Source organism: Salvelinus namaycush, chromosome 15 (genome assembly GCF_016432855.1).
Source record: "Salvelinus namaycush isolate Seneca chromosome 15, SaNama_1.0, whole genome shotgun sequence".
NCBI classification, from domain to species: domain Eukaryota; kingdom Metazoa; phylum Chordata; class Actinopteri; order Salmoniformes; family Salmonidae; genus Salvelinus; species Salvelinus namaycush.
Genome location: NC_052321.1, coordinates 26,719,007 through 26,832,772, shown reverse-complemented (window position 1 = coordinate 26,832,772; position 113,766 = coordinate 26,719,007). Strand labels below are relative to the sequence as shown.

At 43.3% G+C, this 113,766-nt stretch overlaps 3 protein-coding genes across 6 annotated transcripts in view; 2 read left to right on the top strand and 1 right to left on the bottom strand.

The window, feature by feature from the left end:
- Window positions 1-4,832: 4,832 nt before the first annotated feature.
- pdss2 (prenyl (decaprenyl) diphosphate synthase, subunit 2) lies at window positions 4,833-50,625 on the bottom strand. 3 transcript variants are annotated; one of them, XM_039009666.1, is made up of 8 exons: window positions 49,988-50,625; window positions 39,509-39,646; window positions 29,373-29,571; window positions 19,175-19,249; window positions 14,548-14,721; window positions 7,017-7,148; window positions 6,232-6,264; window positions 4,833-5,190 (listed from the first exon to the last, which is right to left on the bottom strand). In XM_039009666.1, the coding sequence occupies exons 1-8, from the start codon at window positions 50,230-50,232 to the stop codon at window positions 5,035-5,037; spliced, it is 1,152 nt and encodes a 383-aa protein (XP_038865594.1). In that variant the 5' UTR covers window positions 50,233-50,625; the 3' UTR covers window positions 4,833-5,034. The 3 variants fall into 3 exon arrangements, with proteins under 3 accessions (XP_038865594.1, XP_038865593.1, XP_038865595.1); XM_039009665.1 differs by having other exon boundaries at window positions 5,082-5,651; XM_039009667.1 differs by lacking the exon at window positions 14,548-14,721 and having other exon boundaries at window positions 5,082-5,651.
- Window positions 50,626-54,424: 3,799 nt separating this feature from the next.
- Window positions 54,425-89,766, top strand: sobpa (sine oculis binding protein homolog (Drosophila) a). The gene is made up of 8 exons (XM_039009090.1): window positions 54,425-54,520; window positions 67,154-67,225; window positions 76,564-76,699; window positions 77,329-77,541; window positions 79,427-79,578; window positions 80,094-80,117; window positions 83,637-83,732; window positions 87,763-89,766. Exons 1-8 carry the CDS (start codon window positions 54,425-54,427, stop codon window positions 89,764-89,766), a joined length of 2,793 nt encoding a protein of 930 aa, XP_038865018.1.
- Window positions 89,767-97,231: 7,465 nt separating this feature from the next.
- Window positions 97,232-113,766, top strand: part of rock2a (rho-associated, coiled-coil containing protein kinase 2a) — a 45,260-nt gene continuing 28,725 nt past the window's right edge. The window contains exon 1 of one of the 2 annotated variants that reach the window (XM_039009663.1): window positions 97,232-97,925. In XM_039009663.1, coding sequence (XP_038865591.1) covers window positions 97,827-97,925 — 99 coding nt within the window. In that variant the 5' untranslated portion in view covers window positions 97,232-97,826. The remainder of the gene's footprint in view (window positions 97,926-113,766) is intronic. The other variant, XM_039009664.1, reaches the window with a different exon arrangement.

Sequence of the window (113,766 nt, the reverse complement as noted above, 5' to 3'; positions counted from 1 at the left end):
GAGGTTAAACCTGCTCTTAGACAGCTTTCTGGCTATAAGTGTCAGATTATGATCAGATAGCCCAGTAACCATATTGAATGGTTTATTACTGAACACCAAATCAATCTGTGTTTTAGAGCAACAAGTCACCCTGGTTGGCCCTTTAACTAGCTGTGAAAGGTCAAAGGTGTTAGTGATCCATTTCAGGGTTTTCCTACAAGACTTGTCTTCATAATTAATATTAAAATCTCCCATTAAGATGACCTCTTTCCAAAATCACATTCCCTAAGCATGTTATTAAACTGATCAAAAAAACAGTTATCAATAATTGTTATAGAAAAGTTGGGACCGCAACCTAGGCCTACAGGCCGTAGTGAAAACATTTGCACAGAAAAATGTAAGGCAATGCAGTCGCATAATGTAGCTCTCCACGTAGGAGGGGAAAAAAAGAGCAAAGACACAAACGTATTTCTAAGAGAAAGAAACACAAAAGGAAACACTTCAGGATAATTTTTAGGCTATTTGATGTCATTTTTATATAGCAGCTTAATACTTTATATAGCTATATAGATAGTAGGCTACACTGCATAATGAAATAATCCCTAGCAAGCTAGTGCTTTGAGGGTGGACTGACTATTGGTTGGCGTTAGACTTGTTTTATGCACCACACCTTTCTATGGAAGCTGGGCGAGAGCGCGAGGACGGCTCATGTCATGCAGGTTCAGATATGCTATACAGGACAATTGGTACAGTAGCTGATTAGTATGCTGTTGCATGAAATGTATTTTATAATCTACATTGTTTGAATTTCCAACTTTATGGGCCTCCCGAGAGGCGCAGTGGTCTAAGGCAGTGCTTGAGGCGTCACTAGTCACTATAGATCCGGGTTTGATCCCGGGCTGTGTGACCGGGAGACCCATGAGGCGACCCATGCTGGCCGTGACCGGGAGACCCATGAGGCGACGCACAATTCTCCCAGCGTCATCCAGGTTAGGGAAGCGTTTGGCCGGCCGGGATGTCCTTGTCCCATCGCGCTCTAACACATTGGTGCGGCTGGGTTAAGCCAGCAGTGTGGCTTGGCAGGGTCGTGTTTCGGTGGACGCATGGCTCTCGACCTTCGCCTCTCCCTAGACCATACAGGAGTTGCAGCGATGGGACACAACTACCAACTGGATATCACGAAAATTGGGAAGGAGAATGTGTAAAAAGTACTTTTTTTTTCTTTTTTTAAATCCAACTTTAATTACTGAACAAGTAATTACATTATTGCCGCCAGCCAGCATTACGACACCGTGAATAGCTTCTTGAAATGTTAGGCTTAACATGAGAAAATGACGACCAAATAGGCCTACCAATTATCCATTAGCTAAAGAAAAGCTATAGGCTACATGCCCTGGCACCACAGAAAGCCTATCATCAATTCGATAAGCAGCCGCATAAAAGTAGCAATTTCAGCACCATGGACAGTGATCGGAAGTCTATACTGTGTGAATGGCTGACGTATTCGATTACTATTATTTTCTGGGGTGGGGGTCTATAAAAACTGTTAAACACCTTTTCCTTCACAGAGTGGGCCACAAACTAAATGTAAACAATGGAGAAAATGCATCCCATGACATTTTCACCTGCACAAAGTAAATTATAGTGTTATTATGGAATGACATTCCATGAAACTATATAGCATACCTAAACATTTGTGATCGAATGCATCATTTGTTTATAAACCATTCTACGACAATGAAAACATCAATGAAATTGATTTATAAACCCCTTTAATACACATTGCAATCAACAGCTCCACTTGCAAATTGAACATTACTATATGGTGTGTGACCCTACTGTGGTTTTAAACAAAATTGTATTTACAACAGAGGGTGGAGGTAATGAAATGGTTCTATGGTGTCCACGTTAGATTCCCATGGCCCTTTAAGTCAGCCGAACTTAAATATCTTATTATACTTGTTAGGTCAGGGATATGTGCTGTTTTTTAACTTATTTATTTCTCACTTAAAATCCCCGAAATCCAACATCATTACCCTTTGATCTAAGTAATATGTCAGCATCTAACAATACAAATCCAGTTTTGTAAGGTCATTCATGCATGTGGACAGCAACCTGTCTCTGAGGACAAGAGGCTTTAAGGGCTCTATTCAATCCGCATCACTGAAATCCGTGATTTGAATTTTAAAGGCAATGCTCCTGTTTTAGCGGTGAGTGCATTCACAGTAAACACTGGCTTTAATTTTCTATAGCGGAATCTATAACGCTTCAGATCAAATAGAGCCCTAAGTCATTATGTAGACAAAAGCAACTACTATTCTACCATTTTAAATTATTTGAATTCCCCTTTAAAGCTAAAGAGGCTATACAAGAGGAGGCAATGGGAGATTCTCAATTGGATAAAAGTCCATCCTCCGTTACCCGGAAACTGAAAGCCATATGTAGAGGTGTAAATTCATTAATAGGCGAACGGAGAAGTTTGCTCCTCTCCTCAATTACCTCCTCTGGCGGAGGATGCGCAAGAGTTTTGAAATCTACCTCACCCCCTTTGAAACTGCGGTTACTATATCGGATTAGAAAAGCATGTGCATGTTAAAAAAGATAAGTACCCTATCATTTTTAATCTCTAAAATGTCTGGCACAACTAGCTACATTTATTTTGACCACTACTCATATTTTGGGATTCCTTCTCTGTAAAAAATGTATTTGCATGATGACGCGCTAGCGGACAAGGAGTAATTTAACACAAGTGCTTTTGTTTCTACGTTTCCTCCCCTCGATTACCTTTTGACCTTCCTCAAAAGGAGGCGAGATGAAGAGGCAAGCAATACCAATTAATCTCCCCATAAGAACCTATCACTCCTGGGTTGCTCGAGGCAAAATGGGTCACCTAATGGATATAAATAATTGTCCAGAAATGACCATATTGGACAGGTTCCAAATCCCAGACCCAAATTCCATGGCATTACATATGGATTCTGCAAGTTAACAAAGCAATGTAATTAATTGGTGCCGTCACAATGTAGGGAGCACAACTTGATCTCTTTCTGTAGAGAACATATCATATCTAACATCCACGCGCACTCTAGTACCCAATGTTCTAGCACTGACTGGTCACAAATGTGTCTGTTGGGTATATAACAAGACACTGCAACCGAGATGGTGCGACAGTCATTATTTGGGTAATGAGCTGGTTCAGTGGCAGTGTGTGGCGCAGCAGTCTGATCTGTCAGCCAATAAGCGCGAGACCTGTGCTGGAAAGCAGAGTCGGATCACTGAAGCGAAGGCTTGCAAAGAGGGTCTGGGATTCAGCACTTAACACTGAGAAGTGCTCGTTAAAATGCAATTTTTGGACAATATGCTCATTTCTGTAGAAGAGAGAATACCATATTGCTCTTATTGCGCTGAGTGATTTCATCCATCAGTCAGCCATGTGATGTTATTAACAGGTGTTCACTTGTAAAAAAATATATACAAATTAAGTCTAATATCCCACTATTATGGATCAGATTTCTTTTTACGTATCATGTTTTCAATGCACACAAAATATAATAATAAATGCAAGGCAAAGGGGTAGCCTAGGTCTTCAGTGTGTCTAGAATGCAGGCAAACCAATGGATGGATGTCCCCCCCCCCCCCCCTTTTTGGGACACACCTGTCAGAGAGTAGAGGTTTCCTTCAAATATGCTGTGATGTTAGTAGACAAGGCCAGAGTACTCATCTTCATTTGAGTGGCATTTGAAGATTCTGCCCCTCGAAGACACTCTCACTAAAGTCTGAAGTCTCTCTGTTTTGTGGACTTTGAAGTGGTATTGTCCTCTGTCTGTAGGAGCATGATGTGGGGACGCTGTAATGGAATCTGTTTTGCTGCGCTGGCTAGCTCTCCACTGCGCCCCATCTGTAATTACAACACAGACACCCACCCACGGGGGGTAGCTGATGCCCCCGCCAACATTTATGTAAACTCAGCCCTCTTGACAGCCGAGCAGTCTGGGTGTGACAGACAGCAAACCACAAAAATCATCTCTATGAATAATACCAGTCTTGGGTTTCAGATGTATGATACTGTACATGGAGCTGTGGCTCTGTATGGAGCCTTCTAAAATGCAACCTCCCTGCCTTGAAGTTATCACTAATCTGTAAGGACCCAATTCTAACTAGAGATCCACACATGTAATTCAGGCCCTGTAGCCCTGTGGCAAGGATCTCAAGAACAGGTAAATGTTCTCAGTCAAAGATGTTCTTAGTTTTAGTTATTTGAAGAAGACCCAAAACAGGTACCTTTAACTTCCCATGTTTCTTTCCTCCTGTCTGCGCACAGCATGGATGAATATTTCATCAATGGCTGGAGGCTTGCCCTTGTACACACTGAATGAAGGAACCTAACAGAGCCAAAAACATAGCGGGAGTGGACACAAACTACCATCGAATGAGATCCAAATTTGTATTTGAAATGCCCTCTGCATTCCTGGATCAGCCTCAGACCTTTCCCCCTCCTTCCCCTGTGCCGTGTGCCCTTCAGGCCGGGCCGCATGTGACAGACACTGTTGGTAGTGGTGACGCTCCTCCACCCAGTTTCACACCTTGGCTGTCCCCGCCGAGAGTGCCTGGGAAACCACAGGCCACCACCCTGGCGCCAGCCCGCAGCGCACAGCGGCCCAATCAATACCCTTGCATTTCCTGTCCATTTGCTGCAGGTCACGGGATTGGACCTCATTAATAATTACTGCTTGCGGAGCTTCAAGTGTGCTTCTCGTGGCAGGGCCAAGGAAAGCTTTGACATTTTTCCCCACCTAGATTTTATTTTGCTATTGCACAGGGACATAGCAGCAAACACAATAAAATAACTCAGATGACTGGATGGGAACTGTTTTAATAGCAAACAGTTAAATGGTGTTTTGAAAAGGGCAATCTGTAGTTTCATTTCTGGTAAATGTCTATAGGACTTAGTTCTGCTCACTGATTGGCTTAAATAGAACAAAGATTGTTTTTGTGTGTTTGAGCATCAATTGATTGTGCAATTTGTCTTGAGGCCACAGGGTAATGGGGGGGTGGTCAGAACTTTGTGACAGTGCTAGCGATGTTCTCCAAAGCTGAGCGTGCCTCAGAGGAAGGGAAACACTGGATGGACTCCAGAGCTTTGTTGCCGTGGTAACGACACAGGTCCATTGTCGAGGTGACACCTTCCTCCAACTTGATCGTGGACCGCAGCTGTTGCAGGAAGAGACCATAGGACAACAGCATTTTTTTATGTAAGCAAATGTTGAAATGAGCAGCGGTCATAACAAAACTGTACATTGGTCATTAGAACCCCTCATCTCAGACACACTGAGTAATCTTAGGTGTCTATCCCCCCTGCTGCTCTAGCTCTGTCAGGGCATATTTTTTGCTCAGGGCGTTCTACCTAATGAATTCTAAGACCGAAAAACCCCTGTGGGCCTTCGCTTAAAGAAACAGCAGGCAAGGAGCGTTGCTCCACTGCGCTAATGTGTGTGCACACTTGTCAGTTTCAAAACAGGGACACAGCACACTCCAAGGGTCTTCTCCACACTCCAAGGGTCTTCTCCACACTCCAAGGGTCTTCTCCACACTCCAAGGGTCTTCTCCACACTCCAAGGGTCTTCTCCACACTCCATTACTTCCCAGAAAGGCCCTGTCCACCACTTTCTTTCCTATGTCGAACAACAGGTGGCAGATATTTCCAAAATATGGTCTGACAGACCATCTTCATGGTTTCAGACTGCATTACATTAAGACTAAGAGGAGCAGTGCACAGGGTACACCTAGTGTTTGACACAATATACATTTCAGAGTAAAAGCCCAGGCAAGCAGAACAAATGTATTCTATTCTAAGTACTAATCTATATGGAAATGGAAGTTAGAGTAACTACAATAACTGGGGTGTAGTTAAGGAGGATACATTCTCCCCATATCCCCCCTCCTGTCCTTATGAAGGAGATTCTGACAATGTCGCTGTCTCCTCCACAAATAGTCCTAGGTACCTAATCCTCCACGATCTGGTTTCAGACGTGACCAGAGATTTCCCCCCACCACCACCTCTGTTTCTTCCTGCGCCCCGTCTGTCCCCTCCTTTCCCTCCAACTGACTTTGGGAAGGAAATTTCTAACTTACAGTTGGTTATAGAGCGGATGTCAACCGTTTCTAAGCATCTTAGTCTTGCAACCCACCTTGCTACCATACCACAATAATAAACATCCACTGTATGTATGTATGTACATCCACCCTGCTTACCTTTGTATAGTCAATAGTTCCAATAGTTTTTGCCTGTTCACGGAGCGAGAAAAAGGGAAAGACATAAGTATACAACATGCTCTTTCCATGACAGACTGACAAGGTGAAAGCTATGATCCCTTAATGATGTCACTTGTGACATACACTTCAACAGTGAAGATGAAGGGGAGGAGACAGGTTAAATAAGGATTTTTAAGCCTTGAGACATGGATTGTGTATGTGTACAATTCAGAGGGTGAATGGGCAAAACAAAATACTTGAGGGCCTTTGAACGGGGTATGTTAGTAGGTGTCAAGAACTGCAACGCTGCTGGGTTTTTCACGCTCAACAGTTTCCCTTATGTTTCAATAATGGTCCTCCACCCAAAGGACATCCAGCCAACTTGACAACTGTGAGAAGCATTGGAGACTATGGGCCAGCATCCCTGTGGAACGCTTTTGACACCTTGTAGAGGCCTTTCTAGGGAGTTTTTCCTAGCCACCATGCTTCTACACCTGCATTGCTTGCTGTTTGGGGTTTTAGGCTGGGTTTCTGTACAGCACTTCGAGATATTAGCTGATGTACGAAGGGCTATATAAAATAAACTTGATTTGATTTGATTAGAGACCACGCCCTGACGAATTGAGGCTGTTCTGAGGGCAAAAGAGGTGCAATTCAATATTAGGAAGGTGTTCATAACGTTTTGTACACTCGGTGTAGATCTTTACCTTGTGGCTATATATATATATACACACCAATTAAACTGTCAGGGAAAAAGTAATGGCACGGGATAAGTGGTTCAGTACCTGTTGCAGCTGATGACGCCATCTCTCCTGCCCCACAATCTGCCGGTGGAAAACCACAGGAGCAGAGTTCAAACTGAATGTTACTGGGCCTGCTGAACTGTTCTTCACAAATGGCTGCAGGTCAGAGTTCAACTAAAGAGTGGGAAATGACAGCATTAGTCAGTCATGACAGCCTAATCATGATCCTTACATGTTACATCTCACCAACTACAGCGTTTCCCAAACTTGGTCCTGGGGACCCCAAGGGGTGGATGTTTTGTTATCCTAGTGTTACCCAGCTGATTAAAATAATCAACGCTTGATGAGGAGTTGACTATTTGAATCAGCTGTACTATTATGTCCTTTTCACTCACATTTTCACATTTCAGCATGATTCCTTTTCAGCAAAGCCAATCTTTCAGGTTTTCTGCAGTGTGATGTATTGGGGTTGTGCCACATAGCATCATGGGGCTTTATGTGTTGAGACTGAGCATATTCTAGATACATGGTTGAATTGATTCCCGTCTCATTATTATGAAACTCACGAGAAATAACAAAACATTGGCAACGAGTCACCCTATGGGAACTATTCTGTCTGGAAGAAGTCGGTTTTAACAAGTTTAAGGCTAATGTTAGGACAGTGTATTGCTAGTAGAGGCAAGTGCATAGTCGAGCTAGCTAAGAGAGAGAGAGAGTTTGTATTGTCATGGACGGCAGAAAAGGATTTGAGACGGACGTCGAAGCGAGGAAACAAAGTGATTAAAAAGGGAGGAATGGACATGCGAGGAAGAACTGGGGAAATTAAGGATGAAACGTCAAGTGAAGTGGATGAAGATCACGTGACTGAGGAAAATATTAAAGTAATTGACAATCAGGAGCCAATTGAGAAATGAAAAATTGCTCGAATTTTTGGAAACATTGGACAGTTTAATGAACGTGTGGAGCTCATATACAGAACGGTTTGAATATTTAGTTTTTGCAAATGACATTGAGGACAAATTGTGCCTACATTTTTTTGTTTAAAGACATTTAATTGACTATGCGGTCTGCTACAGCCACACAGGCCAGATAATAAGACATATGGGGATATTGTGGAAATACTGAAAGGACACTTTTCACCAAAACCACTAGTTATTGCTGAAAAGTTTAGGTTCCACAGAAGAAATCAGGAAGAGGGAGAATCAGTGATAATGTTTGCTGCTTCGTTAAAGAAGCGATCAGAGTACTGAGTTTAATGATGTTCTAAATGACACCATTAGAGACATAGTATGTGGGCTATGGCGTGAAGCTACACAAGAGACTATTGACTGCATGTAATCTGACACTGGCAAAGGACATTGAAGTCCGTGTGTCCATGGAACTAGCTGCTAAAGAGGCTCAGTAGTTGAGTTCATCAGGAAAAGTGCAGGGAGTTGCAACTGAAAATCAGAGAGGTCTTTAATGGAGAGTTGTGTAGCATGAAATACATTACATTGAAGCTTAGCATTAAGCTAGACAGCACACCAATGTTTCTGAAAGCACGACTCGTACCTTATGCTATAAGACCAAAAGTCAAGGCTGACTTGGACACTGTAGCCGGTCAGCGTGAGTGAATGGGCAACACCCATCGTACCAGTCCTTAAAAAAAGGTGGAGGAATTAGGATATGTGGAGACTAACTTTACTGTTAACCCCGTGTTGTCCACTAAGCAGAATCCGCTACCACACATACACAACCTTTTCACAGGATTATCTGGGGTCAAAAGTTCAGCAAGATCGACCTCTGCCAGGCCTACTTGCAGATGCACATGGATGAAAAGTCAATGGAGCTTCTGACCATCGTGACACACAAGAGGCTCTTCAAGTACTCTCATCTACCATTTGGAATCCCAAGTGCGCCAGCGCTGTTCTAGAGGGCGAATGACAAGATCTTGCCAGGAGTACAATGCTACCTGGATGACACCTCGTTACCGGGAAAGACGAAGAAGACCTCCTGATCTTGGATACGACCTTACAGAGATTGAAGTACTACGGACTAGGAGTTCGTAAGGACATACACTACATTACAGACGAGTTCGTAAGAACATATACTACATAACCAAAAGCATGTGGACACCTGCTCGTCGACCATCTCATTCCAAAATCATGGGCATTAATATGGAGTTGGTCCCCAAAAATAGCCTCTACTCTTCTGGAAAGGTTTTTCCACTAGAGGTTGGAACATTGCTGCGGGGACTTGCTTCCATTCAGCCACACGAGCATTAGTGAAGTCGGGCACTGATGTTGAGCGATTAGGCCTGGCTCGCAGTCGGCGGTCCAATTCAACCCAAAGGTGTTTGATGGGGTTGAGGTCAGAGCTCTGTGCAGGCCAGTCATGTTCTTCCACACCAATCTTGACAAACCATTTCTGTATGGACTTTGTGCACTGCTGAAACAGGAAAGGACCTTCCCCAACTGTTGCTACAAAGTTGGATTCCCACAATCGTTTAGAATGTAATTGTATGCTGTTGCATTAAGATTTCCCTTCATTGGAACAGGGTGCCTAGCCCGAACCATGAAAAACAGCCCCAGACCATTATTCCTCCACCACCAAACTTTGCATTGGGGCAGGTAGCATTCTCCTGGCATCTGCCAACCCCAGATTTGTCCGTCAAACTGCCAGATGAAGCGTGATTCATCACTACAGAGAACGTGTTTCCACTGCTCCACAATCCAGCCGACGCTTGGCATTGCGCATGGTGATCTTAGTGTCACAAACATTTCTCGTGTTGACGTTGCTTCCATATGCAGTTTGGAACTCGGTAGTGTGTGTTGCAACCGAAGACCTACGATTCTTACACGCTACACGATTTAGCACTCGGCGGTCCCGTTCTGTGAGCTTGTGTGGCCTAACAGGTCAGAAATTTGACGAACTGACTTGTTGGAAAGGTGGCATCCTATGACGGTGCCATGTTGAAAGTCTGAGCTCTTCAGTAAGGCCATTCTCCTGCCAATGTTTGACTATGGAGATTGCATAGCTGTGTGCTCGATTTTATACACCTGTCAGCAACGGGTGTGGCTGAAATAGCCGGATTCACGAATTTGAAGGGGTGTCCACCTAGTTTTGGATATACAGTGCATTCAGAAAGTATTCAGACCCCTTGACTTTTCAGCCTCATTCTAAAATGTATTATATATTTTTTGTCCTCATCAAGCTAGACATAACCCATAATGACAAAGTAAAAACAGTTTTTTAGACTTTATGAAAAAATATTACATAAGTCTTCAGACTCTTTACTCAGTACTTTGAAGCCCCATTGGCAGTAATTACAGCCTCGAGTCTACTTGGGTATGGCACACCTGTATTTGGGGAGTTTCTGGGTCGCAATTGTAAATGAAAACTTGTTCTCAACTTGCGTACCTGGTTAAATAAAGGTGACATTTTTTTTAAAAGATTGATGGGAGGGGGGGTGCATTCTTCCAATCACCGGTTGAATACCTTGGACACGTCATCAACGCAGTGGGCCTTCACAGGGCTCCGTCCAAGGTCAAGACTATCTTGGACCCCAGCTCCTCAGAACGTAAGCCAACTATGTTCTTTCCTGGGGTTACTGAATTACTAAGGACGATTTATTCCGAGCTCAGCAATGAAGCTGAAGCTGCTGCATTAGTTGTTTTGTCAAGACAAAACATGTAAATGGACAGAACAATCCGAGGAAGCATTCGTGAAAACCAAGGAAACACTTCTGAAATCTGATGCACTTCGACCTGTCATTGCCCATCCAACTAGCTTGTGATGCTAGTACCTATAGTGCGGGTGCAGTCGTGTCCCATATCATGCCTTCAGGTGAAGTCTATCGCTTTCGCGTCAAGGACATTAAACAAAGCCAAAACGAACTATGCACAGATAGAATGAGAATCCCTAGGCATTTGTTTTTGGAGGGCGTAAATTTCACTAGTAGCTGTACAGGAGTAAGTTCACCCTTTTTACAAATCATCGTCCGCTGACGAGCATCTTTGGACTGCATACTGGGATTCAGTCACTTGCTGCAAAGGACATCAAAAGCCGCAAGTTAAATCCATCTGCATTGCAGTTTTTCCAGGTTACCACTACCTGTGGTCAAGCCAGAGTCCCGCCAAGTGGACTTCTACTCCAGACAAGTGGAAAATTTACCAGCTACACTCAGGTAATTGCACAAAGCTACCTCTGATGGACTGGATGGAGGAGAAAGCGTGTTCCTCATGTCAGAAGGTTCGCAAACATACCTCAAATTGCACCTCTTCATCTGTGGGATTGGCCAGAGGAGGCGTGGCAACGCATCTTCGCAGGTCCATTTGAAGACCATGTTTCTTGTGGTTGTGGATGCTCATAGCAAGTAGCCAGATGTTGCCATCATGAGGTCTACTACTGCAGAGAACAGCATCGATAAACTTGGGGAAGTGTAGTCGGTTCGGATCGCCACTCCAACTCGTTAGCGACAATGGACCACACCTAGTGTCCCAATAAATGGCTATGTTCCTACAGGTGAATGGCGTACAGCACATCAGGCCCGCCCCGTATCATCCATCTATAAACTGGCTGGCGTTGAGGTTCATACAGACCATGAAACATGCATTGAAAGTGTTATGGTCAAGGGACGTTGCACCAACGCTTGAACAGCTTCCTGCTATCCTAAAGGAACAAGCCTCATGCAACAAACAAGGCTTCCCTGCTTTGCTACTCATGAAGAGGGTGCTAAGCACAAGCTTCGACCTACTCAAACCTCAGAAGGAAAAGGAGTGTGACGTCAACAGGAGAGTCAAGTCGAACTGAGAACAAAAGACAGAGCTTTCAATCCTGGAGAAACTGTCTTAGTTAGGAACTACCTCAATGGACCAAAGTGGGTTCCTGCTACAGTCATTGCTCAAACTGGTCCCGCAACACCGACAGAACCACCAGTCAGGAGTGGTCCGGAACTGTTATTGGTTGACACCCTGACCCAGCAGTCACCTATAGGGGCTCAGTCAGCTTCTCAGGACTATTGTTCATAATGGGGACAATTTAGGTAGGAGGGGAAGAGATGTGGTGTATTGGGGTTGTGCAGCGGAGCATCATGGGGGTTGTATGTGTTGAGACCAAGCACTTCTAGATCAGGGATGGGCAACTGGCCCCTTTTGTAGGCCCGCAGATCAGTAAAAATGTAAAATGTTTTTGGGGAAGTCTGGTCTCAACTTAGAATAGCAGAATACACAAGGTGCAATTTCTAAATTTGATTGTGCATCAGCAGTTTTTCCTCTTGTTATGTCAGTCACTCAATTAGCCCATGTCAACTACATTTTTTTGACTGGCAAGTTAGTCTAGCGGCCAGCGATCTCAATTTGTAGTAATCATGGTCGAATTACCGACCAGGGGGCCCCCATTGTTAGTCACTCTTACTCGGAGTGTGCGAACCACCGCCGTAATGAGTAATATTTTGCAGCAGAAGCAAACTCCTTTGTCGGCGACTTTTTCACACACGCAGGCTGGGGAACAACTTGGTTGCGCCGTGAGGAAACTTGTTTAAACCCGTCTGAAGGCTCTCATATATTGGTTCACTTATGCCCTAAAATAAATTTGTTAAAATGGGCAAAATATTTTATATAAATTAATTCATATGGGCAGAATATTGAGTAAAATAAATAAAAATGCAATGGCTCCATGAGGAAACTTGTTTAAACCGGTCTGAAGGTTCTCATATATTGGTTCCCTTATGCACTAAAATAATTTAAAAACATATGGGCAGAATATTGTATGAATAAAAATGTTGCATTCCTTTTAGACAGAATAAATAAAACAGGGTTGGTAAATCCAAAATGTATGCGGTTGCAAAATCGAATGCTTCTAACCGAAAGTCACCTAACTTTTGTGGTTCTTCTATAGGCTATGGTAGGCTAGACCTACTTGTTGGATGCACATTTAGTATCCAGCTGTTTAGTTAGGCCATCATCAGCTAATCCAGGAAATATGTTTCTGAATGACAGTCGAGTGACACACAGCTGTTGTGATATAGCACATGATGCCAAAACAGCGTTCAGAAGAATGTCCAGAATATGTTGTCTCGTTTGTTGCGCCAGTGAAGGGAGTTGTGATCCGTGTTGGATCCAATACCCCTACATTTGTTGATTATCTGCTCGTCTCCTTGAGGTACAGCAGGGTCTAGAAGATTTAACAGAGAAAGCATCAAGGTAATGTTTTCATATGTTTCTGTGTATCGGATTGGACACTGAGGTACAGTAGGGTACTGTGTAGGATAGGCAATTGCATTAACACCCAACAGCATTTTCCTTTCTATTATCCAAAAACATTTAACAAATGAGTAGCCTAGAGGGCTTTTAAACAAAATTGTTTGGTGAATTTGAAAGATATAAATAATGGTAAGAGCCCAATAAGATGGACTCTGATCCCTTTAATTGTAGAGGCTATTGTTACTTTGTCTCTAAAATCAGTTTCCATTGTCATGTGACAGTCTTTTTTATTTTATTGAAACAAGCAAATGTCAGCCTTTTACCAGATCCGAATATTTTCACATGAACTGGTTATTTTCATAAATGCGGTAGCCTGCGCTACAAAATATAATATTCTGCCCATATGAACACATTTATCTTAGGCCATAGCCTAAAGAACAGCTACATGTGATTGAAAAGCAGAAAATAGACGATGTTACATTTTCTTTTTTCTAAGACTCAGACAATAGGCTAAAGCTCACTTCAGTTTCCCCGCAACATTGAGTGCGCAGCGGGGTCTGTATGCAGCATAGTACCCTCTACAAAAAGATACTCAGATGATATTAAACTGCAAACATGTTCTCTCCACCCCATGGCAAAATGAGTAGAATTGCAGGAAATTAACTCACTTTTTTTTAAATTATCTCCGCTGTCAAGACAGGGGCAGCTAAAAAGTTTTGCTCCTCTAGGTGGGGGAGGGAGGGCCCCCAAAAGGCTAAGGCCGGCTCTGACTGCATGTGTGTGTATGGATACACAAACCCCCGAGCCACTGCAGACCCTCATGATGAGTGGCCCCCACCACCCTTTAAAAGTTGCCCATCCCTGTTCTAGATAATGGTTGAACTGATTCCGGTCTTCGGTCTCAATTTTCTGCCCATCCCCAGTTGCGATCTTGTCTCATCTCTGCAACTCCCCAATGGGCTTGGGCGGCGAAAGTCGAGTCATGCATCCCCCGAAACATGACCCACCAAACCACGCTTCTTAAAACCCACCCGCTTAAGCCGGAAGCCAACTGCACCAATGTGTCGGAGTTAACACCGCTCACCTTGAAGACCGAGGTCAGCCTGCAGGTGCCCGGCCCACCACAAGGAGTCGCAAGAGCGCGATGAGCCAAGTAAAGCCCCTCCGGCCAAACCCTCCCCTAACCCGGATGTGGCTGGGTCAATTGTGCACCGCCCTATGGGACTCCCAATCACGGCCCTTTGTGTGACAGCCTGGGATCGAACCCGGGTCTGTAGTGATGCCTTTAGCACTGCCTCAGACCGCTGCGCCACTCAGGAGGCCCCTTCTGTCTCATCATTATTGAATTGTTATAAAGACGAAACCCACGAGGCATAACATGCAGTACTTGCCTTGTGGCCCAGTGATAGATGCTTGCCGTATTTGTAGGCCAGTCCTTGGGCATCTTTGTCATGTTTGGCGAGCTCCATCGCTGCCTGACAGCTTTTCGCCAGCAAGGCACCATGGGACAAGAACCTCTGCTCCTCCCACGTAACCATGTTGATGTCATCAGTCAGGCTCTTGTCCTGAAAATAGCACGTTAATAAACGTTATGTATTCAGTTCTGACTGTTCCCATTGTGTGGAAGTACATTTTTATCCTAGTAGTAGCCTTTTGCAGGAATATATGATGACGCTCTTATTCATGACAAAATAAACAAGTAGCTTAATAGAATAAGATGCAATCATTTGCTGTTAGTGAGAAGAGCAAAAACATTTATTTTATCTTCGCATTCTAAAATAATTAGAATAAGGCTGTAACAAAATGTGGAAAAAGTCAAGGGGTCTGAATACACTGTAAGAAGGGCCTTCGTCAGGGAGGTGACCAAGAACCCAATGGACACTCATACAGAGCTCCTCTGTGGAGATGGGAGAACCTTACACAAGGACAACCATCTCTGTAGCACTCCACCAATCAAGCCTTCATGGTAGAGTGCCCAGACGGAAGCCACTCCTCAGTAAAAGATATGACAGTCCCACTTGGAGTTTGTCAAGTCACCTAAAGGACTCTGACCATGAAAAACAAGATTCTCTGGATGCCAAGCGTCACATCTGGAGGAAATCTGGCACCATCCCTACGGTGAAGCATGGTGGTGGCAGCATCATGCTGTGGGGATATTTTTCAGCGGCAGGGACTGGGAGACTGCTCTTTCCCTCGATCCTGACTAAAGTACATAGAGATCTTTGATGAAAATCTGCTCCAGACCGCTCAGGACCTCAGACTGGTTCGAATGTTCACCTTCCAACAGGACAACAACTCTAAGCACACAGCCAAGACAACGCAGGAGTGGCTTCGGGACAAGTCTCTGAATGTCCTTGAGTGGCCCAGCCAGAGCCTGGACTTCAACCCATTCTAAAATCTCTGGAGAGATCTGAAAATAGCTGTGCAGTGACGCTCCCCATCTAACTTGAGAGGATCTGCAGAGAAGAATGGGAGAAACTCCCCGAATACAGGTGTGCCAAGCTTGTAGCATCATACCCAAGAAGACACGAGGATGTAATCGCTGCTAAAGGTGCTTCAACAAAGTACTAAGTAAAGGATCTGACTACTTACGTACATTTGTATTTTTGTTTCTAATAAATTTGCCAACATTTCTAAAAACCTGTTTTTGCTTTGTCATTATGGGGTATTGTGTGTAGATTGAGGGGGGAAACGATTTAATACATTTTAGGATAAGGCTGTAACACAAAAAAAATTGGAAAAAGTCAAGGGGTCTGAATACTTTCTAGAAAATAATAAAAATTAAGAAAAACCCTTGAATGAGTAGGTGTCCAAACTTTTGACTGGTACTGTATATGTGTGTCTAATGTACTGTATGTATATATTAACAGTAACATGTCTGGAAAATACATCAAATATGCAAACATGAGTGATGGGAATGGTCATAAGATTTTTGCACCAAAATCATCACAAATCAAGAGATTGCAAAAACAACAGGTGGCATAAATAGCCTACATTGTCACCAGTTTTTGAAGAAACGTTAAATTATAATATACAATAGGCACAATGAGAGATGCGCATAGTAATATGTTGTACGGCTTCTTCGGGAATATGAACTCATCATAGCCAGAAAAGGTAAGGAATTTATTGTGCAAAGTTTGGACACCTACTCATTCAAGGGTTTTTCTTTATTTTTTACTATTTTCTACATTGTACAGTAATAGTGAAGACATTGAAGCTATGAAATAACACATATGGAATCATGTATTAACCATAAGTGTTAAACAAATCAAAATATTTTCTATTTGAGATTCTTCAAAGTAGCCACCCCTTGACTTGATGACAGCTTTGCACAGTCTTGGTATTCTCTCAACCAGCTTCACCTGGAATGCTTTTCCAACAGTCTTGAAGGAGTTCCCACATATACTGAGCACTTGTTGGCTGCTTTTCCTTCACTCTGCGGTCCAACTCATCCCAAACCATCTCAATTGGGTTGAGTTCGGGTGATTGGAGGCCAGGTCATCTGATGCAGCACTCCATCACTCTCCTTGGTCAAATAGCACGTACACAGCCTTGAGGTGTGTTTTGGGTCATTGTCCTGTTGAAAAACAAATGATAGTCCCACTAAGCGCAAACGAGATGGGATGGCGTATCGCTGCGGAATGCTGTGGTAGCCATGCTGGTTAAGTGTGCCTTGAATTCTAAATAAATCACTGACAGTGTCACCAGCAAAGCACCCTCACGCCACCAGCTCCATGCTTCATGGTAAGAACCACACATGCGGATATAATCCGTTCACCTACTCTGCGTCTCACAAAGACACTGCGGATTTTCGGGATGGTCTGATTAACACTGCTGTAGCTCGGCCACCTTCCACCGCAGATGCGGAAGGCCGACATAAACGGATGCGATGGATTGAGACGCAGCCCGTGCAAAAAAAATATTTTTAGATTAAATTGACATTTGTTTTATTATGTTACTTAGATTGACGCACAGGTGCATCAAGGCTCTTAAGGATTTTAAACTGCGCTTCGGATCGTATCAAATAGAGCAAAATACTTGACATAGCTTATCTATTTACTACTGTGAAGTGTGTCCAATTAAATGAAAGATGGGACGAATGGTAGCCTATCCTAACTTGTTCTAGGCCTATAGGCTATTTTGCCAATAGGAAACCATCACAGAAAAGGTGAGATATTTATTCTGCAATGTTCATGGAAATTAAATAAATAATAGGAAATAGATGCCTATTTCTAAAAAGGATTAAATTAGTGCCTTTCCAAATCATGTCCGATCAATTGAATTTACCACAGGTGGACTCCAATCAAGTTGTAGAAACATCAAGGATGATCAACGGAAACAGGATGCACCGGAGCTCAATTTCGAGTCTCATATCAAAAGGGTCTGAATACTTATGTAAATAATGCATTTCAGTTTTTATTTGCAAAAATAACTACAAACCTGTTTTCACTTTGTTATTGTGTGTAGATTTTTTGGGGAATATGGCTGTAACGTAACAAAATGTGGAAACGGTCAAGGGGTCTAAATACTTTCCGAATGCACTGTATACAGCAAATAAGGGCTTTGTCACCATAAAAGGTGAATGATGGGTGTTTTTAAGGTGGAATTATAATGCTAGTTCACGTGTGCACACTTTCACAACAGGTCTGATTAATAAAGTGAAACGTGTGTATGTATGGCCTGCGCCAAGTTTATAAATCTCAGTATTTTTGTGAGCACACATATTTAGCGTTACATTTACACAGCTTTTCTTAAATATTGTGGAGTCCCAGGAAAAGCTATACTAGCCTACAAAAGCTTGTTGGACACTTATTTTGACTTATTTTCTTTAACCTACTAATAGCTTATTGGACGATAGACGCATGATTGCTATTGCTTGCTGAATGTAAAATAGCCTACAGCATTAAGAATGGGCGGGAAGTTGGAGAGGAGAAGCCCATATTTTCCTATATACCAATCTTAACACTGGGCTACATCCTGACAAAATACATAATGAGTGGCCTGCTAATGTACCTTTCTGGCAGCCTGGTCTCACATGCTGGACGTAACATAGTAAAGCTCAATAAGAGACACTCAAATTAGTATGATGTTATGTTTATGATTATATAAGACATACTTAAGACATACTTAAAGGAAAGGTTCACCCACTTTGAATGTTTTGTGCAACTCATTTCATGTGCATCTGACTTATTGGCGTTCAAGCAGGCATAAATCTGGCCAATATGACGTAGCACTGTGATAAATTCGCTCTCACTACACTGGAAGTTAATAGGAATACAACTTCTAGATCATGAAAACATTTACCATACATGTCAGACTTCAATACTGTCCGATGTCATAACTCAGGAGGATGTCTTCTCTCGAATGAGCCATTGATCATATTTTTGCGATATTCCTACCTTGAGAAATATGTAATTTAATGGAGGGTCTAGCATGTTTCCTATTTGTCTGCCTCTTTAGTCCACGGTGCGTTGCCAGAGATATGAAGGAAAGTATAAAGCCACACACGGCAGACTGTCGACCAATCACGTTCACATTGTCATGCTACGTCACGTGTTTGCTAATCGTCACGCAATCCCTTCTCAAAGTCGGTGTATATGTCGAAGAAACGTGCCTATGTTCCTCGAAAGTACGTAATGTCATGATTCCAAAGCTATTCGATATTACAGAGAGCAAGTTAATTATCTAACATCTCAGAAAAGGTTTGTAATGTTGTACTTCTTGTTGACGAAATTCAAGCTAATGTTGGGTTTTTGAGCTAGTGCCCAATAGACTCCCATTCGCTCCTTGTCCCAGAATGCACTGTGTGGCCCATTGATGTAGCATGGACAACGTTTCCCTATCTCCTCAAAAGTATATCTGCTGTTGCGTATGTTAAGACTCCACTCTGAGGCACATCGATCTGCAGGTTGAACATGGTGAGATTGTAGACTCCTAAATTGACAGTGCAGTTTGTTTAGGTGAGTTTACAGCTAACTAGCTACACTGTCCCTGGTAGTGGTATGGAAATGGTCTTACCTCCAAACTGTTGGGCATCTCATGGTAGATTCCCTGCACCAAGTCACCAATGGCACTTGAGATCAACTCCACAACCTGTCAAATGCAAAATAAAAAAGCTTTGGTTAACCACCATGAAAGCACTTTATGTAGTATTGAAATTGCTCTAAAGAGAGATGGTATAGGGCAGGGTTCCCCAACAGGATTGTATTTGGACCCCAAGTTTTCTGAGCAACAACAGCAAAAAAAATCTCATTCAAGGGTTTTTCTTACTTTTTATTATTTTCTACATTGTAATTAATTAATAGTGAAGACAAACTATTAAATAACACATATGGAATCATGTAGAAAACAAAAGTGTTAAACAATTTGTATTTATTTTATATTTGAGATTCTTCAAAGTAGCCACCCTTTGCCTTGATGACAGCTTTGCACACTCTTGGCATTCTCTCAACCAGTTTCATGAGGTAGCCACCTGGAATGCATTTCAATTAACAGGTGTGCCTTAAGTTAATTTGTGGAATTTCTTTCCTTCTTAATGCATTTGAGCCAATCAGCTGTGTTGTGACAAGGTAGGGGTGGTATACAGAAGATGGTAATTTACCAAATAGGGCTAAGTCCATATTATGGCAAGAACAGCTCAACTAAGCAAAGAGAAATGACAATCATTACTTTGACTGACCTTCATGTCTTAATGCGAAACATTTCAAAAACGTTGAATGCTTCTTGAAGTGCAGTCGCAAAGACCATCAAGCTCTATGATGAAACTGGCCTTCAAATTTAATTTCACATACGTGTTTAGCAGATATGAAATGCTTGTGTTTCTAGCTCTAACAGTGCAGTAATATCTAACAATTTCACAACAATACACACAAATCTAAAGTACATGAGGACCGCAACAGGAAAGGAAGACCCAGAGTTCATTAGCGTTACCAGCCTCAGAAATGGAAGCCCAAATAAATGCTTCAGTGTTCAAGTAACATTCACATCTCAACATCAACTGTGTGAATCAGGCCTTCATGGTCGAATTGCTGCAAAGAAACCACTACTAAAGGTCACCAATAAGAAGAAGAGACTTGCTTGGGCCAAGAAACATGAGCAATGGACATTAGACTGGTGGAAATCTGTCCTTTGGTCTGATGAAACCAAATGTTTTATTTTTGGTTCCAACCGCCGTGTCTTTGTGAGACGCAGAGTAGGTGAACGGATGATCTGGTGATGATCTGGTGGTCACCACCACTGACAGTGCTGGTGACACTGTCAGTGGTTTATTTAGAGTTCAAGGCACACTTAACCAGTGTGGCTACCACAGCATTCTGCAGCAATATGCCATCCCATCTGGTTTTGGCTTAGTGGGACTATAATTTGTTTTTCAACAGGACAAATTAACCAACACACCTCCAGGCTGTGTAAGGGCTATTTGACCAAGAAGGAGTGATGGAGTGCTGCATCAAATGACCTGGCCTCCACAACCACCCGACCTCAACACAATTGAGATGGTATGGACCGCAGAGTGAAGGAAATGCAGCCAACAAGTGCTCAGCATATGTGGCAACTCCTTCAAGACTGTTGGAAAAGCATTCCCGGTGAAGCTGGTTGAGAGAATGTATTTTGATTCGTTTAAGACTTTTTTGGTTATTCCATAGTTTTGATGTCTTCACTATTATTCTGCAATGTAGAAAATAATAAAAATTAAAAACCCTTGAATGAGCAGGCGTGTCCAAATGTTTGACTGGTACTGTATATGTATTTTTTACATTTTTATTGTTGGACATAAAAGACTAAAATCACTTGGAGCTGGTGTTTTAATGTTGGAAATCTGTTCCCCAAAGTATTCCCACGCATAAAGAGATGTGTGCTCGTATACAAAGGTAAGCAAGGTTTGAAATGATTGTTTTAGTCATTGGGTAAAACTTTACTTGACACCCAGCGTCATAATATTGTCGTGACATATTGCATTATTTTACGGCTGGTTATGACACCTTCATAAGAGTGTCAAAACCTACCACACAACGCAAAATATTCCATTACACCATAGCCTACATGTCAACAGTATGTTTATGTCACACAACATTTCATGAAATTGACCATATTAAATTGTAATTTCGCACAAGGGAAAAAATACATTTGAATAAATGTGGGTTTTGACACTTATGCAAGTGTCATAACCAGCCATAAAATAATGCAATATGTCACATAAGATGTAAATATATGGGTCATGACAGTGTTATGACGTGTCAATGTGTTATGACGCTGGGTGTCAAGTAAAGTGTTACCCAAATATTAAATCTGTTTGGGCTTCTTGCAGAAAATGTGCAGTCTACAAATTATTTGTAATTATGTTCCGGTGTCCTGACCATCATCAAGAAAAACAATTGTCCCACGGCTGAATTTAGTTGTTGATCCTTAGTATAGAGGATTCCCATCCTCTAGACTAAGGGGGTGGCTGTAAACATAAGGGTTGAGACTTAGTGGGTGTCTGGGCTGTGAATTGACCAGCTCTAACTCCTCACATTATCAGACCAGTGTGGACTGGCTGCTGTTTTCTTTAAGTACACCCAGACTGAGCTTTTTCCATTTTTATTTTATTTATAGCGACCTCCAGTTTAAACTGAATTATTATGAGGCTTTATCAGGTGTCAAGTCTGAGGAGCTGAAAGGCAGATGGCAAGGCAGAAATCAGGAAATGTCATGGGGGCTGTGAGGATGGATGAGGCTCTTGAGCAGTGGTCTGACATCTGTTGCTGTGGATCTTTGTCATTAAGAACCTAACTCCGTATTGATACCTTCTTCTTGTTTTAGATATAACTTCACTCTGTTCAACAGTGTGTTGCTGGGTGGTATCGTACGTTCATCATGATCAAGATGTTCTTCACTAGCACCCTCCCTCGCCTTCGAGGAATTCTACTAGGTCCAGGTGTGCGGGCATGTAGTGGAATAAATGGTCCAAAATTAAAAGGTTCTTCTTACTTCATTTGTATTTTCTTATTTAGGATTCAACTTGCCCCAGGTAAAATTGTGACCTTTGGGATGCCAAGTCAAAGATCTTTGGGAGGCTGAACAGCTTTGTCTCATTAAGCTCCACTAAACTTTTGTGTCATCTGTCTGCAGTTGCAATATCCCTCTTGCAGGGGGCATCCATGACTACATTTTAAATAGCACCCTTGCTCACACGTGATACTAATCCTCCAAAGTAAAAATCAATCAGACACCTTAATTTATGATTGTTCAAACCAGTGACTGAGTTTAGATCTCAAACCATGATTTTTACAAAGGTTAGCTTTATCATCTTTCACAACCAATTTCAGAAAGGACCGTGTATGGGCAAACATTTACAGGTCTACGTAGATGATAAGAAAAAGAATTCATACGTTGTACTCCCTCAATACATTCAAGTCGTTTTTTCATCATTTAAAAGTGGTTGCACTGTCTGTCTCTAGTCTTAGTAGTGACCTCTGGGTAACCAGCCTCACAAAAGGCCCCAAAGGACAATGCACCTAAAGTGCTACCAGATGTGCTATCTTTGTTAGGCTGGGTATGAGGAACATTTTTGGGGAAAGTATCAGATAAGCCCCCGCCTCCCCCTTACTCTATTCCCAAATCCAGGCGGATCGTGTTTTGCCGACAGGTCTGTGAGGGAGAGAAACCGGAGCTGGGCTCTGAGATCACTTTACCATTTATACAAGTACCAGCCTAGGATTCCTCTCAAAGCCGGGACACATAATCCAGATGAATTGCTCTCCTAAAAAAATATATTTTGCCAAACCACAGTGCTAATGCTACGACTGCTACTACAGTCATGTCTGTCTTGGTGAAACACAAACACAAAACAAAAAAATACAATTTAACATCATTACACCTCAAGCAATTGGTGAGTTTAAAACATTTTATTCTCCTTTAAGGATTGAATAGGGTTCTCTATTTGTCATTGTCCTTTGGTTTAACAGGCAGTGTCATGAACATAGTTTAGACACAAGTGTGAGTACTAATTGTTTTGATATGTTCCGGGTAGCCTCTGAGAATAACATCGACGAATACACGGATATGGTGACTGAGTTTCAGGAAATGTATAGGAGATGATGTACCCACTGTGACTATTAAAACCAACCCAAACCAGAAACCCTGGATAGATGGCAGCATTCATGCAAAACTGAACCACCGCATTTAACCATGGCAAGGTGACTGGGAATATAACCGAATACAAACAAACAGCGTAGTTATTCCCTCCGTAAGGCAAACATTTTTTAAAGAGCCAAATGTCAGTACAGACACACAGTGGAGTCACAATCAAACGGCTCAGACACGAGACGCATGTGACAGGGTCTACAGACAATCACGGACTACAAAGGGAAACCAGCCACGTCGCAGACACCGACGTCTTGCTTCCGGACAAGCTAAACACCTTCTTTGCCCGCTTTGAGGATAACACAGTGCCACTGACATGGCCCACAACCAAGGGTATTGCTGTGGGCTTTCCTTCTCCATGGCCGACGTGAGTAAGACATTTAAGCGTGTTAACCCTCGCAAGGCTGCCAGTCCAGACGGCATCCCTAGCCTCAGAGCATGCACAGACCAGCTGGCTGGAGTGTTTACGGACATATTCAATCTCTCCCCTATCCCAGTCTGCTGTCCACACTTGCTTCAAGATGTCCACCATTGTTCTTGTACCCAAGAAAGCAAAGGTAACTGAACCACTTCGCTGAAAGGGTGCGTGCTCAGCCCCCTCCTGTACCTCCATGTTCACCCACGCCTCCAACTCAACTCAAGTTTGCAGACGACAACAGTAGTAGGCCTGATTACCAACAGACGAGACAGCCTACAGGGAGGTGGTGAGGGCCCTGGGAGAGTGGTGCCAGGAAAATAACCTCTCACTCAACAAAACGAGCTGATGGTGGAATTTAGGAAACAGCAGAGGGAGAACGCCCCTATCCACATCGACCAGATCGCAGTGGAGAAGGTGGAAAGCTTCAAGTTCCTTGGCGTACACATCACTGACGATCTGAAATCGTCCACCCACACATACAGTATGGTGAAGAAGGTGCAACAGAGCCTTTACAACCTCAGGAGGCTGAAGAAATTTGGCTTGGCCCCTAAAACGTTTACAGATGCACAATTGAGAGCATCCTGTCGGGCTGTATCACTGCCTGGTATGGCAACTTCAAATGCAGGGCTCTCCAGAGGGTGGTGCGGTCTGCCCAACGCATCACTGGGGCAAACTACCTTCCCTCCATGACATCTACAGCACCCCATGTCAGAGGAAGGCCAAAAAGATTATCAAGGAGATCAACCACACGAGCCACGGCCTGTTCACCCCGCTATCATCCAGAAGGCAAGGTCAGTAAAGGTGCATCAAAGCTGGTACCGAGAGACTGAAAAACAGCTTCTATCTCAAGGCCATCAGACTGTTAAGTAGCCATCACTAGCTGGCTTCCACCAGGTTACGCAACCCTGCACCTTAGAGGCTGCTGCCCCATATACATAGACATGGAATCACTGGTCACTATAATAATGAAACACTAGTCACTTTACTAATGTTGACATACTGCTTTACTCATCTCATATGTATATACTGTATTTTAGTCTATGCCACTCCGACATTGCTCGATCTAATATTTATATATTTCTTAATTCCGTTCTTTTACTTTTAGATTTGTGTGTATTGTTGTGAATTGTTAGATACTACTGCACTGTTGGAGCTACAGTAGGAACACAAGCATTTCGCTACACCTGCAATAACATCTGCAAAATGTGTATGTGACCAATAAAATTTGATTTCAACATTTCACCTAGGCTATGCTTTCCCATGTTTGTGAAACTTTTACCTCCTGTACTCCCTGTTAACCCATGAGTGCGTGGCCACTCACGTCTCCAACTCAATTATGAAGTTTGCTGAAAACAACCGTGGTAGGCCTAATTACCAACCACGATGACACAGCCTACAGGGAGGAGGTGAGGGCCCTGGGGGAGTGGTTTAAGAAGAAGAAGCTGATCGTGGACTTCAGGAGACAGCAGAGGAAGCACCCCCCCTCATCCACAGGGCCGCAGTGAAGAGGGTGAAAAGCTTCAAGTTCCTCGGTGTGCACATCACTGACAACCTGAAATGGTCCATCCACACAGACAGTGTGGTGAAGAAAGCACAACAGCGCATCTTCAACCTTTTGAAGGCTGTAGAAAATTGGCTTGGTCTCTAAGACAAACACATTTCTACAGATGCACCAATGAGGGAATCCTGTCGGCCTGTATCACCGCCTGGTATGGCAACTGCACCGTCCACAATCGTAGGGCTCTCCAAAGGTTGGAGCAGTCAGCCCAACGCATCACAGGGGGCACACTGCATGCCCTTCAGGACATCTACAGCACCCGGTATCACAGGAAGACCAACAAGATCATCAAGGACCTCAGCCACCCGGCCTGTTCACCCTGCTAGCATCTAGACGGCGGAGACGTTACAGGTGCATCAAAGCTGGGAAAGAGAGAAACAGCTTCTATCTCCAGGCTATTAGACTGTTAAATAGTCACCACAAGCCGGCCTCTGCCCAGTACCCTGCCCTGAACTTAGTAACTGTTACTAGCCAGCTACCACCCGGTACTCTACCCTGCTGCACATAGTCATTGAACACTGGTCACTTTAATAATGTTTACATACTGTTTTACCCACAACATACAGTGCCTTCGGAAATTATTCAGACCCCTTGTCTTTTTCTACATTTTGTTACGTTAAAGCCTTATTCTAAAATTAATTAAATACATTTCCCCCTCATCAACCTACACACTAACCCATTTTGACAAAGCAAAAACTGGTTTTTAGAGAAAAAAAATGTAAACCGAAATCACATTTACTTAAGTATTCAGACCCTTTACTCAGTACTTTGTTGAAGCACCTTTGTCAGCGATTACAGCCTCGAGTCTTCTTGGGTATGATGCTACAAGCTTGGCACGCCTGTATTTGGGGGAGTTTCTCCCATTCTTCTCTGCAGATCCTCTCAAGCTCTGTCAGGATGGATGGGGAGCGTTGCTGCACAGCTATTTTCAGGTTTCTCCGATCGGGTTCAAGTCCGGGCCCTGGCTGGGCCACTCAAGGACATTCAGGACATGTCCCGAAGCCACACCTACGTTGTCTTGGTGTGTGCTTAGGGTTCTGGTCCTGTTGGAAGGTGAACCTTCACCCCAGTCTGAGGGCAGACAGAGCTCTGGATGAGGTTTTCATCAAGGATCTCTGTACTTTGCTCCATTCATCTTTGTTACGATCCTGACCAGTCTCCCAGTCCCTGCCATTGAAAATCATCCCCACAGCATGATGCTGCCACCACCATGATTCACCGTAGGGATGGTGCCAGGTTTCCGCCAGACATGACACTTGGCATTCAGGCCAAGGGGTTCAATATTGGTTTCAAAAGTCCAGAGATTGTTTCTCATGGTCTGAGAGTCCTTTAGGTGTCTTTTTGGCAAACTCCAACCGGGCTGTCATGTGCATTTTACTGGAGAGTGGCTTCCGTTTGGATATTACCATGAAGGCCTGTTTGGTGGAGTGATACAGAGATAGTTCCCTGACCAAGGCCCTTCTCCCCCGATTGCTCAGTTTGGCCAGCTCTAGGAAGAGTCTTGGTGGTTCCAAACTTTTTCCATTTAAGAATGATGGAGGCCTCTGTGTTCTTGGGGAGACACAGATCTGGTACCCTTCTCCAGCTCTGTGCCTCGACACAATCCTGTCTCGGAGCTCTACGGTCACCTCCCTGACCAAGGCCCTTCTCCCCCGACTGCTCAGTTTGGCCGGATGGCCAGCTCTAGGAATGGAGGAGGTCACTGTGTTCTTGGGGAACTTCAGTGCTGCAGAAATGTTTTGGTACCCTTCCCCAGATCTGTACTGACACAATTATTTACAGACAGATTTTTTCACTTATAATTCACTGTATCACAATTCCAGTGGGTCAGAAGTTTACATACACTAAGTTAACTGTGCCTTTAAACAGCTTGGAAAATTCCAGAAAATTGTCATGGCTTTAGAAGCTTCTGATAGGCTATTTGACATAATTTGAGTCAATTGGAGGTGTACTTGTGGATGTATTTCAAGGCCTACCTTCAAACTCAGTGCCTCTTTGCTTGACATCATGGGAAAATCAAAAAGAAAACCCCTCCGGAAAAAAATTGTAGACCTCCACAAGTCTGGTTCATCCTTGGGAACAATTTCCAAATGCCTGAAGGTACCATGTTCATCTGTACAAACAATAGTACGCAAGTATAAACATAACCTGAAAGGCCGCTGAGCAAGGAAGAAGCCACTGCTCCAAAACTGTCAATATAAAAGCCAGACTACGGTTTGCAACTGCACATGGGGACAAAGATCATACTTTTTGGAGAAATGTCCTCTGGTCTGATGAAACAAAAATAGAACTGTTTGGCCATAATGACCATCGTTATGTTTGGAGGAAAAAGGGGGATGCTTGCAAGCCGAAGAACACCATCCCAACCGTGAAGCACAGGGGTGGCAGCATCATGTTGTGGGGGTGCTTTGCTGCAGGAGGGACTAGTGCACTTCACAAAATAGATGGCATCATGAGGATGGAAAATTATGTGGATATATTGAAGCAACATCTCAAGACATCAGTCAAGAAGTTAAAGCTTGGTCGCAAATGGGTCTTCCAAATGGACAATGACCCCAAGCATACTTCCAAAGTTGTGGCAAAATGGCTTAAGGACAACAAAGTCAAGGTTTTGGAGTGGCCATCACAAAGCTCTGACCTAAATCCTATAGAGAATTTGTGGGCAGAACTGAAAAGGTGTGTGCGAGCAAGAAGGCCTAAAAACCTGACTCAGTTACAGCAGATCGATCAGGAGGAATTGGCCAAAATTCACCCAACTTATTGTGGGAAGCTTGTAGAAGGCTACCCGAAACGTTTGACCTAAGTTAAACAATTGAATGGCAATGCTTCCAAATACTAATTGGGTGTATGTAAACTTCTGACCCACTGGGAATGTGATCTAAGAAAAAAAAGCTGAAATAAATCATTCTCTCTACTATTATTCTGGCATTTCACATTCTTTAATTTAGGTATATTGTTAGGTATACTGCACTTTGAGCTATAAACATAAGCATTTTGATGCACCTGTGTTAACATCTGCTAAATATGTGTATGCGACCAATAACATTTGATTTGATTTCATTTGAGGGGAAGAGTGGTTACTTGGTAAGAATGAGTACTAGGCCATACCAGTAAGCAACCTGTTCTACTTACTGTGTATATAGGGGTGCATTATTCCCACCCAAACATATTTTTGACATGCATGTCTGTCCAGCAGGGGGAGCTCTAGAATGTGATGAAATGGTGAAAAATAAGATATTAAGAACACTGCAAAACACATGAAAGTGTAATAAGGTGAAGGTGTAATAATGCCTATGTGTACTGTCATTGACAACCTCTGAAAGCTGCCAGATGTTTTTGCTGTAATATGCCCACATGTATTTGAGGGGGAAAAAAGTACTTCTACTATCCCTTTGATCATGATCACCATGACCTGAGGTGGCATTTTAAATGCCCGTTTTTCTATCTGAGCATGAACCATCTGAGCTGATGCAGGGAGGATAATTTTTTAAGATTGCAAAGCAGAGAGAAAATAGGTTATTTAGATTATTTTGTGCTGCCACATTCTGACAGTTGAGCTTGGTCACAGATTATGTCAGCAATGGGTTGCCAGCGTACACACTGGAAGTGATCTGTGACACCCATGCCTGCACCCAGACACGGACACATGCACGCACAGACACACATAATCTGCAGAAGTGCTTGGTAAGAATAAGTAGAAGGCCGTAAGAGAACGCAACCTCTTCTACATACTGTGTATATGCGGGTGCATTATTCCCACCCAAACATATTTTTATTTATCTATGTGTGTGAGTATCTGTTTGCCTGCCAGAGGTCTAAGTGAGAGAATAGATTTGTTGATTCAATCAATCCACAACAGCCAGGAAAAATTGAGTGGTGTTTAAACTCCTCCGCTTAGACGGTTTGTGTTCTCATCAATATCGTTTGCCATACTGCAACAACCTCAACATTGTCAAGTATCATTTCATCTCACTGAAAAACTATTGAGACCTCAGACATATAAATGCTGAATTCAGATTGCATTTTGGAAGACTCATTTGAAGGCTGAACAAAAAAGCTCCAGGGCAAGAAATCTTTCTATCTCCAACAGAATTTGTTATATGATGACTATTTCATACCTTAGTATTGTTTAGCTGGGCCAGTCCGGTGCAGGCATTAGCGAGCAAGAAGTCCCCACTGAGAACGGCCATCTTGTTTCCAAACTGCATGTCCTTCAGGGGTCCGTCTGAGTTGGTCCACTCCTTGAGGTTGACAATCCCACGGTGCACCAGGAAAGCCGTGTGGATGAGCTCTGTGATTTCAGCCAGGTTCCGCTGGCTGCAGAGGAGAAAAACACACTTTATGACATCAATAAAACATCAAATTTAACACATACAGTGAGCTCCAAAGGTATTGGACAGTGACACATTTTGTTGTTTTGACTCTGTACTCCAGCAATTTGGATTTAAATATGATACAACGAGGTTAAAAGGATACTTTGGGATTTTGGCAATGAGGCCCTTTATCTACTTCCCTAGTCAGATGAACTAGTGGATACCATTTTTATGTCTCCAGTATGAAGCAAGTTAAAGGTAGTTTCATGAGCCAATACTAACAAGCGTTAGAGCAATGACTGGAAGTCTGTGGATATCTGCTTTAATTTGAGGGTATTTTCATCCATATCGGGTGAACCGTTAAGAAATGACAGTACTCTTTGTACATAGTCCCCCCATTTTAGGGGACCAAAAGTTACAGCCACACATATCATACCCCAAAAATATCCTAACCTCTCACCATTACAATAAGAGGGGAGGTTAGCATATATATTTGTGCGTCTAACTTTCTCACTCAGGATTATTCAAAATCAGGTTAGCGTCCACATCCATGTAGAAGTGTTTAGAAACATATTATATTCTTATTTACAATAAAAGGGACTCCAAAATGCATCGCAGTGCTAGCTGTGCCACCAGAGATTCTGGGTTCGAGCCCAGGCTCTGTTGTAGCTGGCCGCGACCGGGAGGCCCGTGGGGTGGCGCACAATTGGCCCAGCGTCGTCCGGGTTAGGGAGGGTTTGGCCGGCAGGGATATCCTTGTCTCATCGTGCACTAGCGACTCCTGTGGCGGGCCTGGCTCAGTGCACCAAGTCGCTAGGTTTACGGTGTTTCCTCCGACACATTGGTGCAGCTGGCTTCCGGGTTGGATGTGCGCTGTGCGGCTTGGTTGGGTTGTGTTTCGGAGGACGCATGGCTCTCGACCAAACACAGTTTGACCAATGACAAATTGTGTAGACAATCCTCTAAGAAAATCAAAGGTTCCAACCTCATTTCTCTATCATAATCCGTTCAAAAGTTATTGGAGTTTTTACCATTGTAGCGTGGCCAGAATTAGGGTGACTAAATCAAGAGGCCAAACGGGGAAAAAAGTGGTAAAAAAAAGAATTAATCAGGAAAATTGAATCGCTTCAGGCTGGATTATGTGCTAGTATTAAGGCTACTGGCTACCTGACAGGCACTGACACTTTCGCATTGAACTGGTCATATTTCTTCTCGAATCGGAAGGATATCGATTTTGAGACATGACGTAGTATTTTAGTATACGATTTGCATATTAATTTGAAATTCCTGTTCGTTTTCGAAGATTTCTCACCAAAACAAACTTAACTCTGAAATGTCAACAGAGCGTATAAGAAAGCTTTTTATTTTCAAAGTCTTTCATTTAATTTAGCTCTGTCATGATAATGTTAGTTTTTTCGACCCGCTGATATTACTTTGAAGATGACCACAAAATGTAAAATTCTCAAAAGCTGTTACGAGAAACCTTCACCGCTATATCAACAGCGCTCAGTGGTTATTATCGGATGTATTAGTTTACGAAATCTGACTTTTTGGATATGTTAATGTTACGTTAGAGACAAAACATCACTTAACGATTCCGAACATGAATAATTATCATTTGTCTTGGTAAAATGTATTTTATAGCATAAGGAAGTGAAATTTCATCACCAAAGCACGTTCACACATCCTACAAATTAGACGATTTTTCAGAGATTATTTTTAAATAGATTTTATATAACCTGGAGAAAAAAGTTTACCATTATTGAGAAAAAAATAAGCCTTTACTCAGTGCTATTCTTGATTACCATAAAAAAGACGCTCAACTGGTTTTTGAACGGAGCTTTTGAACTTGGCCTGAGGAAGCCTATAATCAAATGTTGATTCATTCATTGCGGGTGGATAATTACGTCCCTCTCCATATGGGCTGAGCCTGCCAGGGCGAGACAGACAGGGGGATCTGTCTGTGGATGGAGCCAGGGATGGGTGCGCTGATGGCCACTTAGGACCATCTTTCAGCCGGTGAAACAGTCCTGATAAGACATTTCAATTCCAGTCGTCTGTCAATTCTAGTTGTTCCTGCCCATACTACGCCGTATAGCCGTACACATACGTGCTTTGTCTAACGGCAGGTAATTGCATGTTCTACAGTTGCTCAGAGAGAGTTGTTATTAAAATGCAATAATGTAATTTATTTGTCTGCTCAATCATATCTATTGTCCCCCTTCTGTGGAGAGGAGAACATTTGGCAATGTCTTTCATTTCAATCCCTGACACTGCATTGATGTTATTGTTAACACACACAGGATTCAATTGTGTTGCTGTAGACGTTTTAACAGACAATTCATGTTAGGGATGAAAATGACAGCCTAAATGTTGAGAACAATTGATCTAATTTAACAAGATGTATTTAAGACCTTACATTCAAAATAGGCCTATTTGATTATTGGATTCAACATTCAAAACAGTTTAATAATTTACATGTTCATACTCCCTACATCAAATAGTAACCTTGGTACAAATATACCAAACACATTGTTACTGCAGCAAAAGTAAAGGATATTGAGTACATCCTGTACAAATGCAGCTAAATAATAATGTTGGCACTAGGAGCTATTCTGACGATATTCACCACTCCTCCCACCCCACCCTAGGACCCCTACAGAATCCTCACCCCGTCTCTGCCTTAGATCTACAACTCATGATAAGCAGCGTCTTCGCCAGGAGAGGAAAAAGGGGACTTGTGTATAAATAGCTTCGGCACCCGGTTGCATAGCAACTGATGCCATCTCGCTGAGGCGTTCCCGCCCCTAACACGCCCATTGTCCTGAGTGTTCTGTTCCATTTTCCTCCCTCTACAGGGTCCCCATTACCCTGCAATACAGCTGTGTATCTGGCCTCTCTCTCTCTCTCTGTCGGTCTTTATCACTCTCTCTGATTCTGTCTTTCTCTCTCCATCTCTCTGATTCTGTACAGCTCTGGCCCTCTCTGTGTTTAGTTCCCTGGTGAGCCATCAGTATTGGGCACTGGAGTGGGAGACATTTTACAAATGCTGGCTGTCAGAAGGGGGGAGAACATTCCCCTAGAGGTATCAATCAATCCCCCCATCAGTGCTCCGGCCCAGGTGCTAATGAGCCCACCCTCTGACAGGGAAGAGGGGGTGAGACAGAAGGAGAGAGAGGAAAGGGGGGGGGGTTGTGGTACAGAAAGAGTGAAAGGAGCAAATGAGGTGACCCAGCAGAGATTTCTCTGAGTGGACGTGTCCCCACAAGAATAGTAAACAAACACTAATTTGACCAACTGGGGACATTTTGTTAGTCCCCACAATGCTATTTCTAAGGGGTTTAGGGTTAAGGTTAGAATTAGTGTTGGGGTTGGGGTTAGGAGCTAGGGTTAGGTTTAGTGTGTGTGTCTACACACATATGATTGTGTATGCAAATGCAAAGGTCAGTGACTACAATACAATAGTTAGTCATCATGAGTCACGACACATGACATAGAAGGCACGAGGTCATGCAACTGGATGCAACATCTTGCATTATGAGTATTGTCACTTAAAAAAAGAATGATGTAGAGGTAGTGTATACTTTAAGCCAGTAGCTTTAAAAGTAGCACTCAAGAGCCAAAAAGGGTATCTGAAAAGTGAACACGATGTCACATACAGTGCATTCAGAAAGTATTCACACCCATGACTTTTTCCACATTTTTTTGTGTTAGAAAGTGTGATTAAAATGGATTTAATTGTAGTTTCTTGTCAATGATCTACGCAAAATACTCTAATGTGAAAGTGGGAAAAAATCTAACAAAATGTATGGAAAATAAAACACTAATATACAGTATCTTGATTAGATAATGATTAAAACCGCCGAGTCAATACATGTTAGAATCACCTTTGGCAGCAATTACAGCTGTGAGTCTTTCTGGATAAGTCTATGAGCTTTGCACACCTGGATTGTACAGTATTAGCCCAATATTACTTAAATTCAAGCTCTGTCAAGTTGGTTGTTAATCATTGCTAGACAGCCATTTTCAAGTCTTGCTGAAGATTTTCAGGACAATTTAAGTCAAAACTGTAACTAGGCCACTCAGGAACATACACTACCATTCAAAAGTTTGGGGTCACTTAGAAATGTCCTTGTTTTTGAAAGAAACACAAATTTTTTGTCCATTAAAATAACATCAAATTGATCAGAAATACAGTATAGACATTGTTAATGTTGTAAATGACTATTGTAGCTGGAAACAGCAGATTTTTTAAGGAATATCTTCATAGGCGTACAGAGGCCCATTATCAGCAACCATCACTCCTGTGTTCCAATGGCACGCTGTGTTAGCTAATCCAAGTTTATCATTTTAAAAGGCTAATTGATCATTAGAAAACCCTTTTGCAATTATGTTAGCACAGCTGAAAACTGTTGTGCTTATTAAAGAAGCAATAAAACTGGCCTTCTTTAGACTAATTGAGTATCTATGAGCATCAGCATTTGTGGGTTTGATTACAAGCTGAAAATGTCTAGAAACAAATAACTTTCTTCTGAAACTCGTCAGTCTATTCTTGTTCTGAGAAATGAAGGCTATTCCATGCGAGAAATTGCCAAGAAACTGAAGATCTCATACAACGCTGTGTACTACTCCCTTCACAGAACAGATCAAACTGTCTCTAACCAGAATAGAAAGAGTGGGAGGCCCCGGTGCACAACTGAGCAAGAGGTCAAGTACTTTAGAGTGTCTAGTTTGAGAAACAGACGCCTCATAAGTCCTCAACTGGCAGCTTCATTAAATAGTACCCACAAAACACCAGTCACAACGTCAACAGTGAAGAGGCGACCTCGGGATGCTGGCCTTCTAGGATGAGTTCCTCTGTCCAGTGTCTGTTCTTTTGCCTATCTTTTATTTTTATTGGACAATCTGAAATATGAATTTCCTTTGCAATTCCCATGGTTTTTTTCTCTAGGATTTTGCCTGTACTTAACTCCATTCTGTTTCTTTTTATTCTAAAAAACTCCCTAGTCCTTGCCAATGATAAGCATACCCATAACATGATGCAGCCACCACCATGCTTGAAAATATGTTCTCGGTGATGTGTTGTGTTAGATATGCCCCAAACATAATGCTTTGTATTCTGGACAAAAAGTTAATTTTTTTGCCATATTGGAAACAGTATGCATGGTTTGGAATATTTTTATTATTATTTATTTATTTTCTATATTGTGGAGGAACTACAATGTTGTTGTTCCATCCTCAGTTATCTCCTATCACAGCCACTAAACTCTAACTGTTTTAAAATCACCATTGGCCTCAGGGTGGAATCCCTTAGTGGTTTCCTTATATATATATATATTTTTTTTTGCAACTGATTTAGGAAGGGTGTCTATCTTTGTAGTGACTGGGTGTATTGATATCATCCAAAGTGAATTAATAACTGCACCATGCTCAAAGGGATATTCAATGTCTGCTTTTTTATTTGTTTTACCCATCTATCAATAGGTGCCCTTCTTTGCGAACCATTGGAAAACCTCCCTGGTTTTTGTGGTTGAATCTGGGCTTGAAATTCACTGCTCAACTGAGGGATCTTACAGATAATTGTATGTGTGGGGTACAGATATGGGGTAGTCATTTAAAAATCATGTTAAAAACAATTATTGCACACAGAGTCCATGCAACTTATGTGACTTGTTACGCACATTGTTACTGAACTTATTTAGGATGGTCATTACAAAAGGGTTGAATACTTATTGACAAGACATTTCATCTTTTCATTTTGTGAAACACATTTCAGCAAAAAAATATTTTCATCAAATGACAACAGACAGATGTGCCACACAAGTTAATTAGTATTTTTGTAAAAACAATGCATGGCAATTATAATTATAATGTTAATCATAGAAAGAATGTAGCCAGCTACACTTCCTAATGTTAATCTTCCATTTTAACGGAGAAAAGCCCTTTTTTTTTGTAAAAGCAGTTTCTTTCCTTTTCTGCATAAAAAACGCAGAATCCTGGGTTAACATGACCCCTGGACTAAAATAATTTGTTATTTAACAAAATGCTTCATTAGATTGTAACTTCCCTATAGTAGCCACCAGCTGACAGCGAACATACACTCCCCTCTATTTATTTGGAAAGTGTAGCTAAAATGTTTAATTTGGCTCTATACTCACTTTGGATTTGAAATAAAATGTTTCATCTGAGGCAACAGTACAGAATGTGACCTTTTATTTGAGGGTATTTTCATACAACTTTGTTTTACCGTTTAGAAATGAAAGCACTTTGTATCTATAAATACTTTAATGGAAATTTATACAATGGAAAAGTATACTTATGTTTGCATCAAATACCCTATTTCCTTGGAAGTTGAGTATTGGTTATATATAGCATATGATTACATTACGTGATGAATGATTATCAACAGTTAATGTTGCCCAGATTACCCCATATCATGGAATACGTGTGTGAACGTTTATAAAGACAAAAGGCAGACACATGTAATTACTTGATTTTGATGGATGGTTGACATAAGAAAATATCGACCTAACTTTTTGTTATCTAAAAAGTGGGTGAACGTTTGATTCACTATAGATTTCTCGAGCGCATAAAACGTTAGTGTTGTGCCAACAGGATAAAGATGGGCTCGCGCCTGTTAAAAGCCTTTTAGCCTACTGCACAATTTATATTCAAAAATTCAAAAAACACGCCATCGACACCATTTAAAAGATAAACGGTTGTGAGCAGAGTGTTTCTGATCGTGTTGACAATACATTTGTGTCCCTCCATTTATAATGATATGTTACGTATGCATTTGTGGATGTCCATTATCCATTTCGTATGATTGATATGCTGCGTCCTCCAATTCGTACAATACAGTATGTTACGAATTTGTAATTGCAGTTTCACAATGAAAGGGACGAGCGCGCAACTCACAATTACTAAATATTTTAAACCAAGGCTACGATTATAGAGTTCTCCCGCCCCTCTAGAAACTACTTTCTCAAAACTAAGGATTCGAATCACGTTGTGTTATTTTACACAAACGTTCAAGTAACTCTCTTTACTCTATGCTTTATTCATCCTTTTCTGAACCGCTCAACCAATTTGAACGACATTATGATGTAGCCTATGTCTTTGCATCATACAGTACCAGGAAAAAGTTTGGACACCTACTAATTTCAGGATTTCTTTATTTTTTCATTGTAGAATAATAGTGAAGACATCAAAACTATGAAATAACACATATGGAATCGTGTAGTAGCCAAAAGTGTTAAATCAAAATATATTTTATATTTGAGATTCTTCAAAGTTGCCACCCTTTGCCTTGATGACAGCTTTGCAAACTCTTGGCATTCTCTCAACCAGCTTCATGAGGTAGTCACCTGGAATACATTTCAATTAACAGGTGTGCCTCATTAAAAGTTAATTTGTGGAATTTATTGTTCTTAATCTGTTTGAGCCAATCAGTTGTGTTGTGAAAAGGTAGGGGTGGTATACAGAAGATAGGGCTATTTGGTAAACGACCAAGTCTATATTATAGCAAGAACAGCTCAAATAAGCAAAGAGAAATGACAGTTCATCATTACTTTAAGACATGAAGGTCAGCCAATCCGGAACATTTCAAGAACTTTGAAAGTTTCTTCAAGTGCAGTCGCAAAAACCATCATGCACTAAGATGAAACTCTCATGAGGACCGCCACAGGAAAGGAAGATCCAGAGTTACCTCTGCTGCAGAGGATACGTTCATATTGCAGTCCAAATGAATGTGTCACAGCGTTCAAGTAACAACATAAACATCTCAACATAAACTGTTCAAAGACTGCGTGAATCAGGCCTTCATGGTCGAATTGCTGCAAAGAAACCACTACTAAAGGACACCAATAAGAAGAAGAGACTTGCTTGGGCCAAGAAACACGAGCAATGGACATTAGACCGGTGGAAATCTGTCCTTTGGTCTGATGAGTCCAAATTTGAGATTTTTGGTTCCAACTGCCATGTCTTTGTGAGACACAGAGTAGGTGAACGGATGATCTCCAGGTGGTGTGATAGTATGGGTGTGCTTTTCTGGTGACACTGTCAGTGATTTATTTAGAATTCAAGGCACACTTAACCCGCATGGCCTACCACAGCATTCTGCAGCGATACGCCATCCCATCTGGTTTGCACTTAGTGGGACTAGCATTTGTTTTTCAAAAGGACAATGACCCAACACACCTCCAGGCTGTGTAAGGGCTATTTGACCAAGGAGAGTGATAAAGTGCTGCATCAGATGACCTGGCCTCCACAACCACCCCAACCCAATTGAGATGGTTTGGGATGAGTTGGACCGCAGAGTGAAGGAAAAGCAGCCAACAAGTGCACAGCATATGTGGGAACACCTTCAAGACTGTTGGAAAAGCATTCCTCATGAAGCTGGTTGAGAGAATGCCAAGAGTGTGCAAAGCTGTCATCAAGGCAAAGGGTGGCTACTTTGAAGAAACTCAAATATAAATATATTTTGATTTGTTTAACACTTTTGGTTTCAACAAGATTCCATGTGTTATTTCATAGTTTTGATGTCTTCACTATTATTCTACGATGTAGAAAATAATAAAAATAAAGAAAATGAGTAGGTGCGTCTAAACTTTTGACTGGTACTGTATTTCTGAACAGCTAAAATAAAAACTTGGTGGCGATTTGAACGAACCTTCCCAAAAATATATATGAAGGCTATCTGTATTTTGTAACAGATATTGCACAATACATTGCATTGGGGCAAAACTATACACGTTTTATGTGATGTAATCTTTATAGTTATGCTGCCATATTGCCAAAGTTGCTGAAAAAATAACTCTGCCTCCCAATAGCCAATGGTTGCCCATTAAATCGCTATTGACTCTCTGTGTCTTGCTTGTTGATATACTTTGTATATAGCTTGCCTAAATAGCTGCATGTAGGCTAACTCCCCTTCTGAAAAAATTACATTCTGCCTGTTTATGCTTGCGCTCCCGAATGGCGCAGCGGTCTAAGGCACTGCATCCGAGTGCTAGAGGTGTCACTACAGACACCCTGGATCGATTCCAGACTGTATCACATCCGGACGTGATTGGGAGTCCATAGGGCGGCGCACAATTGGCCCAGCGTCGTCCAGGTTTGGCCGGTGTAGGCCGTCATTGTAAATAAGAATCTTAACTGACTTGCCTAGTTACAATAAAAAGCAGATCCTGCACATGCGCAGAAATATCTCTCTTTAGTCCAAAACTTCCAGGTTCCAGAAAATCAGGAATCGCAGCCACTCCAAATATTTTATGCATTCAATGTACTGCTAGGTTTTCTCCGCCAGGAAAATATAAATGGTGTACTATGCATGTATGAACCCTACATTGCCACGTCGAGGACAAAAAATAATATATATATATATTTTTAAATACATTAGTTTCAAGATACCGTTCATTCTCTTTAATCTGAATAGTTGGTCATGTCAATAGCTGGTGCCTTAATCTTACCAAATGATTAACCATGGACAAGTCGGACTGTAAGCATATTAATTTCAGCCACCCCCCAATATCCCCTCTACCCGCCCTGCTTGACAGACTCCCTCACTGATCCTATAGTAGAGGCAGTGCTGCTTGCCAGCTAGGAGAAAAGGGCCATTCAGACACCCAGCGCATCACCTGCCAAACACAACAGCGACTTCTGGTAACCACTTGGCAAGGTTGTAGAGTGATTTTCACAGAGAATTCCCTCTTCTGGGCAACATTCTGTGTATGTGCGGCGTGTGCGTGTGCGTGTGTGAGTGAATGTCGTCATCAGAAAAAAGGACATAAATTGGAGCTGGTGTGTGTGGGTGCTGTCAGATCAGGAGCAATGACAAGTATTTTCCTGTCTTTTCACCAAGTCAGTGGTAATAAAGGAAAGGAGTTAAGGAAAGGAAGATAAAGGAATGTGAAGACAAAGCCCCAGAGAGGCGTGTTTACCTGGGGTAGATGCCACTGATCATGTCCTGGGGGAGGAGGTCTGAGGCTTTGTGCTGGCTGGGACCGGCTGCCTTGGACATCAGTAGGACGACCAGGCCCCTCATCTGAAGGTTGTTTCTACTGTCATAGACAAAGCCCCTGAGAAGAGGGACAAGCATCAATTACACATTTATTGTTGGGTAAGGGTTTATAAATGTGGGAATACACTGTTTCATACACAGAAAATCCATAAAACAGGCAGCCCTTGTGCCAAATCTAGAATTTGAATAAATTGGCCATTTCATGTAGGATATTTGTTCGTTCCCACACATTTAAAGAAATGTCCTTCAGGAGTAAGGGGAAAAAAACAATATATTTTCATCATTCAAAAATCCATTCTGACAAGCAGGGAATTGACTTGGGATGGCAGGCTAAGTAAGCAACCTCTTAACAATGACAAAGAAAATGGCCAGTAATTGTATGGAAATGAGATGTGGTGCAACTATGCTAATGAGGCTGTGTGTAGCTTTCACCACCTCTCTCCAGGGGTGCCCCAGAAATCCCTTTATTCCCTCTCACATCATCGCTAAGCAAACAAAATGGCTAATTGCTGCTTCATGGGGGTGACGTATAGAGAAAGGTCAACACACTCATGAAGACAACTGCTTTTCAAGATCATCATTAATTCAGCTGCATTGCCAAAGATTATTTGGGCTACATCATTGCAAATAGTGAAGGGGCTTTTTATTCAGTCAAGAGCTCTGAGTTAGATAAACATTTTCAGTAGCTGAAATGACAAACTTTTTTTAATTGCTAGGGGAAAGTGTCCACCTGAGAGCACAGCTATGGGGAGGTGAGAGAAGAACTTGATTTGCTATTTGTGAAAATGTATGTCATTGAATGGACCTCATAATATTGCTCTACTACTTCCTGTTTGTTGGTGGACTCCACTCTTTGATGGAAACAAATATACATCTCACAGAGTAGCTTTAAATAAGCAAGTTTTGACGTCATTTACAAAATAGCCTCCAACACTCTACTCAGCAAATTGGATGTAGTCTACCACAGTGCCATTGTCACTAAAGCCCCATATACTACCCACCACTGCGACCTGTATGCTCTCGTTGGCTGGCCCTCACTACATTGGGGTGGCGGGTAGCCTAGTGGTTAGAGTGTTGGACTAGTAAACGAAAGGTTGCAAGATCAAATCCCTGAGCTGACAAGGTAAAAAATCTGCTGTTCTGCCCCTGAACACTGTTCCTAGGCTGTCATTGAAAATAAGAATTTATTCTTAACCGACTTGCCTAGTTAAATAAAAGGTCAAATAAAAAAAAATATCCATCGCCAAACCCACTGGCTCCAGGTCTATAAGGTCTATCTATAAGTCTTTGCTAGGTAAAGCCCTGCCTTATCTCAGCTCACTGGTCACCATGGCAACACCCACCCGTAGCACGCGCTCCAACTGGTCATCCCCAAAGCCAACACCTACTTTGGCCGCCTATCCTTCCAGTTCTCTGCTGCCAATGACTGGAACAAATGGCAAGTCATTGAATCTGGAGACTTATATCTCCCTCACTAACTTTAAGCATCAGCTGTCAAAGCAGCTTACTGATCACAGCTTATAGAACAGCCCATCTGTAAAAAGCCCACCCAACCACCTCATCCCCCCCATCCCTTTTGCACCCCAGTATCTCTACTTGCACATCATCATCTGCATATCTATCACTCCAGTGTTAATGCTAAATTGTAATTATTTCACCACTATGGCCTATTTATTGCCTTACCTCCCTAATCTTACTACATTTGCACACACTGTATATAGATTGTTCTATTGTGTTATTGACTGTACGTTTGTCTAGCCCATGTGTAACTCTGTGTTGTTGTTTTTGTCGCACTGCTTTGCTTTATCTTGACCAGGTCGCAGTTGTAAATGAGAACTTGTTCTCAACTGGCCTACCTGGTTAAATAAAGGTGAAATAAACAAAGAGACTTATGATTCATTAAAGACCAAACCATATTGATCAGCTGTGGCACAACATGCAGTTCAAGCAGAGCTGCAAGTCTAGCACTGGTCTTGCCACTCTGGAGATAAAATATCTGTGGTCCCAGGGGAGCGCTTAGACAGAGCACATCTAATCCTGTCCCCAGGGTGCCCCCTGTGCCATGAATCACACTCTCGTTAGAGCCCCGAGTAGACACCGAGCACCGCCCACTCTGCTCGAGCCCAGACACCAGCGTCCACAAGACAGTCTCCCTCCCCCTGACCCAGCCCTGCACCACAGGGAGGGGAGAGAGCTGGGGAGAGGGAGCGAGGCAGAGGGGAGGAAAGAGACAGACAGAACATGAAGGGAGAGCAAAAGGCAGAGGAAGAAGAGAGCGGGAGAAAGAGGTGGAGGAAGAGAGAGGAGTGGAAAGGGAGAGAGAGACGGGCAGGGAGAGGGGAATGGAGAGAAATAAAAAAGGGAGATGATAGGAGATACGGTAAGTGCAATAGATAAGCGAGGAAAGTGACAAGTCTAATTAGATCTGTTAAATCCAATGGACCCTAACAAAAACCATCACATGAAATAATGTAAGTTGTGGTCTGATACTTTCCAGTGTTCGTAATGGTAACAAAAAGAACAGCATGTAGCCTAGGTGAACCACAACACTTTTACCAGGTTTCTAAAATACCTCCTACATCAGATTCAGAGATTTGGTTTTTAATAGTCACATGTACAGGGTTTCAGGTGTGATTGCAGAGTACAGTGAACATTTTAGGCTCCGAGCTTCAACATGCAGGACCAAGTGAAATAAAACAATTAAAATGGTAATTTAAAAAACTACAATATAAATAGCACTATACACACGTCATAACAACTGTAGCAGTGATGAATAAATAAAATGTCCATTGGGGTGGAGGCAGTGTAAAGACTGTTGAAGGGGTGGGGTGGAATGACCATAGGGGGAGCAGCATGACCATTGAGAGGGTGTGGGGACCAAGTGAAATAAAAACAAAAATGATTAAACTTATTTTTTTTAAACTCTAATATACATATTAACAACAGTGATGAACGTCGTTGAGGTGGGAGCAGAGTAAAAGTCCGTTTGGGGGGGGGGGGGGGGGGGGGGGTAGCTGACTAGGGTTGGCTATTCAGCAGCCTGATGGTAGAAACTATTAGTCAGTCTTCCAGTTGTCATGATGCTGCTGTGCCCGCGTCTGATCGATTGAAGCGGGGAGAACAGGGCATGGTTTGGGTGGCTGGGGTCCCTGATGATCTTCTTGGCCTTCCTGCGACACCTGGTGTTGATGGGGGCGTGTCCAGCCTGGATCCTCCTGAAGTCCACAATCAGCTCCTTGCTGACATTGAGGGAGAGGTTGTTTACCTGGCACCACGCCATGAAAGTGCCTACCTCCTCTCTGTAGGCCGCCTCATCGTTGTTGGTAACCAGGCCTAATACTGTCATGTCGTCAGCGAACTTCATGATGGAGTTGGAACTGTGTGAGGCCACGCAGTCGTGGGTATACAGGGAGTACAGCAAGCGACTGAGGATGCCACTTGTGGGGCCCCCGTGTTGAGAATCTGTGTCGAGGAGGTAATGTTGCCTACCTTCACCCCATGGGGGTGGCCCGTCAGGAAGTCCAGGACCCAGTTGCATAGGGAGGAGTTCAGACCCAGGGCTGTGAGCTTTGTAAAGTGCTTATAGGGCACTAAGGTATTGAAGGCCGAGATGTAGTCAATGAACAGCATCCTCACATAAGCATTCCTTTTGTCCAGGTGGGTAGGGGCAGTGTGCAGTGCAATGACGATTGTGTCGTCCGTGGATCTGTCAAGGCGGTAGGCAAATTGGAGAGGGTTGAGTGCATTGGCGAGAGAGGAGGTGATATGGTCTTTGACTAGCCTCTCGAAGCACTTTATGTAACCAAAAAATATGTATTCAAAAGGTAAAAACTGACATTACGAGGGGTGAAATTACACTGGAATTCCTATAGCTTTCAATTAAACAACGGCAACCACACCAAAATTTTTGTCTGCCTATGGCGAGACTGGCCAAGTCCGCAGCCTGAAGATGACAAATGATTAATATGCATGCCAGTCTCTACACCATGGCACATCAATCAATCATAATCACCCTCCTGCAAAGGGGTGGGGCTGGGATGAGCGCTGGGAGAGAGGGAAAGAGGGAGAGAGATGGGTCAATGTCATTTTAATGGGTAGGACTAAAAGTTAGCCAACATTTATCACAGTGCTCTCTGAATCTTATCTACCGGTCCTCTACCTAGACCTGCACAATTATTCAAATGTATCGAATGTAGGCCTAGTTAGCCAATTTTTGGGGTAAAGCAGCAATAACCATTTCTTAAGTGAGTGCACAACCACTGAAGCCTTAAGCACATAAAAGTAACATTTGGATAAACTCTTTCGTGTACAAAATAGAATTTGACATCTACCTCTAAATATTTCCTGAAACCCTAAATGTGACAAACAAACAAAAAGGAAGACAAAACTCAGTCAAAAACAATGGAAGCCACTTGAAGAGAAAAGTCAAACTGTGTCAAGGTCTTTCCCTGCTACAAAGTGAAAGTTCCTTTTTCCTGCATGGCCACACTAACTCCAGACTTTGAGCAAAGTTAGCTGAGCTGCATTTTTTAGAATGAAAGGAAAGGGGAAACCGAAACACAACTCCACAAGGGTCTGCCTGTCTGCTATTGTGGATATTTTTATCTGCGCCACGTCTTGGGCAGAGACACAGTAGGAAATAGGAACCAGCCAACCCAAGCTGACAGTGAGGAGTCAGACTGTCAGAGGTCCACTTCGCCCCCGCACTACAACACCCAAATGGATTGTCATATCAGATTTAGGTGTATAGGTTATTACACCCTTGAGCTACAGTTTCCAACACACTCGTCTGCAATGGCGGGATTGGATTCCAGCACTATCATTCCATGTCCTATTCCTTATTTCTTACAGTGAGGAGCCATTCATCCCCAATGAAGAGAGATGGCACTGGAGGGTAATCTAACTACAGTGCAGTCGGAAAGTATTCAGACTCCTTTAATCCACATTTTGATACATTACAGACTTAATTTTTTCCCCTTCATCAATCCTAAACACAATACCCCATATTGACTAAGAGAGAACAGGTTTAGACATTTTTGCAAATGTATTAATAAAAACAGAAATACCTTATTTACATAAGTATTCAGACCCTTTGCTATGAGACTCGAAATTTAGCTCAGGTGCGTCCTGTTTCCATTGATCATCCTTGAGATGTTTCTACAACTTGATAGAGTCCACTTGTGGTAAATTCAATTGATTGGACATGATTTGGAAAGGCACACACCTATCTATATAAAGGTCCCACAGTTGAAAAAAATCTAGCCATGAGGTCGAAGGAGTGTCTGTAGAGCACCGAGACAGGATTGGGTCGAGGCACAGATCTGGGGAAGGGTACAAAAACATTTCCGCAGCATTGAGGGTCCCCAAGAACACAGTGGCCTCCATTCTTAAATTGAATAAGTTTGGAACCACCAAGGCTCTTCTTATAGCTGGCCGCCTGGCCAAACTGAGCAATCGGGGGAAAAGGTCCTTGGTCAGGGAGGTGACCAAGAACCCGATGGTCACTCTGACAGAGCTCCAGAGCTCCTCTGTAGAGATGGGAGAACCTTCCAGAAGGACAACCATCACTGCAGCCCTCCACCAATCAGGCCTTTACGGTAGAGTAGCCAGATGGAAGCCACTCCTCAGTACAAAGCACGACAGCCTGCTTGGAGTTTGCCAAAAGGCACCTAAAGACTCTCAGACCATGAGAAACAAGATTCTCTGGTCTGATGAAACCAAGATTGAACTCTTTGGCTTGAATGCCAAGTGTCACGTCTAGAGGAAACCTGGCACTATCTCCACGGTGAAGCGTGGTGGCAGCATCATTCTGTGGTGATGTTTTTCAGTGGCAGGGACTGAGAGACTCGTCAGGATCGAGGAAAAGATTAACCAAGCAAAGTACAGAGAGAACCGTGATGAAAACCTGATCCAGAGCTCTCAGGACCTCAGACTGGGGTGAAGGTTCACCTTCCAACAGGACAACGACCCTAAGCACACAGTCAAGACAATGCAGGAGTGACTTCGGGTCAAGTCTCTCAATGTCCTTGACCTTGAGTGGCCCAGCCAGAGCCTGGACTTGAACACGATCGAACATCTCTGGAGAGACCCGAAAATAGCTGTGCAGCGACGCTCCACATCCAACCTGACAGCGCTTGAGAGGATCTGCAGAGAAGAATGGGAGAAACTCCCCAAATACAGGTGTGTCAAGCTTGAGGCATCATACCTAAGGAGACTCTAGGCTGTAATCGCTGCCAAAGGTGCTTCAACAAAGTCTGAATACTTACGTAAATGTGATATTTAAAAATTAAAAATCAAAAAATGTATAAATTAACAAACATTTCCAAAAACCTTTTTTGCTTTGTCATTATGGGGTAGTATGTGTAGATTGATGAGGGGGAAATGTAATACATTTTATAATAACGCTGTAAGTCAAGGGGTCTGAATACTTTCCGAATGGACTCTATCTAGCTGATAGTTTAGAGAGGTAAAAAATAAGATATATTCCCCTGCAATACCTTTGTTGAGGTGGTGGGAGGGTAAATGCTTAATGGGTAATTTGGTCAAATTCAGCTACGAGGCTTTGTAATTAATAAATTTGAACTAAGTGATAGGTGTACTACAAAATCAACGTTTTAACCTCTAACAGAGGTCAAATGTTTAGATCAGTTAATGTCACTCTGTCAATGTCACACACTCATTTGGGGTTGATCATTTAACATAATCTAAACAGCACAGATTCCATGGGACTTTTCATTTAAATTAGACACATTTAGAGACATGGAATAATAAAACAATACGTTTATTTTGTTTCACCTTTTAATAGACTACAATTCACTGAAGGAAAATCACCAAAATTGGCTTTCTTTTAGTTGTCATTCCATGATCCACAATGCTTCATTGCGTCTTTTTATTATATTTAAATCCTCCATTTGATTTACTGTAGGCTGTTTTAAGAAGCAACTTAGCCAATATGTTTTGTTATGTTTACATTTAATCTCAGACATTTTTTTTTGCTTTGTTACATTTACTGGATGACACTATTTGTCAGAGTAGGTCACTCTAGTCTACACATAACTTTGCACCCAATACCAGAAGGCACTGTATGAGGAGAGGAGAATATTTAAATTGCCAGTACAAGCCACAAGGGGGTAGCCACTGTACCCAGCTCACTCCTCTACAGCTCAGAGAAACAAGAAGACACACCAGCATCTTCCTCTGGGACCTGTAAAAGCAACTATGAAATAAAATAAGAAATTCAAACTTTTCTGAAACATAAGGATGGTTAATTACAACCATCCAGTCAATCACACTTGCTCTCAATACCAGCATCTTTGACACACTTAGCCTATAGCGTAGACCCCTCAAACTTAACTCCAGACCTCGAAGACAGTGGCTGGTGGCTGCAATTAATTATCAGGTAGAACAGAGAAACAGCAGGCTCCGGACCTTGTAGGGTAAGAATGGAATACCCCTGGCGTAGACTGTACTGAGGCGCCAGAAACAATGGGTTTTCTAATTAAATTGAATTATAATAAATTAAAAGGAATTGTCCACTCAAAATACAACCTAACATGACAGAGTCGGTGCACCAAATATAGAATCATGAATTGGTCCTCTCAGGTTCTCTGCAAGCAAGAATGTTAAATAAAATTATATTTGAACTTACACTCTGCCCGATTGTCCGTAGTGTGTTCAGCTGCTCAAAATTTAAACAAAACCATGTAAACACCTGTAAGACTTCGGTTAGTATGCATGACACACTGCTCGCTTAACCCGGAAGCCAGCCGCACCAATGTGTCATAGGAAACACCATCCAGCTGGCGACCGAGTCAGCTTGCATGCGCCCAGCCCGCCTCAAGGAGTCGCTAGAGCGTGATGGACAAGGAAATCCCGACCGGCCAAACCCTCCCCTAACCCGGACAACGCTGGGTTGTGTGCCGCCTCATGGGTCTCCTGGTCAGGTCCTGCTGTGCCACAGCCTGGGATCGACCCAGGTCTGTAGTAACACCTCAAGAACTGTGATGCAGTGCCTTAGACAGCTGTGCCACTCGGGAGGCCCATAGACCCACTTTTTGAAGTAGGTTTAATAATAATAATACTTTCCTGTGGATAATTTCTCTCAGATTTCGACTAGAGATTGACCACCAACACCACAGACAATCGGCAGAGTAAGTTTAAATATAATTGTATTCAACATTCGTGACAGACAAGGGACGTTTAGCATTTTTCTATGTAAATATGCATGGCATTGTCTACATAATTCATCGCCACATTTCGTAACTAACTGCAGCATTGCCTGGTCCCAGATCTGTTTGCTTTCATGTCAACGTCCATGACAAGGAGTGCCATGATGGCACACACAGACTGGTACCCAGTAACTGCAACATGGCTTGGGTCACTAAAAGTGAGCTCTAGTGGCTCGACGGCATATGGTGCCAGCTGCGACAGGCCTATATGAAAGAAAGCGGGCCCTTTAGTGGGTCTACATTTTGGGGCATTGTTGTGGGGGTGAACTTGTCAGTCGAGAAGGCAGAAGTTGGTTGAATCAGCTCTATCAGAAGTTATGCTTGGGAAGATGCGGGGGTGACACTCTAGACCCAAACTGTTACAGACCTATATCCATCCTGCCCTGCCTTTCTAAAGTCTTCGAATGCCAAGTTAACAAACAGATCACTGACCATTTCGAATCCCACCGTACCTTCTCTGCTGTGCAATCCGGTTTCCGAGCTGGTCACAGGTGCACCTCAGCCATGCTCAGTGTACTAAACAATATCATAACCGCCATCAATAAAAGACAGGACTGTGCAGCCGTCTTCATCGACCTGGCCAAGGATTTTGACTCTGTCAATCACCGTATTCTGAATCGGCACACTCAACGGCCTTGATTTCCCAAATGACTGCCTCGCCTGGTTCACCAACTACTTCTCAGACAGAGCTCAATGTGTCAAATCAGAGGTCCTGTTGTCCGGACCTCTGGCAGTCTCTATGGGGGTACCACAGGATTCAATTCTCGGGCCGACTCTTTTCTCTGTATATATTAACGATGTCGCTCTTGCTGCGGGTGATTCCTTGATCCACCTCTACGCAGACGACACCATTCTGTATACATCTGGTGCTTCTTTGGACACTGAACGAGCTTCAATGCCATACAACACTCCTTCCGTGGCCTCCAACTGCTCTTAAAGCTCTTCAACCGTTCGCTGCCCGCACCCGCCCGCCCGACCAGCATCACTACTCTGGATGGTTCTGACTTAGAATATGTGGACAACTACAAACACCTAGGTGTCTGGCTAGACTGTAAACTCTCCTTCCAGACTCATATTAAACATCTCCATTCCAAAATTAAATCTAGAATCAGCTTCCTATTTCGCAACAAAGCCTCCTTCACTCACGCTGCCAAACATACCCTCATAAAACTGACTATCCTACCGATCCTCGACTTTGGCGATGTCATTTACAAAATAGCCTCCACCACTCTACTCAGCAAACTGGATGCAGTCTATCACAGTGCCATCCGTTTTGTCACCAAAACCCCATATACCACCCACCACTGCGACCTGTATGCTCTCGTCGGCTGGCCCTCGCTACATATTCGCCGCCGGCTCCAGGTCATCTATAAGTCACTACTAGGTAAAGCTCCACCTTATCTCAGCTCACTGGTCACCATAACAACACCCACCCGTAGCACCCGCTCCAGCAGGTATATTTCACTGGTCACCCCCAAAGCCAACACCCCATTTGGCCGCCTTTCCTTCCAGTTCTCTACCAATGACTGGAACGAATTGTAAAAATCGCTGAAGTTGGAGACATATCTCCCTCACTAACTTTAAGAATCAGCTATCTGTGCAGCTTACCGATTGCTGCAGCTGTACACAGCCCATCTGTAAATAGCCCATCCAACTACCTACCTCATCCCCATATTGTTTCATTTACTTTTTGCACACCAGTATTTCCAGTATTTCTACTTGCACATCTATCACTCCAGTGTTAACTTGTATAATTGTAATTACTTCACCACTATGGCCTATTTATTGCCTTACCTCCTTACGCCATTTGCACACGCTGTATAAAGACTTTTCTATTGTGTTATTGACTGTACGTTTGTTTATTCCATGTGTAACTCTGTGTTGTTCTTTGTCACACTGCTTTGCTTTATCTTGGCCAGGTCGCAGTTGTAAATGAGAACTTGTTCTCAACTGGCCTACCTGGTAAAATAAAGGTGAAACAAATAAAAAAATTAAAAGCTGGTGATTGACGTCATAACCATGACAGGTCCATAAAATCAGGTCTTCTAAAACCACAGCCAATATAGAGTTGCATTGTGTATGATGAAATTGTGTATTTTTTACATTTTGACATTTGCATTACAAACATGATGTAATGTATGCAATACTAGATGATCGTGTGTAAACCATACCTTGCAGTGTTGAGTAACGGGTGTTTTGTTCCAACCAGTTTCCTCACGTGCATTGCTGCATTACTGAGTTCATCACTCAGCAAGCAGCGTAGGCTCAGAAAAGAAGTCGGATAACCCACTATTTTCTCTGCATCCGAGACCACTTTATTCCAATTAGAAGGCGTTGTGTTGGAGAAAAGACTTATGTTCCTCTGTCCACGGTTTAGCAAAACAATGCACGAGAGCCGAGACCAAATTACTGTCATCTTTACAGCTGAAGGTCTTTTACTAATTAAAGTTTAAACAAATATCAAGTAAACCCTTGACAGGTCTATATCCAAGGTTGACACAAGCTAGTATAGATAGCTAAGTCGATTAAATAAATAAACTAAACGGTGGCAGGAAAATTACATTAACTGATGAAATTAGATATGTAACTGTTAGCTAGCTATCCATCCATATTTACAGAACCTAATGTTATTATAATGGATATCATCCTCGCTGTCGACAGTCACATTAACTGAAATAAGTATTATACATAATGTTATCACCCTACTTAATCTGATACTTATACCCTTTGATGTATCCTATAAAATGTCCAGTAAATATACCGTAACACACGACCTAAAATGTTAAACATTGACACAGGAGGCCGCCATCTTGACGAAACGCAATACGGTATGTCGCAAAAATGTTACAAAAGTTATTGATTGACGTGCCCTGGGCTGCGTTCAGTAGGAAAATACATTTCCGCTAGATAGCACATCCACTATTCGCTACATCGTAAATAAATGTATGTATGAGAACAAACATTTGCTTTATGGTCTTAATTTAAGATTATTGTAGGCATACGCTTAGTATTGTGGTTAATGTTAGGGATAGGTTTAAAAACAGGTTTTAAGAAGATAAATTGTAGAAATTGGTGGTGTTTATTGTGTCTCATTAACTTTGTGCCTTATTAACCAGTGGCGAGCCGGAAAAACGGTGTGCAACATTCAGTTAAACGGAAACTGTACGGTTCTGAACAACCAGTTGAAAAACGTGGAGGGGTTGGCAAAATGCATTGCTGGCCTTTGAATAAGGCACTCATAGCTTCAAGCCACACCCGCGACACCCACCTAACGGAGTAAACGTACCTCAAAATCTGTTCGAGAACGTTGAAGAATGTTTTTTGGGGAAACGCGTCATTCAGTACTAACCGTCACGCATTTTAGCAAAGAAAAATATTAGGGTTGCGTGTAGAAAAATTGACAAAACATAAAACATTGTTTAATTTTACTAACTGAGAAGGATCCAACATTCGGGGTGAAATAAAATTGAGGGAAAAAACATGCTTTTTTTCTTCGGATTTTGGATATCCTTCAGAAGAAGTGTCTTTGATATAATATGATTATTGAAAAGTCATTTAGGCTAACAAAGCTGACATGATACCACCATGTAGGCTAGAATTTGTCATTGGCATCACAGTTGTTACATTTGTGTTCGTGTCTGGTGCGCTCCTGCTGCTGTTACATTTGTATCAGCGGCGAGCAAAGTCAATACATTGCAGCCTATCATTTCACCTCACCTGAGGCAATTCAGAAACTCTTGGGAGGACAGTGGAAGTTGATAAAATTGCTTAGCCCTATTTGGGTCGTTCCAGCAATTGGTGCCTTTTCAACAACAAAAAAACTTTGATTTCACCTCATTTTAACATTCTGTCATACAGAGCACATGTTCAACTTAATAAAAAAAAACGTTTTCACATCTCAAGAGAAACAAAATAAGTGCCTATTAAGTGCCAAATAAAGTAACAGGGTTGACGACTTAATCTAAAATCAGCCATAAATCCTCTTGTGACATGGGGAATGGAAGCTTGTTGTGTGCACAGGGAAGAGCAATTGTAAGCAAAAAAATGAAATTGTCAAAACATTTCAAATTAGGCCTATGCTCAACCAGCTCAGTATTCCACCACAAAATACTAGAAAATGGCCAAAAAGAGTAGAACCAGTTTACCTGTTTTTACACCAGGATTTGACTATTAGATGTTCAATGTTTCTTTTGAAATAAAATATAAAAAAATATTTAAAACAAGATTTTGTTTAAGGTTGACTTTAAATGAGGGACAGACGTAATTGAATCACTCATCACATGAAATAAATAATAATCTTCAGAAATTACTTTGTCAAAGCAACAAAAAAAGAACTAGGGCTTAACAATGATGGTGAAAACTTGGAGAAATATTGTGGTTAATGAGTTAAAATCGTAGAAGTCACAGAAGGTGCACGGGGGGACATACAGTATGAATGTATTCACACCCCTTTATTTTTTTCCACATTTTGTTGTGCTACAGCCTGAGTTTAAAATGAATTAAATTGAGAATAGGCCTAGGCCTAATCTCTTTTTCTGGTGCTCCTAAATATTGTTTGGTGCTCCTAACTTTTTAAAGTTGGGAGCACCAGTGTGCTACTGTAACGGATGTGAAATGGCTAGCTAGTTAGCGGTGGTGCGCGCTAATAGCGTTTCAATCAGTTACGTCACTCGCTTTGAGACCTTGAAGTAGTGGTTCCCCTTGCTCTGCAAGGGCTGCGGCTTTTGTGGAGCGATGGGTAACGATGCTTCGTGGGTGACTGTTGTTGATGTGTGCGCCCTGGTTCGCGTCCGGGTCGGGGCGAGGGGACAGAATAAAGTTAAACTGTTACACTACCAATAAAAAAGTTTGCCTACTTAAAGGTACTCAGCAAAATGACGTTGCCACGAGTAGCACCGCAGATATTGAGAGGAGCGAGAGGCTCTTTCACAGTCACACACAGTATCTGCACATGTGCACGAGTTCGCTTCATGCTGTTGAAAGCATGGTAGCCAGGGCACCAAAACAGGGGAGAAGTTGTAGCTCCGCGCTTCAATGCTGTTAGTTGTTGCGGAAATTGACCCACTATGCTGTTTACTTTTTACATCTACGTCATACTCTATAAGCGTGGGATCTTCACCATGTAAATTTACTCTTATTCAGAGAACTTTGGCTGCATTTACACAGGCAGCCCAATTCTGATATTTTGGCCAATTAATGGCAAAAGAGCTGATCTGATTGGTCAAAACATCAATTAGAATTGGGCTGCCTGTGTAAATGCAACGTTAGAACATCTTTAGCTGTGTTTACACAGACAGCCCAATTCCGATCTACTGTCAAATCTGATAGGTCAAAAGACAAAATTGTTGAAAAAAGAGCAGAATTGGGCTGCCTGTGTAAATGCAGCCGTTGAGCATGGACTCCAGGAAAAAAATCTAAATCTGTTAAATATGACTGATAGCTATAATTTCATTAAATATGTGTTTACTTTCATTAAGCATTTTGATAACACTTTATACCAAGTTGCTCATATAAGCCTACCTGTGTAATAACACAACTACCAATTGCAGATGTCTGGAGGGTCTGGTTGAGTGGAAGGAGCTGTGCTACGTTACATTTTGTGTTGACTATTCTACAGGAAAAACATAATTATTATGTTTCAGTTCATGTAACAATATCGAACTGCAGTCTGTGTGTGTGTGTGTGTGTCTGTCTGTCTGTCTGTGCATGCATACGCGGGACAATGCACTCATTGAGTTACACAATCTGCTTATGAACAGAGACTAGACAGGGATATTATTTCAAGGACATTTTCTTTTAGAACAAGGAGCTCCCATTTTTGGGACTCCTCTGTGGATTAACGATGATGCCTCTCCTTTCCTTCATCTGCATTGAGGATAGTAAAAGCAATTATAGCCTACCAGGAAGGAAGTAAGCCACCTTACAGTAGATACACCCTGTGGAAAGTCATGGAGCTAATATGTTAAGTAGGAGGGCATCTGCCTCTTCTCATCATAAAATCATGCAAGTGTGTTAGAGCTTTGCCTTTGTTGCAACTGAGTTCTACCTAAACTCCTTGGTTCTATCACACGGAAGAGGTCAAGAACTTGATTGGGACCACCTGTCAGAGGCTTGCACAATTTCTATTGTAAATCTGTAATGGCTACAGATAAGCAACATATGTCCAGAAGTGGCAGACAGGATAGGGCGCAAATACCTTCATGAAGTGGGAGAGCCTGCCAGACTAGGTTGTAAGATTGCATGTGTGAGGTGAGGAGGGCCCAAAGTTAAAACGTTACGGAAAATCGAGAGGAAATAGCCCACCTCTGATCAACAGCGTCATATCATGTTACAGGGGACGCTCCTCCCCCTGTCTAGATTTTTTTCTCACTCAACCTCTCATTTGACTCAGAGGCAGCTCACACACACCAACTTGCGCACAGACCGTGGAAAAATAGGGGCAGAAGATGGCTGACTTAACAGGGCAACGCAAGCCCTCAACGGCATCATCAACTTCACCCGGGCTGTTCCCCAGCTTGACATTAGCCTTTGGGCAACTTTAAAGCGGCCCCGCCTCGCACTTGTCCACTCTACCCCAATCGCAAATATTGACAGAGCTATTATAAAAAATGGCAGAGATGGAAAAAGAGGGCAGACCCCCTGAAAATAAAAGAAGCAGAAAACCGGCTCACCCGGTGAAAAGGGAAATCAACGAAGAAATGAAGGTAAGTGATCGACATTGGACCACTTGGTTGTGATTACGCATGGAAACAGAGCACTCATTAAAACGCGTGATATATGTGGATGCGTAAAGCGCGCATCCTCTTTCACATTTCAGAGTAGACCTGATTCATTAATGCAATTTATTGGATGAATAGCGAATAAGTTCAACGTCATATCAATTTTGGGGAATTAATTAAACCCTTTCATAGTCCAGTGTCCACAGCAGGTTGAATAAAAATGGATAGGGTAGAATGTCTTGCCATGCGTTATAATACAGCCTAGGCTACACCGTCTTTGTTGTTCCACATAGGCCTACCAGTAGCCCACATTTACTTTTTGGCAATGAATGGGAAAACATATTCTGGAGAATTAGGACCCCATTATAGTAATTTGTGTGGTTTTCCTTGGCCCACATGGTTCCATTGAAGTAAATGGTAAATCCAGTGCGTCAGTCAAGGCGTCAACAGTGCCACTATACTATTACTACCGCTACTCCCGCAGAAACAACACTGAGCGTAGCCTACGCATTTCAATTGAAACATCGCGGGGAGACTATCATGATCAATGAAAGGAAATTGACTTACTGCAAATTATTAACGCTAGACATCGTCTCTAGACGGCATCGTGAACTCAAGCCAAACGATATCTGTCCTTTCCAGCTGTGGACGAGCCGAAGCGCTAGAGGTGTGCTTCCAGATGTGTGTCTGCAGACGCCGGACAAGATCACATTGTTTATCGTGCGTTATACTGTTCTGCATACATTATAAGCCTACCTAATGGTACACTTATGCATGCCATGTATTGATCTAAATATTTAGCAGTAAGATAGATTTTCCTGCTGTGATGGAATTGTCGTACATTGTGGAAAAAACGTGAAGAGGGCATGGCATGCAGGGAACCTATCGCTGCTTTGTCTCAGGGTTTCATCATGTGTTCATTGTTTGTACACATTCTATGCCTGGGTTGAGAAAAACAATTTCCAGTACAGAATAATTCCCAAAGCATATTCAGATATAGGCTTATTGTTAGAGTATGGATTTTATTTTTTATATATTGATTTAGAGGAATTATGAACAAAGATTGTCAGAAAAGCCTACAGACGTTTTGGTGTGCATCATGTCTTTTCTCGTCTAAGAGGTGTGTGTACTGGGTTTCAGAGAAACACCCCTTTTTCTCTTGCTGTGAATTGTGTGGAGGCATGCTACATACAATATTTGGATTTGAATATTGGTCTCATGCGTGCTACATTCAGCCCTATTGCATTTAAGATGCAATATTTATTTATTGATTCATTTTAATTTCTACAAAATGAGTGGCATATCAACGTAATTTAATTGAAATTACGTGAGAACAACGTCAATTCAACTGTTGTGTGCCCAGTGGGAGACAATGGACCAACAGGCATTCTAAATGGGAATTATTTTGACTAGCACATAATAGTATTCTGTGGATTTGATTTTGTTTCTTTGTCTCCATCAATCAAATTATGAAATGCTGTCCAAGTGTTTAATTAATTTCATAGTGTCAGACAGACAAAGTTGTCTGCACTGTTGGGAAAATGACTCAATCGTCATATTCATTCTCTGAAGTGACTGACTGACATCAGTTGTAAAAAAACTACTCAGAGCAAAGCTGCCATATCCTTCTGTTCCATCTCCTCCTCAATGAGCTTAGTTTAAAGCAATTAGCTTAGTTTAAAGTGTGGAAGGTGCCACATCTACAGTATAATTATCAGCATATGTAGAGAATTCTGGATGTCTCCGTACAACCAAATATAAGATTAACTGATTCTCCTTCAACATTGAAGAACACAGTTCCAATTCAGAGCTGATGGTAGCCAGAAAACAGCAAAAGTCTACATCAAGTACAATGTACATCTTTCACTTACTACTGTGAATTCCAGTTCTATGTCAGCCTTAACAGATAAGTGATTATCAAGGAAGTGGTAATACAATTAGAGACCGATCAAATAGCATTCCTAGCCAGTTTGTGGCTATAGGATGTGCTGTGGTGTCAACAAGATGTTCCTGACCATCAAGACTCTTATGGGGCCACAATTACAATTGGCTTTATGTTGACTGAGATGCAGTAATTCCATCTGGAAAAACAAGGTTTAAACTTTGCACCTGGTACTAAATCAAATCTGACCCTGAAAGTGTTCATGGATTTTATATTATTCATAGTATTCATACCCCTTGACTTATTCCACATTTTGTTGTGTTACAGCTTGAATTCAAAATTAATTATCTCACCCATCTACACACAATACAATAATGACAAAGTGGAAATCTGTTTTTCGAAATTTTAGCAAATTTATTGAACATTAAATACAGAAATATCTAATTTACGTAAGTATTTATACCCCAGAGTCAATACATGTTAGAATTACCTTTGGCAGCAATTACAGCTGTGAGTCTTTCTGGGTAAGTCTCTAAGGGCTTTGTACACCTTGATTGTACAATATTTGCACATTCTTTAAAAAAAAATCTTAAAGCTCTGAAAGTTGGTTGTTGATCATTACTAGACAGCCATTTTCAAGTCTTGCCATAGACTTTCAAGCTGATTTAAGTCTAAACTTGGTAAGAGATTCCAGTGTATATTTGGGCTTCTGTTTTAGGTTTTTGTCTTGCTGAAAGGTGAATTTGTCTCCCAGTGTCCGTTGGAAAGTACACTGAACCAGGTTTTCCTCTTGGATTTTGCCTGTGCTTAGCTTCTTTTTATCCTAAAAAACTCCTTAGTCCTTGCCGATGACAAGCGTACACATAACATGATGCAGCCACCACCAAGCTTGAAAATATGAAAAGTGGTACTCAGTGATGTGTTATGTTGGATTTGCCCCAAACATAACACTTTGTATTCAGGACTTAACGTTTATTTCTTTGCCACCTTCTTTTGCAGTTTAACTTTAGTGCCTTATTGCGAACAGGATGCATGTTTTGGAATATTTTTTATTCTGTGCAGGGTTTCTTCTTTTCACTCTGTCATTTAGGTTAGTATTGTGGAGTAACTACAACGTTGTTGATCCATCCTCAGTTTTCTTCCGTCACAGTCAATAAACTATGTAACTGTTTTAAAGTCAACATTGGCCTCATGGTGAAATCCCTGAGAGGTTTCTTTCCGCTCTGGAAATTGAGTTAGGATGGACACCCGTACCTTTGTAGTGACTGGATGTATTGATACACTCTACTCACTCTACTCAGCAAATTGAATGTAGTCTATCACAGTGCCATCCGTTTTGTCACCAAAGCCCCATACACTACCCACCACCTTTATGCCCTCGTTGGCTGGCCCTCACTACATATTCGTCGCCAAACCAACTGGCTTCAGGTCATCTATAAGTCTTTGCTCAGCCTTATCTCAGCTCAGCTATATTTCACTGGTCATCCCCAAAGCCAACACCTACTTTGGCCACCTATCCTTCCAGTTCTCTGCTGCCAATGACTGGAACGAATGGCAAAAGACACTGAAGCTGGAGACTTATATCTCCCTCACTAACTTTAAGCATCAGCTGTCAAAGCAGCTTACCGATCACTGTACCTGTACACAGCCCATCTGTAAATAGCCCACCCAACTACCTCATCCCTATATTGTTATTTTTTTGTTGTTGCTCTTTTGCACCCCAGTATCTCGACTTGCACATTATCATCTGCACATCTTTCACTCCAGTGTTAATGCTAAATTGTAATTATTTCGACACTATGTGCTATTTATTGCCTTACCTCCCTAACCTTACTACATTTGCACACACTGTACATAGATTTTTCTATTGTGTTATTGACTGTACGTTTGTTTATCTCATGTGTAACTCTGTGTTGTTGTTTTTGTCGCATTGCTTTGCTTTATCTTGACCAGGTCGCAGTTGTAAATGAGAACTTGTTCTCAACTGGCCTACCTGGTTAAATAAAGGTGAAATAAAAACATTTAAATAAATAAAAATATGACCAGTTCTTAGACGACCAGTTCTTATAGCCTCTAGCGGTACCCTTATCCTACTCCTCCTCTGTTCCTCTGGTGATGTAGAGGGTAACCCAGGCCTTGTAGCCCCCAGTACTACACCTATTCCCCAGGCGCTCTCATTTGTTGACTTCTGTAACCGTAAAAGTCTTGGTTTCAAGCATGTTAACATCAGAAGCCTCCTCCCTAAGTTTGTTTTATTCACTGCTTTCGCACACTCCTCCAACCCTGATGTCCTTACCGTGTCTGAATCCTGGCTTAGGAAGGCCACCAAAAATTCTGAAATTTCCTACAACATTTTCCGTCAAGATAGAACTGCCAAAGGGGGCAGAGTTGCAATCTACTGCAGAGATAGCCTGCAGAGTTCTGTCATACTGTAGTGGTCTGTGCCCAAACAGTTTGAGCTTCTACTTTTAAAAATCCACTGTTGCCGCTTGTTATAGACCTCCCTCAGCCCCCAGCTGTGCCCTGAACACCCTATGTTAATTGATTGCCCCTCATCTATCTTCAGAGTTCGTACTGTTAGGTGACCCAAACTGGGATATGCTTAACACCCTGCCCGTCTTACAATCTAAGCTAGATGCCCTCAATCTCACACAAATGATCAAGGAACCTACCAGGTACAACCCTAAATCGGTAAACATGGGCACCCTCATAGATATCCTTCTGACCAACTTGCCCTCTAAATACACCTCTGCTGTCTTCAACCAGGATCTCAGCGATCACTGCCTCATTTCCTGCGTCCGTAATGGGCCCGCGGTCAAACGACCACCCCTCATCACTGTCAAACGCTCCCTAAAACACTTCGAGCGAGCGGGCCTTTCTAATTGACCTCGCCTGGGTATCCTGGAAGGATATTGACTTCATCCCGTCAGTAGAGGATGCCTGGTTGTTCTTTAAAAGTGCTTTCCTCACCATCTTAAATAAGCTTTCAAAAAATGTAGAACTAATAACAGATATAGCCCTTGGTTCACTCCAGACTTGACTGCCCTTGACCAGCACAAACACATCCTGTGGCGTACTGCATTAGTATCGAATAGCCCCCACGATATGCAACTTTTCAGGGAAGTCAGGAACCAATATACACAGTCAGTTAGGAAAGCAAAGGCTAGCTTTTGCAAACAGAAATTTGCATCCTGTAGCATTAATTCCCAAAAATTTGGGGCACTGTAAAGTCCATAGAGAATAAGAGCACCTGCTCCCAGCTGCCCACTGCACTGAAGCTAGGAAACACTGTCACCACCGATATATCCACAATAATCAAGAATTTCAATAAGCATTTTTCTACGGTTTGTTTATCCCATGTGTAACTCTGTGTTGTTGTTTTTGCTTTATCTTGGCCAGGTCGCAGTTGTAAATGAGAACTTGTCCTCAACTGGCATACCTGGTTAAATAAAGGTGAAATAAAAATAATACACCATCCAAAGTGTAATGAATAACTAAACTATGCTCAAAGGGATATTCAATGTCTGTTTTCACATTTTTATCCATCTACCAATAGGTGCCCTTCTTGCGAGGCATCGGAAAACCTCACTGGTCTTTGTGGTTGAATCTGTGTTTGAAATTCACTGCTCGATTGAGGGACCTTACAGATAATTGTATGTGTGGGGTACAGAGATGAGGTAGTTATTCAAATATTATATTTGAGATTCTTCAAAGTAGCCACCCTTTGCCTTGATGATAGCTTTGCACACTCTTGGCATTCTCTCAACCAGCTTCATGAGGTAGTCACCTGGAATGCATTTCAATTAACAGGTGTGCCTTGTTAAAAGTTAAGTCCATATTATGTCCAGAACAGCTCAAATAAGCAAAGAGAAATAACAGTCCCATCATTACTTTAAGACATCAACGTCAGTCAATGCGGGACATTTCAAGAACTTTGAAAGTTTATTCAAGTGCAGTCACAAAAACCATCAAGCGCAATGATTAAACTGGCTCTCATGAGGATCGCCACAGGAAAGGAAGACTCAGAGTTACCTCTGCTGCAGAGGATAAGTTCATTAGAGTTACCAGCCTCAGAAATTGCAGCCCAAATAAATGCTTCACAGAGTTCAAGTAACAGACACATCTCAAAATCAACTGTTCAGAGGTGACTGCGTGAATCAGGCCTTCATGGTCGAATTGCTGCAAAGGAACCACTACTAAAGCACACCAATAATAATAAGAGACTTGCTTGGGCCAAGAAACACGAACAATGGACATGAGACCGGTGGAAATCTGTCCTTTGGTCTGATTAATCCAAATTTGAGATTTTTGGTTCCAACCACCGTGGGATGCAGAGTAGGTGAATGGATGATCTCTGCATGTGTGGTTCCCACTGTGAAGCATGGAGGAGGAGGTGTGATGGTGTGGGGGCGCTTTGCTTGTGACACTGTCTGTGATTTATTTAGAATTGAAGGCACACTTCCCCAGCATGGCTACCACAGCATTCTGCAGCAATACGCCATCTCATCTGGTTTGAACTTAGTGGGACTATCATTTGTTTTTCAACAGTACAATGATCCAACACCTCCAGGCTGTGTAAGGGCTATTTGACCAAGAAGGAGAGTGATGGAGTGCTGCATCAGATGATCTGGCCTCCGCAATCCCCTGACCTCAATCCAATTGAGATGGTTTGGGATGAGTTGGACCACAGAGTGAAGGAAAAGCAGCCAACAAGTGCTCAGCATATGTGGGAACTCCTTCAAGACTGTTGGAAAAGCATTCCAGGTGAAGCTGGTTGAGAGAATGCCAAGAGTGTGCAAAGCTGTCATCAAGGCAAAGGGTGGCTACTTTGAAGAATCTAAAATATGGTTACTGTCACGTCCTGACCATAGAGAGCCTTTATTTTCTATGGTGGAGTAGGTCAGGGTGTGACTGGGGGGTGTTCTAGTTTCTTTTTTCTATGTGGGGTTCTAGGTTTAATTTTCTATGTTGGTGATTTGTATGATTCCCAACTAGAGGCAGCTGGTAATCGTTGTCTCTAATTGGCGATCATATTTAAGTAGTGTTTGTTCCTACCTGTGTTTGTGGGATATTGAATTTTGTATTTTGAGTTAGTGCATGTGCACCTCTGTAGTCACGGTTCGTTGTTTGTTTCTTGTTTTTGTTTGATAGTTTCACTTTAATAAATTATGTGGAACTTTAATCACGCTGCGCCTTGGTCCGTCTCTACAAACGATCGTGACAGAATATCCCACCACAACAGGACCAAGCAGCGTGTGCAGGAGGTAAGGACATCCTGGACTTGGGAAGAGATAATGGCAGGAGACGAAAGCCTTCCATGGAAGCAGACGCAAGCGGTGAAGGAAGGACAGCGACGACGCCGGGGTTCGTGGCCACGACGCAAGCCCAAGAAGCAGCCTCCCCCCCCAAAAATTGGGGGGCACACGGGGTGGTCGGCGAACTGAGTCAGAGACCGTCGAGGAGTTATTGGATAAATTGGAGGAGAGTGAACGGAGGGGAGAGTTAGAAACCTTCGAGGAGTTGTTGGATAAATTGGAGGAGAGTGAAGCGAGAGAGCTGTTGGTTTGGCGTAGTATGCACGGCATTCGCCCTGAGGAGCATGTTAGCCGTCCGATGCCACCTGTGCCAGCTCCCCATACTCGTCCTGAGGAGCGTGTCATTTGTCCGGTACCATGTGTGCCGGCTCTACGCACCAGGTCTCCAGTGCGCCTTCACAGCCCAGTACGTCCTGTTCCTTCTCCTCGCACTCGTCCTGAAGTGCGTGTCACCAGTCCGGTGCCACCTGTACCAGTACCACGTATCAGGCCTCCAGTGCGCCTCCCCAGTCCAGTACGTCCTGTGCCGCCTCCCCGCACTCGCCCTGAAGTCCATGTCACCAGTCCGGTACCGGCCCCACGCACCAGGCTTCCTGCGACGATCCCCAGTCCAGAGCTTCCCGCGACAGTTCCCAGTCCAGAGCTTCCCGCGACAGTTCCCAGTCCAGAGCTTCCCGCGACAGTTCCCAGTCCAGAGCTTCCCGCGACAGTTCCCAGTCCAGAGCTTCCCGCGACAGTTCCCAGTCCAGAGCTTCCCGCGACAGTTCCCAGTCCAGATCTTCCCGCGACAGTTCCCAGTCCAGAGCTTCCGGTGACAGATCCCAGTCCAGAGCTTCCGGTGACAGATCCCAGTCCAGAGCTTCCGGCGACAGATACCAGTCCAGAGCTTCCGGCGACAGTTCCCAGTCCAGAGCTTCCGGTGACAGATCCCAGCCCAGAGCTTCCGTCGACGTTCCCAGTCCAGCGCTTCCGGCGACGTTTCACAGTCCGGAACCTCCAATGACGGTCCACAGTCTGGAACCTCCAACGACGGTCCACAGTCCGGAACCTCATGAGACGGTCCACTGTCCGGAACCTCATGAGACGGTCCACTGTCCGGAACCTCATGAGACGGTTCACGGTCTGGAACCTCCTGAGACGGTCCACGGTCCGGAATCTCCTGCGACGTTCCACGGTCCGGAATCTCCTGCGACGGTCCACTGTCCGGAACCTCCTGCGACGGTCCACGGTCCGGAACCTCCAGCTCCAGGGCAGGAGCCTTCCTCTGCGCCGATGCCCAGTCCGAACACGGCGTCCAGTCCAGCTCCATGGCAGGAGCCCTCCTCTGCGCCGATGCCCAGTCCAGACATGGCGTCCAGTCCCGCTCCATGGCAGGAGTCTTCCTCTGCACCGATGTCCAGGCCAGGGTCGGTGTCCAGTCCTGCTCCATGGCAGGAGCCTTCCGCGGCATCTAGGTCCAGTCCAGGCACAGTGTTCAGCCTGGGTCCATGGCTGGATCCGCAGGATGAGCGGGTTCTTCGGCCCGCACCAGAGCCGCCACCAAAGAGGGTTGATCCTCGAGCAGAGCGGATTCTTCGTCCCGCACCAGAGCTGCCCCCGATGCTGGCGGATCCGCGGGATGAGAGTGTTCTTCGTCCTGCACCAGAGCCGTCACCGACACTAGACACCCCCCCAACCCTCCCTTTTGGTTTCAGATTTGCGGCCGGAGTCCGCACCTTTGGGGGAGGGTACTGTCACGTCCTGACCATAGAAAGCCTTTATTTTCTATGGTGGAGTAGGTCAGGGCGTTACTTGGGGGTGTTCTAGTTTATATTTCTATGTGGGGTTCTAGGTTTAATTTTCTATGTTGGTGATTTGTATGATTCCCAACTAGAGGGAGCTGGTAATCATTGTCTCTAATTGGGGATCATATTTAAAAAAATATATATATATATATATTTTTAAATTTTTTTACCCCCTTTTTCTCCCCAATTTTCGTGGTATCCAATCGCTAGTAATTACTATCTTGTCTCATCGCTACAACTCCCGTACGGGCTCGGGAGAGACGAAGGTCGAAAGCCATGCGTCCTCCGAAGCACAACCTAACCAAGCCGCACTGCTTCTTAACACAGCGCGCCTCCAACCCGGAAGCCAGCTGCACCAATGTGTCGGAGGAAACACCGTGCACCTGGCCCCCTCGGTTAGCGCGCACTGCGCCCGGCCCGCCACAGGAGTCGCTGGAGCGCGATGAGACAAGGATATCCCTACCGGCCAAACCCTCCCTAACCCGGACGACGCTAGGCCAATTGTGCGTCGCCCCACGGACCTCCCGGTCGCGGCCGGCTGCGACAGAGCCTGGGCGCGAACCCAGAGACTCTGGTGTAGACCACTGCGCCACCCGGGAGGCGGGGATCATATTTAAGTAGTGTTTGTTCCTACCTGTGTTTGTGGGATATTGAATTTTGTATTTTGAGTTAGTGCATGTGTACCTTTGTAGTCACGGTTCGTTGTTTGTTTCTTGTTTTTGTTTGATAGTTTCACTTTAATAAATTATGTGGAACTTTAATCACGCTGCGCCTTGGTCCATCTCTACAAACGCTCGTGACAGTTACTACATGATTCCATATGTGTTATTTCATAGTTTTGATGTCTTCAATATTATTCTACAGTTTAGAAAATAGTAAAAATAAAGAAAAACTGTTGAATGAGTAGCCACGTCCAAACTTTTGACTAGTATAGTATATATAATTCCATTTTGACATTATGGGGTATTGTGTATGGGCCAGTGTCACAAAATCTCAATGTAATACATTTTAAATTCAGACTGTAACACAACACAATGTGGAAAAAGTCAAGGGGGTGTGAATACTTTCTGAAGGCACTGTGTGTCACAGTGTGACAAAATTGTTACTGCTAAACAAAGACCAATAAGACTAGTGGATACAGATGAAAAAGTAGCCCTAGTTCAATGTTTCCATAAGATACAGTATTTATCTCAAAAGCCACTATCTTAAACATTCTCTGCCAAACATGCTACAGTTTAACTCTCTCCCTTAACCATAAACTGAAGGCCTGTTTGCTACTTGAAACATTTCTACTGTTCGTTCTTTCTTTTCTCCCTCCTCTCTCGTCTGCTTGAAAAAGCAAGAAAGAAAAAAAACACCACACAATGTGCCCTTGTGAGAGATCATACCTCAGAAAATCCAACAGTCTGACAGTGTTTCCTTCATCTTGTGCCGCTTTAATGTGCACCATGGTAAAATAAGCCACAGTAAGTAATCAAGGAGATACTTGGTGGGATAGGGGATAGTGCAGGGTAAGAGCAGGGGAGAAAGGAATGTATACAGCAATAGGCTGCCTAAGCTGTAAAAACTGAAACCTGAGCGTCTGCACAGGATCAGATATCAAGGAAGGTAGGGGGAAATGAAATCGGAGCAGTGGGAGAAAGTCTGGGCTAGGAGAGTGAAGGAGGGCCCACTCAATGAGACTTTTATTATGGTGTACTGTGACCTACTCTGGTTTCTGCCCAAGGTATCGGATTCCTCCTGCTCGCCCCTACCTTTCACTTCTTGCTAACTGAAGGAAACAAGCTTTTGTATTAAATAATATCATTATTCTAAACTGCTAAAGTTTTTTCTGTTCAAAGTTGAACATCGGCAGCAAGTCAGTGTTTCGCAGAGCTGTGATTGGGGTTGAATGGTGGTATTTTGTGACCATTTCTTATATTAAAGTTTGTTCATACTTCTGTTTCTACATTGATCACTTTTGATCTCTGTTGATTCAACTGATTAAGAGGTTGATGGTTAGTTGAATCATGTGTGTTAGTCCTGGGCTGGAACAAAGTCCTGTAGGACCAGGGTTGAAGGACACTCTGTAGGACAAGCCTGATAAATTGGATAGCCATAGAAGAGGTTTAGTCCAGCCCAGAGAGTTTGCACATTTGCAATAAACAGTTGACTATCAGTGACCAGACAGCACCATAGCACTGCCTCCCTCCTCATCAAGCCTGTGTGCTTCTTTCATGACCTGCCATACAGATTGGGTTCCACTCACTTTACCACTCCCTCTTTCTGGAAGTGGCAGGGTGACAGAGGGGACAGGGAGCAAAGACGAGGGCAAACTTTCTTGAAGACGGAGAGAGACAGACAGATGACCGTTGCTGGCTTTGTACCCTTTCATTTTGTTTGAGTAATGTGATCCAGTCACATCTGAGTCAAACAAGCACTTAGTCAATGGGCAAGCAAGAGTCAATGTTCTTCTGTAACATGTAAAAACCTCAGAAGTGGTTGAAAGAAGTAGCGCAGCAGAATCGAACCGAGACAATAGTAGGGACTACAAACTCTTTCATTGAACCTGTCTCATGCAAACTTCAATTGACCTTTTGTGTTTGATGTCTTAGATTTTGTTTTCACTAACTATTGATGTGTTTATATCTTTTGATTTCCATAAGTATTGATATTGACTGGTGATGAAACTCAGACATTGTGCCTTTTCATGTTATGTTGTTGTGAGTGTAGTGACTAAGAAGTCTCAGTGAAGTGGTGGATATGACTCTCAGCATCCTTAGTGACACCTAGTGACTGGAATATTCAACTGCTCTAGAGGGGCAGAAGGCAAACATTTTTTAAAGGACGGCTGATTTTGCCTTATTTTAGATTTGGTATATTAAGACAGGGTTTCCCAAACTTAGTCCTCGGGGTGGTTAACTCATTGAAATTTGGAGCTATTGGAATTTGAACATATTGTCCCATGTACATTGTGTAATTTACGGATGGTCCCTAACTAGCCCCATAGGGATATTCAAAGTCAACCCAAATTTACCACAGGCATTACCATCGGGTCTCGTGCAGCTGCACTCCGAATTGATGTTGGGGTAACTCACCTCACCCTGAACGAATGTGTTGGACCAACTGATTGTAATGAATAACCTCACTTAAGGGTCTGGTCATCCCTGCTAAAGACTGGCAGTATTATCAATGGATGCTTAGGAAACTTTTGAAAAGCAAATCATCGGTTAGGGCATAGATTACAAATGTCATAATGAAAACAAAATTATTATTGATTTGACATGATGTTCGCTTTAGTAGATGTGGTATGAATATATACATGATCGGCATGTGAAGCAGCTAGCCTAGTATTGTCTCAGTCTGTTCTTGGTGTAAGATATAAGTATATTATCAGTGCTTATATTTCTAAAACATTGCCTTTTTTCTTTGGCTAAATGTTACTTGTATATCATGCCTTGTGATTCCACGTCTGCAGTTTTTGATTCTGAGCTGATGTTATAACTGATGTTGATTACGCTTTCATGTAATGAAATTACCTCCCTGATCCAGTGGTATTGACAGGGCAGCCCGTAATTGACAATTAAATGCTTGATTGAGTACTATTTGATTGACAGTTCAATGCCAGAATGTAATGAAATGACTCGTGTCTCATCAGGTTCGAGATGAGCGGGCCCACCCATGGGCAGGAAAGGCGGGTGATCTCCATGGCAACCCGCCCTACTCCATGGTGAGCCCCCTTGTCCGTGTGAGACAATAGTGCTACTCTGAGCCATATATATATGTATTTATTTATTTTTATTTAACCTTTATTTAACCAGGTAGGCTAGTTGAGAACAAGTTCTCATTTGCAACTGACACCTGGCCAAGATAAAGCAAAGCAGTTCGACACATACAACAACACAGAGTTACACATGGAATAAACAAACATACAGTCAAAAATACAGTGCAAAAATCTATATCCAGCATGTGCAAATTAAGTAGGATGAGAGAGGTAAGGCAATAAATAGGCCATGGTGGCGAAGTAATTACAATATAGTAATTAAACACTGGAATGGTAGGGTGTGCAGAAAATGAATGTGCAAGTAGAGATACTGGAGTGCAAAGGAGCAAGATAAATAAATACAGTATGGGGATGAGGTAGATTGGATGGGCTATTTACAGATGAACTATGTACAGGTGCAGTGATCTGTGAGCTGCTCTGACAGCTGGTGCTTAAAGCTAGCGAGGGAGGTAAGAGTCTCCAGCTTCAGAGATTTTTGCAGTTCGTTCCAGTCATTGGCAGCAGAGAACTGGAAGGAGAGGCGGCGAAAGGAAGAATTGGCTTTGGGGGTGACCAGTGAGATATACCTGCTGGAGCACGTGCTACGGGTGGGTGCTGCTATGGTGACCAGTGAGCTGAGATAAGGCGGGGCTTTACCTAGCAGAGACTTGTAGATGACCTGGAGCCAGTGGGTTTGGCGACGAGTATGAAGCGAGGGCCAGCCAACGAGAGCATACAGGTCGCAGTGGTGGGTAGTATATGGGGCTTTGGTGACAAAACGGATGGCACTGTGATAGACTGCATCCAATTTGTTGAGTAGAATGTTGGAGGCTATTTTGTAAATGACTGTCACACCCTGGCCTTAGTTATCTTTGTTTTCATTATTATTTTAGTTAGGTCAGGGTGTGACATGGTGAAGTATGTGTTTTGGTTTGTCTAGGGGTTTGTAGGTTTAATGGGGGTAATGTCTTGTCTAGGTGTTTGTATGTCGATGGCTGCCTAGATTGGTTCTCAATTAGAGACAGCTGTGGTTTATTGTCTCTAATTGGGAGCCATATTTAAGGCAGCCATGGGCATCATGTGTTTGTGGGTAATTGTCTATGTTGAACGTTTGTTGCTTGTCTGTGCACTCACGTTATTTAGCTTCACGGTCGTTTGTTGTTTTGTTAGTTTGTGTATAGTGTTCGTTTGGTGTTTTCGCTCTTTTCAAAATAAAGAGAAGATGTATTTTGCACACGCTGCGCCTTGGTCCACTTTCTCTCAAGAAGACGAACGTGACAGAATTACCCACCAACCATGGATCAAGCAGCGTGAGAGAAACCAGGACTCGTGGACATGGGAGGAAATATTGGACGGAAAGGGACCCTGGGCTCAACCAGGAGAATATCGCCGCCCCAAAGCTGAGCTGGAGGCAGCGAAAGCAGAGAGGCGGCGATATGAGGAAGCAGCACGGAAACAAGGCTGGAAGCCCGTAAGTCAAACCCAAAAATTTCTTGGGGGGGGGGCTCTCGGGTAGTTTAGTTGGGTCAGTCGAGAGACGTGAGCCAACTCCTCCTGTTTACCGTAAGGAGCCGGTGAGGGCGGATTTGGAGGAGAGTGACGCAGAGACAGTAAAGGAGTTAATGGAGAAATTGGAGGAGAGAGTTATGAGGGATGTATTGGTTTGGTGCATGAGGCACGGCATCCGTCCGAACGAACGTGTTGGTGAGTTAATGTCACCGGGAACAGCTCTCCATACTCGTCCTGAGGTGCGTGCTAGCCGTCTGGTGAAGACAGTACCTACAGCACGCACAAAGCCTCCTGTGCGTCTCCAGAGTCCTGTGCGTCCTGTTACTGCTCCCCGCACAAGCCCTGAGATACGTGTTCCCAGCCCAGTACCACCAGTGCTGGCACCACGAATCAAGCCTCCTGTGCGTCTCCAGAGCCCTGTACGCACTGATCATTCTCCCCGCACTCGCCCTGAGGTGCGTGCCCTCAGCCCGGTACCACCAGTCCCGGTACCACGCACTAGTCCTATAGTGCGCCTTGAGAACTCAGTGTGCCCTGTTCCTGCTCCCCGCACTAGCCTTGAGGTGCGTGTCTCCAGTCCGGTACCACCAGTTCCGGCACCACGCACCAAGCCTCATGTGCGTCTCCAGAGCCCTGTACGCACTGTTCCTTCTCCCCGTACTCGCCCTGATGTGCGTGCCCTCAGCCCGGTACCACCAGTGCCGGTACCACGCACCAGGCCTATAGTACGCCTTGAGAGTCCAGTGTGCCCTGTTGCTACTCCCCGCACTAGCTTGAAGGTGCGTGTCTTTAGCCCGGTACCTCCAGTTCCGGTACCACGCACCAGGCCTACAGTGCATCTCAGCCGGCGAGAGTCTGCCGTCTGCCCAACGGCGCCTGAACTGCCCGTCTGCCCAACGGCGCCTGAACTGCCCGTCTGCCCAACGGCGCCTGAACTGCCCGTCTGCCCAACGGCGCCTGAACTGCCCGTCTGCCCAACGGCGCCTGAACTGCCCGTCTGCCCAACGGCGCCTGAACTGCCCGTCTGCCCAACGGCGCCTGAACTGCCCGTCTGCCCAACGCCGTCTGAACTGTCCGTCTGCCAAGCGCCGCATGAACTGCCCGTCTGTACTGAGCCTTCAAAGCCGCCCGTCTGCCATGAGCCTGCAAAGCCGCCCGTCTGCCATGAGCCTTCAGAGCCGTCCGCCAGACAGGAGACGCTAGAGCCGTCCGCCAGACAGGAGCCGCTAGAGCCGTCCGCCAGACAGGAGCAGCCAAAGCCTTCCGCCAGACAGGATCAGCCAGAGCCTTCCGCCAGACAGGATCAGCCAGAGCCTTCCGCCAGACAGGATCAGCCAGAGCCTTCCGCCAGACAGGATCAGCCAGAGCCTTTCGCCAGACAGGATCAGCCAGAGCCGTCAGCGAGCCAGGACCAGCCAGAGCGTCATCCAGCCATGACCAGCCAGAGCCGTCATCCAGCCATGACCAGCCAGATCCGTCAGCCAGCCATGAGCAGCCAGATCCGTCAGCCAGCCATGAGCAGCCAGATCCGTCAGCCAGCCATGAGCAGCCAGATCCGTCAGCCAGCCATGAGCAGCCAGATCCGTCAGCCAGCCATGAGCAGCCAGATCCGTCAGCCAGCCATGAGCAGCCAGATCCGTCAGCCAGCCATGAGCCGTCCAGCCAGGATCCGCCAGAGCCGTCCAGCCAGGATCCGCCAGAGCCGTCCAGCCAGGATCCGCCAGAGCCGTCCAGCAAGGATCCGCCAGAGCCGTCCAGCCAGGATCCGCCAGAGCCGTCCAGCCAGGATCCGCCAGCCAGCCAGGATCCGCCAGAGCCAGCCAGCCAGGATCCGCCATTCAGTCCGGTGCTGCCCCTCAGTCCGGTGCTGCCCCTCAGTCCGGTGCTGCCCCTTAGTCCGGTGCTGCCCCTTATCCTGGTGCTGCCCCTTATCCTGGTGCTGCCCCTTATCCTGGTGCTGCCCCTTATCCTGGTGCTGCCCCTTATCCTGGTGCTGCCCCTTATCCTGGTGCTGCCCCTTAGTCCGGTGCTGCCCCTTAGTCCGGTACTGCCCCTTAGTCCGGTGCTGCCCCTTAGTCCGGTGCTGCCACTTAGTCCGGTGCTGCCCCTTAATCCAGTGGGGTTAAGTTGGAGGGTGGTCATTTGGAGGAGGCTACGAAAGCGGGTAGTGACTATGGTGGGGTGGGGACCACGACCAGTGCCAGAGCCGCCACCGTGGACAGACGCCCACCCAGACCCTCCCCTAGACTTTATGCTGGTGCGCCCGGAGTTCGCACCTTAAGGGGGGGGTTATGTCACACCCTGGCCTTAGTTATCTTTGTTTTCATTATTATTTTAGTTAGGTCAGGGTGTGACATGGCGAAGTATGTGTTTTGGTTTGTCTAGGGGTTTGTAGGTTTAATGGGGGTAATGTCTTGTCTAGGTGTTTGTATGTCGATGGCTGCCTAGATTGGTTCTCAATTAGAGACAGCTGTGGTTTATTGTCTCTAATTGGGAGCCATATTTAAGGCAGCCATGGGCATCATGTGTTTGTGGGTAATTGTCTATGTTGAACGTTTGTTGCTTGTCTGTGCACTCACGTTATTTAGCTTCACGGTCGTTTGTTGTTTTGTTAGTTTGTGTATAGTGTTCGTTTGGTGTTTTCGCTCTTTTCAAAATAAAGAGAAGATGTATTTTGCACACGCTGCGCCTTGGTCCACTTTCTCTCAAGAAGACGAACGTGACAATGACATCGCCGAAGTCGAGGATCGGTAGGATGGTTAGTTTTACGAGGGTATGTTTGGCAGCATGAGTGAAAGATGCTTTGTTGCGAAATAGGAAGCCGATTCTAGATTTCATTTTGGATTGGAGATGTTTAATGTGAGTTTGGAAGGAGAGTTTACAGTCTAACCAGACACCTAGGTGTTTGTAGTTGTCCACACATAAGTCAGAACCGTCCAGAGTAGTGATAATGGACGGGCGGGCAGGTGCAGGCAGCGAACGGTTGAAGAGCATGCATTTAGTTTTACTTGCATTTAAGAGCAATTGGAGGCCACGGAAGGAGAGTTGTATGGCATTGAAGCTCATCTGGAGGTTAGTTATCACAGTGTCCAAAGAAGGGCCAGAGGTATACAGAATGGTGTCGTCTGCGTAGAGGTGGATCAAAGAATCACCAGCAGCGAGAGCGACATCATTGATGTTTACAGAGAAGAGAGTCGGCCCGAGAATCGAACCCTGTGGCACCCCCATAAAGACTGCCAGAGGTCTGGACAACAAGCCCTCCGATTTGACACACTGAACTCTATCGGAGAAGTAGTTGGTGAACCAAGCGAGGCAATCATTTGAGAAACCAAGGCTGTTGAGTCTGCCAATAAGAATGTTGTGATTGACAGAGTCGAAAGCCTTAGCCAGGTCGATGAAAACGGCTGCACAGTAATGTCTCTTATCGATGGCGGTTATGATATCGTTTAGGACCTTGAGCGTGGCTGAGGTGCACCCATGACCAGCTCTGAAACCAGATTGCATAGCGGAGAAGGTACGGTGAGATTCGAAATGGTCGGTAATCTGTTTGTTAACTTGGCTTTCGAAGACCCTAGAAAGGCAGGGTAGGATAGATATAGGTCTGTAGCAGTTTGGGTCTAGAGTGTCTCCCCCTTTGAAGAGGGGGATGACTGCGGCAGCTTTCCAATCTATGGGAATCTCAGACGATACGAAAGAGAGGTTGAACAGGCTAGTAATATGGGTTGCAACTATTTCGGCAGATCATTTTAGAAAGAAAAGGTCCAGGTTGTCTAGCCCGGCTGATTTGTAGGGGTCCAGATTTTGCAGCTCTTTCAGAACATCAGCTATCTGGATTTGGGTGAAGGAGAAGTGGGGGAGGTATGGGCGAGTTGCTGTGGGGAGCGCAGGGCTGTTGACCGGGGTAGAAGTAGCCAGGTGGAAAGCATGGCCAGCTGTAGAAAAATGCTCTACTGACGGGATGAGGTCAATGTCATTCCAGGATACCCCGGCCAGGTCGATTAGAAAGGCCTGTTCGCTGAAGTGTTTTAGGGAGCGTTTGACAGTGATGAGGGGTGGCCTTTGACTACAGACCCATTACGGATGCAGGCAATGAGGCAGTGATCGCTGAGATCTTGGTTGAAAACAGCAGAGGTGTATTTGGAGGGCGAGTTAGTTAGGATGATATCTATGATGGTGCTCGTGTTTACGGATTTGGTGTTGTACCTGGTAGTTTCATTGATAATTTGTGTGAGTTTGAGGGCGTCATACTTAGATTTTAGGAAGCCCGGGGTGTTAAGCATGTCCCAGTTTAGGTCACCTAGCAGAACGAGCTCAGAAGATAGATGGGGGGCAATCAATTCGCATATGGTGTTCAGGGCACAGCTGGGGGCAGAGGGTGGTCTATAGCAAGCGGCAACGGTGAGAAACTTTTTCTGGAAAGGTGAATTTTTAGAAGTAGAAGCTCAAATTGTTTTGGTACAGACCTGGATAGTAAGACAGAACTCTGCAGGCTATCTCTGCAGTAGATTGCAACGCCGCCCCCTTTGGCAGTTCTATCTTGGCGGGAAATGTTATAGTTAGGGATGGAAATTTCAGGGGTTTTGGTGGTTTTCCTAAGCCAGGATTCAGACACGGCTAAGACATCCGGGTTGGCAGAATGTGCTAAAGCAGTGAATAAAGCAAACTTAGGGAGTAGGCTTCTAATGTTAACATGCATGAAACCAAGGCTTTTACGGTTACAGAAGTAAACAAATGAGAGCACCTGGGGAGTAGGAGTGGAGCTAGGCACTGCAGGTCCTGGATTAACCTCTACATCACCAGAGGAACAGAGGAGAAGTAGGATAAGGGTATGGCTAAAGGCTATAAGAACTGGCCATCTAGCACATTCGGAACAGAGAGTAAAAGGATCAGGTTTCTGGGCACGATAACATAGATTCAAGGCATAATGTACAGATAAAGGTATGGTAGGAAGAGAGTACATTGGAGGTAAACCTAGGCATTGAGTAATGATGAGAGAGATATAGTCTCTAGAGACGTTTAAACCAGGTGATGTCATCGCATATGTGGGAGGTGGAACAACATGGTTGCATATTGAGCAGGGCTAGAGGCTCTACAGTGAAATAAGACAGTAATCACTAACAAGGACAGTAATGGACAAGGCATATTGATATTAGGGAGAAGCATGCGCAGCCAAGTGAATCGTATGGGTCCAGTGAGTGGTTGGGCTGGCTGGGGACACGGCGATTCAGACAGTTAGCAGGCCGGTGCTAGCAAGCTAGCAGTTAGCAGGCCGGGGCTAGCAAGCTAGCAGTTAGCAGGCCGGGGCTAGCAAGTTAGCAGAAGGGCCTTAGAGGGATGTCGCGATGGGGGAAAGTCTGTTTTTGCCTCTTCGTGCGGTGACGTCGATAGACCAGTCGTGGAATTAGTAGAGTTCCAAGTAGCAGAGGGGTCCAAGAAACTGTCCGATGGATCAGCTATCAGTCCAATATGCTCTAGATAGCTAGCAGGCCGCGGTTAGCAGAATGGGCCTTCAGGTGACGTCGCGCCTGGGGGGTCTGTTGGAATCCTCGGGCAGATTATGTCGGTATTCAAGTCGTGAAGAATCGGCAGGGTTCTGTGCCCCGTACCGGCAGTAGAAGGGGTCCGGATATTGTAGCCGAGGAGTGGGCTTCAGGAGTAGCCCAGGATCCCTCGCCGGGAGATGGGCATAGCATGGGCTAGCTCCAGGCTAATTGGTGCTTGCTCTGGGATGGAAACGTTGGCCAGGAGTAGTCAACCCGGGTTGCGGTTAGCTAGCTGCAATGGTCCAGATTAAAAAGTTCAGAGTTTGTGGTAGGAATCCGGGGATATGGAGAGAAAAATCGGTCCGGTATGCTCTGGTTTGAAACGCGTTGTACGAACTGGCGAGAGCTTTCCGAGCTAAAGGTTAGCTGATGACCACTAGCAGTGGTTAGCTGACTGATAGCTGGTAGCTGGTAGCTAGTTAGCTTCAGTTGAGGAGTTCCAGTTCCGATGTAAGTAGAAATACTTTAGAAAAAAAACCAGATCCACACCACATTGGTTGAGGCGGGTTGCAGGAGAGTATTTTGAAGTTGGGATTTAGGAAAAATATTTAAAAGAATGCAAAGAAAAATAAAAAGATATAAAAAGATATGTACATGGGACAAGACAAAGACGTCTGACTGCTACGCCATCTTGGATTTATTGAGAGAGAGAGAGAGATTGTCCATTGAAATTGCAGGCAGAAAGCTGTATTTGTCATTTACATGACATCACATAATGCTATGGCAGCCATGTTAATGTTTCCTGGGTAGCCTAACACGGAACCCAAACCGGCTGCACGCGTACGCCATCGTGCGCTATCGTGCATACATTTATTTTGTCCCCCTACACCAAACGCGACCACGACAAGCAGGTTAAAATATCGAACCAATGACATTAATTTGGGGACAGGTCAAAAAGCATTAAACATGTATGGCAATTTAGCTAGTTAGCTTGCACTTGCTAGCTAATTTGTCCTATTTAGCTAGCTTGCTGTTGCAAGCTAATTTGTCCTGGGATATAAACATTGAGTTGTTATTTTACCTGAAATGCGCAAGGTCCTCTACTCCGACAATTAATCCACATATAAAACGGCCAACTGAATCGTTTCTAGTCATCTCTCCTCCTTCCAGGCTTTTTCATCTTTGAACTTATATGGTGATCGACATCTAAACTTTCATAGTATTACCATGACGACCGGCAAATAGTTCGCCTTTCAATCACCCACGTGGGTATAACCAATGAGGAGATGTCACGTGGGTACCTGCTTCTATAAACCAATGAGGAGATGGGAGAGGCAGGACTTTCAGCGCAATCTGCGTCAGAAATAGACAGGAGTTCTATTTTAGCCCTTGGCATCGCAGACGCTCGTTGGCGCGCGCGAGCAGTGTTGGTGCAATAATTGAATAACATAGATTTCTAAATTTATTTTGCGACGCTCGCGCATGCTACATGTCCGGTCTGGTCAGCATGTAGCATTCACTAATTAGATAGCTAATTGAACTGTTAGAAATACAACATGAACATACAGTAGCAACACTAAAGATGACCAAACTCTGTCTACATACGATTCTGCTGCTACTATGAGAGTGTCTTGAGATTTTCAGGTTTAATGTATGAGGGGCAGAGGGTTCTGTCTTAATAGAGTAACACTATTGTGCTCCTTACATGTAAGGACGTGAGGTGGGGTTGACTGGATATTACTGCCTGTGTAGATTTGCAGTGGAAGTGCAGTGAAAATAACTCTGTGGTCGTTCTCAGTCATGGTTTAATGGGTTGGGAATTCTGTATAACGTATGATACGTAGACAATGTGGAATTGTTGTGCTGTGATCAGTATAGACTTGTTACATGCTACTCATGTGGATTGCTTCTGGAAATCAACTGTAAAAAGCTATGATCAAACTATTAGATTATGTGTTGGTAAATTGAGGCCTTGATCAAACCAGTCTGGGATAAGTCAGCTGTCAAGTTGTCCTGATCCAGTACGTGTGCACGTATCTCTAGTTAGGATTCTGCCATCAGTGAATAATTGCTACTGTGAATATATTAAGCATTATTGCAGGAAATTGGAGCAACCCATTCAAAAAACATGTAGCTTTGTTTCATATAACAAGCATTTCCTTTATTGTGTGTTTTTGGGGGAGAAAACCTTGTTCATATGCAAACAACCACTTTTATCCCTCATTGCTCCCCTCATTACACTGTGATGTAATAGTGAAACGAGGTTCATGCTTGTTAATCCTAATGGCAAATATTGTGTCTCTTGTCTTGCAGAGTTTTGCAGAGAACACCATGAATGAGCTGCTTGGCTGGTATGGCTATGACAAGGTGGACCTGAGAGTCCAGGACAACATCGACATACGGAACTACCCAGATGGAGAGGCACAACAACACATCTCTGTCCTGAAAGGTGAGCATAACCATGGAGACAGATATTTATTTATCTGGTCATTGCAGTTGTTGATTCATTGAAAAAGCTATTTTCTGTGCACAGGAGCATACTTCTTAATCTAAAAATACGGTTTTGCAAGTGGTATTACAAGTGATGCAAAATGTGACATTTACTGTCTATGCTGAGTTGCAAACTCCCTCTGCAGGGTCAGGGACAGAGGCTGGGGAAAGTACTGCTGCAACTTGGCAGTAGTTTATCATGATTGATGAGGCAATTCAGTCAGGCTATCCAGTTCAAAATCTGCTGTAGTTGCATCATCCAGTCATTATGGTGTAGTTGTGTTTCAGCAGGAAACTGCACTTTGCTTTCCTATTGGTGATTAAACAAGTGTCTCTGGAATCTCTACATGGTGATCCCTGATTATAATGTTGGATAAAATTGTAGAAATTCACATCAGGCATTGAGCAAGCATAGGGCCTTATCTAATCAAAGCTGCCAACATGGTTTCCAGGGTAACACAAAGGACACCCATCTTGCATCAAAAGCATATTTGTTTGGATTCATTGAAGTGATCAATGATGTCCATTTCCATTGCTTTACATACAGCAACTCCAGAAAGACCAGCACACTCACTTTGTCTCCCTCAGAAAACTCTTTACCAAAAATCCCAGGAGGATCGGGGGAGAATAGTGATGTCTCCCCAAACCAAGCCAATAGCTCCCACTCTACACCGATATTGAGGAACGGAGTGACAGAGTCCTCCACCACCCCGTCCACCTCCACACCCAGCACCAGGGAGCATGGGAACATGCCCATCATAGTTCCACTGATCCCACCCCCCATGATCAAGCCACCAGCAGGTAAAACACTTCACACACACCTAAAAACAACAAACATACTGCATGTGTTTAAGCTTGCACTTTAAGGACTATCAGAATGGATCCTACAATCGAATCCCAAATATACATAACAGTGTAGTACGAATCTAACGAATCACTGCCATTTCAGTGCTCAAATCCACTGTCAGTTTTACAATCACTTGATAAATGAGGAACAAAGGTCTGTAAATACATAGACAGACACCCCAGGCTCCCCTTCTCCAACTGTTTAAGTGTCAGTATCACCTGGTCAACTCAGTGGAAATGTACATGGACAGAGGGCTTCAAGTGTGCCGTGATACTCAAGAGGCTCATCAGCCTGCATGGGGAGAGGAGAGTGCCATGGCATCACCCTAGAGGCGGCCTCACAGCCTCACACAACCTAACACAGCACAGGGGGAAAAACAGATGGTATGGTCCCTCTCTCACAGCTCAACACCAACCGCCCCCACTCCCACTCCCCCTCCCACCGCCCATCCAACTTGTACCCCTTTTGAATTATTCATATGCCCTGCAAGAGCAATAGAGGGGCTTTTGAGGTGCAGGTACACTGGATGATAGAGGTATTTAATATGGGCGCTGCGTAATTACAGTACAAGGCTCTCTCCCAGCAGATGTGAGTTCTTTAATAAGGAAACGCATAACGATAGCTGAGAAAAAGGCCAGAAAAATCTGAATGCAAACATACCACGTCAAGTGACCTTTTTGTATGAAAATAATTAGATGCTTTCAAATGAACACTTTACATTTTAGTAATTTAGCAGACACTCTTATCCAGAGCGAATTACAGGAGCAATTAGGGTTAAGTGCACATCGGCAGATTTTTCACCTTGTCATCTCGGAGAGTCGAACTAGCGACCTTTCGGTTACTGGCCCAACGCTCTTAACCGCTAGGCTACCTGCCACACTTCAACTTGTTTGTTGTTGCCAAATATTTTATTTAATTACTGCTAGGTTGCCATGGGACTTTAGACATAAAACAATGCAATAATGGAGGCATGTAGAGGGGGAACTACCCCAGGAAAATGTTCTAGAAAGAAGAAATTAATATTAATATAGCTCTTCTACCCCCATTCACACCTACCTCTACAGAGATCTCTCAATATGGGCCATGCAGCAGGAGCATAAAGGAGCATAAAATATGCATGCTGTGGCCACGGTGCTATCTTTGGGCCTCCCGGGAATTATTCCCCTTAATTGAAAATGTCTTTCCTTTAAAACAGATTTGCACTATAGATCTATTAAGCTTAACAAGAGGGAAAAAGCATTCCCAGTACCCACCACAGTGTGATAAGGGAGCGAGCGGAGGTGAAAGACTAATGGGCACATTTCTTTTCACCTTTGCACACACTTAGTCATAATGTGATAATTGTGAGTCTCACAGGAAGAAGTCTCTCCACATAGTACAACACTGAGGGGCAAAAAAAGCAATGTAAATTACCCAGCAACCCTTGTTTAAGATGAGAGACCCATTTGATGTCATGGAGGGTGTTTAGTTTCCATGTTCTAATGAATCTCCAATGAAGCCCTCTGCAATTTAATTAGGTAGACTTCAGCTGAAGCATTTTAAAATCGACAAACAATTTTTGTCCACAGCGATTTCTTAGGGCATCTGTCTAGTTAGAATGTCTTTAACTGCCTTCATGACTGCAGGAAAAAAAACTTGGGGTGGGAAGCACTGTCCTCTTTTGCCTGGAAGGGGAATACTGTCAGGATGCATTGTTGGTCGGATCATTCACATGATGAGATTTGACAGGTGGCTGTCAGATTGTTTGGGTGGGTGGAGGGGGGGGGGGGGGGGGGGGGTTGGCTGGAGTGTTATCCAGTTATCCTCACATTGTGTCTGTTTGTGTTTGTGGTCCCCCAGACGAGGATGTGTCTAACGTCCAGATCATGTGCGCATGGTGTCAGAAGGTTGGCGTCAAACGCTATTCCCTCAACATGGGCACTGAGCTGAAGAGCTTCTGCAGTGAGAAATGCTTTGCCGCCTGCCGCAGAGCCTACTTCAAGAGAAACAAGGTAAACTCCTTCTTAACACTCCCATCTCATTAATGAACCAATTATGCAAGTGCACACAAGACCATGTGGTACATACATGTACTGACATACATCACTTCCTCCCTACATCCACTCTTCCTGATTTCTCAGATTAAGATGCTGTAGGACACTTGTCAGTCCTTAGGAATTGTATTGACCAACTTTCAACTTTGTACAATATCTCCACTAGATGGCTGGGTGAGGAGCCCAGAAGCTTAGGTATTTTGGATATTTCGCTCCTGAGTTTTGGCCTTTCTTTTGAGTACCCATTGTAGTAGAATAACACAAAACCAATATCCATCCTTGGCTTGTGGTTTCATCATTGAACATGCATAAACACGGTTTCAGTCACACCCTATGCAGTTGACTTTCAAACATGCATTGGTTCCAATTATCAGTATATATTATCTTTACAAAGACAGACCATAAAGTAAATAGTGTTTTAATTTGTCCTGATTTCTGAAGTTAAACATTCTGCTTTCTTTCTTATACCTAAGCTTGGATATGTAAGGAATTACAGTGTAAGTATGATATGTTTTTATTTATGTCTTTATTCCTTTCCCTTTTTTCATCAAAACATAATCACTTAGCATAGCTCTGTATGCTACCGGCTGTTGAAATGAAAGTATACATATGTCTGATAATTTAAGATACTGTACGGGAATCCAGTTTTTTCTGTTCACATTATCAATTTTCATAGCATGAGTTGCCTTGTACCTGCTGTGGTTTCTCCCACATTTGTTAAGTATTGCTAGTCGTAAAGTGACAGTTCACACTAAAGTCTAAGTTTATTTGACACTTCTATGAGTGCTGTACGTAGATATATAAACAAAAGCACAACTGAAGTGATATTGCATTTCAGTGAGTAAGGACCAAAGTGAAGAGCTATCCAGGGACAGAATTCCCACGTTAGGAAAACAGACATGGCTAGAGCACAGAAAGTCCTTGTCTGCTGAGGAGGTGCAGATTCTATATTATGTCTCACACTCTCACATTCATGCAGGCCATTTGTGTAAGTGATATCCACATGTTTCTTTTTTCATGCACCCACAAGATTGGCCACAACTCCAAACCCTCCAGTTTTTCCAACAAAAAAAATGGCATGGCTGAAAACGTATCTTGTCTGTTTGTGTCTGAAAGGGGAGCCAGGACATAGCGAGTAGGGTGGCGTAGGGGTGGGCAGTGGAGACGCATCATGTTTCGCTAAATATCTACAGCTGCTTCGTCCGCGTAATCCAATCTCCTCTTATGGCGAGCGCGGGTGAGGAGGATTCAGTTTCCTCCATTGCCACTGCACAACACCATCCATCCAGTGCACCAGGAATAATACCAACATTCAGCCATGTGATAGGGTGGCTGGGGGTAGAAGAGTTTTGATCCAGTTTTGAGCTCATCTAATGACTAGTCTGGTTTATTTCACATAGGCATTCAACATAGACACACACTCTCTCTCTCAGCCCTCCCCTCACATCATGTAAAAGCACTAGAGAGGGTAAAGTCCAAGTGAAGAGGCCCTAGCTTGTATTTTACAACCCATTTCTGATGTAATACGTCTATCTTTTTTCATGGCTCAGGAATCTTTCCATACACCTCTAGAGACCTGTAAAATTCCATCTCTGTCTTTGTCTCTGAGGTCCCTCCAGGCAAGTGCTTCTTTACGTAACCCCAGTAATGTCACATCACCTCAAACAGACACAAATTTTTATACACAGGCTGTCGGTTGCCTGCACTGCTCTGACACACTCTGCAATTTACTTTACCATCTGGATCCAGTATCAAGGAAGACACACGGAATAAGATGTGTGTGTGTTTGATGAAGTGTGTTACCTGTCCTCTTTGTGATTCAGTCCTGGCTAGGGAACCTATAGGTCCCCATGTCGCAGCAGGAGAGCCTAGTGAGGGAGGTGATTATTTCATAGCTGACAGCGATTAATACAAAAAAAGGGAAAGGGGGAAACTTAGAGAGTAGTTTGAGGGAAGAAACCAGAGCTTGAACTTGCACTACACAGACATGGTCATATCATGCTCTCTCTTCCTCTCAAAGTCTAACTATCCCCGCTAGATACCTTCGGGCTTAGATTTTGTATTTATTTTTTAGGTAAAGGTTGATGATCATTAGAAATCACAACAAAGAGGCCTGGCTGGACCAATCAGCGCACCTACCGACAGAATAAATGTTAGTCAGATAAATAAACACTGACTTTGTAGATCGTTGTAATATGACATGAAGATCACTTTTACAACAGCAGTACATAAGTTACTTGACAAGCTTAAACAAGCTTGTTATCCCACAACCAAACATGAACAAAAAGAGAATGTTCAAGGAACATTTCCTATTAGCTGATTAATCTAATGAGAGGACAGAAGGAGGAGGTTGGCCCAAAGATGTGTGTTGTCCCAGGTGGGTGGAAAGTTGTGAATTTGTGCTAGATGCATTTGAGAATGTGTGAGTGTGTATGTGTGTGTATTTGTGCGATGGGACGTCTCCATGATTGTCTGTTTCTTGTTGTTGTGGGTATGTGTGTGTGTATATATGTGAGGGTATACCTTTTGGGAAACACACGTCTTGACAGGTGAAAAGCACACACACTTGTGCAGGCACTGATGCCCAGATGGAGGCTTGCACAGTGACAGCTGGTGTGCCACTGCCTCTGGGCATCTTAGTCACCAATGGGCACAGATACTGGTGGTGTGGAACTGTGATGCCATGTTTACACCGGACACTTTAGCCAGACTGCAACTGTATTTAGTTGTCATAGTGTTTCCAACAATAAGACATCACATATTTTCTGTGATAAAAAGTGTTACTGGATTTTCCAGGGGAATAAGCTGTGGTAATATTTGCGTAAATAACATTTCTAATAGCCAAGGAGTAGTTTGAGGAAGAGTAACTTTTGAAACAGCTTTCCTTCCAAAAAGTGGAGAGTGGGTCATCGTCACCCATAATCACTGCAACAGCAACTGATGATTAGAAATGATGGCCAATGATTATATGATTTTTTGAAAGGAAAGTTGTTTCAAAATGCAGCTTGACTTCTCTGGATGGACAAATGTTTTACCCATAGCGGGTAGGCACTTTCATAGCCAATGTCTGGGTTTATCACCAGGTAGTCGGTTTTCCTTCATACTCTCAGTCTCGTCATACAACACAGTTGTGCCTGATTCCCAGTAAAGGACGTGGTGTCCCCATTGTATGACTGTACTTTCACCCGACACTATGTCTGGTGCTGGTTGAACTCGCTCTCCATCGCTCTCTCTCTCTCTCTCTCTGTTTGTGTATGTGTGTGTGTGCCCCTCATGCCTCGTTCACTGTGCCAGCACCTCATTAGCACTATATGTAAATGAATTGGCACAGGACCAGAGGGTCACAGCACAAAATGGAGACTGGATAATGACACAATGACACATCTGTGTGTGTGTGTGTGTGTGTGTGTGTGTGTGTGTGTGTGTGTGTGTGTGTGTGTGTGTGTGTGTGTGTGTGTGTGTGTGTGTGTGTGTGTGTGTGTGTGTAAATTTCAATGCTTATAGATGTGACTGCACAGTGTCTAGTGCCAATGTAAAAAGAGAGAGCATCCCGTCAACCCAGTGGTGCTGGTGAATTTTAAATCCCATATCCTCTTTCCTTTAACCTTTATTACTGGGACATTGCTTGTGATATTGTTAAACAGTTGTTTCTCCTTGGAAGTCTTTAAATATGATTAATGCAGCATTTACTCCCCTGATAACAATGTTTAGATTAATCTGCAATCTCATAGAATTCCCCTCTTTCACAGTTCATAATGCCAATATAACATCTAGGCTCTTTAGCTGTCAATGTGAACAATTAACTATAGTTACTACACACACACACACGTTCCACATGGCTTTATTTTATGATGCTGAGAACCTGCATATGATTCCACAACCCAAATGCATGTTCACCATTTTACCTTTGTCGGTGTCTTTCCATTCATAAGTTTGTTGTTCTTTTCCCTTCTTCTTTTCTGTCCACCTGTTTATTTTGTCCGTTCGTAAAAAGAGGCCGTTATTTCTCCCCTCAGGCGAGAGACGAAGACGGCCGTGGTGAGAAATTACCCCAGCACAGCTATTCTAAGGATACGCCCAGGCTTGTCTTCAAGACAAACAGCGATGTGCTTGTAAGGACTAAAACGTTTAACAAAGATAGAGTTTAAGTTTTTGATGGCTAGAAATGTAATGACATATTTTGATATTCATGACTGTTTGATGTGTTGAATAATGGAAAGAGGTTTGTTTTTAGAGAATGTAACAATTACGTTGATTTAAAGTGAATCACATACTTTTTTCATTCAAATTGTTTTATTTTCCCATTTTCATTCTGCATTGTGTTAGATCCAGATGTTGTGTTCTCTCTTCATAGTTCCATAATGAGGAATTTTCTGCCAATTTTATCTTGACCATTTTTTTTGGTGACATTTCAATACATTTCAATCCAGTAATAGAATTGGACATGCGGTTCACATGTAAAGATCAGCTCTACAACATTGGCCATTTTCTATTTGAATCGTGTCAGGTTCAATGAATGCATTTAAATTATTTGTGATGGAATATACCCACTTTGTTTTGCAAGCTTCATAAGATTATCATGATCCAGATATTGTACCCCCAGCAGATACTGGTCCCCATAATATAATTTCCCGAATAATACTTTCCACCCCATCAGATATCGTTCCTCCAGCACATACTATCACACACAGTATCAGAATCTGTTCTCTTGCTGATCACTTTGTTAAGTGTTTAACCAGATGGTTAGCGAGATGGAGAGGTTTTCAAAAACAAAATTCTCTAGACAAACTAGAAATCAGTATTACATCCCAACCAAGCCGCACTGCTTGTTGACACAATGCCCACTTAACTCAGAAGCCAGCCGCACCATTGTGTCAAAGGAAACACCATACACCTGGCTACCGTGACAGCTGTGGCCCACCACAGGAGTCGCTGTGGTGAGGACATCCCTCCCGGCCAAACCCTCCCCTAACCAGACACCGCTGGGTCAATTGTGCGCCACCCCATGGGTCTCCCGGTCACAGCCAGCTGGGACAGAGCCTGGACTCAAACCCAGAATCTCTAGTGGCACAGCTAGCACTGCGATGTAGTGCCTTAGACAACTGCACCACTCGGGAGGCCCAGGTAGCTAGGTAATTACCTACAGCAAAGCAAATGGTTAAACCGAGCCAGAGTGACCGCCAGTATGATGGCCGTGGTTGAAATAAATGACCATAATTACATTAAACTGCAAACATCTTTGTGCAGGAGAGGAAGTGAGTAGAGAGAGATAAAAAATAACTCCATTATGGTAATGCACAGTGAAATTTCACTCACGGTGCAGAAAGTCGTTAATTGCTCTCCATCTGTCTTCTTTTTTAGCCCAAGAAAATGTCAACACATTTATAATTTAAAATATCCAGGCTTACCATCATTGAACCCAACTCTCAGAGCACTTTTCAGACTTTTTTAGCTATGGGTCATTGTGTACCAAATGGACAGTTTAAAAAGAAGACTACTGATATCAAGGCTAAAGGGCTGACTATTGATCACTCACCTGTAAGAGTACCGAGCTACAGTATCAACTTGGACTCAGGGCTAGACGTAACATTAATTTGTGGATCTCCATCATCCATTTCGTATGATATATTGCGAATTACAATTTGTATATGTTACGAATGACAATTTATGTGATATCTTATGAATTACAATTCGTACAATATGTTTTGAATTTGCAATACGTATGATATGTTACGAATTCCAATTTGTTGTAGCTAACGTTAGCTAGGTGGCTAATGCTAACCTTAGCTAGGTGGCTAACGTTAGCTAGGCTAGGGGTTAAGGTTAAAGTTAGGGTTAGGTTACAGGGTTACGGTTAGGGAAGGGTTAGCTAACATGCTAAGTAGTTGCAAAGTAGAGAAAAAAAGTAAGTAGTTGCAAAGTTTCTAATTAGCTAAAATGCTAAAGTTGTCCGTGATGAGATTCGAACACGTAACCTTCTGTCTTATGTACCCATACCAAACGTAACATATCCTACTAATTTGAGTGTACCAGATTTTTGTTTACTATGTTACGTCTAGTCTATGAAACCAGGCTGACAGTATATGGAACACTAGTCTTTGGTCCTGTAATGCTGCGCCACTATAACAGTACAGAGCACTACAGATATGGTCTCTGATGGTCATGTCTACATTATGACAGCCTTTCTAACAGTGGCCATTTGACTGAAATCTAGTGATGGAGGAGACCTCTGTTTAACATTAAAATCCAATTATGGACAAGATTGTCATTGACTGATTTGTCCATCTCTTTGACATGTGTGACCTGTCAGTTGAGAGACGGGGAAGGGATGGAAAAGAGAGATTAAAGAAGATTGAATGAATCAGGGTGGCCTATCAACTGAGATCTAAGTACTTTATGGGAAATCTAGTTTAGTGAAAAATGAGGTACAAATCACTGAATCAGGCCAGGTTTCAGAGGAGGATGACACAAGAGTAGCATATTATTATGAGGGTTCCATGACCGTTCCAAATCTGAAGTTGTCATGACGTGTGTGTGTTTGCGTGCTTGTGTGCGTGTTCAAATCGAAATTTGACTCAAGTGTGGCAGGCATATATGTGAGCTCTGAAACGTTAAATGGTTAGGATCATAAGGATCATACAGTACATGTATGTCTGTGAGCCGAACCTAGTCATCTTCCAGTAGCATCCCACAATTTATTAGCATTCAACAAGGGGGATTATGGTGTGTGTGATGGATGAACGTCGTTCATGGGTCTGACAGCTGATTAATGCTTTAATTATCTTCAGTGAGTCGCTGTCACGTCCTTCTGAGCTGGCAGAGTGAGTTGTGTGCCCGGGCTGTACCCATCTCCCTGGCCCACCCATTGCCATCCACTCACCAGGGTCATGTTCATTATCTCAGGTACACTAATGAAACTAACCGTATGGAAACGAACAGCCACATGATGATTGAACGTTCACAGTGAGCATTTTGGAAACTTTTGTAGCCAGTGAAAAATATCCTGGCATCACAAGGCCCTGGCATCCCACAGTGTTGACAAGCTGTGCCAGGCTGCTCCCCTGCCCTGACCAATGTGTGTAATGCCCCCGGGGTAGGGTTCGATAATCACATTCCATTTAAACACAGTCAATTCCACTTTAATGCATTCAATTCTACTTTAATGCAGTCAATTCCATTTTAATGCAGTCAATTCATTAATCAGAATATTTTTATGCAATAAAAATATCCAAAACCCTCATATTAAAGTTGCACACCAGTAGTGAATAGCGATGCATCATAGCACCCACCTAGGTGGTTCTCAGCAGCCATTTTCACCAGAACATGTAAAACTCCACCCAGCTGTCACTCTCACTTCCATGCCCCCTACTGGCAGCTTGTTCACTTGTCTCCGTCTGTCCATCTCACCCAGCCACCACATTCATCTACCCCCACTTATGATCATGCCTTACAGGGAAAACCTTTTACTTGAGGCTGTTATGTCCTGCGGCTGTGCCTGTGGCCACTGTCACACACGGCTCAGTGGATTCATGTTTATCGGAGTGGTTCCTCCTTATGAAGGAAGTTTAAGAGGTGAAAACCCCATGGCAGGTGTAAATGTGAATTACATGTCTGGACAAAGTGTTTTTCATTAAAAAGCTTTAAGTACGCTGATCCAGATTTGCACTCACGTTTAAAGCCAGTTGAATGCTACTTCTTCCTCACGTTGTAAGCATTTATCAAGATGTTGCCATGTGTTGTACATTACCTGTACCTGAAGGGTCATAGCAGTGTGAAGTTAGTATGAAAATCTCTCTGTCTCACTCACTACATATAGACTATACATGTGCCATTATGCAATGGAAGCACAAAAATACAGATGGGTTTCAATAACGAGGATACAAACATGCCATGCAGATTTACTTTTATTTACTTGGTGTAACAAAACAAAATTTGACCAGTTAATTTAATTACAATCCAGGTTTTAGTGTACCTAATCTGCAGATACTGTGTGAGGCTGAGAGATTACATTCTAGTTACCAAAGTTGTTTGAATAACCACATGGCAAAAGGGCAATGTTGCTGACTTTTTTAACTGCTTATGTGTGGTATCTGTAATGCATTATACCTGATGATGTCTTTTGTCTTGTGTTTTGTGTTACAGGTGTGTGACTGGTGCAAACACATCCGCCACACCAAGGAGTACCTGGACTTTGGTGCTGGTGAACGGAGGCTCCAGTTCTGCAGTGCCAAATGCCTGAACCAGTACAAGATGGACATCTTCTACAAAGAGACTCAGGCGGCGCTGCCAGGGGGCCTGTGTAACCCAGGACACGGCCCTGTGGAGGGCAAGTCGGAGAGCAGCACCGGGGCGCAGCTCCTCACCCCCGAGTCCTGGGGCACGCCCTTGGGTGACTTACGCCGCAAAGCCCCTTCCCCTGGGGGAAACCCCTCTGTGCCAGTCCCCTCCAGCTCCACCGCTGCCTCTCCCTCTGAGACAGGCACTGTCTGCTCCCCTTCCTCCAAAAACCCCACTCCCAGACCCCACGAGAGCCCCACCTTACCCCCTCCCCCACACCCCTCTCTGCACTCTCCCATGGGAGTCCCCTTGGGTAGCCCCCCAATGGTGATGACGCCCCGGGGACCAGTGCCCCTGCCCTTCTTCATGGAGCACCAGATGATGCAGCAGATGCGGCCACCTTTCCTCCGCCCACCTCCCCACGGCCCAGGCCCTAACAGCCCCCTGTCCAACCCCATGATCCCTGGCATCGGACCACCACCACCCCCGCCGAGAACCCTGGGTCCACCATCCAGCCCTATGCACAGGACACAGTTCTCATCCCACCACCATCCCTCCAACAACCCCAACCTGGTAGGGAACCCCCCAGGGATGATGCCACCCCATCCAGGCCTACACATACCCGGTTTTCCCTTCCACTCCAACATGATGCCAAACGGGCCCATGCTTATGCCACCCATGATGAACTTTGGTATGCCTTCCCTCGCCCCTCTGGTTCCCCCGCCAACCCTGCTAGTCCCTTACCCTGTAATCGTGCCCCTGCCGGTGCCCATCCCTATCCCCATACCCTTCCCCTTCAACCCCAAGACCTCCAAGGACAAACCCAGCAACAACAACGACCCCATTCCCAGTGCATCAGGGGAGGACCACAGGCCCTTCTCCCCTGGTTCCTCCAGAGGGGATCACAAGTTTGGGCCCTCCAGTTCCGGGGTGCACTCCCCGGGCTTCTCTGGCTACGATCTGGCCCGCTTTGGCTCTGAGAGGAGTAGGACTGACGTGGTGGACCTGACCGTGAAGACTGAGAGTCCGGGGTGTGCCTCCACCACGGCCTCCCTCCCCGAGGGCGTGATCGACCTGACTCTGGGCCGGCGATCGCGGCTGCAGCAGGTCATCCAGCGGGTGGTGCCCAGTGTCCAGGTAAAGGTGGAACGAGACGGGGACTCAGCCAGCCCCCCACCTTCTGGACCATCCCCTCTGAATACCTCTGGGCAGGGGAAGGAGGACAGCAGCCTAGAGGACATGAGCCAGGAGATCAGGGAGGCCATTAGTGACTCTCTGGAGCCAGGCTTCCTGCCTTGTAGCCAGGCCACATCACCATCCCCACAGCCAAACCAAAACTCCTACACTACCCAGCTCACAAATCACCATGGCACACCACGGACCCAGCCCTGCAGCCCACCTGCCCCCTGTGATGTCATAGTAAATGGCTGCAGTCAACACACAGACGGCCCCAGCCGGAGCACGCTACCCACACCTCTGTCTGACCCTGGCCGGAGAGGAGGAGGAGGCTGCGGCGAACCAGCCAACTGCGAGCTGGAGCGGGAGGCGCTGAAGGAGAACAGCTGCTTGGTGCCAGAGTGGGAACCAGGTAAGAGGGGCCCAAGTGAGGAGGCAGTGCAGGGGGGCACTTGGGAAGGCAAGCTGGAAGCCAACGGCGACCTTATGGATCTGGACGATGATGACGACCACGCCTATGCACTGCTGCTGCCCAAGGCTGGCTGTGTCATCCAGCCCCTGCCAAAGTCCAGCGACAAGACGGCCATCGTGTCATGCAGCATCAGCGCTCCCCTGGCAGCAGGGGCAGGGAGCCCCGAGCTGGAGCCGCCGCTAAAGAGGAGGTGCCTGCGAATACGCAATCAGAACAAATGAGGCAGAAAAGGTTGGTCTCATGGCGCCCTCTACTGAGGACCCAAGGAGGTCCCCCTCCCATCATCTCTGCCCTGTACCTGTCCCTAAAGGTGGTGTGGAAATATCACAAAAATATCAGACAGTCTGACAGTTTTTCAAAAAGGCCTTCAAAACATGAAGATGTCCGATTTAAATCTGTATTTTTTGTTTGTGCTGCTTTGCAGCATATTTTGATGCATACCATTGCACTGTTTGATCATAGTGTTTAAATATACAGAGACTTTTCTTCATCAAACATATAATTACCTTTTTTGTCAGCATAGATCTATTGCAATGTTTCCCTCACCACTGCCCTTGTTGTAGCTTTTGACCTGATCTGAGAGAGGGTGCTGACAGAAATGTACAACCATGAAGGAAGATATACTATTGATGTCAGGGTTGATAACACGCTAATGTTACTTTAGTCAAGCATGCCGCAGTAAATCTATTGGATCTGAGCGAGAGAGATGTCTGGTAGAAAAATAGACCTGTAGAATGGGGATTCCCTTTGTCTGATCTAACATGTCTAATTCTGGATCCTCTTTCTCCTTTCATATTTCAGCTCAGACAGATGGCAGTAACTCCCCTACAGAATGAGGTATGCTGTTGAAGCTCTTGACAACACTAGCCTTCCACTATCCGCCCGTCGCTCCTCCACTCCATGAACGTCTCTCCCAGCCAACTAGCACTCAAAATTCTAGCCTTGTCACCCTAATCTTAACAACTCGGCACAGGCCGACCACAATAACCCCTGGACCAGTGGAAGTGGGACTTGGAGACATTCACCTTTAACCCAGACCAGACGTGTTATTTTCTCTTGAGACACATTCCTTTAGCCCACACTGCCCCTCTCTCCCTTCCTTCCAAAGCAAATGCTCTGTCAGATCTCTGCTGTCAGACTGATAAGCCACAATGCTAAGCCAATAGATTTACCAGCAGTTTTGTGTTCGCTGGAAGAGGCCTAAGGTAGCATTTTTAGCCAATCTGTTCCAAAGTGAAAGGTGTAGCATTTTTATGTGGCAAGAAATTCAGGCTAAAGTCATCCCCACCCACCTTTGCATGATCACAACCAGCACAAAATGCTAACCTCCAACCCCCATCCCACCATTGAGGGTGACAGGACATTTGTTTTGAACTGGAAACCAAAAAGAGACATCTCATAATGGAAGGTAACAATCAGAGGGAGACATTTTCTGAGCCTCACAGGTTGAGGAATAATAACAAGAAAAAAAAGGAGCGGTTAAATCCTTGTGTTCTGACTGTAGCACACTCTATTCCTGGAGATACCAGGGGCCCCTTTGCGTCACAGAACCTTTCTCTTGTGGAGCAGTGGGGATATCTCCACAATAAAAGGAGACCTTGGCACTATTGAACTGCTCATCTTCAGTGGGTTTCATGGTCATAAAAGACAAGATTTTTCAAGTTTATCCTCACTCACTGATTTGTGGACAACAGGGTAGAGACCTCACCAGCAAACGATGGTGGGTAACTGTGGACAATGTGCAATCTCTGCCAACGTGGAGGCTATTTTGCTTCTCTGCAAGCCCCTGGTCAGACAAAATCAGATGTGTAATTCTAATTGTAATCATCACGGCTGTATTTACATTTTTAACACCGCAATGATATTGATGATAATGATATATCTACAGCCACATCTCTGATGTGTACAGTAAGGTTATGGTAATGATGTGACTTTCATCATGGAAGCAAAAATATGACTGCTGCTTATCACACCACAAAGGGATTGCGTGAATCGAGAGTTGAGACCACAGCCATTAGCATTGTTTCGTCACTAGTGCTCAGGGTCGTAATGTTGCACTAGGATTTATCATTGACAAGGGAAGCTGGCTCTCTTAAATCAAATTTGCTTGTCAGTCATAGATAATTCTCTGGAAACACTGGTCCAAACGTACTGTAGAACTATTTGTAAAGTCAAACTACTGAAACAAATTAGTCAATTCTTTAATGAGTCAAAGATTTTGTCATATTTACATTATGATATGGGGAATCATCTCACTTCCCTGTCCTTCACCCTGTTCAAAATGTTGTCATTTGCAAGTGTTAATCTGTCTGCATTATAACATTTTGGCAGTGTATATTTTGCTTCATTCTAGTTTATATTGCCGGTAGACACAAACAGACCCCCCACACACACTAGTTGGTGCTCGGTGATCTGAAAGGACTGAGAGTCTATTTAGGGACATAATGACGAACCTTATGTATTATTACCCAAAATGAGTTGCACTTACAGTACATGTTGCCAAATTGGTGGGTAGTGTACCACATGAGGGTGTCAAAAAGGCTCTAAGTTTGTCAGTTGCACAGAAAAATTAGAAAGCATCATGCTGCTTGTCAGGTTCAGATAAAAGTATGTCTTTTGGTACAAAGATTTCTCCCTATAGACTTCTGTCAACATAAAATTTGCTCTTTCGATTTTCATGCTCCATCTGTCCAGCCAAAATCTCCAGCTTCTTGCCAACTTCTTTTTCCATCTCTCCCATTTCCCTTTGGGTCTGAACCCTCTTTCTCTTCCTCTGAACGCAGATGGGAGGTGTAATTCCACACACCAGCCAGAGCTATGGGTTGCATGTTTTATTACAAAAATGGGAGAGTTACACACATAAACATACACACACATGCATGCATTTGCAGACACGCACACACGCACAGCAACGACTCACCACCCTCCATGATGTACTCTCTCACACACGCACATGCACACACACTAACTAAAATGATGTTTAGAGATTCATTCTCTCTCCTTCCATGTATTGTTCCAACTGCTCTATCTTGACTTCCTCCCCGATGACAGTAGTGTTTGCCAGTGTCTGTGTATGCCAAGCAGGTGGAACCAGAGACCAATGTTCAGATTAGAGACTGTTGACTCAAAGTAAGCACTGCAACACAATCTGCCGCATGATAGTCAGGCATTTAGGCTTCGCCTGTCCCGTGCCAAGACTACGATTCTGTGTCACAGTAATTATTTTCTTGAATTTCCAGTCTTAAAAATAAATATATATACTGTACCAGTCAAAAGTTTGGACACACCTACTCATTCAAGGGTTTTTCTTTATTTTTACTATTTTCTACATTGTAGAATAATAGTGAAGATATCAAAACTATGAAGTAACACATATGGAATCATTTGGTAACCAAAAACCAAAAAAGTGTTAAACAAATCAAAATATATTTTATATTTGAGATTCTTCAAAAGTAGCCGCCCTTCGCCTCGATGACAGCTTTGCACACTCTTGGAATTATCTCTACCAGCTTCATTAGCGGCAGGTAGCCTAGTGGTTAGACGTTGGGCAAGTAAACAAAAGGTTTATAGATCAACTCCCCGAGCTGACAAAGTAAAAATCTGTCATTCTGCCCCTGAACAAGGCAGTTAACCCACGGTTCCTAGGCTGTCATTGTAAATAAGAATTTGTTCTTAACTGACTTGCCTAGTTAAATAAAGGATCAAAAATGTAGGTAGTCACCTGGAATGCATTTCAATGAACAGGTATTTCTTGTTAATTTGTGGAATTTCTTTCATTCTTAATGCATTTGAGCCAATCAGTTGTGTTGTGACAATGTAGGGGTGGTATACAGAAGAAAGCCCTATTTGTTAAAAGACCAAGTCCATATCATGGCAAGAACAGCTCAAGTAAGCAAAGAGAAATGACAGTCCATTACAGAAGGTCAGTCAATCTGGAAAATTTCAAGAACTTTGAAAGTTTCTTCAAGTGCAGTCGCAAAAACCATCAAGCGCTATGATGAAACTGACTCTCATGAGGTCCACCACAGGAAAGGAAGACCCAGAGTTACCTCTGCTGCAGAGGATAAGTTCATTAGAGCTAACTGCATGTCAGATTTCAGCCCAAATAAATGCTTCACAGAGTTCAAGTAACAGACACATCTCAACATCAACTGTTCAGAGGAGACTGTGTGAATCAGACTTTCATGGTTGAATTTCTGCAAAGAAACCACTACTAAAGGAGACCAATAATAAGAAGTGACTTGCTTGGGCCAAGAAACACGAGCAATGGACATGAGACCGGTGTAAATCTGTCCTTAGGTCTGATGAGTCCAAATGTGAGATTTTTGGTTCCAACCGCCATATCTTTGTGAGATGCAGAGTAGGTCAACGGATAATCTCCGCATGTGTGGTTCCCACCATGAAGCATGGAGGAGGAGGTGTGATAGTGTGGGTGTGCTTTGCTTGTGACACTGTCTGTGATTTATTTAGAATTCAAGGCACACTTAACCAGCATGGCTACCACAGCATTCTGCAGCGATTTGCCATCCCAGTTAGTTTTGGCTTAGTGGGACTATCATTTGTTTTTCAACAGGACAATGACCTAACACACCTCCAGGCTGTGTAAGGGCTATTTGACCAAGGAGAGCGATGGAGTGCTGCATCAGATGACCTGGCCTCCACAATCACCTGACCTCAACCCAATTGAGATGGTTTGGGATGAATTGGACCACAGAGTGAAGGAAAAGCAGCCAACAAGTGCTCAGCATATGTGGGAACTCCTTCAAGACTGTTGGAAAAGCATTCCTCATGAACCTGGTTGAGAGAATACCAAGAGTGTGCAAAGCTGTCATCAAGGCATTGTTTTGATTTGTTTAACACTTTTTTGGTTACTACATGATTCCATATGTGTTATTTCATAGTTTTGATGTCTTCACTATTATATTCTACAATGTAGAAAATAGTAATAAAATGTTTTAAAAAACCTTGAATGAGTAGGTGTGTCCAAACCTTTGACTGGTACTGTATATATCTTTAAAAAATACATTTCCAGACTCGGCAACCTAGCCTTTTGCAGTCATCCTACTGCACACTCAAAGAGTAGCAGTTAATTTGAAAACTTTAAAATAACTTTTGCACTGACTAATCCTCAATGATTTCAACCAAAATTAGAGATCAAATAAGAAACAGAGATAATGAGGAATAATTTCCATTCTTTCATTCACTTTCACTTGACCTCATCACCATATGTAATGCGAACCAGAGATACTTCGACAAATATAGCCTTGAAACTGGAAACTTGTAGTGTCTGCGGTTCTTGACAGATGTGGGAGACAGTTGAAACTGAGACAATGAAACAGGTCGGCTTCTGTCTGACAGCAGAAATGTGTGTCTGGGTCTGTGTGTGCATGTGTGTGTTCAACTGATTTCAGCCGACCACTGCTGCCATTGTCTGTTGGACTGGAGGCATCTCAGTAAAATATAAATAACTGTGTGAAGCTAAGAATTGCCACTAGGTGTCAGGGTAGATATTCTTTGCTGCGAAAACAGTTGAACTGAAAATACTCACAACTATGATTTTTTAAGCACTTCCACAGACCTTTGACGCATAGTGGCCCTGACGCATAGTCCTCCTCACCCTAACATACCGACAATACCACACACACACACCTTAATATCGCCTTCATCATTGTGACCGAAAGGCCAATTCACCCCTCCAGTGCCAGCATCGTCAGTCTTGCAAATGCTACTTAAAGGAATGAAGTGGAAATAACTTCATCTGTCTATTTCATTGGGGAGAGATGAAAGAATAAAAGCGAAAATCCAGCACCCATTTAATGGAATTAAATAGGCTAGGTCAACAGCCTAAGATATGCAATGACAACTTCCTATTCAAAATCTTGATAGAGAGTAGAAATACTAAACGAAACAAAAACATGACATTTCTCATGTCACTTTTCAAACGTGAACAGAAAATCTGCCTTAACTCTCACTTGTGTACTCTACAGTGCAGACGATGATGCTCGCTTGTAAGACTCCCCACTTTGTACAAAATAAAATGGACAAAAAACAACTTTGTTATGTTGCTAGTGTTGATGTATAGATGATCAGCTTTCTGTGACTTGTATAAACCCAACCCTCACATTTTGCTAAAGGACCCTTCTTCCTACACCACCAACAAACATCCTCCTTCCCCTTCTATGTTTTATCTAGTGGTGAATTATCAACCTTTGTGTACATTTTATAGTATTATTTAATTAAAGTGAAGAAAACTGCAAGAAATGGATATAACTGTTGTCTTTTTATTATGAAGTTGTTACTATAACTTGTTGCCAAGATTGCTTTGAAAATAATAATTTTGTGCTGTAACAGTATTTGCTTTATTCAGTGAATTGCTTATGGAGACTAATAAATAGAGGCACACACCAACTTGTTTCATCTTTGTCAATATCTGTTTAACCGCACACACACACACACACACACACACACACACACACACACACACACACACACACACACACACACACACACACACACACACACACACACACACACACACATGAATTCCTTCTCTCACTGTGGAGCAGAAGCACAAAAATATGTATTGGACACATTGTGTCATAGCATCCACCGTGCATCACAGAACACTTGGGGTGGCAATCAGCAAAAAGTCTGCACCAGCCTACACAGCATCAAGACTGGTGCAACCACAGTGCCATATTGATACTCTACTGCAGGTATGTACAGTAGGAGCCTGTGGCTATGGCGCCATCCTATGGCGCTTTCCTCACTGTGCGCTACCCACCTTAATAGCCCACCAGCAGGGGTCCCCCTTCCCATTGCTGAATTTAGCAAACCGTGGGGGTTTCACATCCGCCTGAACAGCTACATGCATTGGCATAAACACAATGTACCAAAACAACACCACACATAGATTATAATTACTGGGAGCAATGTCATCGACATCAATGGACGGACATAAGCAACAGTAAATTGTAGTATGTGTAGGCCTACAGTATGTCTACTGCAATAGTGTGATGCTGACCAATTAAACATAGAATTGTAGCTACCTTAGTACAACACCTGGCAAGCCGTCAAGAGGTTTAAATGTCTTGTTGCAATGTGTTCGATTGATAGTCGCAGGGTCATTTGAGGGACGCCTGTTCAAGTCCCAGTTGGCTAGCCCCCCAAATCGCTACACTGGTGTCAGAAGTCATATGGCGCTGCTGGGAGGCCAGATGTTACATTTAAATCCAACAACTAATATTCAGACATCTATTAACTTGCAGCTATGATATCATCTGGAAGTAGCATATTTGTTGCACACTTCATGATCATTGCACACAGCCATAAAAACTTTACTATTATAACAATATCAAGAGATGGTGGGGCATAAGTGGAAATAATGTGTCAATCAGGTAAATCATTACTGAGTGTGAAGAATGTATTTGTAAAACTTTAGGAGAGTAGTCATCACATAGCTCTATTATTCATCATGATGCAGCTTCCCACATTGAACAGCAGCATGATTTGAGGAGACAGAGAAGGCTTATGGGTAAATGAGGCGGCTGTGTCTGCATGTTGATGTCAGAGGAGGGAGGAGAGATCTAGCTCTGGAAGTGGAGTATGTACGAGGAATCCACGGTGGCTAACTGCAGTTAGACATTCCGACAACCCTTAGTTTTTCGTCATGCAGGGATACATACCGAAATAGCTCTGTAGTGCATAGGAGAAGAGCTGATTGTATAACGTTTTTAAACTGTTCATCGCTCAAGCTATTTTGGAGAACGCCATACTCTGTCAATTTGCTTATGACAGTGATGCAATTACAAAATCCATGTAATTTGAGTGTTTCAAATGTTGGATTTTAAACACTTTCGACTGTTTTGGAAACACATTTTTTTAAATTTAAGCAAAGCACATCGGAGCGCCCAAAAAGAGAAGGGAGGGGGGCAAGAAAACGCCCTGTTGCTGAATCTTCTTAAAATTCTAACTTAATCGCGGTGTGGATCACAGAGAGCAGTCATATGGAATATGGTACTATAAATGTCTATCTTGATTTGCGTTCAACTAAATCTCCGGACTAATTGGCAAGTTTGCGGAGCTGCGCTTCTCCGTTTATGGTGGATTATAATTTTTTTCTACATTGTGGATTCTGCAATTCCGAGGCGATTATAGAAGGAGGCTGCTAGGCCCACGGCCATTGCCCAAGAACAAAAAGACTTTTCCCCATGTAAACCCAAACAGTTCTCATAAGGCTCGTCTTATATGTAAAAGAAACGGGCATTTATCAATCGCAAAAATGTCACTTGGTGCAGAGAGAAGGATGGAAAACCGGTTGAAAAAGCTGGAGGCCATGATCAAAGATCCAAGATCTGCGATAAACTTGGAAAGTTTACTCGTAAGTCTGCTAATATTTTATTAATTATTAATAGGGCCTATTCTGTTTTCCCTTCGCGCACTTTGAAGCAACCAACATGATGCATTGTAGCAGTATACTTCTTACGCCATTTAACCAATATGTATCTATTTTGATGTTGCCGATGTCGACATTGTAGCCAAATCCTATCATTCGCTGGCTGCGCGGTGTTGGGCAAGGTTTAGCTAACTTCCTCACCACCAAGCCTTTCATGATTCAGGTCAACATTTACTTCAGAAAGAATAGGCCTGTTACACTATATTTTAGAGTAACAAAAATTATAAACACATCGTTATTATTTAGCATTAAGTTGTCACCTATAACAGCATCATGTGTAGCCTTTCCTGTGACAATGTGTAGCCTATATGTTAATAGTTCCTGATTGAAATGCTCATTTCTGCCTGACTTAGAATTCCATGCAATTCAACATCGGGATTCCAGGCAACATAGGCCTATGTAAGGGTATAAGGATCGAAAATAGTTGAGCCATATGTTTTTCTAGTGATATGAGGGCATCTGGTGCAGCAGACAACACAGCTATAGCTGTAGGCTAACTGCATTACATCTGTTTGAAGATTATTGGAAAATGTGCATAGTCCTGTAGGTTAGCCTACTTCTATGGAAACGTTTCTTCCGGTCAAGTCCCTGAACGATCTCCCGCCTGGCAAGGGATTGGCCCACTGACTTGTATGGGATATGCGCCACATTGTCATGTTTGGTACCAGACGGGTACCAACGGCATGTCACACGCGCGCTTGTCTACAAACTGATGCGTTGTAGTAACTGCCAAAGAGAGGAGTGGGTTAATAATAATAATAAGTGAACGTTTTAGGAGTGTTTACCCATACAGGCCTACTCACTGCTGTGGAATGTCGAGAGGACTGTCATCTGTTTATAGGCCTGAAAACATTCTGCAGAAACCTATTGTGATAGCCTAATAGTTGGTCCAGCCTGAAATGGCCACACCAAGATCATAAACACTCATGATTTACACATTCAGGATTTGAAGTGTTTCCTGGTGAAGCTCCCTCAGACACTATTAAAAAATGTCAAGCAGTTTTTGAACCAGAGTTCAACTTCTTCAGTACCAGTTGAATTAAGAATCCATCTGTTAAAAGTGCATAATGGGTCTAATTTATATGCAGTGACTGAATCCTCAGCTGAAAAGTGTTTCTTTCCTGGGAATGAGTAGGAGATAGATATCAAAGCTTGATGACTGTTCTAGACTGAAGTTGAGTGGGAGGAGTGCGTAGGACTGAACAGGCTGTATCCTCCCAAGCCATTTTTGGCCTACTCTCGCTTTCTGTTATTGTCTGCTATGAAGAAGGCACAGAGGCAAGCATCAGGCATTGCAATAATGTAGTCAGACCTGTTTCTACATGCTCTCACATTCAGACCTTTCCTGATATACCATCCATTGTTCACTTTAAAAACATTGCCTAATGATAAATTATGAACACACACATACTTAGTCATTGACATCCATTAACACCTATAACAGCTGCTTATATATAATTATCCTGGATAAGGCACTTGTTGCCTCAGCAGAACAATGCCTGGGCCTTTTTTTATGTCCTTACTTCCTGTAAACGTTTTTCTTCCTGTACGCTTCTTGTTTTGCACAATGTACATATGAGATAATAGTCTAAAATAGAGAGTAGGCCTAAAACATGTCCCTGGAGTGTTTCAGGAATGTCAAGCTGCTCTTCAAAGGGGGTTTCTTATCACCCTGATATGATCTGATGCAGTGTAGGACTGACTACCACTTGAAATTAGGCCCACACTCAGTGGAATGCAGCTTGGGATCTGTCAGTTACCCCGCCAAGGTTTCACTACACAACTGAGCAGTGTGAATCTTATGAATGACTGAAGTACTGTTGACTTGAATGTGTTTAATGTGTGTAATAGAATGAAGAATGCAGTGTTTCAAAGCATTTAAATGGAATGCATTTGAATGGGTACTAGTGAATTGTGATTCACCTAAATGGAGTGTGCAATTTATCCAATAAAAGGAAGGATAGGAGGGAACTCATATCAGAGGAGTGTGTGTAGACTAGTTTGGGCTACATAGAGGAGGACAACTATTGCTGACCTGTCTGGTACTGCAGCAGACTGACTAAGGTCTCCTGGAAAGCTTCAGGAATGAGATGGCATTCATTCTGCCATCTCAGAATGTGAACTGTATCAGATGGCCTGCCTTTAACAGGCAGCTGAGAGAGTGAGGTGTGTTCAGTACAGGTTCAGGGGCGGGTAACTCAGGCCAGTCAACAGGATCTGATCTGCAGTGTTGGCTGTTTCTTTTCTTCTCCCTCTGGCACTTTCAAATTGACCCATTAATGTTATTTTTTCTTTATTGGATGGAATGCATTTAGTGTTTTATAGTGTTCAAATGAAATGTTGAACTTTGATTAGCTATATGTTTTTACTATTTCAATAAAAATTGTACTTGAGATATTTCATGAGCTGAGTACATTGCTGGCTAGTGTGAAAAATCCTGCCCAGTTGGCATATTTTGCAATGTCAACTATGTTGATAGTCATTTTCACCTGCAAAACTTTGTAGTAATGTAACATTCCTGTATTCTGTTGCTCCTTCTCCTATACTGCTATCTAATATAATCCCAGGGCACACCCTTTTAATTTCAGGAGTGCTCTGTATCAGCTTAGACACGTTATACTGTATCATGGAGGCTTGAAGTAAAACATCACTGATGGCAGTATTTTTCTCCAGGCCCCAGCCCCACTGATCCCCTTTATTTGGCAGAGCATCAGTGCTGACTGGGTAACTGTTTTCAGTCACCAGCATCAACCACTGTACTGATAACCACGTGATATTAAAAGATGAAACTTGAACGCCAAAACGGCCACTCGGGGCTAGCAGCATGAAAGAGAGGGCATTTCTTGAGATAGGCCTAACTAGGCACACTTGATTGCAGCCTTTTCACTGTCCTCAAGGAAATGACCTCATTGAGTAAATAGTTGGAGCTATATATGGGTCTCAAAGTCCCTCTGAATTGCTGCACTTTCCCCTTTCACTATTCTCTTTATCTAACTGCACCTCTCCTCTCTCACTGGCTCAAAATGAATGTTTTATTTGAGTTTCAAAGAGATTCACACCAGTAACTCATTTCTATTCTGATATTAGAGTTTCATTGTTGTCAAAGGAACATATATACGATTGTTTCATTTGTTTGTTTCTATATGCACCTACAGTGGGTATCACAAACCCACCTTGGATTTCTTCACATTTTGTGTTACAAAGTGGGATTGCAATGGATTTAAGTGCCTCTTTTTTTGTCAAGATCTACACAATACTCTGTCAATGTGTTTTTTATATAAAAAATGAAACACTAATATACCTTGATTACAAAAGTATGCACCCCCCTGAATGAATACATATTTCGAAACACCTTTGTAAGCAATTACACTAGTGATTATTTTTGGGTAAGTCTCTTAACACACCTGTATAGCACAATATTTGTACCTTATTCTTCAAGTGCTGTCAAGTTGCTGGGGGTCATGGCTAGAAAGCAATTTTAAACTCTTCCCATAGATTTTCAAGCAGACTTCAGTCAAAACTATAACTTTATAACTATCAGGATCATTCACTGTCTTCTTGGTAAGCAACTCCGGTGTAGATTTGGCCTTGTGTTGTAGGTTAATGTCCTGCTGAAAGGTGAATTCCTCTCCCTGTGTCTGGTGTAAAGCAGACTGAAGCAGGTTTTCCTCTAGGATTTTGCCTGTGCTTAGGTCCATTACGTTTCTTTTTATCCTGAAAAACTCCCCAGTCTTTGCCGACATCAAGCATACCAATACCATGATGCAGCCACCACCATGCTTGAAAATAAGGAGGCAAATACTCAATGATGTGTTGTTGGATTTTCCCCAAACATACTTTTTGGCCTAAAGGCAAAGCGTTGTAATCCTTTGCTGTGTTTTCTTGCAGTATAACTTTTTAGTGCCTTGTTGCATAGATTATGCATGTTTTGGGAATATATGTACTGTATGTATGTGTATATATTTACAGTACCAGTCAAACGTTTGGACACCTACTCATTCCAGGGTTTTTCTTTATTTTGACTATTTTCCAAATTATAGTATAACAGTGAGGACATCAACTATGAAATAACACATATGGAATCATGTAGTAACCAAAAAAGTGTTAAACAAATCAAAATATATTTGAGATTCTTCAAAGTAGCCACTCTTTGCCTTGACGACAGCTGCAGAGAAACCACTTCTATAGGACATATAGGAATAAGAAGAGACTTGCTTGTGCCAAGAAACACGAGCAATGGACATGAGACCGGTGGAAATCTGTCCTTTGGTCTGATGAGTCCAAATGTGAGATTTTGGTTCCAAATGCTGTATCTTAGTGAGACAAGGAGTGTATGAATGGATGATCTCCGCATGTGTGGTTCCCACCGTAAAGCATGGAGGAGGTGGTGTGGGGGTGCTTTGCTTGTGACTCTGTGATTTATTTAGAATTCAAGGCACACTTAACCAGCATGGCTACCACAGCATTCACCATCCCATCTGGTTTGTACTTAGTGGGACTATCATTTGTTTTTCAACAGGACAATGACCCAAAACACACCTCCAGGCTGTGTAAGGGATATTTAACCAAGGAGGGTGATGGAGTGCTGCATCAGATGCCCTTGCCTCCACAATCACCCAACCTCAACCCAACTGAGATGGTTTTGGATGAGTTGGACCACAGAGTGAAGGAAAAGCAGCCAACAAGTGCTCAGCATATGTGGGAACTCCTTCAAGACTGTTGGAAAAGCATTCCTAATGAAGCTGGTTGAGAGAATGTCAAGAGTGTGCAAAGCTCTCTTCAAGACAAAGGGTGGCTACTTTGAAGAATCTAAAATCTATTTTGATTTGTTTAACACTTTTTTGGTTACTACATGATTCCATATGTGTTATTTAATCGTTTTGATGTCTTCACTATTACTCTGCAATGTAGAAAATAGTCACTTTTGACTGGTACTGTATATTGTTCTTTTCACTGTCATTTAGGTCGTTATTGTGGAGTAACTGCAATGTTCTTGATCCATCCTCAGTTTTCTCCCATCACAGTCAATTAACTCTGTAGCTGTTTTAAAATCACCATTGGCCTCATAGTGACATCCCTCAGCAGTTTCCTTCCTTTCCTGCAGTTCAGTTCAGAAGGACCACTGTATCTTTGTTGTCTTGGTGGTTTAATACATAATTTAAACTTTACCATGCTTAAAGATATATTCAATGTCTGACTTGTTATTGTTACCCATCTACTAATCACTGCTTTTCTTTGAGGCTATCGAAAAAGCTCCCTGGTCTTTGTAGTTGAATTTGTGCTTCAAACTCAGTACTTGACTAACGGAAGTGGTAGTCATTAAATAAGTCATGTCAAATCTCTATTTCAAAGTGAGTCCATTATTTTGTGATTTGTTAAGCCACATTTTACTCCTGAACTAATTTAGGCTTATGCAACAACTATATTTTAGTTATTTAATTTGTATTCATTTGTAAACCTTTGTAAAATGTTCTTTTCACTTTGACATTATGGAGTATTTTGTGTAGCTCAATGACAAAAAAAATCACAATTAGATCTATTTAAATTTAATTTGTAATGCAACAAAATGTGAACAAATCCATGGGGGGTGAAAACGTATGATGCCCACTGTATACATAATTGTTAGATAACCATTGATATCATTATTGCAGCCAGAATAGACAGCTGATGGTCATTTCCATGTAAAAGGACCCCTGAGCACCAACGTGAAGTTTGTAGGAAAATGTCAAATGAAAGCTGAGTCAAAATATATATTTTATTAAAGTATATATACACTTTTCAAGCATTTTCCATCCTAAATATTAGGATTAAGCAAAGGCTTTGATTTCAGGTCCAACAGATGGGAAAGGGGTCTTAGAAAACATCCAGAAAGTCTTGAAAGGTATTAATAATACATCAAAACACAATCATGTTGAAGTGAAGACCCCTGCCAACTAATAGCAACACATATTTAGTTTCGGATAAATTATTCTGCCTTTTGTTCGTTTTTTAAAGAAACATTGCCTTGTTCCTTGAGAATTACTTTAGCAAAAAACCCACATACCTTTTAAGATATTTTCTAATATCTCTCTGTCATGGGGAGGGAGGATAATACAAGTTCACAGAAGTAACAAGTGAAGGTAGACCTATCAATTAGTGTTTTTAATATCGATTTTGTTTGAATTATTATTCAGATTAATTTTAAAAAACGTAATTATGTTATCAAATCAGTAACAGAATTTCCCAAAAATTAGTAATGTAATTTCGGCTATTGAATTGGCTACAAGTTTGGACAGCGTACACGAGTTGAGTACACTATAATGTACTGTACTGAACTATACTCTGCTGTACTGAACTCTACTGTTCTGTGCTGTACTTTGTCCAAACTTGTGAAACATAGACGTGTATAATTGGTTCAGATTTGGTCTGGTCCAACAAAATGTGGTCTTGTTTTTCCGTTGGTCTTGTTTTTCTTGCAATTCCGTTACTGGGTGTAAATCCACTTCACTTAGTGTAGTTTAATACCCAAAAGAGATTTGATCAAAGTCAATTCGTCATGTCATACCTGACACCCCATTCTTTCTGCAGACATAGTTGAATCTTCATTCAGAGCAGATAGTTTGTGTCCACCTTTTCCCAAAACAATGAGGGAGATTTTGAATTATGTTGCCAAAATTTGCATCTGCACAGTTCTTCCAGTAAATGTTTTTATAAAATGTTCAGTGTACGTTTAAGAAAAAAATGTACATGTGCATATAGTTGTATGGTTTCTTAAACTTTTAAATCAATGTTTTTTGTTTGGCATACTTTTTAAGTGAAAAATCTGAGTCTCAGCGCAATTCCATTATCGTGGAATTGTCCTGGTATGACAGAACATTTTTTTTCAATTCTCACGTCTCAAATGTGACAGCCAGACTCGACACAGCTTCAATTTCAAGCTTCCCCTGTGAGTGACAACTTGCAAATGATGGAATTATATAAACGATTAGTCTCTTCTCACTGTCGCTGTGAAGCATGCGGAGCACTCAGAGTCTGGAGAGAGAGACTAAAAAACGATTGACATCAAGCTGAACTCTCAATTAAATGTGTCAAAGTGCATTGGTTACACTAGTCCAGTGGTTCACAAACTCTTTATAGTCCCGTACCCCTTTAAACATTCAACATCCAGCTGCATACCCCATCTAGCACCAGGGTCAGCGCACTCTCAAATGTTGTTTTTTGCCATCATTGTAAGCCTGCCACACACACACACTATAAAATAAATTTATTAAACATAAGAATAAGAGTGAGTTTTTGTCACAACCCGGCTCGTGGGAAGTGACAAAGAGCTCTAAGAGGACTAGGGCACAAATAATAATCAATCAATTTGCTCTTTATTTTAACCATCTTACATTTAAACCTTATTTGTCCATCAAATTGTGAATAACTCACCACGGGTTAATGAGAAGGGTGTGCTTGAAAGGATGCACATAACTCTGCAATGTTGGGTTGTATTGGAGAGAGTCTGTGTTAAATCTTTTTCCACACACAGTCTGTGCTTGTATTTAGCTTTCATGCTAGTGAGGGCCGAGAATCCACTCTCACATAGGTACGTGGTTGCAAAGGGCATCAGTGTCTTAACAGCACAATTTGCCAAGGCAGGATACTCTGAGCGCAGCCCAATCCAGAAATCCGGCAGTGGCTTCTGATTTAAATTCAATTTTCACAGAACCGCTAGTTGCAATTTCGATGAGGCTCTCTTGTTCAGATATCGGTAAGTGGACTGGAGGCAGGGCATGAAAGGGATAACGAATCCACTTGTTTGTGTCATCCGTTTCGGGAAAGTACCTTGGCAATTGTGCACCCAACTCACTCAGGTGCTTCGCTGTATCACATTTGACATTGTCCGTAAGCTTGAGTTCATTTGCACACAAAAAAATCATACAATGATGGAAAGACATGTGTATTGTCCTTGTTAATGCAGACAGAGAAGAGCTCCAACTTCTTAATCATAGACTCAATTTTGTCCCACACATTGAATATAGTTGCTGAGAGTCCCTGTAATCCTAGATTCAGATCATTCAGGCGAGATAAATAAATCACCCAGATAGGCCAGTCGTGTGAGAAACTCGTCATCATGCAAGCAGTCAGACAAGTGAAATTGATGGTCAGTAAAGAGAACTTTAAGCTCGTCTCTCAATTACAAAAAACATGTCAATACTTTGCCTATTGATAATCAGCGCACTCCTGTATGTTGTAAAAGCGTTACATGGTCGCTGCCCAAATCATTGCATAGTGCAGAAAATACACGAGAGTTCAGGGGCCTTGCTTTAACAAAGTTAACCACTTTCACTGTAGTGTCCAAAACGTCTTTCAAGCTGTCAGGCATTCCGTTGGCAGCAAGAGCCTCTCGGTGGAAGCTGCAGTGTACCCAAGTGGCGTCGGGAGCAACTGCTTGCACGCGTGTTACCACACCACTATGTCTCCCTGTCATGGCTTTTGCTCCATCAGTACAGATACCAACATCAGCAGCAGCTACGTTTGGCTACATACGTAGGGGAATTCCCGTGAGAGAGTAACGGTTAATGTGATTGGATGTTAATTATTTGACTAGGCTACCTGTATTTGACATTGTGTTGTTATATGAACACTAGATGGTTTAATTTTATTTTTGGCAGTGAAACGACACTACTCAGGCGAGGATAAAAACCTCAGCCAAATGTATAGCCCCGTTGGAAAATATAAATGGGCTGTTTGAAAATGTGAAGAAGACATTTTTTTTAACAAAAAATTTATATATACAGTGGGGAGAACAAGTATTTGATACACTGCCGATTTTGCAGGTTTTCCTACTTACAAAGCATGTAGAGGTCTGTATTTTTTATCATAGGTACACTTCAACTGTGAGAGACGGAATCTAAAACAAAAATCCTGAAAATCACATTGTATGATTTTTAAGTAATTAATTTGCATTTTATTGCATGACATACGTATTTGATCACCTACCAACCAGTAAGAATTCCAGCTCTCACAGACCTGTTAGTTTTTCTTTAAGAAGCCCTCCTGTTCTCCACTCATTACCTGTATTAACTGCACATGTTTGAACTCGTTACCTGTATAAAAGACACCTGTCCACACACTCAATCAAACAGACTCCAACCTCTCCACAATGGCCAAGACCAGAGAGCTGTGTAAGGACATCAGGGATAAAATTGTAGACCTGCACAAGGCTGGGATGGGCTACAGGACAATAGGCAAGCAGCTTGGTGAGAAGGCAACAACTGTTGGCGCAATTATTCGAAAATGGAAGAAGTTCAAGATGACGGTCAATCACCCTCGGTCTGGGGCTCCATGCAAGATCTCACCTCGTGGGGCATCAATGATCATGAGCAAGGTGAGGGATCAGCCCAGAACTACACGGCAGGACCTGGTCAATGACCTGAAGAGAGCTGGGAACACAGTCTCAAAGAAGACCATTAGTAACACACTACGCCGTCATGGATTAATATCCTGCAGCGCACGCAAGGTCCCCCTGCTCAAGCCAGCGCATGTCCAGGCCCATCTGAAGTTTGCCAATGACCATCTGGATGATCCAGAGGAGGAATGGGAGAAGGTCATGTGGTCTGATGAGACAAAAATAGAGCTTTTTGGTCTAAATCCACTCGCCATGTTTGGAGAAAGAAGAAGGATGAGTACAACCCAAAGAACACCATCTCAACTGTGAAGCATGGAGGTGGAAACATCATTATTTGGGGATGCTTTTCTGCGAAGGGGACAGGACGACTGCACCGTATTGAGGGGAGGATGGATGGGACCATGTATCGCGAGATCTTGGCCAACAACCTCCTTCCCTCAGTAAGAGCATTGAAGATGGGTCGTGGCTGGGTCTTCCAGCATGACAACGACCCAAAACACACAGCCAGGGCAACTAAGGAGTGGCTCCGTAAGAAGCATCTCAAGGTCCTGGAGTGGCCTAGCCAGTCTCCAGACCTGAACCAAATATCTTTGGAGGGAGCTGAAAGTCCGTATTGCCCAGTGACAGCCCTGAAACCTGAAGGATCTGGAGAAGGTCTGTATGGAGAAGTGGGCCAAAATCCCTGCTGCAGTGTGTGCAAACCTGGTCAAGAACTACAGGAAACGTATGATCTCTGTAATTGCAAACAAAGGTTTCTGTACCAAATATTAAGTTCTGCTTTTCTGATGTATCAAATACTTATGTCATGCAATAAAATGCAAATTAATTACTTAAATATCATACAATGTGATTTTCAGGATTTTTGTTTTAGATTCCGTCTCTCACATTTGAAGTGTACCTATGATAAAAATTACAGACGTCTACATGCTTTGTAAGTAGGAAAACCTGCAAAATCGGCAGTGTATCAAATACTTGTTCTCCCCACTGTATATATATATATATACAGTCATGGCCAAAAGTTTTGAGAATGACACAAATATTAATTTTCACAAAGTCTGCTGCCTCAGTTTGTGTGATGGCAATTTTCATATACTCCAGAATGTTATGAAGAGTGATCAGATGAATTGCAAAGTCCCTCTTTGCCATGCAAAAAAACATTTCCACTGCATTTCAGCCCTGCCAAAAAAGGACCAGTTGACATCATGTCAGTGATTCTCTCGTTAACACAGGTGTGAGTGTTGACGAGGACAAAGCTGGAGATCACTCTGTCATGCTGATTGAGTTCAAATAACAGACTGGAAGCTTCAAAAGGAGGGTGGTGCTTGGAATCATTGTTCTTCCTCTGTCAGTCATGGTTACCTGCAAGGAAACGCGTGCCGTCATCATTGCTTTGCACAAAAAGGGCTTCACAGGCAAGGATATTGCTGCCAGTAAGATTGCACCTAAATCAACCATTTATCGGATCATCAAGAACTTCAAGGAGAGTGGTTCAATTGTTGTGAAGAAGGCTTCAGGGCACCCATGAAAGTCCAGCAAGCGTCAGGACCGTCTCCTAAAGTTGATTCAGCTGCGGGATCGGGGCACCACCAGTACAGAGCTTGCTCAGGAATGGCAGCAGGCAGGTGTGAGTGCATCTGCACGCACAGTGAGGTGAAGACTTTTGGAGGATGGCCTGGTCTTAAGAAGGGTAGCAAAGAAACCACTTCTCTCCAGGAAAAACATCAGGGACAGACTGATATTCTTCAAAAGGTACAGGGATTGGACTGCTGAGGACTGGGGTAAAGTGATTTTCTCTGATGAATCCCCTTTCCGATTGTTTGGGGCATCTGGGAAAAAAGCTTGTCCGGAGAAGACTAGGTGAGCGCTACCAACAGTCCTGTGTCATGCCAACAGTAAAGCATCCTGAGACCATTCATGTGTGGGGTTGCTTCTCAGCCAAGGGAGTGGGCTCACTCACAATTTTGCCTAAGAACACAGCCATGAATAAAGAATGGTACCAACACATCCTCTGAGAGCAACTTCTCCCAACCATCCAGGAACAGTTTGGTGACGAACAATGCCTTTTCCAGCATGATGGAGCACCTTGCCATAAGGCAAAAGTGATAACTAAGTGGCTCGGGGAACAAAACATCGGTATTTTGGGTCCATGGCCAGGAAACTCCCCAGACCTTAGTCCCATTGTGAACTTTTGGTCAATCCTCAAGAGGTGGGTGGACAAACAAAAACCCACAAATTCTGACAAACTCCAAGCATTGATTATGCAAGAATGGGCTGCCATCAGTCAGGATGTGGCCCAGAAGTTAATTGACAGCATGCCAGGGCGGATTGCAGAGGTCTTGAAAAAGAAGGGTCAAGACTGCAAATATTGACTCTTTGCATCAAGTTCATGTAATTGTCAATAAAAGCCTTTGACACTTATGAAATGCTTGTAATTATACTTCAGTATTCCATAGTAACATCTGACAAAAATATCTAAAGACACTGAAGCAGCAAACTTTGTGAAAATTAATATTTGTGTCATTCTCAAAACTTTTGGCCACGACCTGTATACATTTTTTATGTGAATCACATTTTTATTTGGCGTACCCCCGACGGCATTGCAATGTCTATCAAACTTCTCTCTGGTGCTGTGAGTGAGGCACTTTAAATGTCTGTTGGAAACATGCAGATGCCCTAGAAAGTCCATATACTGTTTGTATGTATTCACTGACATACTGCCAGTGCAACTACCGCTGCGTTACTATTAGTTGCCGGCTTGTTTTGATTATTTATATATGTGGGTTACTTTGAGTGGAACCACATTCATGGCAATGGCACCATTGATTTCTGGGTCTGTACTTTTGTATGGTCTGAGTTTAGCATTGGCTGGCATAGGTGGGGCCATCTGAAGGAAGTATTATCATCAATGGGCTTTGTTTGGGTATTGAGAATAGATTTGGGTAATTGATTGGGTAAATGTTTAGTAGCAGACTGCCATTTTCCCTTCTCTTTGCTGTAGCGCCATGTTATGGTTAGTGCTAACAAGAAGATTACTTTATTGATTGATAATTAGGATGTTTCTGTGGATAGGAGACACATTGTTTGAATTGATGTGTTGAAGTTTGTGTACTTTGTTCAAGATTAATGGTAGGGTGTTATCTAGGGGCCGACATCACAGTGAAGCCATTGCAAAGCACAGAACTTGGAGGCGCTTACCCCAGCAGATCGCTAAAATGAAGTTACACTTCTGCAATTGCCTGTAAGTGGTGTAAAATATGAATCCACTTCTCATGATCTGAGGACCAGATTTAATCTCTGCTCGTATTTGTTTCCACATTCATTTCTCTTTTGACTCCTCTCCCTTTCTCTGCCCTGTCCCCTCTCCCTTTCCCTTCTTCCTCTTTCCGTCTCTCTCTCTCTCTCCTGTCTCCAGTTGTGCGGGAAATTCAGTCTTCCATGGCACTTCTGCTCAGCTCCAGCTGTGCTCTGACTTGGAGGAGGCAGATTTTCTGTCCGATTTGTCTCTAAATGTGACCGCTCTGCTCACTAGCAGCACTGGGTGCGATGTGCCAGTGGGGAGAAACACTGCCATATATGGCGGTGTGATGGTGGCCAGGGCCAAGTTGTGCAAAACAACCCTGCACACCTCCTCTCTTGAGACAGCCTCTCCCTCTCCTCCCCTATTCCTTCTCCCACATTCTCTCTGTTAGCAGCGGAAGTCCCGGCTCCTGTGCAGGATGCAGAATGTTAGCTAGTTTGCCCTGGTCATGCAAATGTAGAGCAAGTGTATTCTGTAATCGTAGGCCAAGGGGCTAAGCTTACGACCGGAAGTAGTTAGTGTTGGATATTTTTGTTGTTGCCTTGTTTGGTGTAGCTAAGTGTCAGTCCTTCAGTCCATCCTGCCCAGTAGACTTAGTCCTTTACAGGTGGATCTCTGTGCTTCATTTTGAATGAATGCTGGCTACTCATAGTATAAAATGACAACAGTGTTTGGTTCAGAAGCACCTAGGTCTCTAGCTAAAGCAAGCACGATTTAATTTGGTGGTGAAACACCTCACTTAACACTGCTAACAGACCTGTGTGGGAGAATTCTGTGAATGTGATATAATATATTACTGTGTGTGGGGGGGAGGGGTGGAGTCAGACTCTATTTTCATGCATGACAACATGTCAGCGATGGGAGTAGAAGGTACTTTGGAGAAGCGTTCCGCCTACTCATTTACCATTCTATCCATCTGACTTCAAGCATCACCTCTTCATGACAACCTCCTGGGTAGAGACCGCTTCCCACAGACACAGAAACGCTGTGCATGCACACGCTCACATAAACACATGCACACTCCTACATACAAAGCAGTGAGCCATCATCACACCAACTCTATGTACATTATCACCCGTAGTCAAATCACCTATGGAAAAATACATAATATACTTGATGAATAAGTCCACAAAACATCTACGGGTTCATTTCTCTGACGTCCAGCACATCTGTTCAAAAACAGAACATATCAGGCAAGACATCCATCAGCAGTTAGACAAAACACAGACGTGGTGCTTGTCCGCTTCCCTCCATTGGTCACAGTACAACATGGGGCCCTTGCCATTTGTGAGACTCTGGCTCTGGCTGTTCCAGTATTTTAGAGTTATGGGCTCTGCCTGGCATACCCCTCACTTTGCCTGGGCTCCGGCTCCACTTCTCCCAGCAACTATTTTTAAACGTCTGGAATTTGATCAAAACATTAGCTTTTTACTCAAGCCTTTTAAAGTCCAAAGGCTGTTTTCTGTTTCGCACGCCTGGAGATGGGATTGGAGATAGGGAGGAGGGTTTGGGAAATGGAGAGAGGAGGTTCCCTGTTGGAGTCAGGTCTGTTGCTATTGGTTTAACTAACAAGAATTTGTTCTTAATTAATACAATGAAATAAAGGCTTCATATGAAATGGATCATAATAATAAACTGCATTATTCATAATAATAAATAATACTTGTAATAATAATAGTTGAATCAGAAAATGAAACTTTTTTTTTCCCTTCAATGATTTTTTGCCTTTGCTTGTGACAGGAAAGTCACACAAAGATAATACCGATAGGGGAGATTGGGGTAAGTTGAGCCAATCTTGTTTCTAGAAAACCATACACAAAATTAATAATTTTAACAATTATTTAGGAAGAGGTCATAATTTCATGGTGTCTGTGAAGGAAGAAACCACATGGGAAAAGTGGTAAGTTACGTCCAAAAATCAGATTTTCTCCAAGTCAAATGAATTGAATGTGTTATACATCAGTGGGGGTCTCTATAAGCTTCAATATGAGGTCCTAAACCTAGCATGAAAGTGCATCCTTGTAGCTGTGTGGGCTCATATTGTTGAAATGTTTGTCTTTGGGCAATGACCATGGGGTAAGTTGAGCCAATGACAATGGGTTAAGTTGACCCAATGTCAAGTTGAGCAAATTGGTGTTTTTTTCCCCACACGTAATGCAAGGCATTATTGCTGGTATATGCGGTAACAACAGGGCCTGCCTACCTTAAAAGTTTGTTCTTTCATTTTTTGTACGAAGTGTTTGTAAGGTGTTAAGCATGTGTTTAAAATATGCTTAAAATCATGAAAAGACAAATAAGTGATTGTTGAATTGTTTGAGAAATAAAAATAGACATGGTTTTAAAACTGGTAACTGATAATACATGGTAAAAAATGCAACAATTTAAAAGATATTAGTGAGTTACAGTTCATGTAAGGGAATCTGTCAATTAAAATAAATTCATTATGCCCTAATCTATGGATTTCACATGACTGGGAAATCAGATATGCACGGATACCTTTAAAAAAGTTAGGGACATGGATCAGAAAACCAGTCAGTATCTGGTGTGACCATCATTTGCCTCATGCAGCGCAACACTTCTTTGCATGGAGTTGATCAGGCTGTTGATTGTGGAATGCTGTCCTACTCCTCTTCGATGGCTGTGCAAAGTTGCTGGATATTGGCGGGAACTGGAACACGCTGTTGTACATGGTGATCCAGAGCATCCCAAACGTGCTCAATGGGTGTGGGTGACATGTCTGGTGAGTATGCAGGCCATGAAAGAACTGGGACTTTTTTCAGCTTCCAGGAATTGTGTGCATGCATTATCATGTTGAAACATGAGACGATGGCAGAAAGATCTGGTGCAACCAATTACCTTCAGAAGTCACATAATTAGTTAGATTGCACACAGGTGGACTTTATTTAAGTGTCACATGATCTCAGTATATATACACCTGTTCTGAAAGACCCCAGAGTCTGCAACACCACTAAGTAAGGGCCACCACCAAGCAAGCAGCACTATGAAGACCAAGGAGCTCTCCAAACAGGTCAGGGACAAAGTTGTGGAGAAGTACAGATCAGGGTTGGGTTATAAAAAAAATATCCAAAACTTTG

What these genes read in the sequence shown, in the direction of transcription:
- pdss2 (XM_039009665.1), bottom strand. Translation starts at nt 50,232, where the DNA reads ATGACAGTAATTTGGTCTCGGCTCTCGTGCATTGTTTTGCTAAACCGT. An exon ending in ATCTATCACTGGGCCACAAG is followed by an intron (nt 7,149 to 14,547) that starts GCAAGTACTGCA and finishes CCCACTCTTTAG; the next exon opens with TTGAACTCTGACCTGCAGCC. An exon ending in GGCGTCATCAGCTGCAACAG is followed by an intron (nt 6,265 to 7,016) that starts GTACTGAACCAC and finishes CTCCGTGAACAG; the next exon opens with GCAAAAACTATTGGAACTAT.
- sobpa (XM_039009090.1), top strand. Translation starts at nt 54,425, where the DNA reads ATGGCAGAGATGGAAAAAGAGGGCAGACCCCCTGAAAATAAAAGAAGC. An exon ending in GCAACCCGCCCTACTCCATG is followed by an intron (nt 67,226 to 76,563) that starts GTGAGCCCCCTT and finishes CTTGTCTTGCAG; the next exon opens with AGTTTTGCAGAGAACACCAT. An exon ending in ACACATCTCTGTCCTGAAAG is followed by an intron (nt 76,700 to 77,328) that starts GTGAGCATAACC and finishes TGTCTCCCTCAG; the next exon opens with AAAACTCTTTACCAAAAATC.